Consider the following 144179-nt stretch of genomic DNA (forward strand, 5'->3'; position numbering starts at 1 on the left):
AGATTCTGTTCCCTCTTACTCAGCAAATACTCCCAGTAGGGCAGCAGAATTTCTGCTAATATCCCAATTTGTCTTTAATTTATAGATAAATAGTACTTTTTAAGAGATTATAGTGATCCCGTGTTCTGGTTCTATGAGTTGCTCTTTTCAGTCCTTAACTTTCCTAAACGGAGGATGTCCTTTTACCTCCAAGTCCCACACAGGTCCTTGTAAGGATCTCCATGCTCATACTTCTCCTCTTCCCGATAATTCTAGAGTAAGACTGCATATGTTCAAGTGTTTAATAGAATTCAATTAAATCCCCAAATCACGGGACTCTGGTTCTCACGGATTGAGAGCCACGCTAATGTTGATAGCCACTAGACCCTTGCAGCCGAGCACTTGAGATGTGGCTGATGTTATTGCAGAAGCTCAAACTTAACCAAAGTTTAAATTTAAAAACAGAAACAATGTAAAATATTTTTCCATTAAATAAAATTTTATTGTTTTGGAAGGACTACGCTGAAAATTTGGCATCCAAATTGAGATGTGCTGTTAAGTGTAAAATCAACACTGGAGTTCAAAGAATTAGTCAAAAAATGTAAAATCTCCCATTAATAATTTCTATATTAATTATGGGGCTCCTGGGTGGTTGGTTAAACATTGGACTTCGGCTCAGGTCATAATCTCACAGTCTGAGTTTGAGCCCCACATCAGGTGAAGCTCGAGCCCTGCTCTGTGTGAGCTTAAGCCCCACTCCAGGCTCCACACTCTCTCTTCCTCTCTCTGTACCTCATGGGATTCTCTCTCTCTCTTTCTGCCCCTCACTCTGTGCTCTCTCTCCCAAAAATAAATTAATTAATTAAAAAATTAATTTTTATGTTAATTACATGTTTAAATAATAATACTTATGGGGTGCCTGGGTGGCTCAGTCGGTTGATGTCTGACTTTGGCTCAGGTCATGATCTCATGGTTCATGAGTTCGAGCCCCACGGGGAATGTGCTGACAGCTCACAGCCTGGAGCCTGCTTCAGATTCTGTGTCTCCCTCTCTCCTGCCCCTCCCCCGCTCGCACTCTCTCTCTCAAAAATAAATAATAAAACATTACAAAAATTTAAATAATACAACTTAGGATATATTGAGTTAAATAGAATATTTTATTAAAATTGAGTTCACCTGTTTCTTTTTTTTAATTGGCCACCACCCCACATTTAAATTTACATGTGTGGTTCATTTTATATTTCTATTGGGCCGTGATGTTCTAGCAAATAATTATAAAGAGAATGGAGAGTAGTTTCTACACTGAAATGCAGGGAGAGAAGGATAGAGGAGGGAAAGATGAGAAACTACTAATTTAGCCCATCTAACCATATGAAAAGAAAATAATTTTACCTGAGATTAAATCCCTGGCCTACAATTTCCTATAGGTTTAGTTTTCCACTCTGTGTTCCTAATTAAAACCCTGCATGGGCTACTTCCGAGTGATGAGATTGCTCTGTGAGACCCTGGCTACTCGGTGGCTGGACATGACACACACCCCTTCCCCGTACGAAAGTGCTTAAAAACGGTATAATAAATGCAGCTTACAGCAATGTCATTAAACGTTCCCCTCCATGGTATCTGTGTGGAGCTTAATTAGATGGAAGGATTACAGAAAAGTTTGTGTCATAATGATTCCTTAAAGTGAAACTGTAGATCAAAGTTCACCACTGCCAAATATACAACTTGAGAACAAACTCAAGTGCTGCTATTAATCATGGTTTCTGGGGATTTGATGACACAGATTAAACTGCTGTAAAGAATACTGCTGTGCATCACATTCTTGCAACTGTCATCAACACTTCTGCCAAGTGTTCACAGAGCAGGAAGGAAAGCTGCTCAGCATTTACTGGAGGTGCCTCTTTCTCCGAGCTTAGTCAAAAATCTGGGCACCAGGTTTAAGTTCATGACAACACCTCCGAAGTATCTGTAAAGCCTCTGTTTTCTTAGAAGCTAAGGGACGTCTTGGAGAGACTGAGAGAGCATGGGTCGGGGGGAAGTAAATTGAGAGCAGATATCACCATTAATTTCATTTCCATTGAACTTTCAATCAGATATAAGACTTTTCATAAAGATTCTGTAAAAATATTTTAATAATTTATAATATACTGTATTTCAAAGATTTGAGGATATGTGACTTTTTTGTTACATTTTTAACATCTTTCAAACAGAAATGTTTCTTAGAGTTGATGGCATCTTACAGGGAGTGGCTATAATAATAAGGTCATTGCTGCCTGCATGTTGTGTGCCCATTTAGCCATGCTGCTCCTACTTTAATCACTTTCTTTGAGTTCTGTGCACTGTTCGAACAACAAAGGTCAAGTTTAACTGCAAATAAAATGTCTTTAAGATTACATAGGGATACAACATTGAAACAAAAGGCTATTGTGCACACAAAAAGTCACACAGACAGAAAGGTGGGGCATAAATTTGACATTAGTAAAGTCATCACTGGAAGAATGACATCAATTCCACCTGTCCTTACAAAGCAACAACCAAGTGTTTTATGGGACTGAACAAGTAGAAGAAGCCACCTTATAGTATGTCGAAGACATGTTAAAAAAAAAAATAGCCTATTGCATACCAAACAAAGCAATGGACAGCAGAAGAAACTGCCAAGCAACAAGAGACTGGTGTGATCGATTCATGTGTTGTACAAGACTGTTGATAAGGCCTTGTCTCAAGTTTCATTAGCATCATATTTTTGTTCGTAGTCATTCAAACACTGACATGTTAGATTATGAAAATTTAGATATAGATTAGATATAGGTATAGATAGATATAGATATAGATATAGATATAGATATAGATATAGATATAGATACAGATATAGATATAGAGGTAGATGGGGGCAATAGTAAAGAGCTTGTGCCCTCAGTTTGGGCCCGAGTGATATGCTCATAAAGGACTTCTTGTCTTTGGCAAATAATAAGTTGTCTCCTGCTCTTCCTTCTGACACAGAGGATGCTTGTATGAAATTTATGTATTTCCTTATTTAAGTAATTATTTTAAAATATTAATCATGTGGTTTTAAGTTTATTTATTTTTTAGAGACAGAGCATGCATGCAAGTGAGGAAGGGGCAGAGAGAGGGGGGGAAAAAAAGAATCCCGAGCAGGCTTTGCACTGTCAGCTCAGGGCCAACACAGGGCTCCGACCCACTATCTGTGAGATCATGACCTGACCTGAAACCAAGAGTTGGACACTTAACTGACTGAGCCACCCAGGCACCCCTGAATCACTTGGGTTTTTTATAGGTGAGCAACACTCAGTTACAGAAATGATGAAACATCCCGTGCTCTCTTGCCAGTAAATAAAATAGTCTTCCTTTCTTCCTTACTTAAGACCTAATAGACCATAGAAACTTACTAAATAATCTTGATAAGCTGTCATGATTGCCAGGAGAGTCAGATGCTCGCTAGTAGATGACAGATAAGAATCAAACACACACCAGTTGCATGTGTGTGTCAGGCTCATTTGTTCAGCCGGCTATATTTGTTTGTTTGTTTTAAATTTCTTTAACATTTATTAATTTTTTTTTAATGTTTATTTATTTTTGAGACAGAGAGAGACAGAGCATGAACGGGGGAGGGTCAGAGAGAGAGGGAGACACAGACTCTAAAGCAGTCTCCAGGCTCTGAGCTGTCAGCACAGAGCCCGATGCAGGGCTCGAACTCACGGACCGTGAGATCATGACCTGAGCCGAAGTCGGACGCTTAACCAACTGAGCCACCCAGGCGCCCCTAACATTTATTAATTTTTGAGAGACAGAGCTTGAGTGGCAGAGGGGCAGAGAGGCAGAGAGAGACACAGAATCCGAAGCAAGTTCCAGGCTCTGAGCTGTCAGCACAGAGCCCGATGCGGGGCTCAAACTCACAGACCACGAGATCATGACCTGAGCCGAAGTCGGACACTTAACCGACTGGGCCACCCAGGCACCTCATCAGGCTATGTTTCTAATGCCACACTCTGGCAGTCGCACAAGAAACATTCCCCATGCTTTCCTAGTAAAGCAATTTCACAAATGTACTTGGCTTGCAATGAGACACTTGGGAAACCAGTGCAATCCCCGTTATGTGAGGGGCAGCAGTATAGTGTGCCCAGGATGCAAGTGAGTGTGTTTAAGTTTTAAACTTAATACTTAAAATCAAGACCACTTGTCTTCCCTCCTTCAATTACATTCTTCCTGGTTATGCTCTCAGAGCACCACTCTTTTCATGGAGAACACTTACACTGTGGTGATTTTTATATTTATTTGAGTTGATTAATGTCTCTTTCCTCTGCAAGGTCATACGCTATGTGTTCAGGGCAATTCTGTGCCCTATTCACCACAGTATTCCTAGTTCCTAGAATGATGCCTGATTCACTAATGATGTCCAATAAATATTTGTTAATTTGTAAATTAAAATAGCTAATGGAGTTCTGAGGCCACAATTCATGTTAAAAGAAGATCAGGCAATGACATCAACAATCTCAAGATTTAAATTTCAAGCTGGTGGAATTTTCCTTCAGCTAATACAGCTACAAGATTGGACAACTTTGGCACTAGGTATTTTCCTTCAAGAATCATGTTGATACTGGGGTGCCTGGATGGCTCAGTTGGTTAAGCATCTGGCTTCAGCTCAGGTCATAATTTTATGGTTCGTAAGTGTGAGCCCCCACTGGGTCCTCTGCTGTCAATATAGAGCCCGCTTCAGATTCTCTGCCTCTTCCCAGCTCAAGTGCATGAGTGGACTCTATCTCAAAAATGAATAAACATTAAAAAAAAGAAAGAAAAAGAAACAAGTTGATACCATTCTTCTCTGATTTTCACTATCTCAATATATATGATCCCTCTTGTAAGAGGCGTAGAAAAAATAATTTTCTCAAATGAAGACTTGACCATTAATATTATTTCCCACAGAATTTTGAAGAACATGGATACATGTTTCCAGGGGGATCATTGGAGGGACAGCTGGAAGATGCATTTCTCTTCTTTGCTAAACTCTGCTAACTAAAGAGGCCACTGGACTAATGTGGCTCGAAAGCTGTTGTAGCTATACACGTAAACCAAAGTCTGAGCCTGTAAATGCTCTAAGATTAGGAAATCAAAATGCTAAGGACAACCAATCACAAACAGCCAACAAGGCTTTAAACTATATTCAATCAATAATTTCCTTTCTTTGCCTCTGCCTCTTCTCTATAAAAGTCTGTCCCTAAGTTCCCATCTACAGAATGCTCCCAACCGTTTCTGATTTGGTACTGCCTGGTTAGAATCGATTTTTGCTCAGATAAACTCAAAATATTTAATATGCCTCATTTTATCTTTCAAATGCTCTTAATATAACCAAGACTTTCCCACTAGCTTTGCCCTAGCTCTGAATCTCTCAGCTACCAATTCATGATGGCTGTTCATGGGAAGCAGGTGGCAAGAGGAAGTTATACTGAAGGATATGTTTTGGTGATTGTTCCTGTCAACCGACTGCTTTCTCTAACAAGAGCTTTGTGTTTTAGTTAAAATCAGCAAGGAGCACCTCCTTCTTTCCTCTTTTTTTTCTTCCTTTCCCTTCTCTTCTTTCTTCCTCCCCTCCCAGTCGGGAATTTATCCTCAATCATTATTACTGTCCTAATCGCCTTTCTTCCATGTTCTCAGACACAATTTAAGCATCAGAAGACTAAGGCTGAGCCCCAGCCTGTCGCCTGATGGGGGTGACTGTGGGCAGCTCCTAAACTTTTATGAGCCCTAGTTTCCTCACTTACATATAACGTGAGGACCAAAGCATCTCACAAGATTGTTGCAAAAACTAAATGAAATCATGTATGTGAATAGGCAGTACGTATGCTGCACAAACTCTAGTTGTCTTTTTATATCTCACGTGAAGAAAATTCTGCATTAAGTTTCCCCATCTTCCCCAGAGAGTGTCTTCTTAACCCATCTAATGGAAGTAAAGCAAGAGAAACAATCTCATTCACCAGTAAATGATTATCCGGGTACTGCACCAAGGGTGGGGAAGTAGAGCAAGAAGAAAGGAGTGAGGGTGGCGGAGTGACCCCAGGCAGGAAAGTTGCCACTGATCCTGCAAACCACCTTCCCTGTTTCAGACTTAATAACTGCTCTTCCCTAAGCAAACCTTGTCAAAATGAATTACAACGTGTATACTCCCCAGAAAATACCCTGTTTGTGTCTGCCTAATAGAAGGGAAACACCCTGAGGCCTGGGTCATCGCTGAGTGATTATACAATAAGACCAATTGCTTGGAGGACAGAAGGAGAACTGCAAAGGTGTTCATAAATGAGTTGCCTGACAGAGTCACACAGAATTAGTCAGCTTTTAGTGACCATAGTGACCACAGAGTCATGACCTACTCATAATAACCCTCCAGAAGCATCATCCACACAAGAGGTGAACTACATACTGAAGAAGCTATTATGTCCATTGCCCACGATCCATACTTCTTTGAGGACATGCACTACTTTCTGCTTTGCAGAATTTCCTGGAGCTTTGCTGTCCAACATGGTAGCCACTAGCCACATATGGCTATTTAAACTTGAAATAATTAATATGGAAGAAAATTTAAAAATCAGTCCTTCATCATATTTGCCTCACTTGAGGTGCTCAGTAGCCACATGTAACTACTGTATGGGACAATGCAGATAGGTAACATTTACATTATTACAGAAAGTTCATTGGACTATTTGAGTATTCTGTTCTAGAATACTCATCCCCCATTTTTCCCAGTCCTCCAGGCCTTTGTCAAACAGAGCCTCACCTCACAGCTTTCCTTGATCCCTCTCCTCCCACTGCCACCATATAATCTTAATCACATCTTCCAATGTTCCCTTGGAACTTGGTATTACCCCTTGGTACTCTTGATACTACCTCTATTTTAACATTTACTGTATTGTGTCTTGACTGTGTATTTGCACATGTGACCCGGTGATGAGGCACCCCCAAAAGAATAAATTTTTCTTGCTCATCATCACATTTCTAGCAGCAGAATCAGTCATGTGGCAAATGCTTAACAAATTCTAAGTCCAGAGATGAATGAATGCTTGAACTTCATGTAAATAATCAAACACATGGGTTAAGAACTCAGGATGTCAAAAAAAAAAAAAGGGGGGGTGCCTGGGTGGCTCAGTCGGTTAAGCGTCCGACTTCGGCTCAGGTCATGATCTCTCAGTCCGTGAGTTCGAGCCCCGCATCGGGCTCTGTGCTGACAGCTCAGAGCCTGGAGCCTGTTTCAGATTCTGTGTCTCCCTCTCTCTCTCTCACCCTCCCCTGTTCATGCTCTGTCTCTCTCTGTCTCAAAAATAAATTAAAAAAAAAAAAAAAAAAAAAAAAAAAGAACTCAGGATGTCATGCACAACCTTCTCCCTGGGGTTCTGAAAGATGCATCACACACACATGGAAAGTAGAAAAAAAAAAAACAGGCAATTAATACAGAGTACAGTTTTATCAATCTGGGCACATATCTGGTAGCCCCAAAGCAGAGCTATGGTAAAAGATACTTCGTGAACTCAGTAGGGCCTCCTTCTTTATATATATTCTTTCCCCCTATATATTACTATTTCACCCCCAAGCTCTTGGTGGATCTTACCACTAGACTATGAAATCAAGCAAACCAACAAGCCAAAGTACTATCCTAAATTCCAGAGATAAAGGATTCGACAAATAGCAATAAGAAGTATGTGTGTCCCAATATACAGTGACCCACTCATCTAAGATGCTTGCCCCTAAGATGGCACCAGCTGCTGGGTCAACAGCCATCATTATGGTTTCTCTCATACAAAGATTCTCCCCAAAGTGTCCTGGGTCTCCACCAAGAAAGAAAACATTTTTTTTCTTGACAGATCACCCCTAATCCATGGTAGATGGAGAGATCTCTAGGTCCTCTTCTACAATTTTATATTTTTATATTATAAAATAAGTGCTGGGGCGCCTGGGTGGCTCGGTCGGTTAAGCATCCGACTTCAGCTCAGGTCATGATCTCGCCATCCGTGAGTTCGGGCCCCACTTCGGGCTCTGTGCTGACAGCTAAGAGCCTGGAGCCTGTTTTGGATTCTGAGTCTCCCTCTCTCTCTGCCCCTCCCCCACTCATGCTCTGTCTCTCTGTCTCTGAAAAATGAATAAACCTTAAAAAAAATTTTAAAAAAATAAGTGCTTTTTCTAGATGAAATAATGTTTATTACAATATCAACTCACTTGCACAGACATACAACTAATAACTTAGAAGTCAACATGTTAGTAAACCCTAATACAGCAATCCCTTTAAAGCCACTGGGCCCATAACTCCCAGGATACAATATGCCCATCTCTTGTGAAGCCTGGGCTGCTCTATCACCCTGACTATCTCGCTACAATCAACAACACGTCTGTGACTAGCTGGATGACAGGATGTAGAAAGCCTCACTTTCCCCCCTGTTATTTCTAGACTAGACTCTAGGAGGTGCCTGCAACAGAAACAGTCAATTCCTGAAACCATAACTTCAGCCCACTGAAGCTCCATACACTAAATGATCTCCAAGTTGCATGTAACACATTATTCCTGTAGTAGTGTCTCCCCTTTGAATTCACATAACATCATAATAGCTTTCAGAGATATTCATAATAAAATACCTACAGTTTGGGGAGGAGCATCTTATTTAGGTGTTGGCCATGACTCTCTCTTCATACAATTCAGTTCAAGGAGAGGAAGGAATGAAGGGAGGGTGAAAGGGAAGAGGGGAAGGAGGGAGGGAGGGAGGGAGGGAGGGAGGAGGGAGGAAGGAAAGAAGGAAGGGATGGAGGAAGAGAGAAGGGGTGGGGAGGAGAGGGGAGGGGAAGGGAATGGAAAGGAATAATAGAAAGAGAGGAAGAATGGAAGGGAGGAAGAAAGGAAAAAAAGAAGAGAGGAAGGGAGGGAAGAAGCAAAGAAGGAAGGGAGGGAGAAAGGAAGAAAAAAGAAGGAAATAGAGAGAGGAAAGAGGGAGAGAAGTATTCTTTACCCTATCTTTTTATGAGGAAGCTACAGTCCTCTGTGTCTTCATTAATAATGGCAAATGGCAGCTCACCAGGCAAAACCTCCAGACTTACCAAATTTGAGGTCCCATTCTAGGCTTACAAAATGCATTCATTATTTTATTCATTTATTGACACATTTATTCATGTATCCACTCCTTCATTAATCATTTTTTATCTTTACCATATGCTGTGGCAAAAATAAATGAGATACAGCTCCCTCCCTCACAGATCTCCCATTGTAGCTGAGCTAGTTGACCTACATGAAAAGCATATGTTGAGGTATATTCCTTTAAAAGAAGAATGCAAAGTACTGTGACAGTATTTTAGAGGGAAAGTTTATTTCTACTGGGGAAAGGAAAATGGAAGGAATGTAAATTATTGAAGTTTCATTGAAGAAAGACTAGAGTAAGTTTTGAATAATGAGAATGTAGGTTTGAAGGACATTCAGGACTGAAGGAAAAACATGAGGAACGACAAGGAAGTTTGAAAATGTCTGATGTCATTGGAGACTACCACCAAATTTGCTGAATATCTTGTCCAAAGCTTGTGGATGAGTCAACATGGGTTACCTCTGAAGGTCACTTGCTTCTCCAAAACTATCCTACTTGGTCTCTTAGGATCTTCTGGCTCTAAATTGTTATATTTCCTTAAGGTAAAACTGAGCAGATAGCAGACATTTAAACATATACCATTTCCAGTTCCTTTCTTCCCCACACACCAAGGTTATCACATTTGGAAAAACAAAATGAGCAGAAGCTATAAGGGACCCACCATGATGTTTGTTCGTTCTGAGCCAATCTTCCCTAAGGCAAGGCACTACTGGAAGCATGTAACATTCCTTGACAGATGTTCCTTTAAGATTCTCTTTATTGTTGCTGAGTGAGAGATTCTATTTTGTTTGAAAAATGTAGTTTAACTAATTTTCTCTTGAAATTCATTTAGACAAATTAATAAAAAGGAATCTGCAAATGTCCTGCAATCCATTTCATCAAATGCCTTCAAGAAAAATGTGCAGGAGTTTTCCAAAACCCTAAACAAGCAAGGTTTTCCCTTCCTGCTATTAATAGAGAAATATCTTATTACAGTTCTATAAACAGAGCCAAATTGAAAAAATTGCATTTAAATGATGTTAGGGTTTCCAAAGAAAACCACAAAACAAACTCCAAGTTAAGGCGATAATGCATCCCTGTTGTACCTTGGCACAGGAGCAAGCATTTTGCAGTGACCATCTGGGATATGTAACATCATAATAAGGGCAAGGGCACCAACTCATAGAGAAGCCAAGAGGCAACACTTTTTTTCCTGCCAACTGTGATATATTCTAGTATGAAGGTTTTTCCAGGAAACCAACATTTCAACTTTTACAAGACATTTGAAGACACCAAAAGTTTTTTCACTGCTATACCCCAAATATTTAATGCCAAGCAAATAGAAGATGCTCAATAAATATTTATTGATTAAATAAAAATTGAGAGTGCAAAACTTTTTCTATGATAATAAAAATTTCATGATGCTTTGGGATCCGTTAACCTTACCCTTAAGACCCTGAAGGATGTAGGGGTTCCTGGGTGGCTCAGTCGGCTAAGCATTAAGACTTTTGGTTTCGGCTGAGGTCATGATTTCATGGTTTGTGAGTTTAAGCCCCACATCAAGCTCTGTGCTGACAGTGTGGAGCCTGCTTTGGATAATCTCTCTCTCTCCCTCTCTCTGAATAAGTAAGTTTTTAAAAAAGACACTGAAGGATATATCATTATCTACCTAAGAACACTCCAGGTGTGTTGGGAGGAGGTGTAATTTAGCAAATACTATTAAATTTCTAAACCCAAAAATCACTTTAAAATGCTACTACTACTATTTCTACTAACAATGTGAAAAGGAAAATTTTAAAAGTTCATTAAAATGTTTTGGCCCTCACACTAAAAGCACAAGCAACAAAAGAAATAAATAGGTAAATTGGATCTCTTCAAAATTAAAACCTTTTGCAATGCAAAGGACATCATATGTAAAGCTAAAAGACAAAAAGACAGCCCATGGAATGGGAGAAAAATATTTGTAAATCATAGATCTGATGACTCTAAAATCTAGAATATATGAAGAACTCCTATACCTCAACAGTTAAAAGACAACCCAATTAAAAATGAGTAAAGGATCTAAATAGGCATTTCTCTAAAGAAGATACACAAATGGCCAATAAAGCACAGGAAAAGATATTCAGCATCATCAGTCATCAGGGAAATGCAAGTCAAAACCACAATGAGATACTACTTCACACCCAGATGGTTATAATCAAAAAGACTGATAATAACAACTGTTAGTAAGGATATGGAGAAATTGGAACCCACACACATTGCTCGTAAGAATGTAAAATGGTGCAACCACTTTGGAAAACAGTCTGGAAGTTCTATGAAACATTACAGCAGGACCCAGCAATTTCATTCTTAGGCATATACCCAAAAGAAAGGAAAACATATGCCCACATAAACACTTGCACACATATGTTTTAGCAGCATTATTCCTAACAGCCAAAAAATGGAAACAAGCCAATGTCCATCAGATGAATGATAAATATAATGTGAAAAATACCTACAATGAAATATCGTTTAGCAATTTAAGATATTTAAATATTAATCCATGCTACAACACGAATGAACTTTGCAAACATTGTAAGTGAAACAAGTCTGTCACAAAGGACCATATATTGTATGTGGTCCATCCATTCACATTAGATGTCCAGAACAAGCAAATCTATAGATAGAAAAATAGCTTAGTGGTTGCCTAGGACTTTGGGGTAAAGAAGGGGTAGAGGGAAAGGTGGGGTGATTGTTAATTGGCACAGAGATTTTCGCAGGGTGATGAAAATGTTCTAAAATTGATTGTGGCAATGGTTGCACAACTCTGAATATACTAAAAACCATTGAATTTCTCACTTTAAATAAGTGAATTGTATGGCTTGTGAATTGTGGCTCAACAAAGCTGTTATTCAGAAAAATATTTCGCCCTTATTAAGTTATTCTAGGACCTGATCACTATAATGTAAAATGTGGACACAGGATGTGTATGAAGATCCAGCCTTGTATAAATTCTATGAATTAGAGAATAATCAACTGTTTTATATTATTGTATGTGAGTCTCAGCATGAATCAAACCCTTCAAAAAGACACATTCAAGTGTTTTCTGGATGATGATACATCAAAATTTATTTTGAATGTACTTGAAATGATCTCTAGATATTTTACTACTTATTCCAAATTGAAATAATTTTATGCCATTCAATAAGAGCATCATGAAAAAGAAATTTTATTAACATCTTTTTCTGTTCACTGTAAAGTAGCAAATACCTTAAGTTCAGATTCTTCCAAATACTAAAACATTAAAGTATGCCCTACATATTATAACTAACAAAGGATAGTTCCATTTAAAAGGTAAATTCTAAGTAATCCAATAAATTTAAAGTAATCCTGCCAGGGGCGCCTGGATGGCTGAGCGTCCGACTTCGGCTCAGGTCATGATCTCGCGGTCTGTTGAGTTCAAGCCCCACGTCGGGCTCTGTGCTGACAGCTCAGAGTCATTCATGTGCTGGAGCCTGTTTTGAATTCTGTGTCTCCCTCTCTCTCTGACCCTCGCCCGTTCATGCTCTGTCTCTCTGTCTCAAAAATAAATAAACGTTAAAAAAATAAAATAAAATAAATAAAATAAAATAAAATAAAATAATCCTGGTTATGGTATGTTCTTTGTAAAAATAGATATACACAAATATGTATTTTTTTCCAAAAGACCTATATAAAGATATATTTTTATAAAACTATTTTCCTATTATACAGCTGAATGTTTTCTATAAACTGTCATATGAATTTAAAACTGAAAGGAACAGTAAAGTTCCTCATTTCGGCTACCCCTTTCACACATAAAAAAACTGAGATCTGAGGTGATGAAGTTTTTGTCCAAAATCATGATTGGGAAGTCCATGGTTTGAAACCAAGCTCCCTAATTCCCAAGGAATGATGTTCTCACCATATCAAAATTCCAAAAAAAAGAAAATTTATTATTTGAAAGTCTATCAGCATGTAGAAGGACACTATGTTTATATATGTCTTGGATGTTTTTATGCTTGAATATCTATTATTTGCTCATTTCCATCACTAATGTTTTTAAGCTTTGAGCTCTTAGAAGGTTGCATTCATGTATGTCTACCTAACTGTTCACATAGTCAACCTTACTCTCAACTCAGCATGTATTTTTTAAGTTTATTTTGAGAGAGAGAGAGAGAGAGCACACAGGGGAGGGGCAGAGAGAGAGGGAGAGAATCCCAAGTAGGCTCCGTGCTGTCAGCACAGAGCCCAATGCGGGGCTCTAACTCACAAACCATGAGATCATGACCTGAGCTGAAGTCGGACACTTAACCAACTGAGCCACCCAGGCATCCCTCAGCACGTATTTTACAGAATGACTGACAATCAAGGATATTAAAACATAATGTGGTAATAACTTAATAAAATTATTTAATTTCCAATGGAAAGCTTTAGAAAACCTCCATGTAAATGAGTCAATAAACTCCCCATGAGGAAACCCGGCATGGTTGCACTTTGAAAGGATTCTTTACAAACCTGTCTAATTAGAGACAGCATCAGCATAGCATCCACCAGCTCTGCCATGACTCCTGAAAGAAGCTCATGAAATGATTATTTTTAATGGCTTTACACCAAGTTTGGTTAGAGAGCCTTCTCCTTGCACCTTCCTCTTCCCTTCCAAATCTTTCCAGAATTGCCCTACTCCAAAAATTGCTCTTTTCTTCTAATCAAACTTCTGGCTACCTCCAAAGCTTATGTTTATCTAATTCATAGTGAGGTGCAAGTTGCTGATTTAGGTTTAAATCTGGGGAGTGATGTCTCAAGAAGAATTCACATTTTTTTAAAATGTTTATTTATTTTTGAGAGAGAGAGAAAGAGAGCGGGGGAGGGACAGAGAGAGAAGGAGACATAGAATCTGAAGCAGGCTTCAGGCTTTGAGCTGTCAGCACAGAGACCAATGCAGGGCTGGAGCTCAAACTGCAAGATCATGACCTGAACCGAAGTCGGGTGCTCAACCAACTGAGCCACCCAGGCACCCCGAGAGGAATTCACATTTTAAAGTGAGGTTTCTTTTGCTCAAAATTCCATTAATTAATGTGAAGAGTGAGGGTGATCCTTTGCTAGATCAGCAACCTTGTGCTCCAATCTCTTCTGGGGACTGTGGAAGTCTCCTGACCCCCTACATTCCAGAAATCAGGGGTCAGCAAGTGGGTGCCCTGCTTGTGAAAAGCTGTTGACCTCTGGGAAGGAGCTTGTATAGAAGCAAGTGTTAATTTTCAAAATGTGACTGGCTGTGATAGCAGCAGCATCACCTCATCACAATGTCCCTTGGAATGTTTTCCAGTCAAGGGGTCTAGAAGTGATCTGTCATCACTGGTCAGTGGTAAAAGCGCCTCATTCTTGTATGCTTGCCCTTCTCCCCTAGACCAGAAACAAAACATACCACCATGTCCTTCTCTTCTTACATTTGAATTTTCATGTGTTCAACATTTGTCAGGGCTTCACCTTCAATGACATGGTCAGGGCACCAAGAAATTATATTTAACATATGAAAAATGAATGCCAGACCCATTTTGCCATGCCTTGTAATCGAAAGCTACAAAATTTGTGTTTGGGGTGTTCATATGTGTGCTTGTTCTTGGAACAACATTTATAGACACTTTAAATGATTACCCTCCAAAGTCGTAAAAGGGTTTAGTAACACACTTTAATATATAATTTCTTAAGCACTTTTTTAATAAAATACAGATATATAATTATAATTATCAATGCATGTATGTCATTTAATATAATGATAAAAGGCTAGTCTTTGAAGTGACATGGTGATTAATATTTACAGTAAAGCCTAAAGGAAACAGCAATTTGTACAATATTGCTAAATCAAAAAAAATTAATAAAAAATTCTACTCGTATTGTGGTATCATTTCATATCACCAACAGCAAAAAGGAAAATGCTCTCCCTATTAGTATATATGGGGATGGATCATTAATTAATTTCCATGTCTTCTTAAGATAGAAAACTCTTGTTCTTGAACTGTACTAAGCATTAAGGCTGGGATGTACTCATGAGGACTTTTCCTAAATCTCTGTCAAGCAATCAACACCACACACAAACATCTTATACAGATCTACCTACTGGAAATAGTTTGTGTCCCTTCGTGCTAATCTTCAATTTAAAAATCAATACTAATTTGATGAATTGTTACAGAATCCATGGGGAAATTTATCAACATCCATAAACAGAGTCATATCCTGTGCAACTACTTTTCAAATAGTTATCAGCCTAAATATTTAACAGCCATGTTGTGTTAAAGTAAAGAAGCAAATCAGGAACTACACCCTTTCCCCATCTAAACTAGGGAAGAGTTAAAGCAATTCTGTTTACAAATGAAAGGAAATCACACTGCTTTAGCTTGACAAATATATGAAAGGTCGTTAATGAGTCAAGGAACAGACGTATTACTTTAGTTTCTCAACAGACAGATGGTAATGCTCCTCACCATGCATTCTTAGCCTTTCTGATTCATCTCATAATGTGCTATCGAAGTTACTTGTTTTGAAATCTTCAACCATGTATACATTATTTTAGGGATTTTTCAAAAACTAATTCTGTTTTCATTTTTCCAGTTTTGAGGTCGAAAATGCTGCTGAGGTTAAAAGTTTTATAGATCCTTTATCATAATTAGTATCTTCCTCCTTCATCCTGTAAGAGGGTCTTTATAGTAATGGGCTTTGGCCTTTGCACTACAACCCCCAAAAGACAGATTGCTGGAGATAACCCCCTGAAATTCCTCACAGTGTTATTTAATACCATAAAAGCCTAGAATCTGTTTCAGGAAAGACTCAGAGAAACAAAGTTAAGGAGGAAGGGAGGTTTCAATTTGTAGGAGTTACGAGACGTAAATAAGTAGCATAAATGCCTTTTTCCTTATAGACCATGGATCAGGAATCTCAAAGCAAAATGGAAAAAATATCCTGAATGAAAAACCACACTATAAAAATCTAAGGGACAGCTGACAACATTATTCCTCTTGATTTAAAAAGACAGACACTTCTCATTTGAATCAAAGAATTTGAGGTGGATTTATTTTCTTTTTACCATTCCACTCATATCATGTGTTCCTTCCCTGGCAAAAACTGGAATCTAAAAATGTTTACTAGAACATTCTTTAATGGTCTACTTAAACGAAATAAAATGAGCAAAAAACCCAAAATACTAGAAATTTATTCTCTGCAGATGAGTAAGTACCTCTTATATACCCAATGGAAAGTGAAAAGAAAGTACAAGCCTCTCTTCCACTTTACTTAAGTGAAAAATTATCATAGGTCATGGATTTTTACAGAACCAAGGTCATCTACTATCTGTGACAAACAAGAGCAAGCAAGAACACAAAAGCTAATCCTTCATGATTACAAATACCTCAGAACTAATACCAAGACCTCAACTGGCTTTTGCATTTTAGGTTCTCACATTGTGCCCAAGAATAACAGAAATCACAAGACTCCATGTGCTGGTTACTGTTAGTTATCAACACTCAAGTATGAAACTGTGTAGAGCATTTTTCTGATAAATTAAGTTATAAGTCTTGGTCTGGTTAGTATCACTGCCAAGTTTTAAGTTTGCTGTTTGGTTTTTAAAAGAGTCTGAGAATTTTGGTTAAACATTATTACTTATGCCAATACTCTGTGAAACTAGACGAAATGGGTGGGGAGGGGGGAGGATGTGGTTTTGTAGGCTGCAAAACTCCACATGCTATATACGGTATATGTATATACCATAGATAATTACAATCTCACCATGAGAAAGTCAAAACACTCAGTGAGCCTTCACTTCCTATTATATGTAAATCTTACAAGCTACTGATAGTTTCTTTTCATATCGCTTTCAAAAAAAAAAAAGAAAAAGAAAAAGAAAACAAGAAAAGAAAATACATTAGACCAATCGGAATATGGTTTAAACTTCAAGGATTCATCAGACCATATGTGCAGACACTTGAGATGATGACAGAGTTAAGCTTCCTAGGGTCCTAGAGTCAAAGAAACTCTGCTGACCCCCACTGCTAAGCAGGTGCACTCCTTCCACAGGGGGCAACATCTGCCGATCGGTCATGGTCCCACTCGGTGAGGACCCCAAGAAACTTCCTTGGGAAGAAACAATTTTCTCAGGACTGGCAGCCAGCTTGGGGGATGTAGAGAAATTATATCCATACAAGGCACAGGGGCTGTGTAACCTGAAAGTGTTATAGGAACCCTGATGGGTCTGGTTAGCAGCAAAGGTGTTGCTGGAAGGTGAAGGCATGATGTATTGGAGCTGGGGGGACATCCCCGAAATCTGCATGGACAAGCTGGTCTGTGGGCAGCTGAAAGTGTCCCCATCAGCGCCGCCCATGGACATGTTCACAGAGGTGCTGCTGCTCACGCCCACATAGGAAGGAGTCCTGGGCGTGGCGAAGGTCTCGCCGGTCTGGTTGGTGAGCCTGTTGTAAGTCTCGGCCAAGGATGTGCTGTATCGGTTGAGGGTGAGGCCAGAGCGGGCACAGGCAGAGTAGTCAGCTGGGGCCAGGCTACACAGCTGGCTGGTGTTGGGCCCCAGATGGAAGGCAGGAGAGGAGCAAGGGGAGCCAGACAAAAGATGAGGGTGGGTGGCAGGGACACCACTCCCAGAGCCTTGGAGCAATGTGGAGGAACTCGTACTTCCTACAAAAGAAGTTGAAATGTAAAGAGCAACGACTCTACAGCCATGTCTGCCTTTCGATTTTGTGAGCATGAGCGAGACACAGCTTGTCACAAGGAAGCCTACACTGAACAACGAAAAGGAGATGCTTTTGTCTCTCAAGGAATTATAACTTTACTGAATTCCGACAGCAACATGTTAGACACAGATCCTCTCAACATTCCCAAGGCAAATGATCTCCCCAGGCAATAATTTTTTTTTACTGCAGAGGATATTAGGACACTGCCACATAGAATTTTCACATTTTCTCCCTCCATCAGCTTTCCCAAAGGCTTCAGATTTTTCTCTAATAAATATTACGAATACTGACTTTTCTGGCAACTTTATAAATTTCATCTCACTCTGTATCGTCTTCAGAGAGTATAGTTATCATCTGTCTTCTTTCCTTATTTTACTTTTTCAGCAGACCTTGCTCTGGGTCGATATGTTTTCTTGCAAGAAAATAGAAGTAACTTAAAGGAAAGAGCCAAACTGGTCAAAGACACATCCTGCCTCAAACACATCTGCAGCTTCCCACCAAAAGCTTGTGTGCATCAATGGCTGTACCCCAGAGGGCTATTGCAAGAAGACAATAGTCTAGAACTTCAAAAATCTTATTTCCAACCAGAAAACAGGTTGGTGACTCACATGCTAACACGAGAGCAAAGGCCCACCATAGAAACAGTCCTTTGAAACAGAGAGGGTGGTTAACCCTGGGTCCAATCAATAATGGTGGTGGTGGCCCTCTTCCCCTCTCTGGATTCGCTGGCAGATTGATGTTTGCAAACTTGACAGAAGTTAGGGGGAGAGAATTCAAACAGGCTGGACAGGTTGTAAAGCCTTCATTGCTCCAGCAACAGTCTTTTATATAGCTTCTCAAAATAATCTAAAAGCCCAAGCCGGTCAATGATAATTATCTAAAACCCAGCATGTTAATTGTCACCGGGTTGCTGGGCAGGATCAGGCATAAAAAGCCTGAGTGCAGGAGTGGGCTGAGAGTCCTACCTACCGAGCAGAGAAGGAAGCATCATTCCTTGGCATGCAGCTCTCCATGAGGAAACACTAGCCTGAGCTTGGGGGAAATACTCAGAGGTGAGCCAGAGGAAGTCTGCCTGAGTGTGCCTGATCTTCTCAGCATAAATCCAACAGGAGAACTGTGTCTACAGGCAATGCTGCTGAAGGAAGTGAAGAAAGAAGCTGGCAAGAAAGGGTGAACTGGGACCACCACTGGCGACTCCCTGTGCAGTGCGCCTGGCACAGGAGCTCACAGTCCAATGCTAATTTTAACAAGACGTTTAAGGGTGACATAAAGGTCGTGCAATATATAAACAGCCTAAAACATCCAAGACTTCACCTATAACCGTTTTTCTGGTCCCCATCCTCATTCCACACAGAAGAGATAGATCCTGTCACAAGAGGATGTTGGTAATGAGGTCACCATTGTAGATGCAATTGACTCATTCATTTTTCAGTGCCCGAGCTTCCAGTCAAGAACTGGCTGTATCTATGACCCAGGAGACTTTGTTTTACCTTGCTTGGGAATTCCAGGGATATCTTCAAAGGTGAGAGTCCGCAGTGAAGGTCTCCAGAATGCGTATGACTCCACAAGGGCTTCCAAACCCATTCTAAATGGAAGGATCGGGATGGAGGCGGACAAAAGAAGCCTAGTTAGGAGCAGTTGGAGCTTTCGGCAGTAATAAGCAGCTCAGAAAACATCACCGGTGTTGATGGTGGCCCCCCCCACATCGGTAGGGTAGGAGTTTGGCACAGGCATGAAGAAATGCTTCAGAGATGGGCTACATTCTGTCACCAGGTGCACAAGATGATGGAAACCACCCAAGATGTCCTGTTAACATTCTCAGAAAACTAAGCCGACCTCGGAGAATAAAAAGCTGTCCCTCTGTGCTAAGGAACTGAGGCGAAGGGGTCCATCCTAGCTGATGTGAGTCCAAGGCCCTGCTGGGATCTGGAATCCACCCTCTTTCCCTGTAACATTACTTCTCCCTCTGATGAGCAAGGCTTTGAGACAAAAGCATGACCCTGTAAAGCCAATTTTGCTGAAGAGGCACTTCTGCCCATCATTCAGTGCCTCGGTAGCCAACTTTAGAAGAACACTCATCCAAAGAAAACTGACTACTCTCTGGGGGGCGCAATCTCCACCACACCCAGTAGAGCCAGGATGGGCTCCCCTCCAGCAATAGGGAGTCCAGGAAGGTAGGAGGCAGCACTGATCTCTCAGCCCAACATGCAGAAGGAACACAGGAAGGTGATCTCACAGGCTGGTGTAGTATCTGGGGCTAGTATCAGCATCATTCTTTTCAGGCCTTTACATACACTTAATGAATGGATACTTAAAGACACAGGACAGGTTGGTTGTAAACCATTTACATGAAATATGTATATTTGAAAACAAAGGTAACTACTCTAAATACATACATAAAGGTATGTATGTATCTCCTACCATAAGTGATTCAGAATCTTCTTCTCCTTATATCAGATAACTAAGTCCTCTATGTTCTGGAAATGAGGCGCTTCACTCACCCATTCTCAAGACCTCAGTCTTCCCTCAACTACCACAGCCCTAAGCGATTTGTAGGAAATGCCTGCTTTCTGAGTGTCCAGCAATACTCAGACATCTCTTGTGATTGTCAAACACACTTTTATTTAACACAGATAATCTATATTTAATGCAAATGTTAAAGATCAGGTCTTTCTCTAATAGCTTGTGCTCAACTTGCTACTTCCTCTGGACACCTTGCATCCCCAAATAAGAACTATGAACAAAGACTACAGGACCCCCCTCATCCTGGAGTCATATCACCTACACGACATGGGGAAAACTCTAAACACTCATAGTGAGTGCTATATGCAGATAAAACCATCTTATACAACTTGCCCTACTGCTCTAAGGTTTTACACACTGAATTTACTTCCTTAGAGTGTTCAGAGTATAGAATCTATTAATTTGTTGACATCTATCATGACTCCACGGAGCATCACTACCACATCTTAGTGACAGAAGGGACAGCGATATGTGTGTGGATGGGTGGTGTGAGTACCCATCACCGGTTGTGTGTATGAGCCATCCTCACGTGAGCCCAAGCATGGACCTGACTCATCTCTCAAGTCATAAGTTCAGGGGGTGCTGCTCTTAAAGCACTTCAAAGAGCCATCACCAGCCCCACACAGGTGCTAGTACTGGGCTGCCAAAGGGGAACAGAGTGGACCCTGCACATGCCTTACACCTGGGCTGCACTGACAGTGAAGGGCAGAATCTGGCTTTGGATATAATCAGTGTTGCACAGAGAGAGGATTATTTCATGGTAAGAACACTGGATTGGGGGTCAGGAGAATTGGGCTGTGGCTGCAATTCATTAAAATTCATTGTGTGACCCTAAGTAAATGTTTTAACCTCCCTGGACTTCAGTTTCCCACAAAGTGAGGATTCTTTACAAAAGCTCTGCCTCATTTCCTAGCACTAAAATTGTTTGCTACTAAGTGATTTTTCCAAAACCAGACATCATATCTGTGGCTGACTACAAGCCAAATGCAAGATCACTCTACTCAGTAATATTTTACATACATGAAAGTATTGATTTGGGGGCAGTTTGGCAGCTTGGTCAGTCCCAAAACCCATGTAGCCTGCAGGCTGCATTTAATACTCAACTAATGAATGCTGGGGACTACTTATCTGATTCATCTATATTTAGCTTGTACTCAGTTTTTATGACTTTCTAGAAACAAGCTTTTTTTTAATCCTAAAGAATGTTAGGATGCAGTTTTGTACAAAACTGCTTTTTCATTACCACATGGATGAGTTCTAGTAATCACAGTTCTAAGTACTAAGGATACCAAAGTGGTCACGGAGTGGTCTCAAGGGGAGTTTGCTAAGAGGTAATTAATAAGCATCCACTGGACTTAGACATGTATTAACTGCAGAGATGTGCATTATTGCATTATCTGTTTTAGCCGTGTAAACTTTACTATGCTTCAAATACAAATCCATAGACCAAATTCTTGGGGAGATGTTATTGATCATCACAAACATATAATCCCAAGCTTTAAAGGGATGCTCTGAAGGTGACATATCGACAAGTCAGCTGACTTGGAGCTATCGATATTTTTCTCGAGGCTGCTGTTTCACACTGCAAGTTCCAGAAAGGATTTCAGATATTGTGCAGGAAACAGTTATAAAATATTTATTAGCTGAATCTGGACTTTTTAAAAAAGGCCTTCATTTTCTCTAGTAATGGAGACTTTTCCCATCTAGTTAAAGAAAAGATAAAAGCACCTCCTGCAGGAGTGTAGCCAAGGCGATAATTTATACAAGATGCCTTTGAACAATTTCCACATTTTATCACCACCCTAATTTATGCTATCAAATGGCCAAGTTTATTTAGTAAAATGGTTATGTTTTTCCTGAAGTATTTAAAGCAGAGAAATTTCTGTACCTTCCTGAGTAAAAAATTTTATAGGGTCAAACCCAAGGCCTAACTGAAGAATGAAACTATTCTCAGCACATAAATTCTCTTTCACGTAGCAAATGTCTTGCAGGAGAGCTTTTAAGGGTTGAAGCTACTGATTCCTATAAAATAGGCTGTGGAGCCATAAATAACCAGGAAGGGATAATTTTTAATTAAAGCAAATTGTTTTATAAAGTTTAAAAAATCACAAGTCCATGTTTATTTCTTGTCCTGCTTAATTTGTTTATTTCATGTGTGGGGAAAAATAAAAACAGAATTTATGTTAAAAAGTAGTATCAACAAAACAACACAACCAGGGGTATTAAAGAAATATAATTAACTTTTTCTCTTGGGCTTTCTTCTCTATTTCTGTGAAAAAAATATCACTCCTTCCCCAAGCCCTCAACACCAAGGCACCCTCCAAGTCTTACATATAACTTACTCTTTTTTAAACGAAAATAATAGGTAAGTTAGAAATCTTCAAAGCTGACCAAATCCGCTCCTCTATACATGTGTTTTTGCATTTATCAATAGAAAATGTTAAAATTAAATTTTTAAAAAGAGGATATTGATTTATAAATATTTAGCATTCCAAAATAAGGACTGAAGAGCTATCTATCATAAGCAGGAAAACTAACTTTAATAAGCTAAAAATTAAAATTATTTACTTCACTAACAAAAAGCTATAGATAGGCTCAACATGTTTTTCTTGTACTGCGACACTGCTTAAATAATTGACGCAAACAAAAAAAATTTAACAAAGTGTTAAAACTTAAAATTTAGTAAGTGTTAAAACATAATTCATTATGTTCTGTATGTCCTTTAAAAACTAAAAATTTTAGGGGCACCTGGGTGGCTCAGTTGGCTGGGCATCCTACTTCGGCTCAGGTTATGATCTCGCGTCGCGTCGGTGAGTTCGATCCCTGCCTCAGGCTCTGTGCTGACAGTTCAGAGCCTGGAGCCTGCTTCAGATTCTTTGTCTCCCTCTCTTTCTGCACCCCCCACCCCACACTCTGTTTCTCTCTCTCTCAAAAACAAATAACATAAATTTAAAAAAACTTTTTTAAAAACTAAAAAATTAAGAGTCAGTAAAGAAATAGGAACAAGCACTAAGGATGCGACAACTCTATACTTGTAAAACAAAGGGAAGGAAAAAATTCATATCAAACCTAGTATTTTGACTTCATGATACCAAACAAAGACTTAGTTTATTTTCACCAAACCCACAGATTTTTTTTCACTGACCAAATTTTAAAAACCCAATGTTTTTCATTATGCTGATGTTTCTAGAATTCTTTGTGAAAACTTGTCATATGCATCTTATCATCTCACTTCTATTTGTAGGCTCATTCACTATTGTTATCTATCCAAAATACACCTTTAAAAATATTTTTAAATGTATTGCTTCAAAAATGAACCGACAGTATACAAGCAGTGTGATTCTCCCAGTGTTGACAGCAGTGATGTGTTTGGTAGGTTAGTCCTATAGGAGAAGCTGGACACAGTTCCTGGCTATATATTCTTTACACCTCAATGCTGCCTTCCTGGAGTTTCAGCGAGTTTTAATAAATGTATTCTCTGCTTTAAAAAAATGAATTGGGGGGCGCCTGGGTGGCGCAGTCGGTTAAGCGTCCGACTTCAGCCAGGTCACGATCTCACGGTCCGTGAGTTCGAGCCCCGCGTCGGGCTCTGGGCTGATGGCTCGGAGCCTGGAGCCTGTTCTGTGTCTCCCTCTCTCTCTGACCCTCCCCTGTTCATGCTCTGTCTCTCTCTGTCCCAAAAAAATAAATAAAAAACGTTGAAAAAAAAATTAAAAAAAAAAAATGAATTGGAAGTAATGTAAGACTCTTAAATGGATAAATACTATACTGCTATAACCAAAACCACAAGAAGATTCCATTAAGTGCTTGTCAAGGTAGAAAAGAAGTCACCCCAAAGGCTCCCTTCAGTCCCTCACCAGTGACCACCTCGGTTACTAAATTATTCAGCTTTTAAAAACTCCTCTGAACAGCAAAGTTAACTAAGAACTAATGTAACAGCAAAAGCCAAGCAAAGTTTTCTCCACACTGAAACAAACATCTAAAAAAAGACAGAATAACTTCAATATATCAGACAACAGGTATTATAGGAATACCTGCAAATCTTCCTACAGAATGAAGAATTTCAGAGGGAATTATTGGCCAGTCCTGTTATTCGTCAGTCTTGTTGATCTACCTGCACTAAGTTAAAGGCTACTCCACTCTCAGTGCATTTCAGCTGCATTTTAGTCCTCCCATTGCACGGTGTTTTAACAATGCCATTACATATGAAGATGAAACCAAACCTCTTCAAGCACTTGAGTGTATTCTGAGAAAAAAATCTCTGTCTGCACCAACTTTGCCTGATTAATCAACTGGAAGAATGAAATATCTGGACTACTACCTGATTGTTTCCTCTCAACACTTTTAAATCAAACAGTCCCTAAAACAAGATAATTGGGATTTTGACTTCCTATAGACACAGCCTATGAATACCAAGTTTTCAAGAAGTGTTAGAATAATTTCTGGAGTAAAATTATAAAACTTTATCAAATATTTCTTTCTAAAAGCAAAATGCTTTTAAAAACATTTAAGGCAAAGCCTTACCCTGAAAAGGCCTCTGGAGAACGTTAGTCTATTATTACTATTACTATCAATACTTATCTTAGAAAATGTTGCACCAAACTGTATTGGAATAGAGTCATATCAATAAATTCAAAAACCCTTGGCACACAGACTAGGGTGATCTGCTTTTTGATAAAAGTAATAGAGTGGAATTCATTATTGTAGCTCTCCCACTTAGTACAAACACCATAAAACACGCCACAGAAAAAATAAACAAGTGTGTGGCTGTCAGCGGAGCCAAGACAAATTTGGAAACTAAAGAACATCAGCTCTCTTGGCAAAGGGGAGTAGTTTCATATTCTAGTTGGAAATCTGAGGGAAAGAGAAACCCCACCATGTTCGAAAAACAGAATCAATAGATTGTTGTGATATCACTAAGCAAATTCTAAACCGTGAGCAGATGCACAGAGGCTACTGACTTAGAATACTGAAGCCCCAGGGCCTGAAAGGCAGGCTATTGATTTGAGATACTGAAGCCCCTGTGCCTAAAGGGCAGGTCTCCTCAAGCCCCCTTCAGAGGTGGCCTGCACTGTGCACCCTGAGAACTTCCATTTTTCAGCCAGCATCACACATCAGAGTTCACCTTAGGAATGGGCAGACTCCAGCACTAGACCCAAAAATAAGTTACCTCCAAGGCCCAGTGTTAGCGACAAATTTTAATCCTCATCAGAAAATGATTTCAAAATCATGTCAGTAAATTTAACTCTTTACCTTGTAATGGAAAATTCACAATAAAAAGTCAAATATATTTATCAGAGCCAAAATGCTCTTCACTAAGACTTACCGGTTACGCCCAGAGTCTCGAAAGCCTTTGGCAAATGGATTCCTATCTATCTTTAGGCGAGTAATCTGCAGAGCAGGAAAAAAGTCATAACAAATATTAGAAATGTCAAGGAAGGTTATTAAAGACAGAAATGGTAGAAGAACTACAAGCAATTCCAAAATTGACTGTGTTCCTCTCCCCTATTTCTCAGGTATTTTATTATTTTAGCTGCAAATCAAAAGAAAATTTCAGAAATCACCTAGACATTCATCTGCTAAGAAAAAGACAATCCCCATCCATACTCAAACTCTGTAAATAAAATTTGTTTTGCTTTTAATATCACTAGAGAAGGAAATTCTGAATCTTCTCTTGATAACTTGTCCTTTGTTTTCAATCCCTCTGAACTAAAGCACTTCCCTTCAACTCTGTGGTAATGGATAACAGCTAATATCCAACTTCTATTTATTCAAGTTATTTATATGCTTGAATGCTATTAAGCTTCAACATATTCCTCTCTTCTTCTGAAGGTAATATACACTTCTTTAACTTTTCTGCCTTTGTATTTTTGTCTCTCTTTGAATCATCTTTATGGCTCTCATCTTAAAGTTTTATTCTTTCCTGTTTTTTTTCTGTTGAATCCTGACCTGGTCAGAGCAATATAGTGAATGTCTAACCAGAGGTAACCACTACTGGAAGACTCTAATGAGATTAAATCCTATTCATGTAGTAGAAATAAATGATGCTTTAATTTTAACTAAAATTTGGGGGTAGAATTTTTACAAATGGCCTAATCATTTCCATTAAACATAGTTTTTAGTTATACCATCTTGTAATTGACACTAATAAACAACATCTCATCTATTTCTTAACAGATCTGCACCTTGCCCAAAGGAATTTACAGCCTGTTTTCAAAGAAGCACATCATGCTTTGTTTTTTATGCTCTTTGGTTTAGTGGAATCTACCAAGTTAATGAACATACTTCCGATGGTACCATTTTGGCTAAGGACAAATGAAAACTATTGGATAACACTAAGACCAAAAAAAAAAAAGGGGGGGGGGCATCTTTGAAAAGTCTTCTGCAGTCCCCTATATTGTCCTCTGTGTGCTCTGTGCAGTACCTGAGATACATGTGCTCCACATGATACTGTCTTAGTATGTGGATAAAACTACCTTATAAAGGATATAATGTAAAGGTTTGCTAATTAATTCAGCATGACTGCCATTCTGTCATTGATGGAGTTCTTTATAATTCATTATGGCTTAATTCTTTGTTCATTTAAATAATATTTAAATAACATTAAATAACTTAAATGTTCATTTAAAGTAGTATTTCAAAAAAGAGTACAGATTTATATAATGGTGCCTTGTCTGAATAGAGATATACTACTATTATCATTATTTTTATTCCTGAGTGCATACTATGTATGCTGTAGTGAGAATTTTATACACATATTTCATTTAATTCTCATGGCAACTTATACATAGTTATTATCCCAATTTTATGGTTTTTTTTTAAACTGAGGCTTAAGTTTCCTATGGTTTCATAAGGTTACTTGGCAATAGAATTAGGCTGGGACTCTAGGCTTCAGAACCCATGCTAACCACCAGGCTAAGCTGCCTACCAATTTTCCATGAGTTCTTAAAAATAGTAGCCAAGAAGATAAAAAATGAACATCACTGCATTTTGTCATTATCAATTTCCTTTTGAAGTTTCTTACCCTATTAACTGATTTGTCAATGTTTATCAACTGGTGTTAGTCACCAACATGTACCAAAAGCTTATTGTATCTTGTTTATTGTATCACAGAGGCCGGGAGAATACACACATTTGACATGGCTAATTTGTTTGTGCTTGAGACAGAGAAAGAGGCAGAGAGAGAGAAAGAAGATAACTGGGGTTCCTTAAAAGGTAGTGAATATCTCAGCTCTTTTTCTCCTTATGCATTTTTCCTAAAACAAAAAAAAATTCATTCTCTGCACCTAACATATTTTAAGAATATCTTCCTAATAATTTCCAGTCCTTCTAAAGGTTAATTTCATGCTTGTTTCTAAAAGTCTATATAAAAGCATGACAACGTGAATGAGAGAACGGGACATCTTCAGCTGTGGGGCTGGCGTCTCCCCATGGATGAGAGGGGATGAGCCCCCCAGCCCTAAAGTAAGATGCAGAGGACAGGATCCAAACCTCCTCATAAGCTTTAAAACAACAGAAACCACAACAGAGTTTAACATCTAACTGAGATGTAAATAAACGTAATAAGTGGAGAGCTAAAATAATTCTGTTGATCACTAAAACTAAAGAAGAAAAAAATCTACCACATACCATATCAGCCTCAACTACATCACGATTTTTTACGAAAACTCGCCGTAACTGCATGGACTAAAAAAATTGCCTCAAATCAATTTTCCACTTACTTGACACAGCCTTAAAGAAATACATACACTTACCAATATCAAAAAGAAATACTTCACCTCTGAAATTATTACTAATTTTATGAAAAGATTACTCCACAATTGATCTCTCAACTTATAAGCCTATGTATCACCTTCTGTCACAATTAAAGCCTATCTTGAAAGAAACAGCCCTTTTTGTATATGTACCAAAATGACTATATAAGATAAATGCCTCTGAAATATTTCCTATAATACATGGATTATAGTTTTAAAATAATGTGTTATCTTTCAAATTCTACTTGTTTATTTCCTAGGCAATCTTTCATATTCTTCTTGTCTATTTCCACATGCTTTTTAATTTTAATTATGACTTTATGATTCCATATCTCAAAATGGAAAGTAAACCTACATTGCCAGTCATGAGACACATTCTTGTCTAAAGAAATTCTCACGATAGTAGCCTTACTTGGAGAATCACAGAAAAAGATTTTTATACACACACACACACACACACACACACACGCACACACTCTCTGGATGTCTTATATGGCAAATGCTTTATGACAGTTGGTAACACTGAGATACAGTGAAAAGGATAGCTAGCTTTCAATTTACCCCTGAAACGAAAACTCTAGAAAGATACAAACTCTGAGAACAATACCTGCTGATTCTGATAGGCAGTGACAGTCGTGAAGACAGTTTCTGGGAAGGAGAATGCCTTTACTCCGTCCCCAGATGGAACAGGCTTGATGGGAGAAAGATCATCCCCGCAGTCTTTACGGATGACATGGACTCGTGGTTGGTATTTGTGCATAGAATGAAGAATAATCTGTATCAAGGAAAGAAGGCCAAAAATATCAAGAACTTCTGCCCAGTCTTATCACCATGACTAAATATTTAATGTGTAAGAAAAATTGGCAGAAGTGCCAGTTTAATAAAGTATATCAAAAAAGTAAATAAAATATATCAAAATTGTAGAGGAAGGGCTAAGAAGTTATTTGTAAAATATGCATAAAACTACAAAAGGAAAAAGAGAGTCATAATTTTGGTGGAACCTTGTGAATAATCATGAACTTAACATCTAATTTTCTGTTTCTGAAAACACAAGAATAAATTCATCAACATTTTTTTTTAATTTTTTTAAATGTTTATTTATGTTTGAGAGACAGAGACAGAGTGTGAGTAGGTGAGGGGCAGAGAAAGAGAGAATCTGAAGCAGGCTCCAGGCTCCAAGCTGTCAGCACAGAGCCCAACGCGGGGCTCAAACTCACGGACTATGAGATCATGACCTGAGTGAAGTTGGACGCTTAACCAACTGAGCCACCCAGGCGCCCCAACATTTTATTTATAATGAGCCAAATGGAACACAAAACCCAAATCAGTAAAACTAAAAATGAGATTTAAATGATTATTTAAATTCAACCACAGTCATCCCCTAAAAATAAGTATTTGCACACCAAGGTTTTTCTTAAGAGAGCATTTTTCCTCTATTGGTGATGACAACGTGCCTATTCAAGGGCAAAAGGAATTTTAAGAACACCCAAGGGTCTGCCTTGTGTGTGGCTTGCAATATCCCTGGTTTTCCCAGAGAACCCAGTGTCTACACCTTCATGACAATGAAACTTTCAAAACCCAGGCACCTGGGGATGGAAAAGCTAACGCACTCAGACTCTACTAGGGAAATCTGATAATATGGTTCAGCTACCTTCTACCCAACGATTTCACTTCTGAGAATTTATCCTAAGGAAATATTTCAAATCCAAAAAAGCACTTCATGTAGAATAGGCAGTGTGCCATTTATAACGGTGGAAAAACAATATGCCACATGAGCAGATTGGTTAGGTCAATGAAAGTCTATACAATGGGATAGGTGTTATTCAGCCATTACTAAAGCCTGTTTAGGACATTTTTAACCACAAAATAAAATGCTTCAGTTTAAACGTTAAATGTTCCAAGTTTATAAACTTATCACAATTATATGAAAATAGAAAATAAAAAGAACCCACCGAAAGCTATGAACAGTGGTCATGTTTAGATGATGGGATTGTGGGTGAATTTTTTTCTCCTTCTGTATACGTTTTATGCTTTCAAGGCATAGGAGGTAGAGTAAAGAAATATCCTTGTCCAGTGAAATTTTTTATTTGCTGCTGAGAGTCCAGTCAGGTATTCATTAATTAGTTCAGTTAACAAAGCTATATCTTTCCTGAGTTACACAATTTGAATTCAGACTTGCGGGTTTGGGAGTTAAGAAAAGAAATACTTAAACTAAGTCTTGGAAAAACACAGTGATTGACCTGCCTCATGTTTTTCAAGACGCAGACAGTTTAATGAAGCCAAATTCAGAATATTCGGTCAGCCCTAAAACAAACAGCTCTATACCTGGAAAGCATGTTTGCTACCATAAGAGGATGTCTCTACTCCCAGGCAGTAACGAGCACAGTGGTCAATTTTGTTTTGTTTTTCACCCTAAAATTTCCTCTCAGGAGAGGAAATGCCTGGGTGGCGGATCTAATGATAGTGCCTACCAGACCCATTTGATGGGGAGGCGATTAGGAGTATAAGGAAAGGGTAAGGGAATACAATAGCTCTCATAGTCACGTGTGGACACACACATGAATCTGCAGCCTCTGGAAAAGTCTCTTTCCAGATCTAAAAAAAGGACAGAACTTCAATAACCCATTAGTGGCTCACAAAAAATCAATTTAAAAGGTCTCAACAAGAAATTTTTTAAATAAATAAAATTATAAAGTAGAAACATCGAGTGTGCTCCTTATAGTAAGGATTAAGTACTGTTTTGCAAAACATTGTTCACTTTGTGTGTGTTTACTTACACTAGGTCATAATGTAACATGTGCGTGTGGTTGTGTGAGCCAGGTAAAACACAAATGCAAGATTTATTCTAATGATTCTAATGATCAGTAAATTCCAGAGAAGAAAAAATGGAGAAAGCTACCTCACATCAAACAAACAAAAATAAATACATAGCTAATTTTGGAAGACTAGAATAAACTAACTTGGAATAAAGGAAACTAAAACTGATTTGGGTTTCTGTTTACTAGTCAATGAACGTAGGTTCTGATTTTATGAAGTCTTTGTTCTCTCAAGCAGATTTCTCCATATTGCTATATATACTTAAGTTTTATTTCCTTCTTTATATCTTTACAGCATTTCCAAGATGACCTAAGGCGGGGTATACTGGAGTAAGGTATAGAAGTAGCTGATGTATGCCTATGTTTGCACATTAAATGGCAACTGCCTATAGTAAACTGGAGATCGATCATTCAAGCAAAATAACATGTTTTCAATATTATCTATACAGATTTAGTATATTCCTGGACGTTTTCAGGTAATGCTAAACAAGCCTAGCTCTTCTGAATAAAATAGCATTATTTGCTTTTTAATGATCTATCAAACTTACAATGATGAGTGGTCAATAACATTTTGCTTATTTAATAGAACAAATAAAACCAGGAGAACTATTGGCCTTATAAACAAGGAGCCCACAATGATAATGCTGAAACTTAAATAATTATATCGGATCTGCATGTACCATGCTCTCTGTTCTGTTTAAATGGAGGATTTTTTGGTTTTCTTTTTGGCATTACCTAGTAACATAGTTACATGGACTAATGTTCATAAACACAGTTTTCTTTGATACACATTTTTTCCACTTTAAAGACACTAGTTCTGAGTCATAAGAAGCATGATATTACTTATCTCTAATATGAAGGGCCTAAAGTGCCTGAAGTTTGACAGACAGGCCAGCTGTGCCTTATAAAACAGCTCAATAAGGAAACATTACCTGCTGACTCTGGAAATTTTCTAGATGACCTAAATGTCAGTGTTGGAACAAGTCAAGCAAAGGGCCGAGGAAGAGCAGATACTTAGCTCCCTGCATTATTGGTGATCACTGGTACTGACTCATTTTAAAGGTAGGGGTCAAGACAGTAACATCGGATCACAAGCTCCATGGCAAGATGACCTTGGTTTTGTCTCAGATGTGATGCTGAATATACAACACTCCTTACAAATGTGTACTTTCAAGTTCATCAGCTCATCTGATTCACTCAAAATCCTCTGGTTCTACTAAAACACATGAGAAGAACAAGCCTCAGAGCGCCAAAGTGACATGCTCATGAACATGAACATGTTGGATCTCCAAGCTGTTGCAAGTTTTTCTCAAGGAGATCTTGGCAATCTCCCTTGTAATACCTTGCTTCCCTACCTGAATCTCAAGCAGAAATGAAAGAGGGTGAGGACAAACTTGGAGCTAGGGTGACTATGTCACCAACCCTTTGGCAGCTGAGAAAGAGACCCTTCACAGGTCTCCTGACTATGGCAGGCTGGCCATGCTTCCTTCCAAAGCACCCCAGCACTGTGGGTAGGAGTCCTGCCAATGTTTAAAGACACCATTACCTGTTAAACGTCTTCTAATTTTTCAGAGATGTCCGTGTAAAATGTTTCCCTCCAGACAACAAACTCCAGATGAACAGGGAACCATGCACATGATGAGAAGGAAATACCTTACCCAAGCATGCTAACCATCTACACATGGGTAGCCCAAGGACCGGTCTTGGCTGTATACAATCCAATGTAAAGCTGGCTACAGATTCGCCATGAAGTAGAGATTATAAAGTCTTTACAACATTCAAGGATTAGTTGTGGAGGGGTAGGACATTCCAGTCTAGATTCTCTTCAATATTCCTCTCTAGATAATCCCTGGTATTTGGAAAGATGAAGTCACATTGAGGAAAACCTAGTAGCACATAACCTCATGTCTCATGCAGTTCTAGGTTCAGTCACAGCCCTGTGAAGATTTGAGTCCTATGTTAAACACACTGTGTTTAATAAAAGTCCCAAGTCTACATGCAGTTCTCAGGTCACTATGTTGAATGCTTATATACTTTTAGAAGAGTAAAACTGGGAGGTGAGAGGCCAAAAAAGGTAAGAAAGCAAAATTCACCTCTAATTTGTGTCTACAGCTTGATTAATTAGAAATTAGTATCACTTCCTTCAGAATTTGCAGTTAGGGGGACTTTCACCATCTGATGACAGAGGGGTGAGTTCCTAAGAGGTCTCTGAGTCAAGAAAAGGGCTACTGAATTAGAAAGTTCCACCATAATGGTACTACTATATTCTTAGATGCTGAATCACATCAACAATAGAGTAAGAGGGGCACCTGTGTGGCTCAGTTGGTTAAGCATCTGACTCTTGATCTCAGGATCCTGAGTTCAAGCCCTGCATGGGGCTCTGCACTAGGCGTGAAGCCTACTTAAAAATAAACAAATAAATAATAGAAGGAGGAACAATTTCTTAATCTCCAATCTAACCTCACCTGGGGTCATCAAACTGAGTAAAAAAATACAATAGACACCTTCTTCATGAAGCCTTCCCAATCTCTCCTGGCTGAAATAATGTGGCATCTGTATTTCTCTGGGCAGACAGCATGATCATCTGTGTGCATGTCTTCTCTCCCCATCTAGGTTAAATCACTGAAGGCAGAGACTATGGCTTTCTACATTATAATACATTTTACAAAGTCTTAAAAAATATTTTTTTAAGGGGCACCTGGGTGGCTCAGTAGGTTAAGCATCTGACTTCAGGTCAGGTCATGATCTCATGGTTCGTGGGTTCCAGCCCTGCATCGGGCTCAGTGCTGACAGCTCAGAGCTTGGGGCCTGCTTCAGATTCTGTGTTTCTCCCTCTGCCCCTCCCCCACCCATTCCGTGTGTGTGTGTGTGTGTGTGTGTGTGTGTGTGTCTCTCTCTCTCTAAAATAAACTTGAAAAAAAATTAATAAAAATAAATTTAAAAAGATATAATTTTTTAAAGATAAACAATGGAAAAGAGCATCTTCCCTCCTACATTCTCCTCTAGTATCAACTGATTCATACATTTTTACCATGTACAAAGGCAATTTTCTTGCTTCCAAAATAGGTACATATCTTTATCTCCCTGTTTCCCACACTCATTAATTACCTACCCTGTATTAAAATATTACATCCTGCCATAACCTTAAAAGAAAAATTTCACTGATAGATGACACATTTCTCTAGATTTTTACTGTTTTCTATGTTTTTGTTTTTCGTAAAAGTGAAATATTATAATTACTTAGGTATAAGCAATTGAATTTCAATTGCAATGTATTCTTTTGTGTTTAAACAAATGCTATGTGATGATTAATTTTATGTGTCAACTTGGCTAGTCCATGTTCCCTAGATATTTGGGCAAACACAGTCTGGATGTTGCTATGAAGGAATTTGTAAATTTTTTTAAGTTTATTTATTTATTTTTGAGAGAGAGAGCATTAGGGCAAGTAGGGGAGAGGCAGAGAGACAGGGAGACAGAGAATCCCAAGCAGGCTCCATGCTGTCAGTGCAGAGCCCAATGCGGGAGTCAAACTCAAACTCACAAACCATGACAAGACCTAAGCCAAAATCGAGAGTCAAACATTCAACTGACTGAGCCACCCAGGTGTCCCAGTGAAGTTATTTTTTAGACAAGGTTAATATTTAAGTCAGTAGACTTTGAGTAAAGCAGATTACCCTCCATAATGTGGGTGGGCTTTATTCAATCAGTTGAAGGCCTTAAAAGAAACAGACTGAGGTCCCCTGAGGAAAAAGGAATCCTGCTTTGAGACTGCCTTCATGCTTGAGATGCAGGATCAACTCTTCCCTGGGTCTCCAGCCTGCTGCTGTAGTTCTGGGACCTACCAGCCCCCACAATTACGTGAGCCAATTCCTTAAATAAATCTCTCTCTATGTATATATTTATACACATTCTACTGGTTCTGTTCCTCTGGAGAATACTGTTTGACAGAAAGTCTAATGAGATTACAAAATTTAAATTATATAGATAAATTACCATATCTACATCAAATATTGCAGATACATTAAGTATTAGATATAAAGCCAGTTACCTGATGTGAAAAATTTAGAATTAGAAAGTGATTTAAATTACTGAAAGAAGTATGTACTTTATATATGACAGTGTATAGTTGTTTTTTTTTTTTTTTTTTAAATTTTTTTTCCCAACGTTTTTTATTTATTTTTGGGACAGAGAGAGACAGAGCATGAACGGGGGAGGGGCAGAGAGAGAGGGAGACACAGAATCGGAAACAGGCTCCAGGCTCCGAGCCATCAGCCCAGAGCCTGACGCGGGGCTCGAACTCACGGACCGCGAGATCGTGTCCTGGCTGAAGTCGGACGCTTAACCGACTGCGCCACCCAGGCGCCCCGACAGTGTATAGTTTTTAGACCCAATTATCTCTTTAAAAGATATATTCTTAAACTGTAGGACTCTGAAAAGTAGAAGATACTTAAGCTTTTGAAAACAAGTCACACTTAACAGTATTATTTTTAAATTAAAAAAAATTGTTTAACGTTTATTTATTATTGAGAGACAGAGAGAGACAGAGCATGAGCACGGGAGGGGCAGAGAGAGGAGACCCAGAATCCGAAGCAGGCTCCAAGCTCTGAGTTGTCAGCACAGAGCCTGACGCGGGCTTGAACTCACAGTGAGATCATTACCTGAGCTGAAGTCCGACACTCAAGCAACTGAACCACCCAGGCGCCCCTATTTTTAAATTTTCTATTCCAAAAACAAAAGACCCCTCAATGAACAGGCTGGCAATATTTCAGTCCGCTCCCTCAATGAGACAGAAGAAACTAGTGTTCCTTCCCTGAAGTCAAGTGAAAACTGTTACAACTTGACTGTGTAAATAAAGAATAAAAACAGAAATAACTACTGCACTAAAATACAGAGCATGAAGTTGGATTCAGAAATGAAATCTACTATGTTGCTTTTCTGATTTTTTTTTTTTTAAGTAGGCTTCACACCCACCACTGTGGGGCCTGAACTCAGAACACTGAGATCAAGACCTTAGCTGAGATCAAGAGTCAGACCAATGAAGCCCTCTGATTTTGTTTTCAATCATAAAAGGCAACAAACAAACAAAAGCAGTGTAAAATAGATGTGTCTTAAAAATCTAGATACTGAATTTGTACCACAATGAAATTTATACTTGAATGTTTTTAAGGTCATTGCTTAAGATACTATCTAGCAGTTTACAAATCATACCCCGTCATAAGTGTATTACTAGGTTATGACAGTTTGCATTTTTGTTTGAAAAGATTTGCTTATAAATATGCTATCTTTATGTTACACTTTGAGAAATGAACTAGTTGATATTCGATATTCCTTTTATGTATGATGTGTTCTTCAAAAGATATTTCAATCCTGCCTCAATCAAAACCCTCTCAAATAACAAAAACCTAATAGAAATGCTAGCTTTTGATGGAAATCAGCATGTATCCAGAGTTACTTATTTATTAAAATAATAAGGTAGAAATATTGCCTACGAATAATATTGCATAACAATAAGGCGTTAAAAATCACTACATTATTGGAATGACTGACTTTGATTTACATATGTTTCAGCAATTTTAAGACTAAAAAGAATTGTTACTGTAACATTTTGACACATTAGATGAGATTATAAAAATGGGACACAAATAGTGTAAGCCTAGACCATTACTGAGAAGCAATAAGCTTCAAGAGGGAAAAGAGCTAGATGCAGGCAGGACACAATAAGCCATTATCCCTGTTGACCCAACTCCTAAGTATTCATAGTCAGACCATAATAATTAGCACCTTATAGGGTTACAAACATATGTTTTGGCTAAAAAAGTCTGCCTGAGATTCTTTCATTTTAATACAAATGCAGTATCTAGTTTTAACCTATTAAATGTTTCATAGGATATGCTTCAGGCCACAGGCGTAGTCTCTGATGCAAATATAACCTTGATTTTGCACAGATTAAGCACATGCTGACCAACCAAGAGAGGAATATTATGATCTGAGAGAAGTTCATGCCATTCAGTCAGACACAGTACATATATGTCTACACCACCAATGGTGGCACCTTAGGGAAGCCATCTACTCACATGGCCTTGGTCATCCAGTTCATTGTTGGTGAGCTTCAGCTTGTCAAAGCTGATCACTTGTCTCATCCAAGTCTCCCCAGAGGCAGGCGAGTCCGGATGAATGTACACCCGTGGTGGCACAGGGGAGTCAGCATTACCTGCCACCATCCATTTAGAGCTGTGGTAAACATACCTAGAAGGCAATGACAAGGCTCAGTATATAGAATATTGCTTTCTTGGAATTTACAAGTCAGTAGAATCAGACAAACTGAATATCTTATTTTTTTTAAGTCTAAAAAACAATTTGCTCTTTACATCCAATACACATAAAGTAACATTTCAAGGGGCGCCTGGGTGGCGCAGTCAGTTAAGCATCCGACTTCAGCCAGGTCACGATCTCACGGTCCGTGAGTTCGAGCCCCGCGTCAGGCTCTGGGCTGATGGCTCAGAGCCTGGAGCCTGTTTCCGATTCTGTGTCTCCCTCTCTCTCTGTCCCTTCCCCGTTCATGCTCTGTCTCTCTCTGTCCCAAAAATAAATAAACGTTGAAAAAAAAAATTTTTTTAAATAACATTTCAAGCACTTTTCAAAAAACTCTCGGAGGCAGCCGTGGTTTACAGACCTTTCAGAGCAAGTGATGTGTTAAGGCTTTATGCACACTATCACCACCATAAATTCAAGTATCTTCATTCTTATGATTCACACTTATTCACACTAGACATTCCATCTGCATACTGATATTTTCCATTTTTCACCTGGATATTCATTTGACATGAAGAAACTATTAAGTTGTCAAGCTCACCTTTAAGTGAATCTCAAAACACCTTGAGAGCTATACCTTTAAAGTGCCCACTTCCTTTAAGACCACTTCCCATTTTAGGAATGTACAGGCTGATGAGGTCAATGGTGGAAAGGCAAGGGGAAACTGTCAAAAGTTCCATACTTTCATTTTCTTAGAAAAAAAGTTTAGCTATTATCATTTAGAACATTTTTCTAATTCAGTTAAGCTAAAAATTGCAGATAATGTATTAAGTTTAACTTAAAAATTTTGTATAATGAAAAAATGTAGGTCTTTATAGCCTATATTTCTCTTTCTCAACCCTTATAAGAAAATTCTTCAGTTTTCAAATTCCACTAATAAGAATATACATCAAACTTTGAAAATAAGGGCATATCTAATTAATATTACTTTTCAAATTAAGAGACCAAACATCCTCTTCTGTTCATTTAAGTGTTTCAAATATATTGACTCCATAAGAACAATACATTTAAATAATAATGTTTTAGGTAATAAATAAGATCATAATATTCAATCCTATATTCAGATTATCATTTATTAATGTTAATCTAAAATTCGCTAATTCAAAAACTAGAAACTAGTATATGATGATTCACTTAGAAAAGGGTATAAAATGAAATTACATACTTAGGTGTTTTCCTTCCATTTGTATTTTAAAATATGACATACAATTTAAAGCAATAATTTGTGAATAGTCTCAGAGAATTCTACCGGTGTTATATGCAAATTTCTTTTAGAAATAGCATGACAGATTTTCATAACATCTCTGGTAAGGCTCTCTGTTTCACCTAATGTCATATATTTTATTCTCTTTTGAGCTCAATATGCCTTCTATTCTTTAATTCCTTTCCTTGGGGAAAAAATATATAATCACAAAATTAAAAATAATTTTTAAAAATTTCCCTGAATTGGTATAATGAATTAGGCTTTTGTGAATATTAATTTTACATTACAATAAATCACAAGTATTTTTAACAATCAAATATCACTCTTTGATAGCAGAAAATAACCAAAAAATTTTTTCTACTACTCCTAAAAAAGTTAGAAAATGCAAATCTTAGAAATTCAAGAAAAAAACTGCACTACAGTTATTCCAAAAAAATCCACACCCACCAAGAGAATACACATTACATGTTACATATTCTTTGTGAAACATTCTTAATACAACTGCTAAAACCAAACTTATTGGTAAGCATTGTAAGTGAAAACAAATTAATGATTTACAATTTGATCTTTCAAAATTTGACATCTTAATACTATACTTGCAAATACTATCCTAGCAAATTTTATTGCTTTATGTGAGAATAATAAGAATCAATTAAGTCAAAGAAACCACCCAAAATACATGAAAGATATTTGGAGAAATAGGAGAGAAGTTTGGAAGAGAAAGGAATAATTTCTAAGCTCATTACGAATTACATTATCTTTCTCAACACAAAAGCTAAATTAGAATACGGATTTTTAAACCAAGCATATTTAAAGACTAAATGCCTTCTAGCTTCTACCACGTAGTAGATAATTTTAGCAAACTCCTTAATGAGTTGTTTAATTAAAATCAGTAACAATACAAAACACAAATAATAAAACTGTCTTTTTTATTACCCATTCTTTTAGCATTCCATGTGTGCCTGTACTAATTGAATCTATATACTTTTGACATGATAAGCCTGTTTCAAAAAAGTACTCCCTAAATTTTAAAAAGTGATGAAAACCAAATCTGACTTCATTAAAAAACTTACTAAATGCTCTAGCTGTTTATAAAAATTAAAAAATACATAGAAACAAAGAAGAACAAAATTTAAAGCAGCATCTTCTGATCTTCTACTCGAAATTTCCTTTTTTAAACGTTAGCATTTTTAACTCCTCAGGAAAGTAAAAAGCATTGTCATTGAAAACTGCTGACTGGCTTATTTGCAGAAGAAAAAGAGCAGAGGTAGGTTTGAAACTGAAGAATGTGTATCTTTTCCAACTTTACCTGATATCCAAATAAATATATAGTCTTTCAAAATGTAAATATTACAACATTCTTTTTAAATCTACTGTGTTAACTACTAACCAAAAACAACAGTTAACAAATTCATTACCAGTTTAAAGATGTCCTAATATCGTAATGAATTAGGAGATTCTATTTCCTAAATTATAAAAATCCTCTAATATTAAAGGAAAAAAAGCCTACCAGCAATTATGATTTTGAACATAACAAGGTAAAGGGAATTTCTTTAAAGATTGAAACAATCACAAAGAAAATGAAACATTTCGCTGAATATTATGTATACCTACAAATTTAACATTTCCTCTCAAAATCCTAATTGAAAAGTGAATCATTATAAAAGACACAGTTTAGCAACACTAAACTAGCCCTTATTTAAAGTTATCAATACTTAAAAAACACTTCTTCTATATCTGTTAAAAGCAAAACAAAAATTAAGTTTCCACATTTACTGTAAGAGAAGGCACCATCTGGGCTACTGGAACTGTCGGGAGTTGGGTTATAGATCTAGAAATTCTACAGGCTTCTGGAAACAAACATCATAGTTATCACAGATGAAACAGGCATAGCCTGTAAACTCCTAGCATTTTCTTATCCTCTTGTATCCATCTGATCACTGTACCTGTATCTTTTGTTGTCCACTGGCACAATGTCCATGGCAATGTAATATTGCTGGTGAGGATCTAGTCCTGAGATCTTCACTCTCATTGCTGGAAACATGCGCCTATGCATACGGAGGGGAGGAAAGAGGTTATGTGTTTTGTTTTTGTTTGTGATTAGGCATGGACAATGAATAAGCCAAGAAACCTAGGGAAACCTCTCTGTTTTTCATACGGAAAAATTTATAGCATTCACTTTGGTAATGTAATTCAAAGAATCAGAATACAGGACACATCAAAACTGAGGCTTTTAAATATAATTTGTTGTACACTGTCAAGCACTGTGTTTACTGAAATGTCAGTACAGCTTAAAAGGAAAAGAACTGTACACTGAAGGAGTAACAGCACTAAAAAAAAAAGCAGCTTATGTCTTAAACAAAAATCAATAAGCATATTTACTTTAATAATACGAATAATAAAATGTTCCAAATGGTAGACATAGAAAATCTGAATTTGTACAAGTGATAAAATATATTATAATGTGAAATTTTAAAAGGGTTATAAAAAACCACAAGGAGCCAATGTGCCATGCTATAACCAAACAATATGTTCTTTATTGAGACAGGACTTCCTGTCTGCAGCATGGTAAAGGTGAAGTGCAAAAGTTGCTCTAAATTTGAAAGGTATAGTAAAACTTCTTTATTGAAAGCAGAAACTAAACACAATGTATATTTACCAAATCATTCCTTCCCCCACTATACCCTGGAAATACTTTCCTATTTAGCTGCACTTACTCAAACTTTGCTAATTAAAACAAATGAAAATCTGCATTTCTCTAGGCTTCCCAGAGATGCATATCAGAGATGCATATCAGAGATGCTAAAGTACACTCAGCTATCCTTTAAAAAGGATACAGTAGCATGAGTATAACAGTAAATTATTGTATATTAAAAAACAAATAGAGCAGTTCTCTTCTTTTAAACTTTCATCTAGAGATTTATGCCTAAGACCCTGCCAGTTAATCTAATTTTTGCTAATTTAACCTTGTAACACAAATTTTAGTACTGTTATTTACTAAAAACTTTTTCTATAACACTAATGCCATTTAAGACCACTTCCAGAGTAAAGAAAGTCCATTATTCCTAACTAGGCATGAGAACAGTTTAATATGCTGCTGTTTTAGTGTTATTTCAGTGCACCTGTAAGATAAAGAGTAAAGGTCTTTAACTACATCCTTTATAAGACAACTGTTGCTTTGTGTTGTTGAAGACTGAATTTGGATCATTAATAAAAGCTCCGTGAAAATGTAGAAGGTAGCATATGGATTCAATAAAATATGTTTTTGTAATTTCTAATAAGTTTGGATACTTTTATGCTATCCAGGTTTTTGCCATGTGTATTCCCTGAAAGAGTTGCTGTACTTTTTAAAGTTCTTTTTTAAGAAGATATTATTCATAGATTTCACTGCACTAAATGAACTGAAAACTTTAACATGCAAAGACGTCTGTGCTTCCCTCAAATTAATGGTATCTGCCCAACAAAACTATTTATTTTACTAATGAGTGTGCAAATTTCACATTTTCAAAAAACAGATATAACTTCTTACATTTTTGCGTGTGTGGTATCCTTCAACAAATTTAGGCGAATGTGTTAGATTTCATTTAGAAAAAAAATGGAACCATGTAACTGGATCCACCAACAGAATGGTTTTTAAAAACCGGGTAATTATTTTTGCAGCGACTGTACATGTATTACTAATAATTCCAGTAACTTTTCACTCTAATATAATATCAAAATAGCACAAGACGTTCTTACATTGCTAGGAAATCTTTTGATAAAGAACCAACTTGGAAGTCCGGAATCTTTTTTAAAAAAGAAGCAAATTATAGTTTTCTAAAGAGTAAACTGCGCTTTTTAAAAAAGGACGGGCTAAGGAGAGTCGTCTGTTCCGTAGTTTCGGAATCGATAACTAGAGCCTAAATAAATGCATGGACAGACGTAAACAGAACCACGAATTTGGAACTACCCAGCACACGGAGTATCAACCGCAACAGCCACCGCTTCGGCGGGGACGGTGATTTTCTCCCTAACATCCAAGAGGGCGGCGGGGCTGTGCCCCTCACCGACTGCACTGCGGTGTGGGCAGGCAAAGCCAGTCTCAAAAGTGAACCACAACCCGGGCCTTGTCTTGTCCGTACAAAAGTGCTAACCAGAGACTCCACAGCTCTGCAGGCCCTCCTATTTCCTAACCCATCGTGGGGTGAGGCCAGGGCCGGGGCGTTCGCGACAGATCGCCCTTTACCTGCCCGCCTTGGTGATGATCATCTCCGTGCCGATCTCGTGAAAGCGCTTCCAGAGCTCTGCTCCCTGCAGATCCACCCGCGGGGCCTGCGGCGAGGGCAGCGGGGTCCCCGGCCGTGCCAGGGCGGGCGCGGGGGACCCCTTCGGGGATCCTCCGGGGGACGCCAGCGGGGAAGCGCCCTGCAGGAAGCCGTCCTCACAGCCGCCTGGGCAGCAAAGGGCAAAGAGGGGTAACTGGTGAGGGCTTTGAGAGGGGAAGTCGAAAGGGGAGACTGACTCCTGGAGGGCGGCTGGGGAGACCAAAAGGACCAGGAAAAAAGGGGGAGCTTTCGTGCCTTCGGATTCTTCTAACAAACTGGTCCACGAGTAGACAACCGCTCTGCCTACCAAAGGGACTCGACGTGCAAGCGGAACCCCAGAGTCCCAAGGCACGAGGGCCGCGTCCACTCCTCCCTCCGGGCCTCCGCCTGGTCAAGGCCCCAAAATAAGTTTCGCGCCGCTGCCAGGGTCTAGATAAGTGCCCAAAAGAGTCTGAAATGGGTTCCGGAGTCCAGACCCCCAGTGCAAACCCCGGCAAACCCGAAACGCACGCTGCAAAACCGCCTGGCGTCTGGATCCCTGGTCCGAAGTGCCTGGGCCTCCCTTCCCGTTAGGCTTCCGAGGCGGCTCGCTTTGGGCCCGGCCGGAGGCATCTTCTAGAAAGCTTTTCAGACTCCACTCCCGCCAAACTCCCCGACCGCCCTGAACTCCTTAGCCAAGCAGCGAAGGGATGAGAAGGGAGCTAAAAGCCAGCCCACGGTGTCCGTCGGCCTTGGTGTCGGGAATCCAGAGGGGAAGGGAAGGGTTCGGCTACCCCTCGGGAAACCACGTTTGCAAATACACCGCCCTCTTCCTGGTTTGCCCAAACTGTTTAGGGCATTCGTTCCGGTTTCGGGGGGGGGTTATGCCGTCGCTCCCCCCACCCCCTTGTTTTTAAAAGTTAGGAAAGAAAAAAGAGCACCCATTGGCTGGAACCCCAAGGGAGGCAGATGCGGAAGGCAAAGCCCTACACCGCCAAGAGCCGAAAAGAGCAGCGGCTGAGGGCGCGGGTCGCCAAGTGGGCTGTGGCAGCCTGAAATGCGAGGCTAGGAGCGGCATTTTAACCTTCTGGAGGGCGACCAGAGTTGAATGGCGAGAGCGGCCAGGGCGGCTGTGAGCTTCGCGCCGGGACACCCAAAGCCAACGCGCTGGTGGCAGAATTGCCTCAGGCACGGACGGGTACCGCGCGCGCGCACTCCTACTACTCGCCGAAGTTCAGATTCCCCGCGGGACCGGGAGGGACGCGCGGGGAAGAAGTTAGGCGGGAAAGGGCCGACTCACCCACGGCTCCCCGGGAGCCGCAGCTCCGTTCCAGGTCTGCGCAGCTCCGGGCGGGCCCGGATACCGCCCCGGCCGGTGGCGGGAGTGCAGCGTTTTCGTCTCCCTCAGAGGATCCCTTTTCACCGGCGCCACTGCCGCGGCTACAGCCTCGGTCATCTACGGCCCCCGCAGCCTCTTCCGCGCCCAGCTTTCGTCGCTTCTTCTGAAGCTGTTGCTGCTTCTCGGCGCCTATCAGCGCCTCCACCGAGAAGGCGTGCGCCTTCAAGCTTAGCATGCTGCACGGCGAGCCCCTCCGCTTCTCGGCCATCCCCGCCGCCTGGCGCCCGCCCGCCCCTCGCGCATATACACTCAAGCGGGCACACGCACACACTCGCTCTACTCCCCCACCAAAATTTGAACGGCTCTCGGGGCCTCCCGCAGGCCGATCTGGCCCCTTCCCCGCCGCGGGCAAAAACAAATTTGGCGTTTCCTCTTTCTCGCTTGGGTTGGGATCCGAGGAACCAGCGACGCGCCCGCCAAGTTTCCTTCCCTCGATCTCTCGCGCGCGCTCTCTCACTGATGCACTCCTTCGCTCCCACCCCCTCCACCTCCTCCTGCTGCTCCAAGATCTGCTTCGACTGATGAGCCAGAGAGGACTACCATGGGTAAAAAACACTCTGCGGACACAAATTAGGGATTGTAATTGAAATTTGTTGCCTTGATCTGTCAGCACTTCCAAGCAGGAGAGCGGTGGGAAGAACTTGCTCATTAGTGTCAATAAAGCGGCAGGGGTGGAGTCTGAGGCCATGTCAATCATCTGGCAGCCCAACCAATCAGGAGGTGCCGACTCCGCGCAGCCCGCGCCCACTTCCTTACAAGGTTGCAGGAGGAAAAAAAAAAAAAAAAAAAGAGTGAAAAGCGCCGCCGTCTGGCTTGGAAGTGCCAGCCGCGGGCGCTGAACCCAGTCTTTCTGGCTGCCTTAACCCATTCCAGCCCCTGAGTCTCTAGTTTTCCTCACCTAGACCTGGAAAATGTGAGGCTCCTGGCTTTAAACCGAGTTGGTCACCAAAGTTAGAATATCAAGACTCTTCCAAAAAACCTTAAACTCCAGTCCGACTCCCTTATCACTTAATTTTGCTACAACTCGCAACATTTTCGGGTGGAGACAATTCAGCCACGAAGCCCGCCTTTTCTCATTTAACATTCCTCATTTAAACATTCCTGCCTTTAGTAGCGCCCATTCTGTGCCACGATTGGCACTAGGGTTGCTTATTTATGTTTGTTTCTTTACTTGTGTTTTACTTAGCGGATTTTTTTTGGGGAACGTGTGGGAATTCAAGATATATTTAAGTCCTTTATATTTAAGAGAACGAACTTTTTTTACATTATCGCTTAGTCTCTCATATTTACTAGTCTGTAAAAGCACGCCCTTTCTGAAGCCTCCCTTTCCTCTCAAAGTATGATAATTAATTTCAAAACGTAAGTCTTAGGATTTTAATTCTGTGTGGCTTCAATGATAAGGACTTAGCTTCAAAACCCCAAAACTTCGCACGATGAAATGAGTTTTAAGGCACGATAAAATTTCCATTGCAGCTTTTTAAAAAAGTTTCTATAATTTAACCTAACTCCATATTTGTCCTGCTTTAGAAAATTTGCCACTTCTTTTCTCAGTTTTTTAAAGAGTCAGCTTGTTTCTTCAAGACAAATTAAAAAAAAAAAAAAACGCTTTTTAATTGAATAACACCAAACATGCATCTGTACTGTTTGTACTTTCAACTCGATTTTTTTGTCAAACCCCAAATGCGTTTGGTGTAAAGAGAGCAAATTTCGTGTAGAATAAAATTCCTAATACATATTACTCTTAAATCTTTGGTATAAAAGACACAACAAAGGGCTGTTGTTTGCTCGCTCGCTCAATTCAACTTCTACAACTGCTGGGTTCCTCATTATCTCCGACTTCTCTCTAAACTTTCAGTAGAGTAATACAGGGAGTAGCTTTCGCCACTGAAATCTTTGTACCGTAGCTCCCGGGAATATGCGGTTCCTCTGAGGTAACCTTCTAGAAGAGAAGGAACCTGAGCAGGCGGTGCCCTCGGTTATCCACGAACTCGCCGCCCTGCGGGGCCACAGCAACCTGAGTCAAAAACGACTCGGCAACACCCTCGCGGAAGAGGGCTTTTTTAAATGCTTAAGAAACCGATTCAAGTGGAAGGAGATGTTTTGCATTTGTAAAAGAAGTCTTTGCACAGTCTGGAGCAGTGCAGACCCCGGAGGGCGCCCCAGGCGGGTAATACAGCCTAAAATGTAAGCGCTAACCCGATTTCTGAAGCCTGGCGGAAGGGGAAGCGGGCCTGGGAGAGCACAAGGTTCACCTGGAGGGCTTGGGCTGGGAGTGAGGGCGGAAGGGGGGTGCGCAAATGCGGCTGGAGGCTGCTCCGGGAGCTCCGCGCACTGTGCGTCTGAAGCCGGCATTGGCAGCGTGCGAGGTCCGAGCGCCCAGCTCCAGGCCCAGGATCTTGATGACGCGAAGGAGCGACCCACGACTCCTTTGAGCAGCCCTTGAGACCTCGGAGGAGTGTTTGAGGCCCATGGGTGGAGTCGCCGGGGCTCTCAGGCCTACTCCAGCCCAGTGGCCCGAGAGAGTGGCTCATCCTGAGAAACCTGAGGCCGCAGGAGGAACGCAATTTCCAGACGCGAAGCTTGCTTTGTAGACGGGTTCTTGTCCATTTATATGCTCCGAAGCTCAAACTCATGTAGGAGGGACTAGAGCGCTTGCAAGGGCGCTCTCCGGATCACGCAGCTCCAAGGCCTCCACCATCTCTCTGTCCCTTCTTTCACCTTTACCTGGGGCAGAAAGGGACACAGACCCCGGAACCCACAGACATGGGAGAACTTGCGTCCACATAGACGACCAGCTGGAAAGATGGACCTCACAGACACCCAGGATGTCAGATATAGATAATCCAGGTGTGCGCTGGGCGCCGAGGGCAGGAGGAAGCGTTGGTCCCTTTAGTCTAGGTCCAGACTGGGCTTTGGGAACCATAGCGGTAGAGTCCGCACTGCCGCTCGCAGCCTGGGAGTCGCGCTGAAAGTGGATCAGGCTTCCGGAACTAGCAGGACCGGCTGTACTCGACTCCGCAAAGCAGCAAGTCGCAGACCCCACCTCACCCGGACCTTTGCTCCGGGAGAAGGGACACCGAACCTCTCCCAGACGGGAGGAGGAAAGCAGGCCAGAGTCCGCGCGGGGAGGGGTGGGGGGGCGTTCGCGGCCTTCCGAGGGATGGCGAAGCCAATGCCCTTACAAGGCGTTTTCTCAAAAGCGTGGCTGGCGCGTGCCAGGGCCGAGCCAGGGCCTTGCACGTCGCGAGTCTAGGGAGCAAAAGAAACGGGGACAGGATGCGAATCCTCAGAAGAAAAGCTCGGTGGAATAGGTGTGCGCGTGTGCACATGTCTGTATGTGCTTGTGTGCACGTGAGTACGCCCGTGTGCACTTGTCTATACGTGCCTGTATGCGGATGCGCGTGTGTGCACCTGCGCGCGTGTAAACGTGGGTGAGAGCCTATGTACAGGGAGCATGCGCCTCCTGTCACTTTAAGAGAGAAAATGCCTGTTCCCAGGTCGTGCTATATTAAGGAAATGATTAAAACTTAATTAAACCGTCAGGCCTCTGGCAAGACTAGCCAGGCTCTATTTGTAATAAAAGTCATCCAGGGAAGAACATTATCAGCGTGGGTCTGTCTCTGAGACTCCGCGAGAGGGGAAAGTACATAAGAGCCTTGAATGTCCAGGTTTGGAAGAATGGTACCTAGTGGAATCTGTATCCAGCCAGAGAGCAAAACTAAGGCAAGAGTAGGCTAAAAAGCATATCTGGTTCGTCCCGTTTCTTTCTTTCTCTTCCTTTTCTTTCCTTCCTTTCTTCCTTCCTTCCTTCCTCTCTTCCTTCCTTCCTTCCTTTTTTTTCTTTCACAGTTTAAAATTGGATCCTTAAGAAAGATTTTTTTTTTTTTAGCTCACTCTTTCTGTAGGCTTCTGCTGTGCTTTTAGCCAAGACTTGCACTGTATATCTATCTCTATACCTGTCTATGTTTGGAGATAGCTTGCTGCTGCTTCTCACCTAAGCTACTATTGTTTATATTTTTGCATTTCGTTCTGTATTTTATATTTTTGTACTTTATTTATAAACAACTATTTTTAATTCCAAATTTTAAAACCCTATGAGCCAGGATTTCATTCTCTAAATAGACTTTTTTTGTTTTTATTTTTGTCTTTCTTTTACACTTGACAATCGATGTAAGAGTTTCTAACCTCATGTTTGATTTCCCAGACTCAAGATCTGACACAGAGAGATTTACCCTGGCATACAGGAGAGTCTGTTTTTTGCCCTGAACTCGAGGCGCAGCACGTTGTCTCCGAATTTCCAAACAGGCAGGATCTGGACTTCCTTCCCATGCATTGAAAGACATTTATTATTCGCTAAAATACTAGCCTAGCAAGAAATAGAGTAATAGAGGGGAGAGTAGGTGTGAGGGAAGGCCCAATCCAATTACCAAGAGGGATTCTTATTTGGCTGCCTTACTTTTTGTAACTTGATCTGGGAAGGAGCCCTATCCTAATTGGGGGCCACGGATGCCAGAAGCCGCCCAGCATCACGGGACTGTGCCACACACTTGGGCAAGGGCTCCCTCTCTCCTCCATTCCTTCCCCTACTTTCCCCACTCTCTTCTTTCTCCTTGTACATACTCTTCTTCTTGCCTCTCCCTCTTATTTGGGTTAATAAAAATAATAAGTTGCAATCTGCCAGCTTCCAAAGTCTACAAGAATAAATTCAGGTGGCCAGGGTCTGTCTGGCTGCTCCTTTGCCGGCTTCTCTGTGGAGTCTCTGGCTACTACTGCAAACCCAGGCCCCGCGGAGAGAGTGATCCAGAACCGCAGTTCCTCACTGCTCCCTCATGGCACACACAGACAGGCACCTCTCCGTGTGTTGAGGACTGTTAACCATTCTTCTCTTTCACAACGAGTCTCTTCCCAATTGTAATCATCTGAGACAGAATGCGTCTACAAAAGAACTCCAGCAGCCTATCCAAAGAGCCCTTCAGGGCACCTCAGGGCCCAGAGAGATTGTCTTGCAGTGTTGGTTTTTAAGTCAAGGATCATTCTCGGTGGGGCTTAGAGGAGTACAGAGTTTTGGTAGAGCCGAAGGAGAGTGTGTTCTGAGGTTTAGCTTCCTTCCTCCATCCCTCTCCATCTCCAAGCACTCCAGAATCCAGAAGGAGAAGGAAGGGAGAGAATGATGCCTCTGACCTACCAAGTGGAGGGGTTGGACCTGTGATGTGTCCATAACAAGACTCCCTCTGCTAGGCTAATGAGCTTCCCCATTCATGCCCAATTTCCAGCAGTATCTGCTCTCTGTCCACAGAGGATACTACAATTATTTTTCACCCTGTGCTAGAAAAAAAATCGCTGCCTTCACTTGGTCATTCATTGACTCACACTCCTCCCACAACCCTACAGTTAGGGGTTAGTAACAGAAATGTCCGAGAAAAGCCACACTTTCTCTATCACTAAGACCTGATTCAAATATAAGATGGCTTGAAGGAAGTAATGGTAACATCCAGATGTAAATGAATACCTAAAGATGGGTAGTTGGATGTTGCTGATACCAATATTGCAACAGGTCGATTTGGATATAAATCAAACTGAGACAATGAGTGGGGAAATTAAATAATATCCTCTAAGTAGTTAGTGGCCATTTTAGTAGCTTATGCTATATAATACTATGTTTAAATTGATTTTTAAAATACATACCTTCATATTCTTTCAATTAAATATTTAATATTATTTCCCTATAATCCAAGATTATCTTGAATCTTCTGCTTACTAAAATGAATTGAAAATGTAACTAAGTATCCCTGTCTAGGCTCCATGTAAGAAATACTAGGTATGGTTTTTAGCTTTTTGTAAAAATTATTACATCCTCTAATTGGCTGTAAATTGGGGCCTGTTCTCATATTTCACAACTGCAGATACCAAAGTTCTTAAACAGTGGAAATTTTGTGCGCATTTATATAACCTGCTGAAAGTATAAATAATGAAGAATGTGACTGGAATTTATTCATATTTTTCTACTGACAGATGAGACATTTCAGTTTCAGCTGAATGAAAAGATTTTTACCAGAGTAATTTAAAGTTAGCACAGGAATTGCACAAAAAGAAGTAAACTATAGAAAAATATTAATAGCATTGGGAATGAAGCCTGAATTTGAACACGTGGGCAAAAAGTCTGACAACAAACTGACGTTTCTGCATGACTTTTGGTTTTGTTTTCTTTTCACTTCTAATTGTGTGAACTCTCTCATCCTTTAAGAAATGTACCATGAACAATCGAGATAAATGAAAAATGAAGAGGTTAGAGTTCTTTTTCCTTTAAAAATATAGGGGGAAATACAAAAATATTAAACTTTGCATTAAATAAAATAAGCTTACTGGAATACATTTCCAACCTGAGTTTTCAGGAAGAGCCAAATGAGAATCTTCAAACAAAAGCCTAAAGAATGGTAATAACAAGAGGAACTCTACCAAAACATTTCGATGTTTGGGAAACGCTGCTTGTAAAGAATCCTCAGAGTATACAATACTGCATTTCCAAATCCAGCCTCATGAAGAAAGAGGGAGGAAAAAAACCTATCTCAGGCCATTGGTAATAGGTGATGTAAATTTAGAATAACTAGCATTTCTAGAAAGACTTCTGCTTTTTTATGTTAACCTCTAGTCTTTGGTGCGGGTTCCTTCTCATATTACATAAAATGTACTTTAAGAAGCACTCACTACCTGCTACAGATGTCCAGGAAAAAAACTGAATTATGGAAGTCGGAAACATATGGCAGTTGCCTATTGCACAAGGAAGGTACATATGAAAGTTATAAATTTCTTTCTTTAAGTCAGCATTGTAAACGCATTTTATAGGGTTCACAGTATGTATTACATCTGTAGATTTAATTTTTGAAATATACATTTTTGGAGATATTTGTGGTTTGGGATTCTATGAGAAAGAACTCATCTTGATGTGTTAGGAATAAAGGGGGAAAAACCCCAATAAATAAACATGTGGAGAAGCAAACATCCGTCTTTTAATTTCCCAGCTGGTTATACTGAAAAGGACATCAGACCATCTATTGGCAAAGGATGACTCACAACAGGGGTATTGCCCGGCAGCATAGCGGTCTGAATTTATTGAGAGATATCCCTCTTCGAAGAAGCAGAGATGTCAAGTTGGGGAAAGCCAGCTTGGGGCCGGTAGAAAAACCACCAGATTAAGAACTGGATGCCACAAATGTCAAAAACGCACCACCAGTTCACTTTACTGTTGAGGGAAAAAAAAAAATGCCCACCAAATCGCTGATCTTTTTTCCATCAAAAGATTAGATTTAATTTTATTTCATTTAACACCTTTGAAACTACATATTTTGATTGCAATCATAATATTATATATTCAGTATTATCGATGGATACCAAGTACTAGCAACTACCAAGGTATCTTTACTTAAACCTTCAAAGTGATTTTAAAATAATCCCTCCAATTTTCTACCTGAAGCCCCCTGTGGTATCTTTAAGTTTAAATTTAATTTGTGGATTTTAAGAGTCACAGCTCTCTTGTTCAACTTTATTTGGAGAAATGTTAGAAGCAAGTTATGTGAAAGAACTTGGTCAAAAAGGAGTTTAAACAAATATATACTTGTTTAAACACCCTAAAAACAGAGCGACTGCCTACAGGTAAGGTCGCTGTGGGTTCAAGTCAAGAAAACCGTCCTCAGATTTGCTTTGTGAAAGCCGGAGGCTGATCTCCCACTTTGGTGTGCTAGAATGAAATTTACCTGGGGTAGAAATAATGCAGAATGATAGCAGATGTGCCCTTTCTGGGCATAAGTTTTATTTGGTTGTGTTTTGAGTTTCCCTTTGTGATCAATTGTTGAGTGGTCACCTGCATGGATTTTCTCTCTTTCTCTCTCTTTTTTTTTCCAGTTCCTGCCTTACCGAAGGCTAGTCCTGGCCAGACTTTTAACCACTTGGTCCATGTGGGGCGGTAAGAAATTGAGCTTTCATTTTTGGGGGCTTCCACTTAGGTGGAGACAGGAATCGCTGAGGCGCAGAAAACAATACCAAATTCTTTTCTATCTGTTCACAGAACTTTGTGAACAAGGCGAGTGCCAGGGCAATTTCTGATTTCCTTCTTTTCCAAGTTTTAGGTCACTTTCGAGCTCCCATCCTTTCCTTCCCAAACCATTCTGCACCCTCTCCTTAACATTTATAATTAGAGCTCTTCAAGGAGAGCTCCCCCAAAGCATTTCTCATTCAATAACAAAAACAGCAGTAACAATAAGAAATGAAACAATCAGTTCAGTTTCCGGGGAGCACCCTAGGAATTTCTGGGACGGATCTGGCTGGTAAAACATTTAGGAATTCACATTCCCGATGAGGTTCCACGTCTAAAATTAAAATCCAGTCTGGATTTCTGAAGTTCATTTTTCCTTTGGTCAATATGTGCGTTTTCTTTCATTTTATTTGTGTTCCCTTCTGGATTTGGTGCCTTCCCCCCCCCCCCCTCCATTGCCGAAGACAATCTGATTTACAGTTTGACTGAGAGTTGCATTTCTGTTTAGAAGGTGAAACGTCCAAGTCAGTTAGCCAAATTATTCCCCGACGGCTCCAATATTGCGCCAGAGTCCCAGAGTCAGTTATTTTTATGTCTGACTGTATTTCAAATGTGCAGGGTGATAAATAAGACCCGCCTCAAGCTGCAAACTATCTCAGTGTGATGAAGAACAATTGACAAAAATTAACCCAGCCAAAGCGTTGGGGTTTTCGCGAGCCGCTGGAGCATAAATCAGCGTCGCGGGCGGCTTCGGGAAGCAGCGCGCTCCGAGCCGCGCGCCCGCAGCAAGCAGCAGCGACTTTCAGCAGCCGCTGGGGTCGCCTGGCCCAAGTGAATGGGGCTTAGTCGCGGGGATCCGAGCGACCCGCTGACTCGGTCCCGAGTTCAGAGTTATCCTAGAAAGGAACACAACACGTTGGGGGAGAACGGCATGGCTACGCCTTAGCGACCCCCCCCCCCCCCTCCAATTCACCATCGAGAATTCTCCAGTGGGGTGTGTGTGTGTGTGTGTGTGTGTGTGTGTGTGTGTGTAAAATCAAAGAGGACTAAGGGAAGCAAACTTGACGCGGGGTGGGATGGGGGGGGGGGGGCGGTAATGAGCATGGAGTAACAACCTCCACAGCGTCTGGATCCCGGAGAAGGTCCTCTGCTCAAGTCACTTGAAAGGGATATTCGTCTTAGCTATTCACAGTTAACTCTTCTTACGGGAAATCAAGGGTGGCTCCCGGGGAAGTTCTCTGCGGCGGCGCCGTAGTTGTTGGCCGTCCGGCGCCCGCCTGCGCATTTGCTTCTCAGTGCACACGCCCCATTCCGGAACCCCGGCTCCCGCCAAGCCCTCGCGTTCTTCCCGGGAGCGAGGCGGCTGGCCACGGCGCCCCGGGACCTGTAGGTCGGATAGGGCAAGGGGCGCCCCGACCCGCTGCCGCCGGCCCTCGCCACCTGTTGGAATGGTGAAGCCCAAGACCTTGCGCTGCCTGTGGCGGCAGCGACGCGCGGCTGCAGGCGGACTCGCGCTTCAGCGGCCAAAGGGAATCCCAGCCGCGGGTTTCCGTTGATAAGTGTAAAGAACAACCCTCTCGGTGCTAAGTGCACAGTAAGTGCGAACAATAAATAGATCATTTCCCGGGGCATCTGTCTTGAAAAGGCCCCTGCTGTTCAGAGCCCGTAGGGGGTTATTGATTAGTGTGGGCGCCCGCGCCCTTCCCCCACGCCCCCTCTCGCCTGTGAGAGGGTACGAAGCCTCTGTCACCGCCTGGCGCGGCGTCTGGCTCTTGCTAGGGGACTGACAATAAGGACCATCAAGCCTCTCAGAAACCTCCCCACATCCTTAAGGCCACACCACCCTGCCGGCGGAAGCCTTGGAATCCATGAAGACCCCAGGCTTAAAGAGTGCGTGCGTGAGAGTGCGCGCGTGTGAGGCGTGGTCTGCCTATCTCGGTTACCACAGTAGAGCCGAGGAGGGAAACCAGTGGGGAAGAGAAGACGGTTCGTGTCTTGTATCCATTTGAATTTAGAATTTCCTTTAAAAACTAGGTTACAGAACAAAGTGAGTGAAAACTTAAGACCCCCTCCCCCCCCCCTCGCGGGGAGCTCTAGTTCCGGAACTGCACGGGCCTCACTTTTCTGCGGGCAGCGCCAGCGGGTAGGGTGCACACCGCGCTCGCAGCTGAGGTCCCGCAGCCGCGGCCGGGGGAGCCGGGGCCTCCTTGTGGCTCCGAGGCTCGGCGACGCACGCCCTCTCTCGCGCTCCGCCCCGCGCGCGGTCCCGGGCCCTAGCCGACCTCGGCAGCCGCGCCTCCCACCGCTTCCTCACCCCGGGGCGTAATCTCTAATCCACCCTGACCTCAGGCCTCGGCCTGCGCCCCGGCCAGTGGTCCGCCCTTCCAGAGCACTCCGGGACAGGGCGGGGTGGAGGTGGCAGAACAGACTGCGCTTGCGACGCGATTCCGCACGGGTTTGTTTCGTGACCTTGATCACGTCCCCGCCTTAACCTCCTCAAAGTTACAACTGGGATAATCTTTGCCGGACTCGCCCGCCGGGTGGTGGAGTAATAGATTGGGGCGGGGAGGCAGAGAGACTGTCAACTATCCCGCTGTGTGCCTGTTCACAGCCCGCCCCAGATATTTGGAGGTGGAGGTTGAGGTATTCATGCCCTGGCCTGCGGCCTCCGGGAGGAATTGGGCTCGTGGACGTTTAGGCTCCTTGGGGCCCGCAGCGCTTCCGGAAGGCGGGCGGGCGCGGCCGGAGCGCCGGGTTGGGGCACAGGGCGCCCTTGGCAACGTTGGCCGCATTGCCCCATCCCGGCCCGAAGCAGAGCTGCCGGGCCCGGCACGTCCCGCAGACTCAGGCTTGGCCCCGCGCCCCGTACTCGGCTCCGGGCTGACCCCTCCACCTCGTCGCGGCGGTGGGCAGCAGCCATGGGACTCCGCAACCCGCGGCGGGAGCCGAGCGTCGGCCTCCGCAACCTGGGCTGAAAGGGAAGCCGTGTGCGTTGTCCTGAAGCGCAGACGCGATGGAGACCACCCAGAGCCGCGCAGGAGATCCAGCCTCAGAGAAGGCATTGGTTTCTGACTTTGCCAAACCCAGGCAGAGAGTCTCTCCAGGAAGAAATCAACTTTTTCTCCCAGAAGTCTCCCAACCTTTCACAAAAATATAAAACCATCTGGAAAATGAAGCATCTACCTGGACGGAGGGACACAGTTGAAAATAAAAGGTAATTAGAAGGAGGAACCTGAAAGGATTAGTAATACACGTTTTCTTTGCTCTTGAATACAGGCAAACCCTGTAATGCAACCAACCCTGAAACAGAAGACTTAAGTCTCCCCAAGCCCTGGGCCAACCGGCGGCCGGTTTTTTCTCAGCTTCCCACACGACCTGTTACCATTATCATTGCCCCAGATATGGGTTAGGAATAAACTTCTCCCCCATTGCCATTGCCATGTAAAATCCCAGGGCGCACCACCTAATAACTTCCTTGATTTCTCTCATTAGTGAGGCTCTCTTTTTTGTTTGTTTTGTTTTATTATTGTTGTTTAGAAAGACACATTTCACAAGTTCTTTAAGATCAGCTGTTTCAAACTGCCCCACCTTACTTCATAGCAGACCAAACAATGAGTGCAACAAAACCTGTGTATGGAGTAGTGATCTAACATGGTCATGAGCTCTCAGATGCATAGTTATTTCTAAGAAGACTTCATTTTTTAAAAAAATGAAAAACATTTTGGGGCAGTTACAGTTACATTAGTACATATTGTGGAAATAAGCTTGCAGTTAGAGAAAAATTATTAGAAACAGCTGTGACGTTAATGTTTAAAAACCCAGAGTACTCAGTATGCTCAGTATCTACTTTTCATCATAAGTTTTTCTTGTGCATCCACATAATGCACTACTCTCTGTGTATAATATAAGACACTTGTTTAATAAAGCAAGTGATTGTCTGTGTCAGGGAGATTTGGTCCTCTCTGCCTCTCTCAGTCCATGTGCAGAGCAGATCAAAGACCTGAATTACCTCTGCCTTTCCAAAGACAGCCAGATGGTGTCTTGATTTTTTTTTCTTTTTTCAGATTTGTTAGCAATAGAATTCAAAGGACGAAAGAATCTGTGTGATGCTACAGATGAAAGCTCTACCCAGGTAAGTTAAGTTATTTTTTAATTAACATCATGCATACCTTATCTTATTTCACGGAAGTTTTGAGGACTCTCACGAGAGTCCACCTAATAAACATGAAAATGATGAGTAAATGAGTAGAACAAGGTAAAATAGAAATCACATGCTGGGGCCAAGGTAAGAAGAAAATAAGAACCCTGATATGTATGTGGAATACTAGACAGTTATTAAAGAAGAACTTTAAATTTGTCTCTGAGCCTCCTAGCAGGAAGAGTGAAAAGTGAAACATGATCCTCAATGAGCAGAAGGAGAAATCATATCAGTTTCTTACAGTAAGCAGCGTTATTCCTTGTGGTGGTGGTGGTGGTGGTAATGCTAACCATGACATTCCAGGCACCATAGCATGTTTTACATGCTGCTCTATTTGTGAGACCAACTGCTCCCCTCCCCCACCGCTTCCATTGTGATACTCTTTTTGGGATATTTTTACTTTGTTATGGTTGATATAAACCTGTTTTTCAAGCCACTTGGGTGGCTCCGTTAGTTAAGTGGGTTGGTTAAGTGTCTGACTTTTGATCTCAGCACAGGTGTTGATACCAGGGTCATAAGTTCAAGCCTCTGAGTTGGACTCCAAACTGGATGTGGATAAATAAATAAGTAAATAAGTAAGTAAGTAAATAAATAAATAAATAAAGTTGTTTCTCTACATAGAGGCAGTTTGATGTCTGGAAAGAACTTTGGAATTAGAGAGACCTAAATTCAATGCTGGCTTCTGCACTTAGGGTTCTGCTGTAACCCTTGGCAAGGGTCTTAATCTCTCTCTGAGACCCAGTTTTCTTTGAAAAATGGAAACAATCTATCCCATAGGTTTATAGAGAGGGTATTCCAGAGTCAGGCACTAAGAGACTTTTTTTTTTTTTTTTTTTTTTTATAAATGTTAGTTTATTACTGCTGTTTTTTATTGTCATTAACATAATACAAACGTTAGGTTCCTTTCTCTTTTTCCACAGCAATGTAATATTCAAGAGTACTTGTACTTTTGGGTTTCAGAGCAAATGAGAATACCAAAGTTTGGACGTGAAGATCTTTTAGTACAGTTAAGTGAACAAGGTTTCTGAGTTCCCTTACCCTCCTTTCTTGCCCATAGTGGTTAAACCTCTGGAGACACAAGAGGGTGTTGGTAAGATAGGCCTTGCGCTGAACCAGCAAGGGTAGGACTGGGTCCAGAGGCTGCAGGTCCTCTGGTGTGTTCCATACAGTAGCTCCACTCCTAGTCACCAGTGGATGGCAGCTGTTTGGATCACCTTGATATTGGTCACTGCATGAATGAGTTCCAAGAGGAGGCTGATAGACCTCTGAGTATTATGTTGGATGGGGGTGGAAGCACTAAGGTTTTACAGGTCACTACAGAAAGTCAGTATTCTATTAAATAATGGGGATTTGGGCCAGGAACAAAATACAAGGTGATAGACCCCTTTACCCCACTCACTCTGTCTCTTACTGTGTAGAGCTTTTAAACTGAGTACTTGCCGAGGACCCAGCAGTGGTTCTAGGTTTTACGGAGACCAATTCTCTGTCCTGGACCCACCACCTTTCTTGCACTATCCGGGCAAATGGCCTCTGAGATTTTCTCTTTCTGTCCCTCTTCCTTTTTCTCTCTTTCACCTGCTCAGTACCCACTAACCTCTAACCCTTCTCCTCCTGCTAAATCTTGCAGGTTGATAATGGGTTAAATATATCAATCTAGTCCCTATATTTGCTGAGGTTGGTTGTATCTTAAAAAAGTATGGAAACTTATATGTATGTGTTTGACCTGTTTTGCTAGATTGTAAGCTTCCCAAAGTCATGAACTTCATGCTGTTTATGCATTGATTGGCTGAATCTAGATCAGCAGGTAATTTGTTCCAGGCAGCCCCATGACTAAGCTGCTAAGAAGCAGCGTGGCATAGCAGGGTGGGCAAAAAGTTGGATTCAGAAGAAAGGGGCTCAAGGCTTCGTTGTCTCTATCACTGGCTCCATGATCTTGTGTAATCATCTAACATCCTTAGCTTCTACCTAAAGTATTTACATGGGGTGAACTCAGTGATGCCACATAGCACCAATACTTTATGATAGTGAATCCAGCTGAGAGTAATCTCCTCTTTCTCTGAATTAGCTCTCGTGGCATTTTATTTCTCCATCATTTAGGCACATAACACATCCTTCCTTACATTAAAATTATTGCAAACTATTTCTTATCTCTATCATGCCATAAGCCCCAGGAGTGCAGAAACAGTCTGCATCACTGTTTCCAAAAGAGCTATTCCAGTGTTTTGTACCACTGTACTCAATAAATATTTTTGAGTGAATAAAATCTTACTCTTTATTCATAACATCCACTAATTTGGTGTAAAAAGAGGGAAGGCTAAACTTTGGGAGGGCTGGCACACCTAGGCCTCATTCTGTGCCGAGTCCTGCTGTCTTATATCCATGTCAGCCAGGGTGCACAATCAGGCTTGTGTTTGTTGTTTTGGGGTACAGGCCAAATGATCTAGAACAAATATCCAGCTCCTTTCTTTAGCAAATGCACAGAATGTGATAGAAGGAAAATAGGCCTTATGATGGCAGAAGAGAGAGGCACATGAGGAACAAGTTTTTTCTCCTCATGAGTGTAGATAGTGGGTATTGAACAATGTGGTATGCAGCCAGCAATGGGGTCCATCCATCTCATGAAGGGAGTTCAGCGAGGCCTACCTGTTACTGTGGCATGATTTTCTTGGCCATGTTTGCCAACTCCCTGAAGCTCTTGCAGGGAAAGGGAGGTGGAAAGGAAGAGTGAGAAGACAGCCATACTCTGTTAACGGGTGTGCATCTGGATTCCTCTCCTGTCTTCAATAGATTCTGGAATATGGCTGTAGGCAGAACCAGTAAACTCTTTTCTAGACCAGTCCTGGTGGGAGAAGGATCTAGTAAATTCTCACAAAAAGGCACTTCCTTGCTACTTCCACCACTGGGGTCACTGCGCCTGCAACCCTGCCCCTTCCTCAGTCCTTGGTGCTCACCTTAAACTGAAGCCCCTCCAAGCAGCCCTTCGTGCTGTGGCCCTCCCAGAGCCTCAACCTGCCCCAGCTGGCTCGACAGTCTTACACTTCCACTTTGAAGACTGGTGCTTCTGGACCCTCTGCTGCTGTTGTTCACTGCCCTCAAGATACTGATATGATCTCCATAGTCATCCCAGCTTCTCATTGCCAGGCCTGGGCTCACTGTTGGGACTTGCATGTTGGAAGCCCTGCTGACATGTTGCCTTCTTACCTGTATCGAGTTGGGCTGCGGTGGTCCAGATTACTTGCCTTGTCCTCCTGCTGATTCTCCATTCTCCCTTTCCCAGCCCCACCCCCAGACAGCAGTGAAGGTCCCTGTTAGTGAGTTAGTGTACTCCGGCTATTCCTTGAAAAGGTCCGATTGGCAGGTCCCAAGGGTGTGGAATAGTACTTCCTGTGTACCTCTCCTCTTATGCACCTTTGTAGTGCAAGAAGTTGCCATGTACCCACATATGAAGGCTGGAGTCTGTTCTCCTTTGGGCCAGTTAGGTTTCCTTGAGGTCAACTGGCTGCATATTCATCCCCATCCATTTATGGTGCATTTATTATGTAAGTCTCAGACTTACCTATTTTAGAAAATTTCAACATTCTAGAAGTTATTTTTTTTTTCCTTTCTTTAGCATGTGAGAGAGAGAAGGGGAGGGGCAGAGAGAGAGAGAGGGAAATAGAGAATCCTAAGCAGGCTCCATGCTGTCAGCACAGAGCCCTATGTGGGACTCAAACTCATGAACCATGAGATCAGGACCTGAGTTGAAACCAAGAGTCAGAAACTTAACCACTTAACCAACTGAGGCACCCAGGTACCCCTAGAAGTTATTTATTAGTCATGGAAATTAATACTAAGTGCAGTCTCAGACAATCTCTGAATAACAGTGGAATAACCCAGTACTAGTTTGCTTCTCATTTACTTAAGATCCCCATGTGGGTCAGGTGGCATCTTTTCTCTAATTGTTGACTCAGGGACCTAGGCTGACCTCTTCTTATAGTTATGCCATTCAGAACTTGACTTCCAAGTTTGATGTGGAAAGGGAAGAGAGAATGTGTGGGGAAAGCATGCCCATTCTTAATTACCTCAGCCTGGAAATGACACGTGTGACTTCTGGTCACATTCTGTTAGCCAGCAATCATTCCCAAAGCACCATGTGCCTACAGAAGAATATGGGAAATGTGGTATTTCCTTTTTCCCAGGAAAATGGAAGTAAAACAATTTGATGTCTGAGTAGCTTTTTCTCTGTCACAAATTTTTTTTTTTTTTTTTTTTAAATTTTTTTTTTCAACGTTTTTTATTTTATTTTTGGGACAGAGAGAGACAGAGCATGAACGGGGGAGGGGCAGAGAGAGAGGGAGACACAGAATCGGAAACAGGCTCCAGGCTCCGAGCCATCAGCCCAGAGCCCGACGCGGGGCTCGAACTCACAGACCGCGAGATCGTGACCTGGCTGAAGTCGGACGCTTAACCGACTGCGCCACCCAGGCGCCCCTCTGTCACAAATTTTGAGGAGAAACTCTTCTCTTTTCTGGACAAGGGAACCTCCAAGCTAGTATGACCCATACTGAAAGGACAAGGAAAATAGAAAACACTGTTTAATCAGGTACAAAAGCTAAGATGATTACTATAGGCCAGTAGTTGGGTTTTGCTCTGTGGAGCTAGTTCAAGGACAAAGTTCTCTTTGAGGTCAGGGGGAATTACATTCTGTGAAATTGAAACCAGTTATCCAGAGGAAGATGAAGATGTGAGGAGCCAAAGGATATCCCCTTATTGTAGAAACAGCCATATCAGTATGAAAAGCCCTAAATCCATCTAGTCCAGATTTCCATAGTCTTTTTATTACCAGAGTCATTTCCAGTGTCTTGAAACTTGGGAAGGTTTAGCCAACAAGCTCTAGTGATATTCCAAAGTCCAGGAATTAATCACATCTTTTCTGGCCTTTTACTTTTAGTCCTAATACATACTATCAGCACTCTGCCTTCCTTCTCGGTCTTGGTTAACATTTTATTTGTATCTTTAATGATTTAACAGATGTCAAATTTTGTTATGGATTTGACAAGGGCTGACATTGCTCAAATGTCTTTGCCCAGGTCTGGTCCATTTATGAGGGACTAACAGACCACTGATGTCATTTTCATGTGCTTTGATGGAAGTTTTAGTGTCCCAACTCCCCTGTGGAAGGAGTTTTACACTTCTAAAGTGGTTGCAGCCTTCTTGTTAAGTTCTTTACCCAACACGCTTTTGCATTTTACCTTCTTACTGAACAGTTTTTGTAATAGCATTTTAGGATATTTGGTTCAACACTAGTCAGCTCAAATTTTCCAGATGAGATGGATCGTTAATAGAAGAAAACTTGAAATCTTCAGTTTCTGGGAGAGATGATGGGCATTGTACATTGATCTGTATTTCTAGTCTTCAAAGAGACTAGAAAAAAAAAAAACCCTTTGTGTTGTCTGCCCTTAGAACAGTTGCATTTATTGTTTAAAATAGCCTGACATATTATTCTCATTCCTGAACTTATATGTGAGTAGGTCTTAGAAGTCCTGCCAGAACCTTAGAAACTGCTTGATTGGTTAGTATCCACTGGCCATTAAAGTACCCAAAGAAGCTCTGGCCAAAGAGAGAAACTAAATGGAGATCCATTGAATGCCAGAGACATATGTTGTGAACAGTGCTAACCATGGAGAAGATCTGGCCTTCACCTTCAAGAGTTTATAGCCACATGAACTGTGTGAAAAATAAAAAAAATAAATTAACTGTATTAATAGAGCAGGAAAAGCATGGTCAGAGGCAGACCAATCATACCTGAAGGAAATATAGGTAAAAGTATTTGGCTGATATCCTTTTAGGTGGAAGTATAAAAAACTGTTCACGTAGGAGTCAGGACCAAATGAAGGAGTAAGAGTTGAGAGTTTTATTTCTGGTGCAGAGCCCTTCCCTTATTGCCTGTGTGACTGTGGGGGGAGTTCTTTAACCTTTATAAGCCTCCCTTTCCTCCACTGAAAAATAGAGCAGTGTGGATCCTGGCAAACACATTAACTGATTGTGTGGATCAGATGAAACAGTATATTTGAAAGTGCTTTAAAATGGTGAAGTGCTACATCAAGGTAAAGGCAAAGAGAGGCCTTAATTCTGTACTCTCTCCTCTCCTTCATCTGCCCCCCACCCTTCATCCACACACAAACTGCTGGGACTCTTTATTGCAGTGCAAGAAACACTTCTGGGTGGAGGTGGTGTGAATGTGAATGTTTTTTGGTATGTTATTTGGCACCACAAGTATATGTAAAAACAGTGATTTTGGTGAAGATCTTTTTCTTCCCTAAAAGTTTGCTTCCAGCTGCTGAAATCATTTACTCTGTGAATGGAAACACAGTTTAACTCCAGTAGGATGTGGCACTTGGTGGTGACACTAGACCAGTTCTCTGAAAATCAGTTTGCCAAATTACCAATGGCAGGAGCCCAGCAAGCATATATCTTTTACCAGGTGGAGGAGAGTTTGTAAAGAACCTTTTTCACCCGCAGAGGTAGAGACGGGCAGAGCATACACCTGCAGAAATAGAAAATCTGTAAAGTGTATTTTAAGGAAAGCTCATCCATTCACATCTCCATGTTGAGTCCTGGAGGATTGCTTCAGCAACTGAAATGTGACCTGATAACTGAGCTACTCTGTCAAATCATCTATGAAAACTACTGGTGTGAACAATCACCAAAACTAAACTTTGACAAAAATTCAGCAGCAACTCAGTGAATTCAACAACTTGGTCAGACTAGTAGAGAGTGACAATTGATTTAAAAGAAAATGGGTTGGGTCTACATTGCTTTTGCCACTGTGTGTGTGCGTGTGTGTGTGTGCGTGTGTGTGTGTGTGTGTGTGTGTGTGTGTGTGTGTGTTGAGGAAGAGTGCTGTAGTGGTGGCTTTTAGGTAATGGGGGTTTTCAAAACTGGGTGAGAGTTAGGATCATAGTTTTCTGTAGTTTATGCACTTTGGAGCAGAATCTAAAATGGTGTTGAGGATAGGAGGGGAATGGAGGCAAATGCTCAGTGTGAAATGTCCAGCAGAACCCAAGTGTACAGGGCCTGTCCCATGAATACTGGAATCCAGACACAGAAAAGTCAATCAGGTTTCAGAAGCATCCATACCAGGTTTACAGCTCTGGTTAGAAATGGCTCTGGGGCTCCCCAGGTGGTCAGAAATGTGGGTTGGATGGCATCAGTGCTAGCATCTGAGAGCAGTGAAGGACCAGGGTGGTTCATGCTGGATCAGAAGCCAGGAACTCCATATTCTGGCCCCATTGTTTCCCTTAAACTGATGTATACCAGTGCTTCTCAAATTCTCTATGAAGGACTTTATTTTTAAATTTCTAATCCATTTAGGACCAACACATGGTCCCGGTATCCGTGACATACACTCAATTTGTGCCGCATGTGACTTACCGAATAAATTAGATGATACTTGAACTAGTCTACACTGAATTCAGTGAGATGACTATATTGATCATGGTGCATGTATCTGAAATGTCAAATTATTGGGTGTTTTAAAGTGTTCTCAATTTTTGATCTTCTCTCTTTCTGAGCTAATAACAGTTTGTGGACTGTCACTGGAAAAGGTGTTTTCTTTTTTCTTTTTTTTTAATGTTTATTTTGGGGAGAGAGTGCATGTGAGTGGGGGAAGGGCAGAGAGAGAGGGAGACAGAGGATTGATTCCAAGCAGGCTCTGCACTGACAGTTCGAACTCCCGAACCGCGAGATCATGACCTAAGCCAAAGTCAGACGCTTAATCAACTGAGCCACACAGGCACCCCTAAAATGAAACTTTTAATGGTAATATTAAACTTACCTTTGAAAACTACATTTATTAGTTTATTTTTAAGCCTTAAAATGCTGTAAATGCAAATTTTGCTACCCCTAATTATTTTTTTAAGTATGAAATTTATTGTCAAATTGGTTTCCATACAGCACCCAGTGCTCATCCCAACAGGTGCCCTCCTCAATGCCCATCACCCACTTTCTCCTCCCTCCCACCCCCATCAACCCTCAGTTTATTCTCGGTTTTTAAGAGTCTCTTATGCTTTGGCTCCCTCCCTCTCTAACTTTCTTTTTTTTTTTTACCTTCCCCTCTCCCATGGTTTCTGTTAAGTTTCTCAGGATCCATATAAGAGTGAAAACATATGGTATCTGTCTCTCTCTGTATGACTTATTTCACTTAGCATAATACTCTCCAGTTCCATCCATGTTGCTACAAAGGGCCATATTTCATTCTTTCTCATTGCCAAGTAGTATTCCATTGTATATATAAACCACAATTTCTTTATCCATTTATCAGTTGATGGACATTTAGGCTCTTTCCATAATTTGGCTATTGTTGAAAGTGCTGCTATAAACATTGGGGTACAAGTGCCCCTATGCATCAACACTCCTATATCCCTTGGATAAATTTCTAGCAGTGCTATTGCTGGGTCATAGGGTAGATCTATTTTTAATTTTTTGAGGAACCTCCACACTGTTTTCCAGAGCGGCTGCACCAGTTTGCATTCCCACCAACAGTGCAAGAGGGTTCCCATTTCTCTACATCCTCTCCAGCATCTATAGTCTCCTGATTTGTTCATTTTAGCCACTCTCACTGGCATGAGGTGATATCTCAGTGTGGTTTTGATTTGTATTTCCCTGATGAGGAGTGACGTTGAGCATCTTTTCATGTGCCTATTGGCCATTTGGAATAGGTGTTCTCAAAGTTGGTTTCTACTTGGCAGTTTGCTAATGCAGATGTGGGAGGTTGACTCATCTTTCAAATACTGTGGTGCTTCCTCTATAGGTCACTGTCAGAGGATGAGATTTTGAAACTGCACATTAAGGAGTGCTTCAGAAAATAGAGGCTTAAAATGCTGGTTTAAGAAGATATTGGTTGTCTTGTAGCCTCCATTTTCCCTCCTCCTTTAGTATTAGAACCACGATCTCTAGATATGGAATAGAAACTGCATTTCCCAGCCTCCTTGCAACTGGGAATGGTCATTTGCTAAGTTCTGGGCAAGAGAATGTAAGCAGAAGTGGTATGACACCTTCTGGTAAGGCTAAAAGGGAAAGAACTGGAATGTGGACATAACTGCTGGGGCTCTACCTTTGATATGTTTAGCTGCCGTGAGAGTGGAAGCCCTGAAAAGCAGAGCAACAAGACAGATAGAACCTCCGTCCCTTTTACCATGGACTCAATGTGCCACACTAGGCTGCAATATCAGAATGGCATGAGGGAAAGAAATAAGATTCTGTATTTTTAAAGACCGTGCTATTTTGGTATTTCACTTATTTGCTAAATGCAATCCTAAGCAATATAAGTACAATTTTAAAATCCTGATATTTTTAGTAAAGGATGTCTTTAACAAAACATCCTTACTTTCCCAATCCTTAAACAGAGAATTTAAAATATGATTTAATCTTTTTATGATTAACAAGAATCACCACTAAGAGCTATGGTTATATGTGCCAACGTCTAGGAGTCCATGACCACCTGCTTGTGTGGACTGGGTTTTAAGATTGCTTACCTTGTCAGCTCTACCTCTTTCTACTTTCAGTGGTCTGCACCTAGAAAGTAGAACAGTCTTTTTAAAAAAAGGTTTCTGCCTCTAGATGGCTGCAATATGGAAATCAAACATATTAAAACTGGGTAGATCAATCCTGCCTCTGTTTATTAAACACTTACTAATGTGCCAAGCCCTGAGCCAGATGCCAGGCATACGTAGATGAATCAGTATAATTCTTGCTCTCAGGTTGTTAAAAGTCCAATGGGACAGTGTTAGTGACATCAACAAAATATTCTAGGAGTATGAAAGAGGGAGCTATTATTTTGTCTGGTTCTGGAGTAAGGTTGTTAGAAGAGGCTTCACAGAAAAGGTGACATCACTGGAACTGGGTCCTGATGTGGGATACTACCACAGAAAGAAGTGCCGATCAAGTCACTTGTAAGGACACAGTTCAGGAGAGTTATGGCAGTAGTGCAGTAGCACAGGGAGGCTGGGACATGTGGCTGGACAGGAAAGTTGAAGCCACATTTAGAGGGACTTTAAATGTTTTATTTAAGATTTTGGTCTCTGTGGGAAGTTGGGAGCATTGAAGTGTGTTGTTTGTTTTATCTGTGTGATTCTAAGCAGGACATAGATATGACACAGTCTCTGAGCTTAGGGAAATAAGTCAGACAACACAGTGAAAGATATATTGAATGGGGAAAAAATGATAGGAATCTATTGCAGTAGAGTATATACTGTGATCTAGTACAGTATGGATGAGAACAGGACTCAAAACAATGGCCATGAGGGAGAGAGATGCTTGTGAGATATGTTTGTAAAAAAGCAAGAAGATTTGGGGGGTTGGTTGTATATGTGGGATGAAGGAAAGGGAGGAGTCAGTTTCAATGTGGGTTATGATACTGATATCAGACTCAAAAGGAAAATAAATTTTATGCAGAAGGTTGGTTTTAGTACAACAGGGTATGTTAGGATAATGCCTAAAGAACATCACATTTTAATGTTTTCTCCTCTGCTGTCCTCAACAAATGATGCTCAGTGGTGCCTGCTGCACAGTAACAAATATATGTTGAATTAACGATGAAATAATTCAACTAATAGGAAGATCTAAGGAGGAGATAGGGATGTGGAAGTCAGCAGCATCTGTGTGATGCTTGAAGCTGTGGAAGTTGATGAAATGAACCATCAAAAGCATGAACAGAGGTGAAAAGAGAATTTAGGAACCTTAGGAAATCTTATTAAGGAACAAAGAGGAGAGCTAGTGAGGACATCTCAGAAGGGGTGATCAGATAAAAATGTGTCCTTGAAAACAAATAGGACCATTTTAAGACTGAGATGGTGGTGAGTTCTACTAAATGCTACCAAGGAGGTAAGTTTCATGAGGACTAAAGTCAATAGATTTGGAATTAAAAGTGACAGTGATCGTTTAGATCAACTTCAATAGAGCTGTCTCTGTAAATCAGCTTCTCTTGAGTGATGACTCTTAAAGTTCGGTGTTCATCAGAATCATCTGGAGGGCTTGTTACACACAGAGTTCTGGGCCACATACATCCGCCCTCATTTCTGATTCAGTAGTTTGGGGATATTTGCATTTTTAGCAAGTTCACAGGTAATACTACTGCTGCCAGTCCAGGACCATACTTGGAGAACCACAGCTATAGAACGTCACAGAGAGAAAACAACTGGATTATTTGAAGATGAAAGAGAAATACTTTCCTAAACTCAAAGTTTCCAGAAAGATGAAAAAAAGAGGGGAAGGAGGTACACTCTACTCACCAATTAAGACTTAGTCACCTCCTGGTGGAGAAGCAACAGAATAGATTCTTCTTAAATATTTGAAGCTGAAGAATTTTTGTCAAGACATGACAAACTTCTGTTTTCTGTTCTGTATAAAATAAAAGTAATAATAAAACCAACCTCTGTGCATTGTTCTTGGGAATAAATGAAATAATATGGTAGTGATATGATAGCATTCATCTCACTGTTTGGTGCTCAAGTAAGCAATTGTTGAATCAGAGCATAGACATTATTTATTCAAAAGCAAAATAGCCTATACATAAATTAATGTTTCTGGTGATAATAAAAATTGCCTATGCAAATTTCCAGCAGCCCTCCAAAATATGTTTTTATAATTGGTACTCCATTGCTATCTATAAATTATAAATTGAGCAAACATAAAAGGTTTGGTGACTGTTTTCAGGGACAGTGGAATTTAATACTACATACCTCAAAACTTTTTCCTTCTTTCTCTTTGAATATGTGGTCTGCCAAAATTTCTGTCTCCTGAAATATTTTCATCTGGTCACTTTTTAAAATAAACATTTAAGTTAATCACTTAACATTTATTTCACTAATGTGACGAGTGAATGTAAATCACTAAAATGAGTTTGAGGAAAGACTATGAAAATTCACTCAAATAAAAAAAAAATGTGAATGTTTACCGAAGAATTTAATAGGAAGCCAGAACAAACACTGTCAATATTATTTATTTAAAAAATGGAGTATTCATTTAAGTCATACTGTGATTAAGTAATGAATCCACAAGACTAGGTAAACAAACCAGGTTTTGGAGAAATAAAATTTAAATATCTTACAAATATTCTAATCCAGTAATTATATTTAGGTAGACAGTAGTTATTGATTGTGCCTGTTATAATTATATAACAATGATACTTTAAAATTGTGTCTGCATATTACGAGAAGGAAAATATCTATAATAATATCAACTTCATATAATTCTCCTGAAGGTTAAATAATGTATATAAATGTTTACATTACTTGGAACAAAGAAACATGATGATAATAACAATAAACACAATAGCTATTACTAATTTTGTCTGAAATTATGGTTAAGTCATTCTTACTACATTAACCTAATTTAATCACTATCACTTCACCATATAGTAAGTGGATATTATGCTTAGCCCTACTTTACAGATAAGGGAAATTAAGACTTAGTGAGGTGAAGTAACATCCTAAGTAACACAACTAGTAAGTAGTGGAACCAGTATTAGAACCCAGACCATCTAGCTCCAGGGCTATCCCCTCCCACCCACTGCCAATATAATGTAAGACGCCCATGTTTTGGTGTGTATAGTATGCATGGATCTAATAGAAATGTTAATAAGAGAAAGCATATGGGGCGCCTGGGTGGCGCAGTCGGTTAAGCGTCCGACTTCAGCCAGGTCACGATCTCGCGGTCCGTGAGTTCGAGCCCCGCGTCAGGCTCTGGGCTGATGGCTCGGAGCCTGGAGCCTGTTTCCGATTCTGTGTCTCCCTCTCTCTCTGCCCCTCCCCTGTTCATGCTCTGTCTCTCTCTGTCCCAAAAATAAATAAAAAAAGTTGAAAAAAAAAATTTTTTAAAAAAAAAAAATATATAAAAAAAAAAAAAATAAGAGAAAGCATAATACTAAATATGTATCCAATGCATTTAATTTGAAGTATTTAATTACAAAGCATGCTTGAAGTTAACTTGAATACAGAAAATGTGTCTAGAAGTAGATGATAATCATGTAGATAGTTATCAAAACATGCCAAATAAAATGCTACACACACTTTGCAAGTCATATATCAAGGTCTTATATCAAGAGTAGATAAAGAACTCTAACAACCCAGTAATAAAAAAAACTGGGCAAAGAATCTGAATAGACATTTTTCCAAATAAGATATATAAATGGCCAATAAGCACAAGAAAAGATGCTTGATATCATCAGCCATCAGGGAAATGTAAATCAAAAGCACAATGAGATACCATTTCACACATACTAGACTAGGATGGCTAGAATCAAAATGTCAGAAAATAACAAGGGATAGTGAGAAAAAATTGGAACTCTCATACACTGCTGGTGAGAATGTAAAAAAGTACATAGCCACTTTGGAAAACAATCTGGCAGTTCCTTAAGTGATTACACACAGGTTAACGTATGTCCCAGCAAATCCATTCTTAGGTATGTACCAAAGAGAAACGAAAACCATAGTTCACGCAGAAACTTGTATAGGAATATTTATAGAAGCATTATTTTTAATAGCCAAAAGATGGAAATGACCCAAATATACATCAACTGATGAATGAGTAAAAAGGGTAGATCTACACCATGGAATGTTATTTGGCCATAAAAAGGAATGAAATACTGATATATGCCGTAACATAGATTAAACTTGAAAACATTATGCTAAATGAAAGAAAATCACACAAAAATCTGTTTCTGTGCACTCACAATGAGCTATCTGAAAGAGAAATAAAGAAAATAATTCCATTTACAATAACATCAAGAACAATAAAATACTTAGGAATTTAACCAAGGAGGTGAAAAAAATAAGTGAATTTAACCAAAGAATTTTCTGTATGTTGAAATCTATAAGACATTGATAAAAGAAATTGAAGAAGGCATCAATAAATGGAAATATATCCCATTTTCATGGATTAGAAGAATTAATATTGTTAAAATGTCTATACTACCCAAAGCCATGATAGGTTCAATGCAATCCCTATAAAAATTCCAGTGGCATTCCATATATATATAATCGAATATTATTCAGCCATAAAAGAAGAAAATCCTGACAATTTCGACAACATGAATGTAACTGGAGGGCATTATGCTAAGTGACATAAGTTAGACCCAGAAAGAAAAGTACTGAGTAATCTCACTTGTATATGGAATCTAAAAAAGCTTAAACAAGGAACAAAGAATTGATTGGTGGTTTCCAGAGGCTCATGGGGTGGGAGAAGTGGGGAAATGTTGGTCAAAGGGCACAAACTTCCAGGTATAGGATGAATACATACTGGAGATTTAATGTATAGAATTGTGACTATACATAACAATTTTTTATACTTGAAAGTTGCATGGAGAATATGTTCACACCCCTGCCACACACACACAAATGTAACCATAGGAGGTGATGGATGTAACTAACCTTATTGTGGAAATCATTTCACAGTATTTACATAAATCATCATGTTGTACACCTTGAACTTATACAATGTTATATGTCAATTATATCTCAATGAAGCTGGAAAAAAAAGAAAAGAAACCCAGTCACAAAAGACCACATATTACATGCTTCTGTTCATACGAGAAGTCCATAAAGGGAATATATATAGTGACAGAAATCGGATCAGTAGTTACCTAGGATTGGGGAGGTTGAGGAGTGGTGGTAAGTGGGTAGGGGGATGACAGCTAAAGAGTATGGGGTTTCTTTTTGGGGTGATTAAAATGTTCTAAAATTGACTAATGATGTTTGCACATATTTGTGAATATGCTAAAAAATCATTGAATTTGTACACTTTATGTAGGTGAATTGTATAGTACGTGAACTATATCTCAGTAAAGCTGTTAAAAATATATGAAGCACTTTTTGTGCAGGTGTACGTATGTGTGTATTTATTTATTTATTTATTTATTTATTTATTGAGAGAGAGAGAGAGAGAGAGAGAAAGAGAGATACCAGGGGAAGGGCAGAGAGAGAGAGTCTAAAGCAGGCATTGCACTGACAGCGTGGAGCCCAGTGCAGGACTTGAACTCACAAACCCCAAGATCATGACATGAGCCAAAATCAAGAGTCTGATACTTAACTGACTGAGCTACCCATGTGTCCCTGTGTGTGTATATTTAAAAAATGATTGGTGTAGGTGGACAGGACCAGAGAGTGCCAAAGATTTTATCACAACATTATTAAAACACTAAATACTGCCAAAATAATTTTTATAATAATAAGATACAATAGAAATCCAGAAACTGATATTTTTACATGTAAAACTTAATACATGATGAAACCTTACAAAATAATGGGTCTTGAGATATTTCATAAACCTAGTATTACATTAATTAAGATTTAAAAGAATTCAGAGCCACACTCAAACAAAATAAACTTCAGGTTGAAAGCAACACTATAAGCAGAAAAATAAGCAGTAAATAGCATTGAATATTTCTCTCATTTTTAGAAAAAATAACTTACTAAACTGAAAGCAATAGAATTTCAGTGAATTTAAAAGCAATAGAATAAATAAATAAAATTTAATACAATAAATTTGATCCTATAAAATGAAACACTTCCTTAAATAAAATCCATTCTTTTTTATGGCTGAATAATAGTCCATTATATTTTTATACCACATCTTCTGTATCCATTCTTAAATTGATGGACACTTTGGCTGCTTCCCTATCTGGGCTATTGTAAATAATGCTGCTATAAACACAGGGGTGCGTGTATTCCTTTGAATTAGTGTTCTTGTATTCTTTGGGTAAATACCCAGTAGTGCAATTGCTGGATCATAAGGTAGTTCTATTTTTACCTTTTGGAGGAATCTCCATACTGTTTTCCACAGTGGTTGTACCAGTCTTCATTCCCACCAACAGTGCACAAGGGTTCCTTTTTCTCCACATCCTCACCAACACCTGTTGTTTCTTGTTGATTTTAGCCATTCTGACAGGTGTGAGGTTATGAGCTCTAGTATAATGCTAAGCAAAATAATCCAGAGAAAGACAAATACCATATGATTTCACTCATATATGGAACTTGAGAAACAAAACAAGCAAAGGAAAAAAATGAAAAAGAGAGAGAAACAAATCAAGAAACAGACTCTTTGTTAAAGAGAGCAAACTGGGGCACCTGGGTGGCTCAGTCGGTTGAGGGTCAGACATCAGCTCAGGTCATGATTTTCACGGTTCATGAGTTTGAGCCCTGTGTCAGGCTCTGTGCTGACGGCTCAGAGTCTGGATCCTGCTTTGCAGTCTGTGTCTCCCTCTCTCTGTGCCCCTCCCCTGCTCACACCCTGTCTCTCTCTGTCTCTCAAAAATGAATAAACATTAAAAAAAATTTAAAGAGAACAAACTGATGGTTATGGTTAAATAGATGATGGGAGTAAGGAGGACACTTGTCATGATGAGCACAGGGTGATGTATGGAAGTGTTGAATCACTATATTATGGACTTGAAACTAATATAACACTGTATGTTAACTAACTGGAATTAAAATAAACACTTAAAAAACATTTCTCAAGCCAATTTTGGTAAATATTATATATTACAAGTAAACTATTATAATTTGAAATATTACATATTGAAAATTATAATTTGAAAACATATGCATTTTATCAATAAAGACTTTTAGTTGGCAATGAAAAAATAAAATAAATTCCCTAAAATAAAAAAGTGAAGCAACCAACAGAACAATAATTTTAAACAAATATGACAAAATATTAATATTTAATCATATAGAGTATATAACATTGTACCTCAATAAATAGATGTGCAAAAGACCATTTATATAATATAAAATGCCATTAACAAATAACTGCAATAAAAAGAATTTGGCTCAATAGCAATAAAACACAAATTCACTAATGATTTAAATGTTTACATCTATTAAATAAATGCATTAAAATGGATGATAATGCTGATAAGATTTTAGTAAAGCCAGCTCACTAATTTTGCTTTGGTGACATTGTAAATCATTGTATTTTTGGTAAAAAAAATTGTCAGTCAATACAAAAACCATATCCATATTTACATGCTCTGATTTGATAATATTACTTATGTAAATTTACTTTAATAACCCAAAGGAAAAAATACAGTTATATATATGTTAATGTTTATTATTGAAATTTCTGGAAAAAAACTAAATATTCAATAAGTATTTATTAAATTAAGGTCTGTGAACTTCATGGAATAGTATGCAGTCATTAAATCAGAAGTATAATGACTAGCAACATGAACAGATGATTGTGATAGTATGTTAAGCAAAACAAATAAGCAAAGCCTCAAAAAAAAAAAAAAACCCCACCAGAATACAAACTTATATCAACTACCTAAAACTATTATATGCATATGGACAAGAGTTAGGAGGAAGCATAGGAAAAAAAACATTTGATTTGTTAGAAGAGAAGAGCTGTACCTAAATATTTTAAATTTTATCTCAATTTTCATTAATATTATAGGCAAAGTGAGAAATATGCAGTATAGCTGAGATGATGTGCTGTCAGTTACACTTAGCAAAGCTGGTTGCTATAGCAATAGGTGAAGTAAAACAGGAGTTGAGGATATAAGAGGCAAAAAATTAGAGATGTCCAATACGGTTTATGAAAATGTTAAAATAAACATTTTGCAAAATATGTTTAAGGTATTTTAGGAAAGTTTTACCTTAATATTCAACTCCTTACTCCATGTTTGGGAAATAAATTGCTGTAGGAACCCAGTGGTGGAATGAGGAGCTCTTGTGTGAGGTCAGAGATGGTACATAAAAACTGAAGAAGTAGATTAACTCATGCTGAGCCCAGCAAGCCTCAAGATGGGACCAGAGGGCTGTAAAACCAAAGATGCTGAAGTGCAAGAAAGGCAGAAGCAAACATCTTGCTTTATAATCATCTGGAATGCTTTTTTTAAAGTGTTTTTTTGTGTTTTTAGAGAGAAGGAGAGAGCAGGGGAGGGACAGAGAGAGAGGGAGAGAGAGAATCCCAAGCAGGCTCTGCATTGCCAGCGCAGAGCTTGACACAGGACTTGAACTCACGAATTGTGAGACATTGACCTGACCCGAATTCAAGAGTCCGATGCTTGACCAGCTGAGCCATCCAGGCGCCCCCATCTGGAATGATTTTTAAAATCATCATGCTACTTAGTTTGCAGAACAGTGGAAAAGGCTTCACTCTCAACCTACAACAACCGTACACACACACGCACACACACACACACCCCAGATAACATGGAAAATCACAGTATTTATGAAGCCATCAGAAATTGAGATCATAGGGTAACCAATTAATCCAAACTCTAAGTAAGCACAAGTACCTGTAAGGAGAGACAGCACAGGAGCAGGGCTTACCTAGTGCAGGTCTTACCGGACACTGCTCAAGCTGGTAAGAAAAAGTTTGCTAAAATCTTCAACAAATTGCTCAAGGCCAAGGGTGGGATAGCATGAGAATACAGAATGCCTGAACACAGTAGAAAACAGGGGAAATAGCACCACTTTCAGGTTCTTCTCCATAGACCTCAAAAAGTGCCTACCACAACAGCAAAGTGAGAGTCCTAAAAAAGCCATCCTAGGGCCTGCAGGAGGGGAAAAGCAGCCACAGTAGGAAGGTGATAAAGACTTGCATGGTTCCTTCTTTTCTATTTTTTTACCCCCTGAGGAACAAAAGTCTTAAGCTGCTGGGAGGAGTGCAGCAACATTTGTTGCACTTTATGGTACTGGTGAAGACTCATTACAGTTGGTGGAAGGAAACAGAAAAATCTCTCTGAGGGAGGTGCAGGAACATTTCCAGTCCTTGACCATTAGAGGTCTTCTACAGCTGGAAGTTAGGTCTTTTTCATCACCAAGAAGACCTCACCCTTGCACCCCAGAGACACAGTTCATGCCTAAAACTGAGGCTTAAGCAGCCCTAAAACACAGACTGAGAATCAACAGCAAATAGCGGTCCACTGCCTGTAGAGGGGCACAATTGTGCAGAAAGACCTGTCTGAGGCACAGGAACAAAGGAAAGACCTAAACATGAGGGTGGGACAGACAAGGAGGAAAAGCCTCTGGCAAACCAGCCACCATGCTAAATACAAAGTACTTCTATGGGAATTTGAAACACATGGTGCACTGAGTGTAACCTTAGCAACAACATCCTCCACACCCATTTAAATTTCTGATTAAATTGACTCAGACCCTCATACTAAAGTCCTAGCAGAGGAAAAGTTATGCCCATTTCCATGTATAAAATGTATTTCCTTTGCTCTCTATTGTACTGCACAATACATCTAGGTTTCAACAAAAACTACAAGGCATACAAAGAAGGAAGAGAAAAATACAACACAATTTCAAGAGACAAAGCAATTGACAGACTAGACCAATATATAACAGATGTTGGAACTAGTGGACAGGGAATTTTAAATGATTAATATGACAAATGATCCAGTGGAAAAGGTATATAATATGTATTATTAGATCGGTAATATCAGGAGAGAGATGGAAGCTATAAGAAATAATTAAATGGAAATGCTAGGAAAAAATCACTTTAGATGAAGATTGCCCCCAGTGCCTGCTTGAGTCAGTAGAATCAATACAGCCATGGGAAGAATCAGTGTACTTGAAAACAGACTGATGAAAATCACCCAAACTGAACAAGGAGGAGAAAGAAGAGAGGGGGAAACAGAACAGGGAACTCAAGATCTATGGGACAATAACAAAAGCCTAACATATGTATAATTGGGATTCCAGAAGAGAAGAAAGTAATAGGACACATGAAATATTTGTTCTTAAGAAGAAATAATGGCCCCAAATTTTCCAAAATGAATAAAAGATTCCAACCAATAGATCCAAGAAGCTCAGAGGATATCAAACAGGATAAAAACAAACACACAAAATACCCAAATATAAACACATTGTATTCAAATTATGGGAAACCATGGACAAAGAGAAAATCTTGTAGGAAAGCAGAGAAATGAAAGACAAATTACCTACAGAAGAACAAATCTAAGAATAACAGCAGATTTTTTTTATCACAAACTGCTAATCGTAAGATAAAAAGAGTCATATCTTTAAAATGCTGAAGGAAAAAAAAACCTGTCAAAAGTCTATACAAACAAAAATATCTTTCAAATGTGAAAAATTAATGACTTTTCCAGAAAACCAAAAATGAGAAAATGTGTTGCCAGAAGGTCCGTGCTGAAATAAATCCTAAGGAATGCTGTTCAGGCAGAAGGAATGTGATGCCAGACAGAAATTTGGATATACATATAGAAGAGTGCTGGAAATGAAATAAATGATGAAAAATATAATTCACTTTTCTTAATTCCTTTAAAAGATAAATGGTCTAAAGCAAGAACGGTGACAATGTACTATGTTATATATTATGTAAAAGTATTATATAAAATTAAAATGTATGACAGAAGAACACCACATATGGAAGCACATGTAAAGCTAAACAATACAGAGTGGACTCTGATTAGCTAACTATCTAAATTTTAAACCCTAAGGGAGGTGCTGGGTGGCTCAGTCAGTTAAGCATCTGACTTCAGCTCATATCGTGATCTCTTGGTTTGTGAGTTCCAGCCCCACATCAGGCTCTGTGCTAACAACTCAGAGCCCAGAGCCTGCTTCAGATTCTGTGTTTTCCTCTCTCTCCACTACTCCTCCACTCAAGCTCTGTTTCTCTCTCTATCTCTCTCAAAAATAAATAAACATTAAAAAAAAAATTAAAGCTGGGGCACCTGGGTGGCTCAGTCAATTAAGTGTCCAACTTTGGCTCAGGTCATGATTGCACAGTCTATGAGTTTGAACCCTGTGTAGGGCTCTGTGCTGATAGCTCAGAGCCTGGAGCCTGCTTCAGATTCTCTGTGTGTGTGTGTGTGTGTGTGTCTCTCTCTCTGCCCCTCCCCCACTTGCACTCTGTCTCTGTCTCTCAAAAATGAACATTAAAAAATTTTTTTTCTTAAAAATTAAAACCCTATGGAAACCATTAAATCATTTTATACAGAGGTATAAAGAATAAGTCAATAGTGGAGATAAAAAGGGAATCACCAAAAAATGCTCAGTTAATGTAAAGGAACAGAGAAAAAAAGAAAATAAAAAACAAATGGAACAAATAAAAATCAGCTAGTAAGATGGCAGACTTTAATCCAACCATAGCAAAGATTGTTTTAAATATAAGTCATCTAATCGTACCAATTAAAAGACAGGATTCTCAGGGGTGCCTCAGTTGGTTAAACGTCAGACTCTTGATTTCAGCTCAGGTCATCATCTCAAGGTAGTGGGATAGAACCCTGTGTTGAGCTTCACTCTGATCATGGAGACTCCTTGGGATTCTCTCTCTCCCTCTCTCTCTCTGCACCTCCCCTGCTCACGCACATGCTCTCTCGCTCTTTCTCAAAATAACTAAATAATATTTTTAAAAATACAGGATTTTCAGATTGAAATCAAAGCAAGACTCAACTCTATGCAGCCTATAAGAAACCTACTTTAAACAGAAAACAGATTGAGAGTGAAAGAATGAGAAAAGATACATTGCACAAACTCTAATCAAAAGAAAGTAAGGGGGGCGCCTGGGTGGCTCAGTCGGTTGAGCGCCGACTTCGGCTCAGGTCACGATCTCGCGGTCCGTGAGTTCGAGCCCCGCATCGGGCCCCTGTGCTGACAGCTCAGAGCCCGGAGCCTGTTTCAGATTCTGTGTCTCCCTCTCTCTCTGCCCCTCCCCCGTTCATGCTGTGTCTCTCTCTGTCTCAAAAATAAATAAATAAACGTTAAAAAAAAAAAAAAAAAAAAAAAAAAAAAAGAAAGTAAGGGCACCTGGCTGGCTTAGTTGGTAAAGTATGCAATTCTTGATTTCTGGGTCATGAGTTTGAGCCCTACATTGGGGGTAGAGTTTATCTGGAGTAGTTATATATGTGTGTGTGTGTGTGTGTATATAAATATATATATATATATATATATATATATATATATATATATATATTTAAAAAATAATCTCTACCCCCAACATGTGACTTGAAACCACAAACCTGTAAATTTAAATATAGTTAGCATATAGTGTAATAATGATTTCAGGAGCAGAATCCAGTGATTCATCCCCTACATATAACACCCAGTGCTCCTCCTTAATGCCTCTTGCCCATTTAGCCCATCCCTCCACCCACAACCCCTCCAGCAACCCTCAGTTTGTTTTCTATATTTAAGAGTCTCTTATATTTTTTCCCTCTCCCTGTTTTTATATTATTTCTGCTTCCTTTCCCTTCTGTTCATTTGTTTTGTATCTTAAATTCCATATATCGGTGAAGTCATATGATATTGGTCTTTCTCTGACTGGCTAATTTCGCTTAGCATAATACATGCTAGTTCCATCCATGTTGTTGCAAATGGCAAGATTTCATTGTTTTTGATTGCCAAGTAATACTCTATTGTGTATATATACCACATCTTCTTTATCCATTCATCTGTCAATGGACATTTGGGCTGTTTCCATACTTTGGGTATTGTCGAAAGTGCTGCTATAAACATTGGGATGCATGTGCCCCTTCAAAACAGCACACCTGTATCCTTTGGATAAATGCCTACTAGTGCACTTGTTGGATCATAGGGTAGTTCTATTTTTAATTTTTTGAGGAAACTTCATACTGTTTTCCAGAGTGACTATACCAGTTTGCATTCCCACCAGCAATGCAAAATGGTTCCTCTTTCTCCACATCTTCACCAGCATCTGGTGTATGCCTGAGCTGTTAATTTTAGCCATTCTGACTGGTGTGAGGTGGTAGCTCATTGTGGTTTTAATTTGTATTTCTCTGATGATGAGTGATGTTGAGCATTTTTTCATGTGTATGTTAGCCATCTGGATGTTTTCTTTGGAGAAATGTCTATTCATGTCTTTTGCCCATTTCTTCACTGAATTATTTGGTTTTTGGGTGTTGACTTTGATAAATTCTTTATAGATTTTGGATACTAGCCCTTTATCTGATATGTCATGTGCAAATATCTTCTCCCATTCTGTAGGTTGCCTTTTAGTTTTGCTGACTGTTTCCTTTGCTGTGCAGAAGCTTTTTATCTTTTTTTTTTTTTTTTTTTAATTTTATTTTTTTATTTTTTTATTTTTTTTTATTTTTGGGACAGAGAGAGACAGAGCATGAACGGGGGAGGGGCAGAGAGAGAGGGAGACACAGAATCGGAAACAGGCTCCAGGCTCCGAGCCATCAGCCCAGAGCCTGACGCGGGGCTCGAACTCACAGACCGCGAGATCGTGACCTGGCTGAAGTCGGACGCTTAACCGACTGCGCCACCCAGGCGCCCCCAGAAGCTTTTTATCTTGATGAGGTCTCAATAGTTCATTTTTGCTTTTGTTTCCCTTGCCTCTGGAGACATGCCAAGTCAGAAGTTGATGTGGCTGAGGTCAAAGAGGTTGCTGCCTGCTTTCTCCTTTAGGATTTTGATGGCGTCCTGTCTTACATTTAGGTCTTTCATCCATTTTGAGTTTATTTTTGTGTATGGTGTAAGAAAGTGGTCCAGGTTCATTTTTCTGCAGGTCGCTGTCCCGTTTTCCCAGCACCATTTGCTCAAGAGACTCTATTCCATTGGCTATTCTTTCCTGCTTTGTCAAAGATTAGCTGCCCATATGTTTTTGGTACATTTCTGAGTTCACTATTCTGTTCCATTGATCTGAGTGTCTGTTTTTGTGCCAGTAACATACTGTCTTGATGATTACAGCTTTGTAATACATCTTGAAGTCTGGAATTGTGATGCCTCCAGCTTTGGTTTTCTTTTTCAGGATTGACTATTTTGTGGTTCATTACAAATTTTAGGATTGTTTGTTCTAGCTCTGTGAAGAATACTGGTATTAATTTGATAGGGATTGGATTGCATATGTAGATTGTTTTAGGTAGTATTGATATTTTAACAATATTTGTTCTTCCAATCCATGAGCATGGAATATTTTTCCTTTTTTTTTTTGGTATGTGTCTTCTTCAGTTTCTTTCATAAGCTTTTTATAGTTTTCAGTGTATAGGTTTTTCACCTCTTTGCTTAGGTTTATTCCTAGGTATTTTACGGTTGTTGGTGCAATTGTAAATGGGATCAATTCCTTGATTTCCCTTTCTGCAGCTTCATTGTTAGTGCATAGAGATGCAACCGATTTCTGTGCATTGATTTTATATCCTGCGACTTTGCTGAATTCACGAATCAGTTCTAGCAGTATTTTGGTGGAATCTTTTGGGTTTTCCATATAGAGTATCGTGTCGTCTGTGAAGAGTGAAAGTTTGGCTTTCTCCTTGCTGATTTGGTTGCTTTTTATTTCTTTTTGTTTTCTGATTGCTGAGGTGAGGACTTCCAATGCTATGTTGAATAACAGTGGTGACAGTGGACATCCCTGTCATGTTCCTGACCGTAGGGGGAAAGCTCTCAGTTTTTCCTCATTGAAGATGATAGTGGTGGGTCTTTCATATATGGCTTTTATGATCTTGAGGTATGATCCTTCTATCCCTACTTTCTTGAGGGTTTTTATTAAGAAAGGATGCTATATTTTGTCAAATGTTTTCTCTGAATCTATTGAGAGGATCATGTGGTTCTTGACCTTTCTTTTATTAATGTGATGTATCACATTGATTGATTTGCAGATATTGAACCAGCCCTGCATCCCAGGTATAGATCTCACTTAATCATGGTGAATAATTCCTTTATTGCATTGTTGGATCCAATTGGCTAGTATCTTGTTGAGAATTTTTGCATCCATGCTCACGAGGGAAATTGGTCTATAGTTCTTTTTAGTGGGGTCTTTGTCTGGTTTTGGGATCAAGGTAATGCTGGCCTTGTAGAATGAATTTTGGTTTCTTTCCATTTCTACTTTTTGGAACAGCTTCAAAAGAATAGGAGTTAACTCTTCTCTAAATGTTTGGTAGAATTTCCCTGGAAGGCCATCTGGCCCTGTTCTCTTGTGTTTGGAAGGTTTTTGATTACCAATTCAAGTTCTTTACTGGTTATCTGTCTGTTTAAATTCTATATTTCTTCCTGTTTCAGTTTTGGTGGTTTGTATGTCTCTATGAATTTGTCCATTTCTTCCAGATTGCCCAATTTATTGGCATATAATTGCTCATAATGTTCTCTTATTATTGTTTTTATTTCTGCTGTGTTGGTTGTGATCTCTCCTCTTTAGTTTTTTATTTTATTTATTTGGGTCCTTTCCTTTTGATCAAACTGGCTAGGGGGTTATCAATTTTTTTTAACTCTTTCAAAGAATCATCTTGTCTTTTCATTGATCTGTTCTACTGGGGGTTTTTTGGTTTTGTTTTTTTTTTTAATTTTGATAGCATTAATTTCCACTCTGATCTTTATTATTTCCCCTCTTCTGCTAGTTTTGCCTTTTATTTGCTGTTCTTTTTTCAGCTTTTTAAGGTGTAAGGTTAGGTTGTGTATCTGAGAACTTTCTTCCTTCTTAAGGAAGGCCTGTATTGCTGTACACTTCCCTCTTATGACTGCCTTTGTGGCGTCCCAAAGGTTTTGGGCTGTCGTGTTATCATTTTCACTGGCGACCACGTACTTTTTAATTTTCTCTTTAATTTCTTGGTTAGCCCATTCATTCTTTAGTAGGATGTTCTTTAATCTCCAAGTATTCGTTGTCTTTACAAAAAACTTTTTTTGTGGTTGATTTCAAGTTTCATAGTATTGTGGTCTGAAAATATGCAAGGTATCAACTCGATCTTTTTGAACTTGTTGAGGGCTGATTTGTGACCCAATATGTGATCTATTCTGGAGAATGTTCCATGTGCACTCGAGAAGAATGTGTATTCTGCTGCTTTAGGATGAAATGTTCTGAATAATCTGTTAAGTCCATCCAGTCTAGTGTGTCATTCAAAGCCATTGTTTCCTTGTTGATCTTCTGTTTAGATGATCTGTCCACTGTTGTAAGTGGGGTGTTGAAGTCTCCTACTATTATGGTATTGTTATCAATGAGTGTCTGTATGTTTGTGATTAATTGACTTATATATTTGGGTACTTCCATGTTGGGAGCTTAAATGTTTACAGTTATTAGATATTCTTGGTGGATAGACTCCTTAATTATGATATAATGCCCTTCTTCATCTCTTGTTATAGTCTTAGTTTTAAAATCTAGATTGTCTGATATAAGCATGGTTACTCTGGCTTTCTTTTGGCGATCATTCACATGATAGATGGTTTTCCATGCCCTTCTTTCAATCTGGAGGTGTCTTTAGGTCTAAAATGGGTCTCTTGTAAACCACATATAGTCATATCTTGTTTTCTTATCCCTCCTGTTACCCTGTGTATTTCGATTGGAGGGTTTAGACCATTGACATTGAAAGTGAGTACTGAAAGATATGAATTTATTGCCATTGTGTTGCCTGTAGAGTTGGAGTTTCTGGTGGTGTTCTCTGGTCATTTCTAGTCTTTTTTTGCTTTTGGTCTTTTTTATTTTATTTCATCTTTTCTCCTCTCAGAGAGTCCCCCTTAGAATTTCTTGTGGGCTGGTTTAGTGGTCACAAACTCCTTTAATTTTTGTTTGTCTGGAAAACTATTTCTCCTTCTATTTTGAATGACAGCCTTGCTGGAATTCAGCATGTTGAATATATCCTGACACTCCTTTCTGGCCTGCCACGTTTCTGTAGATAGGTTTGCTGCCAAGCTGATCTGTCTTCCCTTATAGGTTAAGGACTTTTTTCCCCCTTGCTGTGTTTATAATTCTTTCCTTCTCTGTGTATTTTGTGAATTTGACTATTATGTGTCTTGTTGATGGCCAGTTTTTGTTGAATCTAATGGGAGTTCTCTGTGCTTCTTGGATTTTGATGTCTGTGTCTTTCCCCAGGTTAGGAAAGTTTTCTGCTATGATTTGCTCACATAAAACATCTCCCCCTCTTTCTCTGTCTTCATCTTCTGGGGCTCCTGTGATTCAGATGTTATTCCTTTTTAGTGAGTCACTGAGTTCTTTAATTCTTACATCATGCTCTTTTGCCTTAGTTTCCCTCTTTTTTTTCTGCTTCATTATTCTCCATAATTTTGTCTTCTGTATCGCTGATTTGCTGCTCTGCTTCATCCATCCTTGCCTCTGCGGCATCATTTCAAGATTGCATCTCAGTCGTAGTGTTTTTAATTTCGTCCTGACTAGATTTTACTTCTTTTATCTCCACAGAAAAGGATTCTGTGGGGATTTTCAACCCCAGCTAGTATTCTTATTATCATGATTGTAAATTCTAATTCAGACATCTTGCTTATATCTGTGTCGATTAAGTCCCTGCCTGTCATTTCTTCCTGTTCTTTCTTTTGGGGTAAATTCCTTCATTTTGTCATTTTGGAGGAAGAAAAAGAATTAATAAAATTAAAAAAGAAAATTAAAAAGATTCAAAACAACAAAAAGAAATCAAATTAAGGAAGCTAGATCCTGGATACGTTTTGGTCTGGTTGTTAAAAGTAGCTTGATGAATAGAGAAAAAAGGGAAAGAAAAGAAAAGAAAAGAAAAAGAAAGTAAGAAAGCATTTAAAATTAAGAAAATGTATGCAATAAAATAGAATAAAATGAATTGGATAAGGTAAAATAGAATAAAAAAATAAATTTCCCAAAAATATATAGTAAAAATTTAAAAAAATTTATATACAAACGGAAAATAAAAAATATTTGTTTCTCTTTCTGTATCCAAGAATAAGGAAAGAAAAAAAGGAAGAAAAGAAAAAACAAAGCCAACAACAACAAAAAAACCCCGAATAGATGAATCAGTGAACGGAATCCTTATGAAATTACATCCAGTTTTCCCTAGAAGTCAAAGTATGAAGCACTTTATAGTCCATACACTAATCAGGCAGAGAGACTTGTGGTCGTCTTCTAGGGCTTGGTTGGTGCAGTTGGATGGGGTTTGGTGCAATGGCTCCATTCTCCACTAGGTGGCGCTCCTTAGCTTAATGGGGCAGATGGGTGTGGCACGTGTGCACATGTGTGTGCATGTGCCGGAGAGGTGAAAATGGCATCACCCAGCTTCCCAGTCTCTAGCCTCAGAACTCTGTGCTCTACCCAACTGGCAATCAAGGACCCCTCCTTTGTCTCTGGCTTCCTTCCACTCCTTGCTTCTACACTGTCTGCATCCAAGCTGTCAGCCTGCCAGGCAGCACCCCTTTCCATTTATCTTGGATGGGGCTGTGTTTCCAAAGCCCTCACTTCTGAGGGCCCTGTGGCTTGGACCTGCTTTGACCCTCTTGGGGAGCATCTTGCTGAACAATGGCCAGTGCTGGGAACAGTCCTGCAATCACACTGCTGGAGAGACTCAGAGGTTGTGACTGGATGCTGGCTTGCCCCAGAATAAGTAGCAGCAGAGTTTCAGGGATTATGGTAAATCACAACACACAACCGTGTCAGGTTTCACTGCACCCTGGCGTTTTTGTTCCAGTACCAGCAATCATATTCTCCAGTGTCCTTTGCCTGTGTCCCTCTGGTTCAGGCAAGTGTGGGTGCTTCTGCTCTTTCTGTTTCTCTCCAGGTACTTTCAGGGGGAATGCTCTTCTGTACTCTCCCCACTTTCTCTGTCCTCTCTGAAAATATCGTTCCCTACTCTCTGAGGCTTCTCTCTTCCTCATTTCACCTCTCTGCACTGCATACCTGCCATGTTTTGTGGCTCAAGTTGTGCAGATTGTTGTGTTAATTCTCAGATCAATTTTCTAGGTGTGAAAAATGGTTTGATGCTAATCTAGCTGCAATTCAGGGATGAGAGAAGCAGAGAACTTCCATGCTGTTCTGCCATCTTGGCCCCTCCCTGGAGTAACTATATTAATAGCAAAGTAGATTTCAGATCAAGTAATATTATCAGGGATAAAGAAGAAACATTTCTTGGTGATAAATTACAGGTCAGTTCATTAAGAGGACATAATAATGATAAATTTTTATATACTTAATAACAAAGCTTCAAAATCAATAGAGCAAAAACTGATAAAACTGAAAGAAGAAATAAACAGATTTACAATAATAACTAAAGACTTAACACTTTTCTTTCAGTAAGTAATGAAACAAGTAGATAGAAAATCAGTAAGGATATAGAAGATCTGAACAACAGTGAAGACTAATTTGTCTCAATTGATTTTTAGAAAAACACTCCATCAACATCAGCCAAAAAGTCAAGTATACTTAGAATATTTACCAAAATTGACTATATTCTGAACCACAAATCAAGTTTAAGCAAATTTAACAAAATTGGCATGAGACAAAGTATGTATTCAGACCATACAGAATTAAACTAAAAATCAATAACAGAATTAGATTCTTTTTAATTATAGAAAATTCTAACCTTTGCTTTGCTTGTTAGAATTTTGTTATCTGACCTCATTACTACTTCTTTTATATTTTAAAAACTATTGGTTGAATAAGGTAGAGTCATACCCTTTATAACAAGGGGGTCTACAACACTTGGTTGAAGGATTCCTGGTATGGATGGAACAGTAAGAACCAGTCAGTGATCAAGGATAGCCAATTACATTTGGTCAGACAGAGCAGCAGTTCAGATATCCAGGCAGAGGAGGAAAGGATTAACAAGCATTCAGCAGCTATAGTTCAGAACTAGAAAGTCAGGACTTAAAATGCTAAGACCAATGTCCTAGGTTTTTCAAGGTTAAAAAGCTAAGTAAATCAGCAGATCAAATTAAGGCTTAGAAATTGGGTTCTGAGGCATAGATGTACTATGTCTCCCATCTTTTCTTGGGCAACACAAACTGGTCTCAGGGTGTGGTTTGACTGCCATGTAACAGCTAATACAATTGGATATATCTTTGTGTCTTTTTTTTTTTTTGTCATTTTCTAAAATTCTTTTTGTTTGATTGCTGGACCTCCTAAATTGACCTTTTAACTTTTTAAAATTTTTTTCTCACCTATTTTACTTTACTTAGTCCTTATGCTCTACTTTTTTGGAAACGTTCTCAATTTTATTCTCCATCTCTTCTATATGGTTTTTTATTTCTCCTATCATATTTTAATTACCAAAAGTTATTTTTTTCATGAAATGTTTCTTTTAAAAGTCCTTTTGTTTTGGTTTATGAATGCACCATCTTCTGTTTCTTATCTTATTGTAAAGTAATAGCTATCTTCTCTGTGACTATTTTCCCAAGTTTTCATCTCACTGTACTGTTTCCTCTAAGATGCTTTTTCCTCCGGGCTTACATCTGATGTGGACTGAATTATGTCCCCTAAAACTGATAGGTTGAAGCCTTAACCCCCAATGTGGAGATATTTGGAGATAGAGCTTTTAGGTATAATTAAGGTTATCTGAGGTCATAAGGGTGGGGCCCTAATCCAATAGGATTGATGTTTTTATAAGAGACATCAGAGAGTTTACTTTCTTTCTTTGCCATGTGAGAACACAGCTGGACATTGGCTAGATCAATAGAACAGAATAGAAAACCCAGACACATGACAAGATGTCCAACATCAGTCATCTTTCTTTCATTCATCATTCTTTCCTGCTTTGTCAAAGATTAGTTGACCATATACTTGTGGGTCCCTTTCTGGGTTTTCATGTGTCTGTTAGCCATCTGTATGTCTTCTTTGGAAATGTCACTTGAAAAAGAAGTCAAGGAATTGATCCCATTTACAATTGCATTTTTGTGCCAGTACCATGCTGTTTTGATCACTACTGCTTTGTAATATAACTTGAAGTCCAGAATTGTGATGCCTTCATCTTTGATTTTCTTTTTCAAGGCTGCTTTGGCTATTTGGGATCTTTTGTGGCTCTAGACAAGTTTTAGGATTGTTTGTTCTAGCTCTATGAAAAATGCTGGTGGTGTTTTGGTAGGGATAGCATTAAATGTGTAGATTGCTTTGGGTAGTATAGACATTTTAATAATGTTTGATCTTCTAATCCATGAGCATGGAATATTTTTCCATTTCTTTTTGTCCTCTTCAATTTGTTTCATAACTGTTCTATAGTTTTCAGAGTGCAGACTTTTCATCTCTTTGGTTAGGTTTATTCCTGGGTATCTTATTGTTTTTGGTGAATATTGTTTTTGGATCAATTCCTTGATTTCTTTTTCAAATGACATATCTGATAAAGGGTTAACATCCAAAATCTATAAGCAACTTGTCAAATTCAACACCCAGAAAGTAAATAATCCAGTGAAGAAATGGGTAGAAGACATGAATACACACTTTTCCAAAGAAGACATACAGATGGCTAACAGACACATGAAAAGATGCTCAACATCACTTATCATCAGGGAAATACAAACCAAATCACAATGAGATACCACCTCACACCTGTCAGGATGGCTAAAATTAACAACACAGGTAACAATAGATGTTGGCAAGAACATGGAGAAAGGAGAACCCTCTTACACTGTTGGTTGGAATGCATCACAGAGTGGTTCAGTCACTCTGGATGTATGGAGGTTTCTCAGAAAGCTAAAATTAGAACTACCCTACAACCCAGCAATTTCACTATTAGGTATTTACCCAAAGGATACAAAAATACAAATTTGAGGGGCACCTGGGTGACTCAGTCAGTTAAATTTCAGCTCAGGTTATGATCATTATCATGAGTTTGAGCCCCACATTGGACTGTCTGCCATCAGCACACAGAGTCTGCTTCAGATCCTCTGCCTCCCTCTCTCTCTCTTGCCCCTCTCCTGCGTGCACATACACTCTGTCTCAAAATAAATAAACCTTTAAAAGTTCATATTCCAAGGAGCACATGCACCCCAATGTTTATAGTGGCATTATCAACAATAGCTAATCTATGGAAAGAACCCAAATATCCAACAGCTGATGAATGGATAAAGAAGATGTGGTATTTGTATATATGTAATATACAATGGAGTATCACTCATTCATCAAAAAGAATACAGTCTTGCCATTTGCAACAATGTGGATGGAGCTAGAGTGTATTATTGTAAGTGAAATAAGTCAGACAAAGACAAATACCATATTTCACTCATGTGGAATTTAGGAAACAAAACAAATGAACATAGGGGAAGGAAAAAAAAAGAGAGAGGGAAGCAAACCATAAGTGACTCTTAACTATAAAGAACAAACTGAGGGGCGCCTGGGTGGCTCAGTCGCTTAAGCGTCCGACTTCTGCTCAGGTCACGATCTCGCGGTCCGTGAGTTCCAGCCCGCGTCGGGCTCTGGGCTGATGGCTCGGAGCCTAGAGCCTGCTTCCAATTCTGTCTCCCTCTCTCTCTGCCCCTCCCCTGTTCATGCTCTGTCTCTCTGTCTCAAAAATAAATAAACATTAAAAAAAATTTTAAAAAAAAGAACAAACTGAGGGTTGATGGAGAGAGGTGGGTGGGGGATGGGTGATGGGTATTAAGGAGGGCACTTGTGATGAGCCCTGGGTGTTATATGTATAAGTGATGAATCACTAAATTCTACACCTGAATCCAATTTTATCATATATGTTAACCAACTAGAATTTAAATAAAAACTTGGAAGAAAAAAAAAAGAAGAAATGAACCAGCAAATAAATTGCTCACTTTTCACCCTCCTTCCTCTCAACAGCAGACTGTTCCAAGTTGTTATGGTTCCATGCAGAAATACCATGTGACCAATTATGCAGCCTGTGCTTTCTTGAGAAGTTGTGATGAACTGGCAATGCACCTTCTTGAATTTGCTTTCTTTTTTCTCTGCCTGTTTCCTTCTCCCCTTTCTGTTTTTTCATTGCGATTATACTCTCCAAAAATGTGGCAGCATATTAGCTTTGCTTCAGGATCTGCTTTTGTTTAGAGCAAAGGTCCTCACATGTTAGTGTTCATAATAATTACCTGGGGAATTCAATAAAATGCATATTCTGATTCAATATTCTTGGGTTGGGACCTCAGATTTTGGATTTTTTACAAGCTCCCAAGTGATACCAATGCTGCTGGTCCATGGACCAGATTTTGGGTCACAAAGCTATAGAAAGCGCAGGATAAAGCACCTGGTATGAGAAATGTTGTGGTAACAACCTCTGGTATGCTGTGGCATTACAATCATTAAAGCTCTCACTTCTTGTTAATTGGGTTGAGGTGCAGGTGGATGACATAGCATTAGAACATTGTGTCTACTGTACTTTAATATTATGAAAACAATGATAATTATAAGGATTGTGGTGTCGGGTGGCTGCTTTTGACATCACCAGAAGCCTTGCAAAAAGAAAAATTATAGGTTAAAGACAATTTTTAACCTGTGTCATGCTGTGATAGCCAGAGGACCTTGTGGCAGCTTTGGAGAAACTTTCATCTCCTGCAGCCGCAGGAGTGACTAGGCTAAAATGTGGGCCTTTGATCTGAGTATAAAGATGGCAAGTCTGCAAAGAAAATTAAATGTGCAGCCTCAATAGTTCTTGAGGTCTGATAGGGAAAGAGTTGGGATCCTGATAACTGGGAGGAGAACATTTGTGTGAATGAGCCTGAGGACCATTAACTCCTAATTTCTCTGAATTCCCTGGCCATCCGAAGCAAGTCCTTATTTCTCGCCAGAGGCCAGGAGTCTCCTCTTCCCTGGGCAGTATTCAATGACCTAACCTTAAGGATAATCCCTCAGAAGATGATGCTGGTTGTCATTAAGGTCTGTCCCCTACCATATTTCATTGCCTTCAGATAAAAACCTGGATCAGGTCTCAGCACAGCCTGAGTAAGGAAGTACAAGGCTGCTTCAGGAAGAAACAGTTACATGGCAAAAGCACTATAGAGCCAGGGTATATACACGTATCAGCAGGAGCATGAGAAGACATGGAGGATTTCAGAGGGCCAACTAGGAGAAGGTGCAGTATGTGAGTGGATAAGAGAGAGTTCATTATCATGGGGATCTCACATATGATTTCAGGATCCAGTCATGTCTGTATGGCAAGTATGTCTATACCTGGTCTTAATTTGCTGAGCTGGGCATGGAAGCAGCTTATAGTAAATGAGGAATTGATGCTAGAACAGAGATCGTGTCTTAAATCAGGGTTCAGCCATCTTATTCTGTGAAAGGGCCAGAGAATAAATATTTTGCAGGCTATAAGGTCTGGGTTGCAACTGCTCAACTTTGAGGCTCTCGCAAGAAAGCAGTCACAGATAATAAGTAAAGGAATGGACGTGACTATGTTCTAATCAAACTTTATTTACAAACAGGCTTTAGGCTAGATTTTGAACCCAGGCCTTAGTTTGTTGAACCCTGTATTAAATTAAATTAAAAGCAGCATCATGTGATAGAAAGAGCTAGAGTTTTACAGAAAGACAGATCTGGATTTGATTCCTGGTTCTACTTACTAGTGTGTATCGTGCAAGTCACTTTATTTCTCGAGCCTCAATGTTCTCATTTGTTACAGTGGGCCTTATCATCTTTCATGTTTTTGTAATAATTAAATGAGATGATGAGATAATTTTTGCAAAATATTTGACATAAATATATACAAAGTCCCCATAAATTGAAGCAATTGTTTTCTCTTTCTTTCTTTTTCTTTCTTTTCTTTTTCTTTCTTTCTTTCTTTCTTTCTTTCTTTCTTTCTTTCTTTCTTTCTTTCTTTCCTTTCTTTCTTTTCTCCCTTCCTTTCTTTCTTTCTTTCTTTCTTTCTTTCTTTCTTTCTTTCTTTCTTTCTTTCTTTTCTTCTGAACAGCACCAGGTATATAACCCAGAATATTTCAGGTATTCAATAAGTACTGCTTACAAAAAAAGAGAAAAATCAACAAATTGCTGTCTGCTCATGATGGGCTTTCCCAACATCTTTCCTTTTCTTCGTATGAATGCACTAATCACCTGTGCATAAGGCGTATACAGTACTTCTAACAGTAATTGTAAATCATTAAATTGGGACGTTGCCACAGATAAGTCTCATGACTTTCAGTCATGTGAATGAGTTTTCCAAAAGTCTGATCATGAAAGAAGTTGTTTGATGACTGATGTTCTCCTTGGAGCTCTGCTGCTCAAATGTATTTGGCTGCCTGAGGATCTTTCTTCTCCTCTTGGTCTTCTCTAAGTTTGAGAGAGCCTGGGCGATTTTTGAGACTTGCAGTATATTAAACAATAAAGAAATGCCAAATAGAGTAAAAATAATGTGATGTGATATATTTTAAACGTTTATATGGAATAAAATAAAGCTTTTGACTCTCAAAATAAAATGTATTATATTCCCTTTTTAGTATAGACTGTCATGGGTGTGAATATGAGGCCTATCAAGAGTGTAAGACTAGGGCATATAGACTTCAGGGTTCCACTCCCCTGAGCTTGACCCTGTTCAACTCATAAGACTTCTAACTTGTTGGCACTTTAAAACATTTTTCAACAACTGTTTTATGCTTCTGAGAAATAGTTCTACACTTCCATAAAGTGCACCTGGAAATATTGGTGCATTTTGGATAATAGCTTTCATATTTCAAAATTAGATCTGATAACTTACTCTATGGTGGAATGAGAAAAACAGAAACTCAGCCAGAAGAAATACTATAAAATACACTTTAGGTTGATGTACCTAAAACTATGCATAGATAATGAGTTGTATCATCCCACTTGGGGGAATATGTTTTAGAACAAATGCTCTTTTTTTTTTTATGAAGTTTGAACAAATGATATATACATAGGTAGCATTAAAAGAAAATAATGACATATCTTTTTAATGTGGGTTTGTATAAATTATCTTTGGAGTCTTCTGGAGCTAAAATGCTTTGCAGTAATCTTTATGAGTGTCTTCACAAAATTGAGTAATAAAGACTATGGGGACCCAGGCACAGAATCTTTTTGTAGACAAGGGGTTCAAGAGATGACAAGGGAATGTGTCTCCCTTATGATTACATACACTTGGACATCATTCTGGCTATCAGAATTCTAACTCTATCAACAACTATTTTTAGAGGAATATATTATGTCAGGTACCCTTAAATGTTCATTTAAGTCTCCTTTAGAATGGTTACTGTTTCTTATCATTGCAGCCATACAGCTGAGGACACAAGCGAGAACTTGGTAATTATTTGTGGAATGTTTTTAAATGAATATGCTATTATATTTGATCCTTACACTGATCCTGTATGAGACATGTATTATAAACCCAATTTTATAGACTAGAAGCTGACGTAGCTAGTAAGTAGTAAAGATTCAATTTGACACCAACTCTGCCCAAAAGTCCGGAGGGCAGAGTACTGTGACACGGGCATATGGAATTGGCTTGATGAGGCTTTATTTGCATATAAAAAAGTACATCACTAACAAGGAGGAGCCTGCCCCATGTGAACACTCACCCAGGGCCAGAAGGGTAAGTGCGTAGTTTTGATCCAACTGAACTTAAATGGTCATGATATTCCATAGGATCTATTCTGTATCAGACCTTGGGATAGACATTGGCTTATACTGTTTCTAATTCTTATACCTGTGATGTTTTCGTGGAAACCTGGGCCGAGATTTCAGTGAGCAACTGGGAAGTGTTAAGATTGTATTTTAATTATTTGGTTTTTCTGTCTTATTTTTCCTTTTAGAGCCATATATTCAAGGGCAAAGATCATGTTTTATAATGAGAAGCAGCATGATATGATGGAAGGAGGTGAAGTTTTGCAGTTAAACAGATTGTCCCATCTTATGGACAGTGAAACTGAGAATCAGATGAAGTAACTTGTCCAGTCATACTGCTGTTAAGTGATGGAGTCTGGATGAGAATCCAGGTTAGTGTAATTCAAAAGAGAATTACTATGAGAGTACTATGAAGTACTCTCCCTTCCTTCATATCCCCGAATGACAAAGGATCAAGTTATGTGATGGTGATGTTGTTTGGTCCTAATGTATAGTTGGATCCTTTCTGCACTGGTCACAACATACATCTAGGTTTATTGATGTCTCATATTTTTACACTTCAAATCTGGGAAGATAAATCAGACAGTGGAAACAGGTTCAAAAGAATAACGAACATATTAGTTGCTGTATACAAATGTTTGAAGGTTCATTCACTCATGTTAATTATATTGTAATACTTGACTTTTTGTAAGTGGTGTACTCAAATCCCAGTTGTAGCTTTGATTGAAGAGGTCCTTCTTCCAGATGGTAAAATCAGGCTTGTGTGGCTTGAGAAGTAATGCAAAATCTGACCTGTGATAGCTTTTAGTTAGGTTGAGCTACAACTGACCACACTGCTATGTGAGAGCTTCCTTTTCTCAGGCACATGGCAGACCTAGTTCTGTGGAACCTGGTAAAGTGATGCTTTAAGCTGAGAATGAAGAGCCACGTCACCTAAAGAGAACTTTGGCAGACTAGGCATTTCTGTGCAAGTGAGCCAGGTGTGGGGCTCCTTCATTACCCCAAGCCATCTGGGAGCACCCTAGATCAAGAATTCTGCTGCTGATAACTTTTCTGACCTTCTGTGGAGATGATGTGTGCAAGAATTCTACTCAGAGTAGACTGAAGGCTAATGTTTCAATCTTGTTGCAGAGCACTGACCACAGCGACTGGTCCTTGCTGGGTGGTCTGGAACAGTATTGTTCCAGTTCAAAAGAATAAATTGGAAACTCGCCTGCATACACATTCATGAAACAAGTCTCATGTGTTCTCGCAGAAATCAGCCATAAAGTGCTGCATTCTGAAAAACTGGTACAAAATCCAAACATCAACATGGCATATTTAAATGTATTTAATCATTTATTCTTTCATTAAGCAAGTATTTATGGGATGCCAACCATGTGCCAACCGACACTCTTCTAAACCACTGAGGCTCAAAGATGAATGATATACAGTCCCTGCCCTCCAGTAGCTCACAGTCCAGTGAGGGGACAGATGTATATTACCAGGCAGTTATAAAACAAGGTGGGATATTATTGGCAAGTATAAAACTGCAAAGGATATTATTGGAGCACCAAGAAAGGACCTCTAAACCAGCCTGGTGTGCAGATGGGATTTCAGGGAGACTTCTTGGTAAAGGTGGTTCTCGTGTTGTCTTAAAATTCATGCTGTAGTACACCTGGCACAATATAGAAAGGTTAATAGTCCCTGTAGAGAAGCTTGGAGCAGTAAAGCACCAAGTAGCAATGTGCCTTTTTTGAAAATGTCATTGAGATCATTGTTGATGGAGCCCAGTTAGGATGACTATAATAAGTCCAGAAGGCATATTATCTTCTTTGTTTAAATTCATAGCCGTTAACGCTCCCTCTTAAGTTCTAATTTGGTATGATCTACAGATATCCATAACTTGAGTAATAAATCAGAGTTCACATGATGAAATTTGAGTGCCCGATAATTGTTGCCACAAAATAACTGTGTTCTGTTTCTGGATAAAGATGCCTAAGGCTTGGTAGGCCTCATCTGGTTTCTGCAGGGACCAGACTGCTGAATTAAAGAGAGATATAATTGAGACCCCCATCCCTGCATCTTTTAGGTTTTGGTGATGATACTAATCTCCACCATCCCTCCATGGTTTTTGATTTACTATCTTGGTCCATGAAACAAGAGCGATTTTAAAGGTTTCCATTTGGGGGCGCCTGGGTGGCACAGTCGGTTAAGTGTCCGACTTCAGCTCAGGTCACGATCTCGCGGTCCGTGAGTTCGAGCCCCGCGTCGGGCTCTGGGCTGATGGCTCAGAGCCTGGAGCCTGCTTCCGATTCTGTGTCTCCCTCTCTCTCTGCCCCTCCCCCGTTCATGCTCTGTCTCTCTCTGTCTCAAAAATAAATAAACGTTAAAAAAAATTTTTTTTTTTAAATAAAAAAAAATAAAGGTTTCCATTTGGTTTTCCCCACTATGATAGCTCTTACTCCACAAGCCAACGATCCAATGTGGGGGTTACTCAAACTCCCTAACATGTCAATTCCAACTATATGGTAGGGAACTGTGGAAATGGCCACTAGGTGGGTCCATCGAACTTGGAAGTCAGACTTTAGCATTTATTACCTGGCATTTGTAAGTCTAACAGGGGGACCATGATGCTTTGGGTCTCTGGGATTCAACGTCATTTGAGACTCTGAATCCAGTAGCCTTGATAAGTTGGTATTTTCCTTCCCCCAGTGTACCCAGTCACCCAAGTATATGACCCTAGATCCCACTGGGGAAGGACTGGGGGAAATCATTACAATTTGTACTTTTTACAATGTTACAGTGTTCTTCCTTCTAGAGACCCTTTCAAGTCAAGGAACTCTGGATCTGAAAAGTGGCTAAGGGTTTGTAACTTTTCTCTGATTATAGAAGTTAGGCACCATTCTTGTTGGCTACTGGTCCATTTTGTCCCTACAGGTGCCATTAACCATCTCCATAACTCGTTATAGATCAAGACCCCTTGGTTACTCCTTTGGTCTTGCATGTCATTATCATTATGGTAACTTTTTTTTCACTTTTTTTTTTCTTTTGCGAAGTGTAGTTGACATGTAATGTTACATTAGTTTCAGCGGTATGACGTAGTGATTGCACAACTCTATATGTTATGCTATGCTCACCACAAGTGTAGCTACCAATCTGTCACCACACAATGATATTACAATACCACTGACTATATTCCCTATGCTGTACCTTTTATCTCATGACTTATTCATTTCATAACTGGAAGCCTATATCTCCCACTACCCTTCATCCAATCTGCTTATCCCCCCCCCCCCCCCCCACCACACCTCCTCCCCTCTGGAATCATCAGTTTGTTCTCTTTATTTATGGGTCTGTCTCTTTTTATTTGTTCATTTTTTTTTGTTTTGTTTGTTTTTTTTTTTAGATTCCACATATAAGTGAAATCATACAGTATTGGTCTTTGTCTATCTGTCCTATTTTACTTAGCAAAGTACCCTCAAGGTCCATCCATGTTGTTGCAATGGTAAGATCACATTCTTTTTAATGGTTGAGTAATATTCCATTATATATATATATTCATATACCATATCTTCTTTATCCATTAATCTGTCAGTAAACACTTGGGTTGCTTCCATATCTTGGCTATTGTAAATAATGCTTCAGTAAACATTAGGGTGCATATTTCTTTTCAAATTAGTGTTTTTGTTTTCTTTGGGTAAAGACCCAGGAGTAGAATTACTATAGTATAGTAATTTTTTTTTTCTATTTTTAATTTTTTGAGGAATCTCCATAATGTTTTCCACAGTAGCTGTACCAATTTACATTCCCGCCAATGGTGCATAAGGGTTCCTTTTCCTCCTTGTTCTTGCCAATACTATTTATTTCTTGTCTTTCTGATTCTAACCATTCTGATAGATGTAAGGTGATATCTCATTGTGGTTTTGATTTGTGTTTTCCTGAGGATTAGTGTCGTTGAATATCAGTGTCTATTGGCTATCTATATGTCTTCCTTGGAGAAAGTTTTAATTCTATTAACTTGGGGTTTTTTGGTGTTGAATTGTAGAAGTTCATTGTGTATTTTGGATATTAATCTCTTATCAGATATATCATTTGGAAATATCTTCTCCAATTCAGTAGGTTGCCTTTTTGTTTTGATGGTTTCCTTCACTATGCAAACGCTTTTTATTTTGATGTAGTCCCAATAGTTTATTTTTGCTTTTGTTTCCCTGGCCTTAATAGACCTATTTGGAAAAATTTGCTAAGGCTGATGTCAAAGAGATTACTGTCTTCTAGGATTACTTTTCTTCTAGATATTTTATGGTTTCAGGTCTCTCATTTATTTCATGGATTTAATGATTCCATTTTGAGATTATTTTTGTATATGGTGTAAAAAAGTGGTACAGTTTCATTCTTCTGTGTGTAGCTTTCCAGTTTCCCAGCATCATTTATTAAAGGGACTGTCTTTTTCTCCATTGTATATTCTTGCCTTTTTTGTCATAATGGATTGGTTTATTTCTGGGCTCTCTATTTTGTTCTCTTGATCTAGGTGTCTATTTTTGTGTCCGTATCACACTGTTTTGATTACTACACGTTTGTAGTGTATCTTGAAATCTGGGATCGTGATACCTCCAGCTTTGCTCTTTCTCAAGATTGCTTTGGCTATTGGGTTCTTTATTATGGTAATTGTAACATCTTGGTTTCTGGTGGTTATATACCTAGCCTCTAGTACTTTACAGCCCCATCATCTCCTATAAATATTAATGAGCTTAGTTCCATGATTGCCTTTTCTTCAGTCAGCCCCAGCCTACAGAGGAGAGCTACCATGAATTCCTCCTAGTGATGCTCATGCCTCTTCTACCACTGCATTTTTAGTGGCCTTAGTAAATTATATGTTCTGTAGGCTTTACTATGGAATGTAATCTTATTCCAGCATGCCCACTTCCCTTTGCCTCTTTATTTCTTCCTGTACCATCAGCCTAGGCAAGCCACACATTTCCATTCCTCTCAGCATTGGCCACAACTTTTTCTAAGCATCTAGGAGCTACTCTAGTAGTGAGTTTGCTGCATCATCTGGGGTCCTTATCAAGGACTTAAACATAAATATGTTAGCTTGGAGACAGTACCCCCAAGCCAACAAATTTTTGCTCATTTAATTTTATATTCTTGATACCTGGGTATACATTCTGGATACCTTGTATCAGTCTGAGTCTAATCAGGAAACAGAAACTACAATGTAATATGAACAGGGACAGTTTAATATAAAGAATTATTAAACTATATAGAGGAGTAACTATAAGGATATAGAAAGGACTCTACATTTTTTTTAAGTTTATTCATTTTGAGAAAGAGGGAGAGAGGCAGGGGGGAAGGGCAGGGAGAATCCCAAGCAGGCTCTGCACTGTCAGCACAGAGCTTGAAGTGGGGCTTAATCCCACAAACTGTGAGATCATGACCTGAGCCAAAACCAAGAGTCAGACGCTTAACTGACTGACCCACCCAGGCATAGAAAGGACTCCAAAGAGAACCCTTGGCCTGAGGAAGCATCCCCATGGAAAGAACAGCTTGGAAGGAGAGTCCTTCTGCATGGCTAGGTTTCAGACATCACTGGAGTAGATGTGGTTGCCAATACTGGTTGGGATGTTTACTGGGTTTTTTGGGTCAGAATGGTCTGTCATTGTCAGGCAGCAGGAGTTTAGGCGAGCTGAGGCTGGTGGGCAGGCACAGAGGAAAAGTTGGGGTGCCACTTCCAGGGCAAGTCCTGAAGCATACCGGTGTTAACAGGAAGACTGCAATGGGGTGGTCACCAACAGAAGCTGTTCAGCTCTAGATACACTCTTACACATAAGACCTCCCATGTCTCAATAGTACCACTCCCTATTTCTTGCTCACTAGTGAAGAAATTCTGACCCCTCCACAAAATGAGAAGACACATAGTTCCAACAGTCTCAAGGGAGCTCTGCAGAGCCAGTATCCATCCTCAGTGGTGCCCATGCAGATGGCTCTATCCCATATTTGAGGGTCTCAGGTTTTCCCAAGAGGGTCCTTAGCATAAGGACCTGCCTTGGGTGAGCATTCAAGCCATCTCTGGAACTCTGATATGCAACTCTCTGAGCTGCAGTATGCTGCCCAGCTGTCTCTGCTCTTCCACTCCAGGAAGTAAGGGCCTCTTTGTAAGCTACCGGAGAGATGCTCTAGCTCTCATACTTATCTTTTAACTGTCTGTTGATGGATCAGTTTCTCATCATCCCTCTTAGGGCATCAAAACAACCTCTCAGTGGCCACCTTCACTATTCTTGTGGTCATTGCTACCTCAGATCTTTCAAATGCCTGGATTGTTTCATCTGCAAGGCGTTTACTTCCACTCATTTTCCCAGATCACCACTAATGAAATCGTTAGCAGTTGAGCTGCTAACTTGTTCCAGGACTGTCTATGCCTCACTTACCATTCAAGATGGCATTGTCTTTGCCCTCAGGTGATGAGTAAGCCAGCCTCATGTTCTCATCTTACCATCTGTTTTTTCAGACCCCCCTTAGTACCTCTTGCATTACTTCATGCCTATTGAAAGCAGATGCCAGGATGGAATTAGACATGTAAGAGATTTATTGGGAGAAGCTGGAAAAGGTGGAGAGAGCCTTTAGACTACATGTAGGTCTGACATCTATGGAATGAAAGAAAGAAGAGAGAAGGAAATTGGATTGGAAAGGAGGAGTCTTGAACTAATGAGGCTAATGAGGAGGCCTCAAGCAACATCAGCTCTGGAAAATTCCCACCTCTTGCAGGATGGGGCCTGCCTGAGTGCCCCTACAGTGCTCAGTCATTGTCTGGGAGGAGCCCGTGGGAAGTGTGCTCTTGGTGTAAATTAGCTTAATTTGCAGCCCAAAGAGGCAGCAGTGAGAGGAGGAGCATTAGCCAGTTCTGTTCCCAACAGTAGTAGATTTGAACAGCACATTTTTGTTACTGCCTCTGGGAGTCTGTAACACAAAGCAAACTTTCCAGCAGTCATAAAGGGGGTGGTTGATGAATCAGAGCATAAGAGTTTGAAGAGATATCAGCTGTTCAGGTTGAAGTAGCGTAAGTGGGAGGAATGATAGAGAAGGGAAGAGGCTTGGCAGGGTCACAGGACTAATGGTGTCCTGATTTATCCCAACAGAGTTGGAGTCAGGTCATGAGCTGTAGCAATTAGTGGTGGTTGATGACCCATCAAAGGTGGGCCTGAGGGCCTAGTTCCCTCTAGTCTGCCTACATTTGCATTTTGCCTTCATCCAATGAGGAGTAGTTGTATGTTCTGAGTAGTTCCCGTGCTGCATAAACACTATTTGCCCCTCCAAATCTGTTCTCCACTCCACCCTGCTCTGTATCCTGAAAGCTGGCCTGTAGGGACTACATCACTAAGTCCTCTTGCCCTCTGGTTTCTATTTGAGTCAGCCAAAGGAAAATGCTTTAGGAGATCAGAGAGAGGTAGGAGAGAGGTCAGGGTATTTATTCTCCCAGCCACCTGCCTGCCAGGTCACAGTTTGACAGTGGCTGTGTCTTTCTATCAAAGGTTTTGGCTTCTGCTAGCTGGCAGTGCAGTATTTCACCTGGGGATAGTAAAAACTTCCTGATAGGGTTAGGCCCTCACCATTGCTTGTTGGTTTCCCCTAACTTTGTCCACAACTTTGTAAATAGTCTCTTCATTAAACTCTATTCGCCCCTTTTGAGGGTGCCATCTTTCCCTGCTGGGATGGATCTCTATTGGTACCATCCTTTTTTTTTAATCTCTAAATCTGCTTCCTCATTTATGAAACAGTGGTAAGAATAGCACCTATATCATAGAAGTTAAGAGAGGTAATGTAAGTAAAATTTTTAGTATAGTTCCTAAAACATAGGCATTAAGTGTTCAATGAATGTTAACTGTCATTGTCATTACTATTATCATTGTGATTATCATTTTTATTCAGGAGCCAGTCACACTGGGACCAAGATAAGAATGTTGAGGGTTCGACTTTCCCACCAAAACCTCCACTCAACTCAGGATACTTGGCAAAACATACGTGCAACCAAAGGTTGGGTCCCATTAGACCCATTACATGATAAATTCACCTTTGCCAATTCTTGTGATTGATAAAACTCCCAGCAGGATAGTTCTGATCATTATTTCTGAGTGTATTTGTAAGGCCAAAGGTTAATGCTATTCCCATTTATTAATCCCTTGCTGCAAATTAAGCTAATTTAGAGAAGGAATTCTTAATCAGTAGCATGAGGTAGAGGAAAAAAACTCTTTAAGGATTTAAAAAGGCACTACTACAACTTATAGAAGCATGGCTTATTTCATTCTCAATACGTCATAATTCCCAAATATATAATATATTATAGTGGAAAGAAAGCAATGCTTAAAAGAAATGCTGCAATTTGTCCACATGATCTGTATAATGATTCTCATGGCCCCATTATGGCTTAATAGTTAATTTATTTGGTCATTTAGGAGATAATAGTCTTCATGAGGCTGAGTTACAGGTTTTATCTCCACATAGGCCTCATAGCACAAAGAGATATTCTTCTGCATGATTGAAATCTGTACTCATAGCCTGATATTCCAACTTGCAAATGAATGATGATGATCACAAGAACAATGAACAGAAAGTGGGGGGAATATCTTGTACCAATCAATTCTCATGAGTATAAGAAAATCCAAGTGCATGTTTTTCTCTGAGTAGGTAAATAGTATTATTTTCCTGTGCAAAAGGCTATTTTTTAAAAATGTGAGTGGAATAAATTGTCATGTGAAGAAAGAGCAATGTAACATACAAGTTCTAGTAATACACACTTAGTGTTTGTATTAGTTTCTTGGGGCTACCATAACAAATTATCACAGGCTGGGTAGCTTGAAACAACACAATTTTATTATCTCACAGTTTTGGAGGCTAGAAGTTCAAAATCAAGGTGTTAGCAAGGCTATGCTCTCCCTGAAGGCTCTAGGGGAGGATCCTTCTTTGCCTCTTCTTAGCTTCTGGGGGTTGCCAGCAATCTTTGTCTTTCCTTGGCTTGTGTCAACCTAAATCCAATCTCTGCCTCTGTCATCTCATGGTCATCTTCCCTGTGTGTCTGTGTCCAAATTTCCTTCTTTTTATAAGGACACCAGTCATACTGGGTATAGGCCATGACCTCATCTTACCTTGATCATATCCACAAAGACCCTATTTCCAAATAAGGTCATGTTCACAAAGTTCTGAGTGGACATGAATTTTATGGGGACACTATTCAATCCATTATCATGTCTGTCACCCTAACTACTCAAGGGTTGGTTCATCTCTTAGGGGTTCTTTTAAGCTATTTTTTTTCTTTTCTTCTTTAATATTTTATTTCTCTTTTTAGCCTCTTTTCTTTTCCTTATTTGATTTGCTCATCTGGGGAGAAAGATTTAAGTTACACTGTTTTGGCGATTACACTGCAGACAGGCTTTGTCTGTGGGACAAGTGGTTTGTCACCCCCACCTCCACCCCATGTGGTATAGACTTACATTTTCACTATCTCTTTGCTCTATGGAAGATATGGGTTGCTGGAGAAAGAAGATTTCAGTGAATGATGAGCCGCTAGCAGGCTTCTCCACATGGTGTGTTATAGTCCAGAGACCTTGATGAGATACCCAGCCAGGTAATTCCCAGCTCTCTGTTGCCCACCCCACAACTTCCTCCTTCCTCGTGTTCTTTTCCTTGAAGCTACTCCTCAGAGGATATCCTTGGCAAACAGACTTCCTTTTAGCCCCACCTAATATATCACTTTTAAAAAGTCTCACAATTCTTGCCCATTTCCCAGCATATGTATATTAACAGTATTAAACATGTAGAGTCGACGGTTTGTTGGAAAGGAGAGGAGCCATAGAAGCAGAGAGAGAGAATCTTATATTTCCAGTGCCTCTCTGTTTAGCCTCTTCCCCACCCTTCCCCAAGTAAGGAAGGGTTGTCAAGCTAATTGTTCAGTTGGGGATGATTGATTGGTGGTCTGATGATCAGAGTTATTGTGTTCATGCTCACACATTCATGGGCTCTTTTCCATGGTCCTCCATTGGGCTACTATGCAATGAGATGCCCAAATGTGGTCTGGTTTCTCCATCAAAGCATCCCTCTACTTGTCAGTCATCATTTTGATTTCTGTACCGTATGACTGGTCAGAAGATGGTAACAGCCTAATATAGATTAGGGGTTAGGGATAAGAAGAGGTTCCACTTAGCTGTTTAGACTATGCTGCATGCACAATCCAACCTACTTTAACCTTCACTTCACACTGGACGTGATTGGGCAGGGCTAAGCCAATAAAAGAGAAACAAAACTCCTAGTGCTTTGCACTTTGCTTCCCTTTTACGTGTGTGTGTGCTAGCACTTGTGTCTCAGCAGGAGCCTCTGAGGGAGGGTGATTATGGGTGAAGAATATGCATATTTTGGATCCTTTAGCCAAATATCCTGAACAACCCAGCAATACTTCTCTAACAAGTATGTTATAAACAATGTCTAGAATAAGAGAGCTGCTTTGTGGACTTAACGTATCTAGGCCATCTAGGCCATTTATTCGTTCAAATAACTGGGAATTTTGGCAGCCCGTGTTTGATCCCAGGCAGGCCATTTCAAAGGTGAAACTGTTACATTGTTACTGGAGATATGCAGCATGTACTTTGAAAGCAGCTTTACACATATTTATTGCATTGATGCACAACAAAAGAGAATATCATTTTTGGTGGCTCTAATATGTTACTAGCTGGTCATTAGACCCTAATGCTTATGTCTGTATAATACTTCATTTTTACAGGACACAACACTCTTTTAATAATGGTTTTAATTAAACATTTTTTATTGAACATATTCAGTGACAAGCTTGGAAATTGTGGCAATGTTTTACATCCTGTCATTAATTGAATGTATATTGGAATCTAGTTCTTTGTATTATCAAAACAAAGGTTATTATAATTGTGAAGAGTTTTATTTTTGAAAGATCTGTTATAGGATCATTGGTTAAATTGGAACTTAGAAATGCAGATCATTTCAAGTTATACTAAAATATATATTAAACCATTAAAGTCATTAAAACCAGCAGGATTCTTAACTATCTTAAATGGGTTGGCTGAACAAATGCTAAGTTTAAAAATCTCAATATATATAAAACTTTTACATAACAAAATAAGTGTTTGCTCTATTTCATAAAAATAAGAGGATGATATTTTTAAGGAATTGAAATTTTATTTATATCCAAGTTTAGTCATTTGGTTACTCATTTAACAAAAAAATCCAGACTGATATAAAGATTATTAGAAATATATATAAACAAAACTATTAGAAATATTTTGTTACAGGTAGCATACAATTATTACCTGTAAATTAGTATAGCCATGGCTGACAGATCTGATATAGAGAAAAATTTTCCATAAATTGGGAAGAAAGTGAGAAACATGATTTTGTGGGGCCTTTGTTCGAGAAGTTAAGTGTACTATTTGATGGGACAAACTGCTACTTGCTTTAACCCACAAGAACATGAAAAATTTGCTGCTCTAATATCATTAGTAAAAGTGCATTGATAATTGCTTGTCTGTAAGGTTATCTTTGCTGAAACTGGTGACAAAGTTCTTATGTAAATTTTATTTACAAATATACATGTATGTCCCACGATGTATCAAAGGCAGCATCTCTTTGGGCACCTGGGTGGCTCAATTGGTTGAGCATCTGACTCTTGATTTCAGCTCAGGTCATGCATGATCTTGTGGTTAGTGAGATCAAGCCCTGCATCAGGCTCTGTGCTGATAGCATGGCCTGCTTGGGATTCTCTGTCTCCCTCTCTGCCCCTCCCCCATTCATGCTTGCTTTCTCTCTCAAAATAAGTAAATAAACTTAAAAAAAAAAAAACAAAGGCAGCATCTCTTACATATATTTTACCTCATTATGACTTTGTCAATGAACTTGCAGGAAATGGCTAGGTAGCTTCATTTTGAGCCTAAGGAAGGAATGCCTATAACCAGAGTCCAAGGAGAGCTCACTGGGGGGGAAACTAAAGCCCACAAAAATTAAATACTTATCCATGGTGACCCAGAAAATCATTAAGCCCAAATCCTTTGACTCCTGAGACAAGTTCTTTTTTCACTCTCATTTATGATGTTATATGCCTCCCTGTGGCACCTTCTGAACATACCTCTCAGTGTGTGCTTTGGCATAGTTAAATTTATTGAGGCTGTTAACTGGACCTTGAAATGGTGCGTTCCACTTTGTGGTGTTAGGCAGATTCAGATGTAAAATCTGAACTGGGTCCTTATGACCACATAGTGACTTCAGTTCTTTTGGATAACTTCAACTTAATATCACTGGAAATTCCTTGCATGGATCATGAGCAACATGTGACCCCCAAACTCTTCTCAGTTCATTATAATCTTTCATTTCTTCCAAGGCATCTGAACTGGATTTTTCCCGCATTTATGCTGTCTCATCCCTTAATTGTTTAAAGACATATTTAACTGTATGAAAATGAATATTGAAACTGAATTGAATGAAGATGAAAAATATTCGAAAAGTGTTTGCGTTGCTTGCTTTTTTTTTTTTTTTTTTTTGGCTTAATTGTTCAAGGCTAGTTAACTGCAATGTTACCAATTCACTGCTAATGAGAATGAAAACTGCCAACTATCCCATTCTTTGTTCAAGATCCTGTGCTACTGGGGTTCTTCTCATGGCATAGGCATTGTTCTTCCTTGTATCCATGGCTGTGTCTGTTAAGACCTTTTATACAATAGCCTCAGAACTCTGGTTGCAATTAGAGTTTTGATTAGCTGTCAGTGATGTCATAGCCATGGTTATTTTAAATCCACTGTGCTAAGTGTTTTCCTTTTCTTAATGTACTGTAGAAATTCCATTTCTTGACAGCAATAAGACACTTCAGGCAGTGTGTTTCAGGGCCAATATTGCACTTCTCATGGAGTTAAGACACTTGGCCTTCAGCCTCATGACTTATAACACAATCTGAGTTATGCTATAATCACCCAGATATATACATGGCCTGTTGTGTTTTATTGCTTAAATGGAACCTGTCCCAGCGCCTCATCATCTGACAAGGTGGGAATATAGCCCCGAATGACTGTTCAGATTCCCACTGGGAGTTGCATTTGGTCAGATCTCCTTTAGCCGTTCAGGGGTTGCACTAAAACCCTGGAGGCTTTTGGTATATTTACCACACAACAGAAATCAAAACTTCCAGCATCTCAGTTCTCACTGCCAGACTGCCCAACTTAGGTTGCCAAATATCTCCCTCTCAACACATTTATTGAACTTTAAAATGGCAGAACAGCATTGAATGAAGTCCAGTAATTTTTATAGGATATATTTTAGTCACTAGACTTTGAAGACTATTCCAACATTAATTATAAAGTTTCTGTGTCTGGATAACATATTGTTAACAGTTATTTTGCAAGTGCTAATGGCAAGATGGAAGAGTTCCAATAATTTTATTGAGGAAGTAGCAATTAAAATGTTGAGCACTACAGGGTACATACAAAATAAAAATAATTTTGCAAACATGGCACTGTACTTCATGACAAAAATGGAGATATACTCTTGATTTTCAAATAGATATGATGATTTTACATTTCCACCTGTTTTTATTCAGGGAAGATCAAGAGGTCTCTTTTTTGTTTGTTTGTTAATATTTAAAGGCGGTGTAAAATGCCAGCGCTCCAGGCTAGTTTGATATTATTTACCACAACATCATGAAATGATTTTAAGACAAGTTGTTATCCATATTTCTTTCAATAGCAAATATCACTAAAATGAGATCATTGGCTTTGTGTGACAATTTATGACTCTGGAAATGCATGAGCTGTCTTTTCTAAAAACTTTCAAAGACCTCATCTTAGTATAGTTTCCCTCCAGAGCTCTCTTGTGTGACCACCCATCTTCCAGACTCACCCTACCACAGTCAGCCAGCATCTTCGGGTCACGAGCCTGTCAGAACCCTGAGAGCAGAGTGATGGACAGTTGGAGGCAGCAGGCAGGATGCAGAGCCCTCCAATACATACTGTTTCAGGGCAAGACCCAGAGGGTTAAAAGGATTTGCCCAAGGTCACACGGCTGAGGAATAATCAACGGTGCATGTGGACTCGGTCCAGAAGTGTGTCACCTTTACCACATTGCTTGTGATCATTTTACATTCGGAGTGCAAATTATTAATTGTAGAATTGAGACAGCTCGAATCAAAACAAACTGATAATCTGTCAATTTGGTGACATTACATTTTGAAAGGGATTTTAGACCGAGAGTGCAGCTGCTTTCCAACTCTATTTGATCACCACTTTCTTTTTTAGCCATATTCTGATTGCTATGTAACTCAGGCCTAGGCTTCTCTCATTCGTTTGGTGAAATAATTCTTTTACCTAAAGAGTAATCTGTATTTTTAATTTTAGTTTATATCCATAGTTGGAATACTCATCAGCACTGGCTGATGATATCAACACTATGCTATACTATCACTAAATAAAGTTTCCTGCTAAAATATTTTATTAAGGTTCTGCTTTGGGGGAATTGATGTGCATTCTCCCGTGGTTTTCCTTTGTGGATCATTTCTTAAAAGCACCTTTTCTCTGGGGCACCTAGGTGGTTCAGTCAGTTGAGCATCCAACTTTGGCTCAGGTCATGATCTCTTGGTTCATGAGTTCAAGCCCCGTGTCAGGCTCTGTGCTGACACCTTGGAGCCTGGAGCCTGCTTCAGATTCTGTCTCCCTCTCTCTCTGACCCTACCCTGCTCACACTCTGTCTCTCGTTCTCACTCTCTCTCTCTCTCTCTCTCAAAAATAAACATTTAAAAGACAAATAAACAAACAAACAAACAAAACACCTTTTCTCTGAAGGATTATCCAATCAGGAACCAACTTTTTTTTTCCTCACTCAAGAAAAATAAGCATACAGAAACTGAAGTTATCAGGAGTTTTTCATCTACTTTTGCTAAATCAAAGGGATTTTTAGAAATATTTTTATAGGGCAATTCTAAGAAAGAAAATAATTCTCATTAATGGCGTTTCTTCTTTTTTAACTTACTTATTTATGGAATTAATTATTATATTCTTCTATTACTTTATTTACTCAGTCTTATGGATTCTAAATATTAAAGCAGATTACTAGATTTCTCCTTAGCTTGCTTAACTGTTTTGTTTAATAACACATCAAGGGCTTATGAATATCAGTTAAATAATTCCTCTAGAGATTCATAATCTAACCTAAAAGCAAATACTTCTCTAAGCTGCCTTCCTGTAAGAGGACTGATCATTTGTTGACTTACTGCTTCTTATGAGAGGATTTATTTTTATTTTTTAAAAAAACATTTTTTTTATATATATTTATTTTTTTTCTCTTTTAGAGAAAGAGAGCATATGAGTAGGGGAGAAGGGCGGGGGGGGGGAGAGAGAGAGAGAGGGAGAAGAATCTTAAGCAGGCTCCACATTCAGCATGGAGCCCAACTCAGGGCTTGATCCTACAACCCTGGGATCATGATCTGAGCCAAAATCAAGAATCACTCAACTGACTCAGCCACCCAGGTGCCTATATTATTTATTATTTTTTACTTAGTATGTATTCTTGGTTTATATTGAGTGAATCTATTACTACTCCACCTTTGCCTTATAAGAAGCAAAGTATGTCTTTTCTTCCTCTTATGCTCAATGTGTTATGATGTATTCACTTAATAGATGCTCAAAAAACTTCTCATAATCAGATGGAAAGCTGAAGATATGTATTTAATTCATCATGTGTTTTTTTCTTCAGCAAAATTAATCTCACTTCTTGAACCACAGAAGCCTGTGTTTAGAAAGAAATAATTATTGATTATATGTAAATGACATTGAAAATTTTTCTGATTTTCTAAGTGATTTTTAAAACTGATAAATTAACACAGCAGAACATGGAAGAGGGAGAGGCTTCTTGCAAGAACCAATATAAGGGATAGATAGTAAGCTTTCCATGAATTTCAGCATAAAAATGTCAGCCTTCTGTTTTGCTAACATACCTCGAAGAACAGGTACAAAATTGATTTTGAAGTACAAGTTTTTAAAGCTAGAAATAAAACTTGTATAAATAGAATTTGGTTACAAAGGTGATGGTGGAAAATAAAGTAATCTTCCTGTTGGTGGTTAGGCCCCCCGTGGGGCCAATTAGTGACTTTGTCAAAATTGTATGCCAGGTTCTGAAATAGTTAACCTCCAAAAGGTGTACAGTTTATCCCCAGGATGGACATAAGTGATTGGACAAGTGTCATTAAAAAGAACTTGAAATAATAATAGAGGAGTCACAGGAAATAACTGACACTGAAAGTTTTTATGATTAATACTTCAGAAATCTTTCCTCTTGATTTTGTTTCATGTCCTCATGATGCTGTGGCTGTTCTACCAGATATTAAGAACCAGAGTTTGGACTAGACACAGTGTAGCCAATGAGAGGCAAAATCCTCTAGAGTTTAATGGTTTGGGCTTTGAAGACTGACAGATATGGGTTTGGTTATAGTTTCTGCTTTCCTGTCTATGTGAAGTTGGAAAATCCAGGTGTATATGACTTCCTTTTACTATATTGCTTCTAAACAGAATGGTAAGACAATTACAGGGAATGAAAGGGCAGACAGCCTTTCAGAATGTATTCAAAATACGAGTTAAAAAATTTTTTTTTAATATTTACTTTTGAGAGAGAGAGCGAAAGAGAGAGAGAGAGCACGAGTGAGGGAGGGGCAGAGAGAGAGAGAGGGAGACACAGAATCAGAAGCAGGCTCCAGGCTGTCAGCACAAAGCCCGTCATGGGGCTCGAATTCACGAACTGTGAGATCATGACCTGAGCCAAAGTCGGACGCTTAACCGACTGAGCCACCCAGGCGCCTTGAAAATATAAGTTTTTTTTTAATGGAAGGGACTTTTTATATTTAAAAAAAAAAAAAACACGTGTTTCATGATCTTGTCAAATTATCTATGAAGACAATTTTTTTGAAATTTAAATTCAAGTTAGCATACAGGGTAGTCGTGGCTTCAGGAGTAGTGAAAACAAGTTTTGAAGATGCTCTTACTGAAAGTATGCTCTTATTCAAAGGCTTCTAGATGATTAACACAAGCTTTTCTTCCTTTTCCAGGGCATATAGCCAGATGACTATATACCAGAGTGTCTTATACCAAGGTGCAGCCAGATGACTGAGTTCTCATCAATGGAAGGAAAAGTGGTGATATGTAGCGTTTCTGAGCTTGGTGCATAAAAAATCTCCCATGATAGGCTCTCTATGCTCTTTTCCTTCACATGAATTGATGCAGAGGGATATGGCAACATTAGAAACTGTATGTTGAAGCTGGTGGAGCCACAATATGGAAGGAGCCTAGGACCCTGAATCAGTGCCCAGAGGCGAGCCCCAGTTAATCAGGAACACTCATTTTGACGGTAATGAGTGAGAAATAAGTGTTGGAGCCATTATAAGCTTTGCTGTTTTTTTTAAATAGTAGAAAACAATACTTTAATATTCTAATTAGTATCTAATATAGAATTTATTTTCTTTCATAATTTATTATATATTAACATTAGAAGTGCTGCTTGTCAGCTTTCAATGATGTCATTGCAAATGCATGCAATAGTTCACAGTGAATAAATGTTTATCTATTTGACCACATCATCGCTACACTGATTTTTACTGTTCTATGTCATCCCTGAATTTACAAAAATACACAAGAAGCTAGTCCAACTTCAATTTTTCTTTCACAGAGCCCACATATCCCCCCATCTCCACCTTGACACTGGAATTCTGATTAAAATGAAACAGCAATAGAACAGAGGTCAAGAACTTGGAAGGATTCATATGGAGGAAACCAGGTACAGCTTGATTTAATATCAATATTTCATGTGTTCAGAGAGTGGAGTTTCAGGCTACAAGATAACAGCCCATCATTTTTATGCCCTTCCATCTGTGAAAAGCTGTTCCTCAAAGCAGTGTGTGAACAACCTAGCAGCTTTTCATTTAAGCACCATATTCTGAAAAAGAGAGCGAGAGAGATCTTTTGATGTATAACCAGACTCTAGGAATAATTAAAATCTATGGAGTTTTAGGGCCAGACTCATAAAGAATGAACATATTGCTAAGGAAAAGTACAGAGCACAAATCTTTAACATAATGAAAATGTTGCCTGCTGCATATACAAAACAAAGTTTACACCATATACTATCTGTCAGTGAAGAAACAAGGGTGTGGATTTAGGAGATAGTAGAATAGGAGGAGCCACAGGAATAAAATAAAATGTTTAAAGTGAGGGTTTGGCAGGGGGTGGAGGGAGGGATGAATAGATAGAACATAGGATTTTTAAGGCAGTGAAAATACGCTGTATGATATTACAATGATGGAATACATGCCATTATACATTTGTCACACTCATAGAATGTACAATACCAAGACTGAATCCTAATGTGGACCTTTGGTGATTATGATGTGTCAATATAGGCTTCACCCCTTCTAACAAATGTACCACTCTGGTGGGGAGATTGATAATGGGGGAAGCTGCCCATGTGTAGGGGTAGGGAGTAGATGGGAAATCTCTGTGTCTTCTCTTAACTGAACCTAAAATTGCTCTTTAAAAAAGTCTTTAAAAATTTTAAAGAAAAATCCAAGATGTAATGCGTTAAAATTTACAGGGTGAGATTTTGTTTAAAAAGTATGAATATAATAATAATAATAATTATTATTATTATGATGATGATGATGATGATGATGCAGATAAGCCCCATTAAACCAAGTCCCATTGTAAAACAGCAAAGCATAAAATAAAAGGGATCCATATCCTCATATTTCTAACAGAACTCCTGGAATAATGCAAGGCGATAGAAGAATCAGGGGTTTCTTTCCCTGTCTGTCTTCCTATCACTCATGTGGCATTGTGGGAAGCATTGGTACAAATCTTGGACCAGGGTCCTTAGATCCCATCCCAGGTTAGGGACTCATTAGGCAGGTACCTGGCTTCCCATTTAGGTATCCAACAGTACCCACAAGCTTTAAAACACCAGGGGACACTGTGGTAACAAAAAGACAAATTAGTCTGAGGATGACCCAAAGATGGGATTATTGCCCCATTTAGTATACTTTTGCAGTCAGATTTTTCCATGGAAAGGCCTTTCTCTGTGAAGTCTATTGGAGTCATAGGAGCAACTTTTCAGAAAAGTAGCACTTTTGCTGAGTCATACCTAAATCATAACAACATGAAAATTCCAACAAGTATACATTTTGTAAATGAACCATCTTTCTTCCAAAAATGATTCTATCAAATCTCTTCTGTCACATCTCTCAATTTAGGAATTGTAAGCTACTTCGGTATGTTATTAAGGTGAATCATGGAAGTACTTTAAAAAAAAAAAACTTCTTATACATAAGGAGATGTAACTCTGAGGCGTTTTTTGAGTCCCCATTCATTTATTTATTCCACTTTAACTAAACACCTGCTGTGTTCTAGGCCTTAGCTACTAGAAAGACTCAAGGAATAAATAAACAACAACCAACAAACAAATAAGCAAAACATTTAACAGTTATAGATGTTATGATATGATGTGAAGTGTTGACTGTCCATCATTTTGCTTCATCCTCATGATAACCCTACGAAGGAGGTACTGGTAGGATCCTTTTTTTCCAGATGAGCAAATAGGTTTAGAGTGGTTAAGTAGCCCACCCAAGATGGTAAAGGGCAAGAGCCCAAGTTTATTCTACCCTAGAGTGTCTGCTCTTAATCTCCAAACAATCATGTCTCCCATGGTTTCTACTCTGGGATACTATTGTGTACTCTATTGATGGGGATAAGTGTGCAAGCAAGTAATTTTAATACATCAAGAATACACAATGTGATACTGGAGCACAGGACAGAAGAGAGAATAAATGTGCAAGGTAGAGGTGGGAAAAAGAAATGCTATTACATGGGGGTTGCCAGATGGAGAATCAGGGACAGACATTGCAAGCAGAGAGGCATTGTGTTCAAACCCAAAAAGGCATGAATGAGATGGTGCAGCAGTGATTAGATTCTCAGTATGGAAGTTAGGCTGAGCAGGTAGAGGCCAGATTATGAAGAATTTTAATTGCATGATGAGCACTAGGTGATGTATGGAATTATTGAATCTTTATATTATGCTTCTGAGACTATTCTGGAATTGAAATTAAAACAAAAAAAAAGAATTCTAAATGCATAGCATGTTGAAAAGGTCCTTAAGCAGAGATATTAGGTGGATATCCTCCCTGCCCCACACACCAAAACTTTTTGTACTGCAAGGAATAGACAGAAGGGCACAGTGCTGATGGGTAGGCAGAATGATGTCCTTTGTATTTTCATTTTTTGTTTCACTTCTGAAGATTTTATTGTAGATGATAGAATAAGATTTATGTCTTGTAGAAGGAGCCATATATAAATCAGGCATAATGACATCTTCCATGTATTGAAGACTTACTATGAGCTAGTTGCTATATTGGAAACTTTGCATGTTATTTCGTTAATCTTAAAAAATATTTTTGCAAAGATGCTGCATTTGTGTTTCCCTAGCAGATATCTGTGGGACAAATCTCCATTTCACTGATGAGGAAATGGAAGCTCTGAGAGTCTAAAATACTTGCCCAAGATAATACAACTGTTAAGTAGGGGGAAAAAAAAAAAAAGGAGCTCCAGTTACATTCTGAACAAGCAAAGTAGAGTTAGATGATATTTGCAGCCTTCCATGGCTGTTTTTTAGAAAGTCTCAATACTTTTGTAATCACACTTAATATTTGGAAAATGTTGGTCAGGATAGATTTTCAATCTTCTCATTACAAAAATAATTTTGCAGTTAGAGTATGAACTCTAAGGGAAAATACACTGATAAACACAGAACAACTCTCTTGTATTAGCAGCAATTTACATAGCAAATCTAAGGAGATTGTGCACTATCAGATAAACACTTTTTTTATATTGATGTCTGGAACTATACACTGACTGCTTGCCATTCTCTGCAGTGGGAGTTCAGGCAGCATGCAGCCAAACTAAAATAGATTTTATAACATCAAATTGATTTTTTTTTTGGTATTTGCCCTCGGTGTAGCACCATTTCTCATATACTTAAAGCTGACCTAAGTTTGGGAAATTTGCCAATCAATTGTTCAGACTTCTTTCTTTATTTTATAACCCATAGGATACTATTGACCAACACAGGAAAACATCTGTTATAAAGAAAGCCAAAAGCTACTAAGAACTTAATAATAGATGGTCACCTTGTCCTTTTGTAGGCACTCCAGAGTTGGATATTAAATTCAACCAACTGAGTTATCTTTAATTAATTACATTCTTCTAGAGGCTGATGCCTCACTTTGTCCAACTTTTTACAAGGTAAATAGGATAATTTGCCTAATGATTCCAGCATTTAGAGTAGAGCTGGGGAGAGAAGTTAGAAGATACAGCACCATTCTTTTTCACTCCTTAGCAGAGGGGTGAAGTTCAGCCAGAGGTCTTGTATAATAGGAGTTTTTAGAGGATATTTAGTGAGGTCCCTATTGGAACATTATCTGTATCGCGAACAACCGTATATCATTTGATAATCATGGGCAAGTTTCAGCTTAGGAAAGACTTCATGTTGATGAGCTTTAAGATGGGGAGGTCCCAATTTTGAGGATGCCAACATACTTCTATCCTATCAAATCCGTCATGTCAGGCAGGATTATCTAGCAGAGGAGTAGCGGTACGGGAAAAGGAAAGAAGCTCGCAAGCCATCCTGGACACCAGGAGGTTTTCACACACCCTTCTTGGCCAGAATATAAAATGAGGGTTCCGTGGCTTTCAAAGTCTTTTAAAGCTTTAACACACTCTGCTCCTAAGTTCTGTCATTTGCTCTCAGTTGAAAGCAGGGCTTTCCCTGTCGAACCTGTATAGCCAGGGAGAAAGAGTTCCCAACACAGCTACCTGCTGCTGTTTTCAGGAATTCTCCATGCTCCTTATGTTCAGATGCAGCTAGTACTGCTCCTGTGCAGCCAGTGGGAGCTCAGGCGCCAGCTCACGTGGTTTTACTAGCTGGAACACATGTAGAAATGGCCTGGCCATCCAAACCCGGCTGTATTTCTCCATTCTTGTTGTTTTAGTTCTTGTAATAAATCTTCCTTGGCCTGCTAATTCATTGGTTTTCAAAATTTTGGGGACGCAACCCCGTAGTAAAAAACAAAATACATTTGATACATACCTGCACACAAATATACAATTAAAAATATTTTTAATGTTTGTTTATTTTTGAGAGAGAGAGAAAGAGAGACAGAGAATCTGAAGCAGGCTCCACGCTATCAGCGCAGAGCCTGAAGTGGGGCTCCAACTCATGAACCATGAGATCATGACCTGAGCTGAAATCAAGAGTCAGATGCTTAATGGGCTGAGCCACCCAGGCACCCAACAAACATGCAATTTATACAAAAATTTCATTAATAAAAGTCAGGTAGGAATACAGACAAGAGTCTTGCCACAATTTTATTGTAAATCTGCATGCCATTAGCAGAGGAATGAACATTAAATGTACATTGACAGGTAGCTTTGACCAATGAGAATGCGTAAATATTGAAAAGAAAGGGATTTGGAGAGAAAATCATTGAGGTACACACAAGAAAGCTGGATCCCAGTTCAACTCAGATTCTAATGACATCAACTGGGGAGAAGCAAATGCTCAGAAACAATATATTTCTGAAGGAGTTGCTTCAAGGGCTCAACTATTAAAACAAACTTCATTTTACCAATTGCTCTTGAGGCAATTGAAAAAAGGACAGATAAAGGCTTTCTGGGATTTCATGCAAGTTACCATCTGACCTCTCTGGTGCTATCAAGATTGACAATGGGAAGAGAGAGAGACACCGAAAACATTTGCATAGATGCTGCTGAAGTATGCTGACCCAACTAGGAGACTGATTCACTGGGAGCTCAAATAGCCAACCTAGACGGTGTGCTGAAACAAGTCTCTGCGGGGAAATGGAACTTGACAATCCCATGCATTTACAGTGTACGATTCTGTCTCTTTGTTGGAAGAAATTCATAAAACTCAATTACAAGGCTCAGAAACAGGGATCTGCTTTAGCTTAAATCTTAAACAATATCAGTAACATGGAGAGTTATTAAAGAATGTTTACTTTCCAAAGAAAATAAATGGGTCACTCAAAACTAAATTCAAATGACTGAAACAATATGAAAAAGATTCAAATTTTAAAGTAATAAAAATTTTAATTTCTAGTAACAGCTAGCAGCTATTCTTTAGCTTAATAGGATTATTATTATTATCATGAATGGCCAATTTGAGTGGCGATTCAGGGACATGGGTATTCATGCTTATCTTGCTGATTTATGGATAAGCTGATGACTTATATCTAAATAAAAACGTTTATTCCTATTCTTCTAGCATTTCTGCTTCTATGAATGTATTTAATCCAAGCATATCACCACAGATGTACTCAAGCATTGATCTATAAGGATGTCTCTTGAAGCCTCGCTTATAATAGAAATAATACCAAAAAAACTCTGTAAGCTTCAATTTTCTTGCCTATGAAAACAAGAATAACAGTAGTACCTACCTCACAGAAGCATTCTGATAATTAGATAAGATAATCTACCTAAAGCACTCAGCCCAGGGCCTAGCAGATAATAAGTGCTTGTTCTGGTTATTCTCTGTTTGCCCCCCATGTCCTTTCTTTGTACTGCTCTGTCCTGTGCCTGCAGATGGCATCTCCCAACGCCTCTTGCTCGCTGGCCCCCAGTTGAGTTTGCCCAGTAGCCCCACAGGAGGTACTGGCCAGAGACTTCCAGGGAGGGAGGAAAGAGAGGGCTTGGGGTATTTCTTTTCCTCTCCCTCCTTATTTTAGAACTGCCTTCTCATCAGCAGCTGGGTCTCTCTCTATCCATGGCTCCCATGGCCCCAGCTTTTTCTCAGTGAGCTCCAGCAACACTATTTCCTTCCGTTGACCTTTAGGATTTCCCATTGTTGCTGGTCTCTGGATGCCTCCACATCCTTTGATTATTTCCGACATCTAGACAAAAAGTATCATCACTAAAGTGTCTTTATTTTTTTATTAAAAAAAAATTTTAATGTTTATTTATTTCAGAGAGAGACAGAGCATGAGTGGGGGAAGGGCAGAGAGAGAGGGAGACACAGAATCCGAAGCAGGCTCCAAGCTCTGAGCTATCAGCACAGATCCTGATGCAGGGCTTGAACCCACGAACCACAAGATCATGACCCGAGCTAAAGTCAGACGTTTAACCAACTGAGCCACTCAGGTGCCCCTTCACTAAAATGTCTTTAGTTGAACCTTATGGTGAATCTCAGCTGACACCCTGACTAAAACACTCCTTTTGGTTAGGGACAAAGAGGATAATGTTAACAATGGTGATTACTGTGTCATTGTTATAATTATCAACTACTTCTAAACTTTTTTTCAAATCTTGGTCTTTGAATTTCTATTTTTCAGTATACTATCCATTGTCCTGCTTCTGTGTCTTTCCAATATAATTCTGTCAGCTAATACTGTGACCTTTGGTACTTGGTTACTGAGGCTAGCAGAAACCTTGAGAGGTTGGCCAATTTATTCTCTTGCTTCAAGGTATAAAATATGTTTCAAGGACAGACAGGAATCTACACTGCTATGCCCTTCATCCTCTTCATGTAGGGAGAATTAAAATACAGTAACATAAGCCCAAAAGTCAACAGTATGAAAATCACTCAGCACATAGAGTAATGAATCCAATCTTGTGTCACTCTTCTTCCAAGTGGTGGACAGGAAAGGGTAATGGACAAAGAGAGAGGAGCAAAAGTATTGTAATTCAAGGCTTTCTAGAGCTAGAAGTTCCCGACCAGGTATTTAGAGAAGTAGTCACTGGTAAATGGTGGACAACCAGTCTATGGATTGGGCCCTGGTATAGAGACTCTGAACTAGGATTGTCCAGTAGGCCTCTCCCTGATACCTTCCTGAGGCTGAAACTGGCATATTATCGTGGCTCCTTGGGGCTATTTATATTTGACTTTTCTTAATCAGCTCCAAACATTTGAATTGAGTGTATTGCCATTGTATTACTTCCATTTTTCAAAATAAGCCTAAGAGAAACTATATTTTCAACACTGCATTTAAATAAGATTATAGGACAGAGCTGAATTTGACTTTCACTTCAAATAACACTGTTGACTATATCTGCAAACTAGCCAAGAGGTTTTAAGAAAATAGTTGTATTTTATCATTTATAAAATGAAACTTTAAGTGATCGTACACACATATACACACACACGTATTTACTTTGCCAGCTGTGTTTTTTTGGGAAGGATTGTCCTTTAATCTGAGATAGTTTCTACTTTTTTGGTGTTAAAATAATCTTCCTTTTTAAAAAATTTTTGTTAGTTTTTGAGAGAGAGAGAGAGAGAGCAGGGGAGGGGCAGAGAGAGAGGGGGGGACAGAGGATCCATAGCAGGCTCTGTGATGACAGCAGAGAACCTGACTGTGGGGCTCAAACTCATGGACTGACCTGTCAGATCATGACCTGAGCTGAAGTCAGACACTTAACTGACTGAGCCACCCAGACACCCCCCCCAAATAATCTTTTTTTTATGAAATTATAATAATAAGCATAACAATAGGTGCCAGGCCCTGTATTAAGTGCTTTGGCTGCATGTAGCAGAGAATTCATCTGTAATTTTTAGGAGAGGACTATGAGGGGAGTACAGCTATCATCCCCATTCTGAAGAGACTAAGCTGAGGCATAGCCTAGTTAAGCATCTTCTCCCAGGTCCCACAACTGTTAAGTGTCTAATTTGGATACAACCTAGATAGTGTGACTATAAAGGCTAAATGGTACTGTTTTCTGTTATTAGATTGCAGTTGCTTTTTGTTAATGCATTTATTTGGGAAAACTTGTCTTGAAATCCCAAAGTACAGGAACTAATAGACTCTCTTCTCCATTCACTGTATCTGCTCCTGTATTGCACATAGCCCTGATAGCAGGAGATAGTGTGGGTGGGCTTGAGATGCCTTGTCTGGACCACTGCCTTTCCTGAGGGGTCAGCACAGTGAAGGATTGTAACGGTAGGTGAGATTCTGATAGCACTACAGAGCCTTCCACAAAGTCACTGACCACAGCACCAAAAGAACCAAAGAGGGAGGCTTTGTAGCTTTCATGACACCATGGTGGGGTGTTGTTACCTTGGTGCTATCACCACCCCCCATTGCAAAGAACACCACCATTACCATAAGAAAGCAAACTTTACTGAAGCAGCACATGCTGAGAAAATATGGCCAGGGTCCAGGAAGCTGTTTGTAGAAACCACACCCAGCTGAGAGCCCTCACCCCAGCTGGAGAGTCTGGTTATTGTTTGGATCAGCTTGTAAGGTCCCTGTGGGACTCCTTTGCTCTGTGTGATGGTAGCCGTAGAGTACAGACTCTGGGAAGTAGGGTCTCTCATGCTGCTACATCCCTCACCTAATATAGGGGCAATGTATTCTTGCCAGGTGTGATGTAGTATGAAAGGTTAAGTTGTCTCAATTAGTCTGTGCATGTTCCAGAAGTGTACTCTAATAAAGTAAAAGTATTCTAAATGAAGCTTTTCCTAGAGTTGGGGCTTGAGGGGAATTTGGAAGCCACCTACTCCATCCTGCCAGTACAGAGAAGAACATCTATACTAAACCACAAATAAATGAACTAAAACCCAGGCAGAACGTTGGTTCTCTAGTTACATAGAAACATGAATCATCAACCAAACAGTATAATACATAGTGTAGAAAATTCTGCTATTCAGTCATCATCCATATGGGTCATAAAAAGGGCAAATACTACATACATGAGCAAATGTGTATATTGTATGTATATGAAGACAGCTTTGTGCTCTCACCTGGGAATCTACATCTTTTTATTCAAATCTAGCCATGCTCTTTTTATTGCCAATAACACACTGCTCAGAGCTGTTCTTTAGTGTTTGCTTTTATTCCACACCAATAATGCAATGTTTGAAGTTGTCCTTTAATATGCCTTTATTATTAATAATAGCTGCCATTGACGAAGCCCCTACTTTGGGTCAGCACCATTCTGAGCAATTTATACTTACTATCACCTTTATTTATTATAGCAACTCCAAAATGCAGGAACTATATTCACATCTTAAAAATTAAAAAATAAAGTTGAAAAGTTATAATTTCCCTAAGGGCAGGATGTCAGGACCACAGTTGGTATTTAAACTAAGCAAGTCTTTCTGACTCCTAAGATCCACTCTCTTTCCACTACCCCAAGGCTCTCTCTTTTCAAACAATTATTCTCCAATGTGTAAAATCGTTGCACTTCTGCTGCTAAGACAGCAGTTATAGAAGTATCCTGACCCTTCCTAGCCCCACAAGGCCTGTCCAGCTTAGGGGCTGAGCCACAGGACCAAGCCTGGACCCTTGCTGCTCCCGGGTATTGGATAAGATTACAGATCTAAGGTCTTAGAGATCCGGTTGTGCCAGTTAGTGACAAGTAGGTGTTGACAAAATTAGTCTTATGATTGCTTAAAGAGATAAGTTTACTCATTTTATAACCATACAGAAAAAGTTAGTTGATAGAACTTTGGTTTGTGACCAACTTTGTCACGTGGAAAGTATCTTGATTTTGGTGCTTTAGTTTTATGTAAGTTCCCTATTGGGAAGTCTGATCTTATGATAGTAGAGTTGGGTGCCAGATCTGTAAAACCAAAGGAAAACTTGAATATGTGGTGGGTTTCAGTGAGTCAGGGTGATCTTGGTATTCTTCCACAGCACAAATTTGTTTTTCTGAAATGGTCCATGCCTTTGGTCATATGGCAAATAATCTAGATAATAGACTTGAGAATTTTTGATGATGCTTCTGTCATGCTTAAACAGAAAATTTTACTTTAATTTGGAAATATAGCCTAAAAAGCAGATTTCAGGCTGCAGTCAAGATGTCAGCCAGGGCTGGGTTCTCATCTGGAGGTTTGACTGTGGAAGGTTCTGCTTTCAGGCTCCCTCTGGTTGTTGACAGAATTCATTTTCTTGCAGCTGTAGGATTCATTTAGCTGTCTTCTTCAAAGCCAGCCATGGAGAAAGAAAAAGAGGGAGTGAGAAAGATAGAGACAGACAGTCAAACTCTAGAGCAAGTCTGTTAGTAGTACAGAGTCTTATACAGCATTACATGATCATGGGAGTGACATCCCATTACCTTGCCAAAATGCATTGGTCAGGAGCACATCCCAGGCCCTGCCTACACTTGAGAGAGGAGATTACACAAAGGTGTGAATCCCAGGAAGCTGGGGAGCATGGAAGCTACCTTACAGTGTGTCACCACAGTTAAGAAAAACCAATTAGGAGGCTCTGCCAATGATCCAGGCAAAAAAGGTAAGAATTAGACTAGAATAATTAAAGGAATCATTATATAATCTTTCTTGATTCTCCTGTGCTGATGATGACTTGGACTGGACATGACTAACATGGATGTGAGATAAGGTTTAATGAGATACTTCAGCAGTGTTGACAATGAAATGAAGAGTTCTTTTCCATTTCCCCCCCCATGTGTCTTCTGAATTCATCTTTTTTTTAAATGTTTATTTATTTATATTGAGAGAAAGAGAGAGCACACACCAGTGAGGGAGGGACAGAGAGAGAGAGGGAGAGAGAGAGAATCCCAAGCAGGTTCTGCATTGTCAGCTCAGAGCCCAACATGGGCTCCATCTCAACAACCAAATGATCATGACCTGAGCTGAAATCAAGAGATGGACGTTCGACCAACAGAGCCACCCAGGAGTGCCTTCGGAACTCATCTTTATGCAAAATCACACCATTCTTCCACACTTGGATCTAAATTTCCATTGTAAATCTGAGAGTGCTCATTTGATTAGGTCACTCAATGGTGCAACACAATAGCTTTGGGCCCAATATTGCCTGTAGACCTGTGAAATAACTGGAATATCTCTATCCTTGCCTCAATCAGGGCCAGAATTGTTATGAAGTCACCTGGCCTTTTTTCTCTGTAGCTTCTTGCCTTTCCACATAAAAAAAAGTGGTGATTTTAGTGTTTCTGGAATTTTGTGACATTTCTACAGTGTTCTCTTTCTTGAGTAAATATGCATGACTCTATTCATTAGCACTGGTCAAGAAATTTCAGTTAGTCTGCCAGCAGGTCTGTCAGATCAGTTTGCCCTCTCTCCTCTTCTATCTGTCTTCTCAAATTCTTCACACCTTTAAAATTTCTTAGAAATGTTTTTTGATTCACTTCACCTGAAGACCTAATTGCTTCATGCCCACACAGCCAGCCTAGAATCTCTACATAGAGACTGCTTTCTCTCATACAAACTTCCCACAGCCTATAGCTCCTTATCTTTTGTAGTCAAGAAAATCTCTCTGACCCCACGCTTTTATGTCCTCCAGCTCTCAGTCTGTTATCCCCAATCACCAATCAAATGATTATTTAATATTTCCCATAAACATACAAGGCTCGGTGGAATACACTGTGCCAAAACCACTATGAAATCTGTGTCCTGAAGACTTCACATTCTGATGTCTCTCTGGTTGTTATAAACACATTAGGACAATAACCCTGTGTTGGTGCCACAGAAGAGTGCAGTCCAAGAGGGCAGCATTGCTTCCAGATTTTTTTGAAGGGGCCATTTTAGTCATGTAGCTCGTGTGAGTCAGAATTCAGGCGCTTCTTTGAACAGGCTGCACTAAGCAGACCTGCCTCTGACACACTGCAGCTCTCCTTTAAGCCAACAAGAGCCTCTGGGCTCTGTGAGTCATCCTTTCCCAGGTTATTAAGGCTTAGATAGAGATTTGATAAATGACAGTCTAAGTTGTTATAGCTAGTTCACTTAACCCTTCATCTGGAAGTCTATCACCCCACAGTTTTCTAGTTCTTGCCAGAAAGACATCTGAGCAAAGCATATGGATGCCCTGATGGATGTTTAACTAGGCATTCAAATAGTACTGGATGATAAAAGGGAAATTTTACAATGGATTCTTCAAGTAGCTTGAAGGAAAGAGTAAAAAAAGGGTGTGAGCTTTCTAGAGAGTCAGACTAACATTTAACCACAGCTTCCTATGGGCACGTTTCTCATTTTCTTGGAGTCTCAGTTTCTATTTATGTAAAATGGAGGTATTAATACACCACCTATGGTTCTTGATAGAATTAAATATGAAACACACCCTGCAGAAGTCTGGGGACCTCAAAGCATTTCCCACTTGTAAAGTAGGCGATGACACTTCCACAATCAGAACTCATCTGTGAGGCTGCTTAGTGAGCAGAGTCAACATGCTGGTGTCAATGGCCTTGCCCTTGGGAGTCATATAGATTCAAAATTTGTCCTGCTATCCTCTGCTTCCTCCAGTCTTGGCTAAAGGAATACGATAAAGCAATAATAACTTTAGATCAGTTTTAAGCCTGCTCATAAAATATGGAAACACTCAGGAACCAGAAGATTCTTAAATCTGCTGAGGACTAAGATGGAGGCATCAAAGAGATTCCAAAAAAAAAAAAAAAAAAAAAAGCATAGCTTAGCTTAGAAGCCAGCAATATGTTCAAAGTGACTCATTTGGTATTTATTTTTTTAATTTTAGAGACAGAGTGCAAGTAGGGAGAAGGACAGAGAGAATCTTAAGTAGGCTCCATGCTAAGCATGGAGCCCAATGTGGGGCTCAGTCCCAAGACCCTGAGATCATGACCTGAGCTGAAATCAGAGGTGGATGCTCAACTGACTGAGCCGCCCAGGTGCCCCTGACTTATTCATTCTTATGTGAGAAGAACCCTACAGAGGTCCAGGCAAGCAGGAGAGGATTTTGGAGCTGGACACTTCAGGTTTTTCAGGCCATGCCAGTCTTCTCAATTTCTCTCTCTACACCTTCATGTGTTGGGAAGTTGAATCTGTGGGTGTCCGGAAGGAGTGTGTGTGTGGGTGGGGGAAGGGGGAGGCTGATAGTGTATTTCATTTAAGAAAGAGTAAGATGGAAGATGGAATTAATCATTCATTGCTTTGTATCCTATTCAGTGCTTAAGCAGTCCATGTTTTCTACACTATTGTCCTGTTATCTTGGAATTACAGCCTAGAAAACTTAATTTGTGCCCTATGTACAATATCTTTAGGTTACTAAATATCGTGTAGCTATGTGAGCACTTTGGGAAATCACTGTTATCTGTTGATTTTTTTGAACCAACAAGTAAACAAATAATCTTTAAAAAATAACCAGAACTGTGTCTGGATCTCACTTTGGTATATAAATATTTTTTAACAGGTTATTTAAGGGCTATCAACTGGGTGGTCTTTTTATTATATTTTCTTTTCCAAAGTTAGTTGACTATAATTCACTTTAAAAAATCTTGCTGTATATCTAGCCTTAGCATAGGGGGAAAAAAAGGAAAGAAACAACCTGCTATCTGACATTATGTCACATTATTAGGATTCATTACTAGTCAAACTCTACTCATATCTGAAACTTGTAAGTCCTGCTGTCATTTCTAAACAGTTGCATATGAATGTGCAAGATTAGAAACTTGGTATTAAAAAGAGAGAGCTTTCCAAAGAAGACATACAGGTGGCCAACAGACACATGAAGAGATGTTCAACATCATTAATCCTCAGGGAAATTCAAATAAAAACCACAATGAGGTATCACCTCATACCAGTCAGAATGGCTAGTATCAAAAAGACAAAAAATAACAAAGGTTGATGAGGATGTGGAGAAAAAGGAACTCTCATGCACTGCTTGTGGGAATGTAAACTGGTGCAGCCACTGTGGAAAACAGTAGGGAGATTCCTCAAAAAAATTTAAAAAAATTAAAAAAAAATTAAAAAATCACCTAAAAATTATGTGATTCCTAAAAAAAATTTTTAATTCCTTAAAAAATTAATATGGTATTAAAGAAATACCATATGATCCAGTAATTCCACACCTGGGTATTTATCCAAAGAAAATATAAACACTAATATGAAAAGACATATGCACCCCTATATTTATAGAAACATTATTTACAATAACCAAGATATGGAAGCAGTCCAAGTGTCCATCAATAGATGAATGTATAAAGAATATATATATATATATATAATGGAATATTACTCAGCCATAAAAAAGAATGGAATCTTGCCATTTGTGACAGCACAGATGGACCTAGAGAGTATTATGCTAAGTGAAATAAGTCAGGCAGAGAAAGACAAATACCATATGATTTCACTTATATGTGAAATCTAAAAACAAAACAAACACAAACAAAAACAGACTCTTAAATACAGAGAACAAGCTGGTAGAGAACAAACTGCCAGAGAGGAGGCAGGTTGGGGGAGAATGAAAACACAAAGGGGATTAAAAGGTACAAACTTCCAGTTACAAAATAAAGAAATCATGGAGATGAAAAGTACAGCATAGGGGATATAGTCAATAATATTGTAACAATGTTGTATGGTGACAGTGACTACACTTATCTCAGTGAGCACTGAGTAATGTATACAATTGTTGAATAATAGGTTGTATTCCTGAAACTAATATTACATTATATGTTAATTATACTTCAATAAAAAAGAAAGAGCTTTAAATTGATCCTCTGTCTTATTGTTAAGCATCTAAATGGTATTTGAAATTTTAGAAAGCTAGGAGGTATAAGACAAATGCCACAAAATTTGTCACAGCTTCAGAAATTAAATGATCTAACATTTTGGGTGTTTCTAACTGCTGATGTATATTTTTTAGTCAATAAGAAAAGTATTACTATTTCTATTTTAAGGAATATGGACCCAGATAACAACTAAGAGCAGGCAGATTATCAGTCTATGCCCCCAGATTGGTTTTCTCCTTGTGACAATCTTGCAAAATCTAGTACAACCTGGTTTTCTGGTGTCAAAGGTCAGAAATGTTAGAACTGGGAGAAAACAAATCCAGCAGGTGAGGAACAAATTAGGAATCTCAAACCTAGAGCCCATGGTTTGGGGAGGGGAGAATTGTGATTTTAAAATAACAAACAAAATCTTAAAATTATTTTAGATATAAAATTTACAGTAGATGTGTGGCCATTCTAAGTTCGGTCTAAAAATTCATAGTTAAATAAAGGAATAAGAATAAGAGAAGATCTGATGGTAATCTGGCTGTGACATCTGTCACTCTATTGAAGGCCAGGGTTGATTTGGCCGACCTGGGCGTCTCCTTCCTCCCTCATCACTCCATGTGCATCCCTCCCTAAGCTGTGTGCTCAGTGGAAGAGGATGTCCGTCTCTGATAGAGGAGGACCATTCTTCTGTCAAGGGTATATGACTAACTGTGCTCCCCTTCTAGACCCTCCAAACAAGTTCTCAAGGTTCATTTGTAGGAGAAGGTAGGGTAGTCAAGCTTTAAAGACTCCAGACACATCCAAATGAGATGCTGCATGTGGCAGTCTGCCTTTCTGAAGAAGAAGAAGAAGAAGAAGAAGAAGAAGAAGAAGAAGAAGAAGAAGAAGAAGAAGAAGAAAAACAAAAAAAAAAAATCAAAAAAGAATAAGAGAATCACAGAAAGTAGCCATGAAAAATTAATCTGAAATTCATCTCTAGGCTCACACCAGGACAAATACCATAGACATTAAAATCGTCCTGGGTAGCAAATCACAAAGCAACTATTATTGCCAGAAAGTTCTTCCTTATAGCTAACCTCCTTTCTCATGGTGCATGTTGAAAACATTTTCTCTTGTGTAGTTTTCATTGGAAATAAAATCATCCAGATTCCTACTTCCATGGGATAAGGAGAAAATACTGAAGAGGAAACAAAGTTTAAATGATGTTGAGAGTATTTTTCCATAAGTGATGAGCTTATTCAAAACATTCTTGGTAAGTGTCCTTTTTTATTTTTTTATTAAAACATTTTTTTAATGTTCATTTATTTTTGAGAGAGAGAGAGAGAGCGAGCATGAGTGGGGGAGGGTCAGAGAGAGAGGGAGACACAGAATCCAAACTAAGTTGACCACTCGAAGCCTGACACAGGGCTTGAACTTATGAACAGTGAGGTCATGACATGAGCCGAAGTCAGATGCTTAACCAACTGAGCCACCCAGGTGCCCCTTATAGTGTTCTTTTTTAAAAAAAATTTTTTATTTACATTCTAGTCAGTTACCATGTAGTGAATATTGGTTTCTGGAGTCGAATTCAGTGATTCATCACTTACATACAACACCCAGTGCTCATCATAACAAGTGCCTTCCTTAATACCCATCCCCCCTCTAGCCCATCCCCCACCCACATCCCTCCATCAACCCTCAGTTTGTTCTCTATCATGGAGAGTCTCTTATGGTTTGTTTCCCTCTTTCTTTTCCCCCCTTCCCATTTTTTTTGTTTGTTAAATTCCAGATATGAGTGAAATCATATGGTATTTGTATTTCTCTATTTCACTTAGCATAATACACGCTAGCTCCATCCACATCATTGAAAATGGCAAGATTTCATTCTTTTTGATGGATGAGTAATATTCCAGTGTGTGTGTGTGTGTGTGTCTGTGTGTGTGTGTGTGTGTCTGTGTGTGTGTCTGTGTGTATACATATATGTATACACACCACATCTTTATCCATTCATTAGTCGATGGACATTTGAGCTCTTTCCATAGTTTAGCTATTGTTGATAATGTTGCTATAAACATTGTGGTGCATGTGCCTCTTCAAATTTGTGTTTTTGTATTTTTTTGGGTAAATACCTAGTAGTGCAATTGCTGCATCATAGGGCAGTTCTATTTTTAACTTTTTGAGGCCCCTCCATACAGTTTTCCAGAGTGGCTACACCTGTTTGGGTAGTGTCCTTCATAATTGATTCAGATCAAAGGTAATGGATTTGGACCACAGGATTTAGTCCTGTGTCTCAAGACATAAGTGGGTGTCTGACAATCACTCAGTGTATTTGTGTTTAAGCTGGCAAATTCAAAGGCTGTGTATTAAGTGATACCTTCATAGAAACAATCAGTGTGAACTTTTATTTATCTGATCCTACAACAAAATGAGAATGTCTAACTGGAAACAAGCAATTACTCTGATTTTCAACCTTAGTATTAAAAAATATGGAGTAGGCATGTGCTAATGAGGTGGGCTTGGGGTTCGTAAAAGTTCTGAACTATTCGTTAACCGAGGGAGATATCATAAATCAAAGGGAAAAAAAAAAGTAGTTATGTGTGGCTTTGGGGTCCTGTGTTCTGGAATGGCCTTGTCTATATGCTAATATTATACATGGATAAATGCTTTACATCTGCTACTACCTCACTGTCATATTGAGAAGAGGAACAGTACTATCCATAAAGTGTTTCAGTTCCTGTAGAAAACACCACATAAATATATGGTAATGTATTATTATCATTATATAGAGCAGAGGCCAAAAACCTCTTGCCAAAGTGATCCTCTAAAATTTTACACCTATTTCATGCATTAAAAAAAGAAATGTGTAGCATATGCTTTCACTTATTTTACGATTAGCTCATCAAATTTGTGTTCTGTGAGGATAGAAAGCCAAAAAGCCTGTGTCTCTCAAGGCCCTTCATCCACCCCTATGCCTGCCTCCTCTTCCAGCGTTGTTTTTAAAAGATCTGGTCTCACAGGCCCTCAGAAGCAAAGTTAAATTCAAAGAAAATAATAATAACTTGCATTTGTGTTGCTCTTTAATGTTTACAAAGTGCTTTCATATAATCTCATTTGAGTCTCACAACTACTCTCTGGGGTTTGCAGGGCAGAGAATAATACTCCCATTTTACAATTGTGGAAACTGAGACAGAGAAGAAAGGCTCATGGCTTGCTTCAAATTATCCAGTTAATAAACAGCAGAGCTGGGTCTTAAACCCAAGTCATCTGGACAATTAATTTAATAATACTTTTTCTACTCTGGCCAGGCTGCTGTGGTAGACAGAACTCTGAAAGGACCCTTAATGGGGCATCTGGGTGGATCAGTTGGTTAAGTGTCTGACTCTTGGTTTCGACTCAGGTCATGATCTCACAGTTTGTGAGTACAAGCCCCACGTCGGGCTCTTCATTCATAGCGCAGAGCCTGCTTGGATTCTCTCTCTCTCTCTCTCTCTCTCTCTCTCTCTCTCTTTCCCCTCCCCTATTCATGCTCTCTCTCTCTCAAAATAAATAAACTTTAAAAAAATTATAAAAAATAAAATGACCCTTAATGCCCCTCACCTTTATATAATCTCCTCTCCCGGAGTGTCCCCAGAACCTGTAAATATAATAATATATCGCTCCTGTGATTATGTTACTATATATGCAAAAGAGATTTTGCAGTTGTAATTAAGATCTCAAATCAGTTGACGTTAAGATATAGAGATTGTCTGGGTAAGCCTGACTTAAACATAGCAGCCTTAAAGTGTGGGTCTAGGGACGCCTGGGTGGCTCAGGTGGTTAAGGGTCTGATTTCGTCTCAGGTCATGATCTCATGGTTTATGGGTTCGAGCTCCACATCAAGTTCTGTGCTGACAGCTCAGAGCCTGGCGCCTGCTTTGGGTTCTGTGTCTCCCTCTCTGTCTCTCAAAAAAATCAATAAACATAAAGAAAAAATACGGGTCTAGAGATAAGAGATGGAGGAAGCCAGAGAGATTTGAAGCACAAAAATGATTTGATGTGCAGGATATTCTCTGTTGCTGGCTTTGTAGAACCTTTCCTAATGACACGGAATTCCAGCAGTTTCTAGGAGCTAAGAGACCTTGCCTATAGCCAGCAAGAATATGGGGACCTCAGGTTTACAACTGGAAGGAACTGAATTCCATCAATAGCCTAAATGAACTTGGAAGTGAATTCTCCAGAGCCACTAGATGAGAAGCCAGGTTGGCCAACATCATGATTATAGCTTCACATGCTATGAACGGAGAACCTAGTCATACCATGCTGAACTTTGGGCCTACATAACTGTGACATAATAAATGGGTGCTGTTTTAAGCTGCTAAATTTGTGCTAATTTGTTATACAGCAATAGAAAACTAATAAACCACCACTCATAAATATTTATTGAATGTTTATTACATGCAAGACAGTAACTTTTATTTCAGATAATTTTATTTTGTCTAGAGGGCCGGTTTAGACAAAAACAAAAACAACCTTCTCCCCCAAATCCCAGACTTACTGTGGTAATATTAATATTTCTCCTTACTTGTGGAAATGTAGAGAATTTCAATCCCTGTCCTCTTGAAGGTAAGCATGACTATGACCCTTATTCTGACCAAACAAAATGGAGGGGGACTAACATATGTCTCTTCCAGGACAATGGCTTCAAATTCCCCATGTTCTCATGTTCCGTGATGAGGAGCACCTATTGGCCTGGGTCTGGGGAACAGAACTTCCCACCATCTGCTTTGGGCATATAGTGTGGGCAAGACATAAACCTTTGTTCGTTTTAGCCTCTGAGATTGCTGAGTTGTTTGCTTCCACAACACAACCTACCCTATCCTGACTGACACATTTGCCTTGAAAATGCCGGACCAACATGTAATACTGAACCTCATAAACACTGACTGTCATCCTGCTACATTAGCAGTAAAACCAAGTTATCTGTTCTCAGGACCTTTTGCTGAATATATTTTGGGTAAAGAAAAAATAAAGCTTTATTTACCACAATTTTTACCTCCAAGTAGATGAGAGATCAGGAAAGAGATGGGAGGAGTGGGATAAGACCCAGGAAAAAAGGGAAAACGAAATAGAATGCAGCTTTCTGACTGAGCAACAGTTACTGACTGGCCACAATTAGACTCTGTGAGGTCCTCAAATATTAGTAAAGACAGCCCACTTTCCATAAGGCGTTGAAACAAGTCAGTCATTAGTGTAACAATGAGTTAAAAGGAAGAAATCATGTACCTTAAATATTTTCAGGTGGCTCTATTCTCTAGGTTTGCTGGAACATGCTATCCTGACTGGAAATCAAGACTGTAAGCAAATTTTTATGAGGGTTTTCACATTTCACATTTATCAGTTTTATTTCTGTGGAAGACCTACAGTATAGGTCTATATAATAGCTAAGTTGAAGAAACAGTCTTTATATCCATATCAGAACATAGCCAGTAACAAATAAGTCTTAGAATTTTGCAATCATCCTTATAATCATTCATCAGCTCTATTCTTGTTTGTTTTTTTAAGCCGCAGCATTAGATAAAATATTCCCTTCTTGTTAAGATAGTCATTAAGGTTTACAAATTTTAAGTGAGCTAACTTGAAAAAGTTAACCATACACAACAAACTTATTTTGAAAATAAACTTTTTGGGTGGGGGGGGTAAATTCCATATAACTGCTAACAAGTCGAGGTCAAAGTAAGCGTCTGTCGAAAACATTATTTCAAGAAGTTTTGATATGAAGCAGGAAAACTCTACATAATGTTTAAGCTCTTGGTTTCCAGGCTCATTCCATCGTCACTATTTTTCCACTTATTCACTAAGCAGATTAATCAACTCTAGTCATCTGTTTGTTAAGTTTTTCAAGTAGATTTTTCAAACTAAAAGTTAAAAAATTTCTTCAGAAACTTGAGAAACTTTCTTTTAAAACTTTTATTTCTGAAACAAAATCAAAATGGGCTATTTTATTTTTCTTTTAGTTACTTTTCTTAAAGTAGAAAAAAGAGAAAGATAATCTCAAAAGTGTGATTGGACTTTCCTTATCTTTGTAAATCAATTTTTATATTTCAACATAATTCTGAGGAAATTAAAAGTTAAATATCTGTCAAGTCTCTCTCTCTCTAATATTATAAAATCAGCATTTACAATGGAAGATATGACTTCCATGGTATAATAAATGGGTATACATTGTGAATTCTGAAGACACCTCCCTCCCCCCCATAATTCTAACTGCAGTGGACATTTGGAGTAAGGAATAAGCCTTACCAAATCCAGTTTTTTGGCATGAGTAGGGGGAAGGGTACCTCAGAAGGATGAAGGAAAGCTAGCCTACATAAAGCTAGTATCTGGTACCTCATGAAGTTTCCCATACTTTCCCCATGGCCATGTCAAGTTCTTCATCAGCATGTTAATTTCAAACTAACAGGTGATTTTTCCTTAAATGATCAAACTTTCTCTTCAGAAAATACATGCAATAGCTAATTCTAATCTGGCCATGAAACTAGAGTGCCGTTGAAGTCATAAAAGGACCAAGCTTTTAAGTGTGAGTTTTTTTCCTTTCCTCTACAAAAGAAACATACATTTAGTATTTCTTTATTTAAAGACATGCCCGCCCACAAACATCTGAGAAACATCTGTAGACAAAATGCCAAAATGCATAGTCGAATTTTGACTCACACCTCACCACCCACCAAGACCCCTGTCAACTCACAATAAACACCTTTCTAGCATCTGCCCCAGAGAAAGAAACGCCACATTACCCAAAGGTCAGAGCAAACAGATGTCACTTATTGCAGACCCTAATCATATCCATATCCAACCTTAGGAGGTCTGTAGTGAAAGCCGACTTCTGGAGTCAAGTTTTCTTCAGTTAGAGACGTTCATCCCTGTGTCCTCTCTCCTTCTCACTGGAGTTAGGGGACCTTAGAAGTGATTGTCTCTGGGGCTGTCCCTGCACTCTGCTGACACATCTCATGATTGAGCACAGAGGTAAGAGAAACATCATGGTTGGCCAGCACCCTAGCAGTCTTCCTGCTTCTCATTTTGACATATCCAGAATACTCTTTCAAGAGCAGGTCCTGCATCAACTTCTCTGATTCCCTGTGGCAGTCTCAGGACTGCTCTTCCCTATTCTCATAGCCTTTTGTACACATCTTGGTACCTCCATTTAAAGACTTCATCCTATTGACTAGCATCAGTTTACATCTGTGATCCCCATGAGACTGAGTTTCCATTGGAGGAAGGAAGAAGGGAAGGAAGGTAGGTAGGAGGAAAGGAAGAAGGGGAGGAAGGAAAGGGAGGGTAAGGGATTCATATGAAGGGGCTTCAGGAAGACACAATGTTGGCAGTGTAATTTAGTAGATTTTTTTTTGTTTTGCCTTTATAAACCAATAAAGCATAAAGTTAAATTCAATAATATGTTCAGTATCTATGAGAGATTTTTATTGTCATTTATTTCTTTATTTTTAAGATTTTAAGTAGGTTCCATGCTATTGGTGGGGCTTGAACTCACAACCCTAAGATCCAGAGTCACACGTTTTATGCCCTGAGCCAGCTGAGCTCCCCCTGTAAGAGATTTTTAAAAGGAAGAGTATGGATTTTTGTTTACCTTTGCCCTCTGTTTTCTGGTTGGATTTGGCCAATAAGAGACAATGGGAGAAAGTTAGAGTTGAGAAGGCATGGGGGACATGAGGTCAGGGTATTTCTTTCTCTTCAGTTGCTTGTGAACCTCTACTAAAGGCCACAGTCTCAATCATATGACCCTTACTCTCTCCTTCCCTTGTCTCTTTAGCCCTATGGGTGGTACCAGCTTCCCAACATTACTAGTCCCAGAGAACTGCAGTGTCCCTTATTGACTTTCCTCAGCCTTGCTCATATCTTTGTAAATAGTCCTTCATTTCATTTGACTCAATTGTTTTTCTGGAGAAGGCCATTTGTTTTCTTATGGGACACTGACTGAGGACAGTAAGACATTCTCTACCTTCAAAAGCTATTTGAGTAGGCAAATGAAATTAAATACACAAATAAAGATCGTTTAAGGAGAAATGCAATGAGGATCATAAATAATTTAGAAATTAGAAGGTACAGAGTTTCAAATTTCATAATACAATGCTGTACTTGAAAGAATTGAAAAATTCTTTATCGGGGCAACTGGGTGGCTCAATCAGTTACAGGTCCAACTTCAACTCAGGTCATGATCTCATAGCTCATGAGTTCGAGCCCCACATTGGACTCTGTGCTGACAGCTCAGAGTCTGGAGCCTATTTCAGATTCTGTGTCTCCCTCTCTCTCCCTGTTCCTCCCCAACTTGCACTCTCTCTCTCTCTCTAAAAAAAAAAGCAAAACATTAAAAAAAATTCTCATGATTGCAAATAAGAATTTGAAAATGGCTTATAGTTGAATATGATATAAAAATAAAGCAAAATAAAATTCAGAAATATGGCTTACTTTTCATAACAACTTTCAGTCCCTGCCTGCCTCAAACTCATGTAGATGCAGATATTATATAGCTATAACCTGAAGGATTATCTTTTGCCAGTTCTTGAGACAGTCCTGTCCACAGCTGTCCATACTCTAGGAGCTCCATTCCCAGTGGCTAAGGTCTAGAGCAATCATGCTGTCATAAACCTAGTACCTAGTGATCCTGGAGTGGCTTCACATTCTCCCTGAAATCTTCTCTCTATCCTTATGACTGAGCATCTGTTTTCTATGTGTTTCTGTACCAGTTTTTCCCTACTTGAACTAAAACCTTAGTCTGACCCTTAGACTGTAGATTGGAGCCTTCCAGACAAGCCTTTCAACTTACCTCCCCTGGAGACAGAACAGTGCTCTAAGATTGGACTGTGCTTCAAAAATGACAATAACCACTTCCCCTTATTATCTATAAAGTGATCCTTTTATATTATTTGTAAATCTCACCAAAACCATTCAAGATATGAACATTGTCCCCTTTAGCAGATAAACCGCAACTCAGAATTAGAGCTATCTAATGACTTAACCAAAGCTAAATAGCTAACAAGTAGAAAACGCAGGTGTCTTTCATTCTAGAATTTATGATCTTTCCACTCTATTTCTCTGCCTCCTCTCTGGAACTTTGACACAATTCACTGACGCTTAAGGGTCTTCTCTTCCAGAGATGCCAGCACATGGGATCCTCAGAGATCAATGCCAGACCAGAATGGGCCTGGATTTGGACAGCTGGGGAAGAAGCAGTCTTTGTTCCACTGTCCCAGCTCTACCTAGAACAATCTTATTCTCCTTGAAGACATTAAGACTTAGCTTTTAGATCATATAATATTTTTATGACAATTCTACAAAGCTCTTGCATTATCCAAAAGACATTTTAAAATACATTTTTTTCTCTTATGAGAAAAGATAGATGCACAAAAATGTAAGCTTTAAGGGATGTTTCTTCATACAACCATAACTAACCTGAAACCTCATCACATTAATGTTGATTTTTAGAGAAGTCTCATTTCATTCCTGATCACCAGAATTTACAGAAGTGAAGTGTAATACCCCTAAGAGTTTGAAGATTTTAACTAATTATAAACAAATCCTGTTTGCTCTAAATTAAATGATTCCATTGAGGTATAATGGGGCTTCTTGCTTTCTTTTCCCCTGCCTTCTAAGTTTTTCAAATACAATCTATAAAATAAAAATAATTATTAAAGAGGGGTTGTTGAAAAAAAGAATTATTGAACATCTCTGTGTACATAGTACTGGTCTTCACACAGTATATACAATTTTAAAATATCCATTAGTTGATTTTATGACTCTAAACCAGGTTCTTGAGATGTTTGTTGATTACATACAAAAAATAAGAGATGTCTTTTCTGAAAGGAAGTTTCTTTAAAAGAGTTGATAAAGTGTCCCCTTGTTCCTTCACATCTCTTCTCTTCAGATCCCTATTTAAAAGTTATTTACAGGTTTGCCCTTTTGTATGGACTTCCCTAGGTCTTTTCAATATGAAGAAAGACCTGTTATTAGAATAAACAGGTAAGCAATGCTAGTTGCTGTAACAAACAAAGCCCCAAATGTATAATGGTTCAAATACAATAGAAGTTTATTTATTATTTACAAAAATTCCAAAATACAAGTGTCTGATTGGCAGATGGCACTTTTCTCAAAGGGGAAATACAGGAACACAGGACCTTTTTTCCTGTGCCTCTGTCATATTCAACCTATCCAAGGTGCCCATGCATACTTGCCTCAAAGCAGTGGAATGGGAAATAGCATCATTTCCCATTCCCAGAATGGGACCTTCCCAGAACCAGAATGGGAAGGTTCTGCATGGAGGATTTTATAGACCAGTCTTGAAATGGTAAACATTGCTTCCATTTACATTTCAGTGCCTGGAACTTAGTCATATGGCCATATCTAACGACCAGGGAGGTTAAGAATGAAGTCTAGCTGTGGGTCCAGAAAGAAAAAATGGGTTTATTGAGTCTACAGTGTAGGTTCAGATTCAGACCTGGGTTCAAATTCTAGCTCTGCAAATAATTCTCACGTGAGTCTTCATGCCTCTATTACCTTACCTTTTAAGGGATAATAAAACCTATTTCAGCAATTGTTGCTAAGTTTAAATAGAATAACAAATATACAATGATTAACACATAGTATTTTTTTTTAATCTGAAAGGCCAAGATACATTTTTGTTTTATGGTTATACAGATTTGTATAATTATGGATTTTGTCTGGTCCCCAAAAGCTTTGTGATATCAAAATTCCCTCCTTAATATTTTGAATATTCAGCAGTATTTCACAAATACATCTATGTTACCTAACAACCTAATTGACCATTAAAGAAATACCAGAAATTACTGGTAGTGTATCTTTTACTGATTATCCAGGTTTTAAGTTACTCCTACCAACATTTTACAAATTATAATGAAAAATTGGCTCTTTTTCTATTTCACCATAGTTGGTTTGGCGAATGCATACAATTTGGGGGAAATAAAAACAATGGCCACAATGTAATTGATCCATAATTATGGCTTTTAAATCCTGTGACTACAAGAAGGAGATTAAACTCTTAAAATTCACTTCAAAGGTGACAAGGCTGCCAGTCTTAAGCATTAAACCTTCATGCATAATCTGGATTCAGAAAAGCATCTTGCCATTTCAAAATCAGAAGTCACCCAATTACCAAAGATTTACAATAATGAAAAGAATTATCAGGATTATTTTTTGATAGGCTGTGCAAATTATATATTTTCGCCTCCCTTTTGTTCCCCCAGATAAATTTTAGCCACAGTTTTTCTTTTTCTTTTTTTTTTCTTTCTTTTCTTTTTTTTTTTTTCCTTCTGCTGCTTCTTCTTTTCTTCTTCTTCTTTTTTTTTTTTTTTTTTTTTGTTTGTTTTTTGTACCAGCAGCCATGGGATTTTTGCCAGAACTGAACTCAGCCACTTCCCTGGGAATGTTGTCCAGTTGCTAATTTCACTACCGGAACTGTGTTCCTTTGCATTCTGGCCTATTTCCATGCATGCCTCCACTGGAATAAAGGGTCTGACAGTTCTGTGGATAATGGTAAACATATGTAGCCAATGCTGTGCAGTTCTTTTAAAGCCAGAAAGCATTAGTAGGTATTTCAGTTGCTGGCAACAAGAAAAAACAATGTAAGGCACTTCATCAAACACCAGAACCCAAAGAAAACTACACATCAATGATTTTAATATATAGCAAGAGTTTCTTCTTTCATTCTTTCTTTTCTAAATCATTGGCTAATTAAAAATGAAAGTCAGACTATTATGACAACCTAATTCCAAACTTTAAAACTACAGGGGAAAAGGCTGGGTTGAAGAGGAAAGAGAATAATACAACTTGTTTATTTTGGATACTATTCCCATTTCAAGTTAGGCTTTTTGATTCTTTAAGTGTACAAGAGAACTTTGACTTTCCTGAGTGCACAAGGGAAAAATTACATGTTGTGATGTCATTGCCTTGAAGATTTCTCATACCACTGAGTACATTAGTCACACTGTCAATGTCAAGGAGATATAAAAGAAAAAGGGGGGAGGGGAAACTATTATCTTCCTATGAGAATCAGTAATGATTTTTCTGTGGATGCATTTCTTCAAAATTGATTCCTAAATTCCAGTGGAATTTAAGAGAGCTCTTTTAGAATATGTAATGACATCTGTAGCAGGTCATCTTGGGGTATTATATCACCAGCCTAATAAAGACATTACTATGTAAATGGTAACTAAGAATAAAATGAAGACTACTTTGGGTGGTGTCTTATTTGCTACATAACTTTGACTCTTCTAATTATTTTATTATTCTCTATCGTGTATTGGTGATTACAGAGAGACATTTTCTTCTGAATGTACTAGAAAGTGATAATCTTCTGAGGTTCTTGTCTGTGGTGTTAAAGTGATATGGGTGTCCCTAGCCTCTTGATTGTTTGCTTTTGCAGTACAGCTTAGCAGCTGCCTCCTTATTTGCCTAGAAAACCATCCGACACCCCTCGCTGTCTGCTTAGTTTCATGATTTTGGCTCATTAGAGTCCCTTCCAGTGTAATGGAGGACCCTGCCTGACTGAATGTCTTTAAGACAGAGTGGAGCGATTCACCCCTAAACAGGAGCTTTTCTACCTAAACTCAGAATGAGTCACCCAGAATCAGACAAAAAGGTAAGGAACCAATTGGAGAGAGCCAATGGAAAGAAAATCAGAGGTATTTATTAGACCAAAAAGAATTCTACTTGACTGCAGTTGAATCCAATATTAAAATGTTCAGTTGGCTCAGTTTCCTGGAGACTGTCTGATAGACATATACCTATTCAAACCTCTTGATACAATGGTGTAAATGAGCCAAAGCAAGTAGGACCATTGAATTTCATTCTAATCACCAGTTACCTTGGATACATGAGTGGGATGGAGAATAAACTTCAAAAAAAATGGAGTCATTTCACAATTGCCCAATATTGACTTGGATGGGGGTTTCTCAGTCTTGGCCCTATTGATATTGGGGCCAGATAATTCTTTGTTGCCGGGGATGCAGAGCTGTCCTGGGCACTGTAGGATGTTTGGCAGCACCCTGGCCTTTACCCACTAGCTGACAGCAAGTAGTACCTCCACCCTAGTTGTGACAATCAGAAATATCTCCAGATATGGTCACATGTCCCTGAGAGAAGAACAAAATTGGCTGTGGTTGAGAAATACTGAATTAGGCATATCAGTGTCTGCAGTCTGAAATAAGAGGCCAGGGATTGATTGACCTTTCACTTAAGCAACAGTGTTTCAAAGTGTAGGAATGGTGGCCAGAATGCTTGACTGTTAGGAAAAGAGGGGCAGTGAACTATATAGAATGGGATCACTCACAAAATAAGCAAACTGTTTCACTTACACTTTGTGACTCCCCACGCCAATAAAATGAATGGTCTGTGCTCGAATAGGAACATTCTGGTAATAATAAGGCCATCTATCTCCTTATTGCACATTACATCTCTATAGAGATATAGGTATATAGATAAAGGTATAGGTAGGCAGATATAAATAGTTCCCAAAGCACTTTCCTCAACACAACCTCAAGCAATTCTCTCAACTACCTGTAAAGTAAGATGAGCAAGTGTTCTGGTTACTCTCTTTCACAGCTGAGGAAACTAAGTTTCAGAGAGTTTAGGTGATTTTTTTCTAGATTATACAGGAAGAGTTTGTTTCAAATCCAGGGTTTCTATTGTTCTGCCTCTTTTTAAAAATGAAGGTTAAATGGAAACAGGTGGCATATGTTTGTGCCATAAATCTATCTAGTTATGTATCCCATGAATAGAGGAAGAGAAGCATCTCCTTCCTTGTGATAGAGAAAGAAGTTTCAGTATGTGTTGGCTAAGATGACCCTTGGATTGGGACTCCATGGAGTTCACATCGAATATTTACCAGTTGGGCTATGACAGCACGTTCTCACCAGGAATAAATAAAATAATGTTTAATTCTCTCTCCCTTAACATCTAGAATTTGGATCTAATTTGAAGGAAGGGAATCATGTTCTCAACTGTGACAATGCTTTAAGCAACTTCTTGAATTCATTTAGCTGCCACCGCCACTGATCCTATTGTTTTGTTTTTTACATCATCAGATTTTGATCAAAGGGTTCACAAAAATTAGAAATACAAAGAGCAGAGCATGCTGTGCGTCAGCTGCTGGTAGAGAACAGATTAAACAAACGGCATGCTTCATCACAGCCTGGGACCCACCAAGCCGCAGTTTCAAATGTAACGAATTCGTAAATAATTTCAAATCCTTTTTTATTATCTTTTATAAAAATAAAGCTGGATGCACACTAGATTAATAAGCACTCTCTGAGATATAGAACACCCAGAAGAAGAACATGTTATCTTGTCAGGTCAAATGCTATTTTTTAAAATTAGGTGTGTAATAAATACAAGCAACAAAATAAAGAACTTTTTCATGAGTTCTGAAATGATTTTCTTTGTGTCATAGTCCACCATGATAATCAAGTGTTGATTGATTATCAACTCATTTGTTGGTGACTCATTAACAAATGATGAGTTGTTGTCAACTCGTTTGTAGATGTTTTAAAAACATTTTTTATACAACTAATGCATGTTCTTTTTTTTTTCTTTTGAAAACAGACCATATAGAGAAGAAACTAGAAACCAATAACCTTTGTCTCTAAGAATGTATATTGCTAATTTGGGGGTATTTTATTCTAGTATTTTTACTGTGTATTATCATATATATTTAATTTTAAAGTCATGTAGTTACTATCTGACATATAAAAAAACCCATAAGCCGTCAGGCATAATAATAAACTGGCACTGCTGAACCTACCACTCAAAGCAGGGACTAGAAAGTTATGATTAGCTTGGCATTTTCCCCTGGGTTCCTCCCCTACTGTCTGCCTGCTTTGCTCCCTAGTCTCAAACTCAGAGATAACCTCTATCCAGGGATTCTCATTTGGGAGCAATTTTATCTCTCAAGAGACTTTCCACAATATTTGGACACATTTTGGCGGTCACAGCTGGGGTGGGGTTTACAACTGGCAACTAGTGGGAGGAGGCCAAGGATGCTGCTAACCATCCAGTAATGTAGAGGATGGTCTCAGACAACCAAGAGTTATTGGCTTCAAATGTTAAGAGCGCTAAAGTTGAACAACCCTGTTCTTTTCTGTGTGCTGGATTTATCACAACTGTGCTTAAAACAATAGTTTTGTCACACATACGATCTTAAAAGTTTGACATTTAATTTTGCTGTTTTGGGGATCTTGTAAAAATAGTATCAAGTTGTATATAGTATTCTATTACTTGCTTTTTTCTTCTTAACTGTTTTTAGTTTTCATTTAAGATTTTGCCCATCTATTTTTACTGGTATATATTACTTCCTTATGTAAATGTGCCACAATGTATTTTTTATTCTATTGACAATGAATATTTTGTTTTGTTTATTGCTAATATGAACAATGCTTCTCAAAATTTTTGTACAAATTTATGGATGCACACATTTAATAATTTCTATGAAGTGTATATTGAGGATTGAAAATGCTAGGTTGTAGGGGATGTAAGCTTTAAATTTAAAGGATAATGAAAATTTCAATGTGACTGTACCAATTTATATTTGCACCAACAAAATATATGATTTTTCCTTGATCCACATTTCTCCAGCATTATGTTTTCCTAATTCTTGCCTATCTAGTGAATATTGAAAGGTAAATCAATGTGGCCTCAATTTATGTCTCCTGAATTACTGGCAAGATGGAGCATCTTTTTATATTTTTATTTACCATTTCTGTTTCTTCTCTGAGGATGTTACTTTTCTCTGAAGTTTATTAATGTTTTCCATCTTATTTGTCAGATGAAAAAGACTTCCTCAATGGTTTGTGACATTCCCTCTCTTGTGGAATATGCTCTTCTATATACTTATGTCTGTTCTAAAGTTATCCATTTTGTTTCATTCATCTGTCACTTCTTTGCCAATATCATATGGTTTTAATCACCAGGACTCTATATTACATTTTATTATATGGTAGTGTGAGTGTGCCTTCAGTATTTCCCTTTTCAGGATTTTATAACCCATTCTCATATCTCTATTTTTATGACCTAGTTTAATATTAGACTCAGTTTTGATAAGCTAGAAATATTCATACATTTTGGTGAATAAATGATTTATCTTGAATATGTAGTCTCATTCGTAAACATGGCATGTCTTTCTCTTCTTTTGTATCTTTTGAATCTCTTCTGTGGTTTACTTCATAAAAGTCGCTCTTTTTGCTAGTTTTTATTATTTTTTTTCTAGCTATTTGATGTTGCAGGTTACTATTGTGAATAGAATTTTCTAACTGGTTATTGCTCACATAAAGAAAATTTACTTTGGATATTTATCTCCTACTTCACCCCTGTGCTGAATTGTCTTCCTTATTTTAAGAACTTTTAGTTGTGTTACTTTAGTTCTAAAGCTAAAAGAATTGACATGCACATGATAATTTATCTCTTCTCTTTAGGCATGCCTTTTATTTCTCAGTATCATCTTACCGTGTTAGCCAGAAACTTAAACCCAAGTTTACCAATAGTAGCAGGGAGCAGGGTCTTGTTTGTTCTGGACATTCTTGGGCCCCCTGCCATTGCTTCACCATTAATTATGGTATTAGCTGTAGGTTTAATGTACATACTTTTTATTGTGTTGTTATTTCTAGCCCATTCCTAGATTTCTAATTAAGAATGACTGCAGAACATGTTCAGTTACCTTTTCTACATAAATGATACTGGTAAATTTCAGAGAACTAAATGTCTCAACAACTCTACAGTGAGTGAATCTCCTAAGAGAGAATATTTAAGATAACATATGGCAAAAGCAAATATGTGTATTTCCAATCAGTAGATTGGAAACTAGTTACAATGCTTGCATGCTCCACTTTCTAGCTTAGCTCTTAAGATGTCCTCATGACTTTCCAATATTGACCTTGGCTAGCCAACAGCCATTCCCTCTTCTTCCAATTCTACCTCTTGGTTACTTGACTGTATTTGCTGTTGTCTAGGACTACTCCTGCATATTCATAGTTTCAAAAATCCTCAGCCAGAAATAACGTGATGCAATAGTCCAAAACAACTCAAAGAGAGATCAAAACCTGAGATTTAAAAATCATTTCTATAACGTTGTTTCTGTTTGAAGGGCTAAATCTATCTGGTTCAGTTAATTCACCATTTACCTCCATTAAAAAAATAAAATAAAATAAAATAAAATAAAATAAAATAAAATAAAATAAAATATAAAGGCAGGTTTTTCCATTATGTCCTATAGTACAGCATCTTATATATTATTATAATAAATAAGTAAGAATGCTTGTTATATATAATACTCTGCTTGTACTTCTTAGTTAAGTCTCATTTCATGCAACAATCTTCTTATATCTATCATAAATTGAATTATAGGAAAGGATACTCACATTATGTTAGATAAATTAGTAAGTTGCTAATATTTATCTCATGATAATTCCTATTCATTTAAAGATTCATTATTTTTAGATAAGAAGTATGTTTTTTGTACCATTATTTCTGCATAAAATCTCATTTTCTGTGAATTGTGAGTCTAATTTGCTCCCTAAATGACAGAAGACATTTCCAGCCTGGAATTTACTGTATCAAATGGTAACTTTATTCAACTTTCTTTTCAGTTTTGAAAACTCAGCCTGTGTTTGGTCATCAGTTTTAAATTTCTGACATCCTGAGACCATGAACAAGAGGCTTAAAAATGACATTTTCATTTTGCATGTCATAAGTGTCATTTAAAAAAAATTCCCCTTATTTACAATCTTCTCCCTCCCCCTAAACAAAACTTCTTACCATCCATTCTCATTTCTTGTTCTCTCTCCCTCCCTTTCTCTCTTTCTCTTTCTCTCTCTGTCTCATCCACGCACACCCGCCTACACACAATTGCATGTGTACCTACTGAATAGTTCCAAATCTTGTTGACCAGTTTTGACTCCAAGTCACTTTAGACAGCAACTAAGGAAACAGTGTATGAGTTGTGTTAGGAAGGCTTTGGGTCAGAGCACCTGATCGCAAATCCTAGTTCTTCCACCTTCCACCTAATCACTCTATGCTTCATTTTTGAAAAATACTTATAATGGAGCCTTGATTTTGTTGAATATTTATAATAATAGTCCTTTCAAATAATATTTGTGAACATCAAATATATTGAATTGTTAAATATTCAAAACATTGATCAGTATGAAAAATGCCTAGTAAGTGTAGTTTATTTGTATTATAACGTCATACTAAACAAATTGGCTTTGAAGGAAAGGAGGACAAGGATAATTTAATCCTTCAAATGTCTATAAGACAAGTGCATGGGACTGAAAAATGATCAAGCATTATTCTTAACTGTGCCAGAAATAAAGTACTAACAGAAACAATCTCTTGAAACCGTGATTGAAAATGGTTACGTTAATGCCTATGCCTGGGAAAACCAGCAACATGTATGGATGGAGATGTGATGTACAGCCATATCTCTGATATATTTTGTTGTTAGAAACACCATACCAAAAGTAGAAATAACATAGACATATTCTTTGTTCATCTGGGGGAAATTAACTGCTACCCATTAATGGTTCTTACCGTCTGGATGTAAGGTAAGTTAAGGATGACATTCAGCTGTATGTAACATAAACCCAGAATATAGTAACTTGTCCACTGGGGGATTTTTTTCTTTTCCTCACATAACAAGAAGTATGGAGATACACCATCCTGGGCAGGTAGGGGCTCCAATGGTCAGCAGTGTCCTTGGCCTCTTATCTTTGCTCTCCCATTCTTATACAGCTTTCATCCTCATGGTTGCAATATGACGGCTTCACATCTAGACTCACACTGAAGTTCCAGACAAGAGGAGGGAGAACAGATAGGTACAAATAGCAGGAGAGCCACAACTTGCTCGAACACCCTGGCAGAATTCTGCTTATTGTGTTTTTCTTTTAAGTCAGAGCTGTGTCACATGACAGCCTTCATTGTGAGGGCATCTGGGAAGGTCCTTCACTAGGCATATCACCACTCTTTTTAAATACTTAAAAAAATTTTTTTAATGTTTATTTATTTTTGGGAGGGAGAGAGAGAGAGAGAGAGCATGGAAGGGGCAGAGAAAGAGGGAGACACAGAATCTGAACAGGCTCCAGGCTCTAAGCTGTCAGCACAGAGCCTGATGTAGGGCCTGAACTCATGAACCGCGAGATCATGA

General features: G+C 39.1%; 2 protein-coding genes across 3 annotated transcripts; one reads left to right on the forward strand and one right to left on the reverse strand.

Annotated features, from left to right (window-relative positions):
• Window positions 1-14750: 14750 nt before the first annotated feature.
• Window positions 14751-44812, reverse strand: TBX18 (T-box transcription factor 18). Its single transcript, XM_060616093.3, has 8 exons — window positions 44011-44812; window positions 42653-42857; window positions 40374-40475; window positions 36986-37157; window positions 28703-28870; window positions 25668-25732; window positions 19309-19403; window positions 14751-17762 (listed from the first exon to the last, which is right to left on the reverse strand). Exons 1-8 carry the CDS (start codon window positions 44804-44806, stop codon window positions 17038-17040), a joined length of 2328 nt encoding a protein of 775 aa, XP_060472076.2. The 5' UTR covers window positions 44807-44812; the 3' UTR covers window positions 14751-17037.
• Window positions 44813-53455: 8643 nt separating this feature from the next.
• On the forward strand, window positions 53456-110088 carry LOC132667344 (uncharacterized). Of its 2 annotated transcripts, XM_078446437.2 has the most exons (4): window positions 53456-55352; window positions 56203-56270; window positions 92693-92875; window positions 109576-110088. In XM_078446437.2, the coding sequence occupies exon 1, from the start codon at window positions 54788-54790 to the stop codon at window positions 55208-55210; it is 423 nt and encodes a 140-aa protein (XP_078302563.1). In that variant the 5' UTR covers window positions 53456-54787; the 3' UTR covers window positions 55211-55352; window positions 56203-56270; window positions 92693-92875; window positions 109576-110088. The 2 variants fall into 2 exon arrangements, with proteins under 2 accessions (XP_078302563.1, XP_078302562.1); XM_078446436.2 differs by lacking the exon at window positions 92693-92875.
• Window positions 110089-144179: the final 34091 nt, after the last annotated feature.

The sequence above is a fragment of the Panthera onca genome, chromosome B2 (genome assembly GCF_046562875.1).
Source record: "Panthera onca isolate mPanOnc1 chromosome B2, mPanOnc1 haplotype 2, whole genome shotgun sequence".
NCBI lineage: Eukaryota > Metazoa > Chordata > Mammalia > Carnivora > Felidae > Panthera > Panthera onca.

What these genes read in the sequence shown, in the direction of transcription:
- TBX18 (XM_060616093.3), bottom strand. Translation starts at nt 44,806, where the DNA reads ATGATTGACATGGCCTCAGACTCCACCCCTGCCGCTTTATTGACACTA. An exon ending in CGGCTCCCGGGGAGCCGTGG is followed by an intron (nt 42,858 to 44,010) that starts GTGAGTCGGCCC and finishes TTTGCTGCCCAG; the next exon opens with GCGGCTGTGAGGACGGCTTC. An exon ending in CGAGACTCTGGGCGTAACCG is followed by an intron (nt 19,404 to 25,667) that starts GTAAGTCTTAGT and finishes CCTTCCATTTAG; the next exon opens with AATGGGTTTGGAAGCCCTTG.
- LOC132667344 (XM_078446437.2), top strand. Translation starts at nt 54,788, where the DNA reads ATGCCCTGGCCTGCGGCCTCCGGGAGGAATTGGGCTCGTGGACGTTTA.